This window comes from Mus musculus, chromosome 10 (genome assembly GCF_000001635.26).
Source record: "Mus musculus strain C57BL/6J chromosome 10, GRCm38.p6 C57BL/6J".
Taxonomy (NCBI): Eukaryota; Metazoa; Chordata; class Mammalia; order Rodentia; family Muridae; genus Mus; species Mus musculus.
Genome location: NC_000076.6, coordinates 99601475 through 99745653, shown reverse-complemented (window position 1 = coordinate 99745653; position 144179 = coordinate 99601475). Strand labels below are relative to the sequence as shown.

At 40.6% G+C, this 144179-nt stretch overlaps 2 long non-coding RNA genes and 1 pseudogene across 3 annotated transcripts; 1 reads left to right on the top strand and 2 right to left on the bottom strand.

Moving 5' to 3' along the window:
• Positions 1-53639: 53639 nt before the first annotated feature.
• Positions 53640-84887, bottom strand: Gm35101. Its single transcript, XR_380741.2, has 5 exons — positions 84809-84887; positions 75944-76140; positions 69878-70076; positions 67455-67584; positions 53640-53960 (listed from the first exon to the last, which is right to left on the bottom strand). It is a non-coding gene; the product is annotated as a predicted gene, 35101 (long non-coding RNA).
• A 2632-nt stretch (positions 84888-87519) lies between these two features.
• Gm20110 (predicted gene, 20110) lies at positions 87520-136483 on the bottom strand. Its single transcript, NR_038019.1, has 3 exons — positions 136399-136483; positions 95537-95661; positions 87520-89404 (listed from the first exon to the last, which is right to left on the bottom strand). It is a non-coding gene; the product is annotated as a predicted gene, 20110 (long non-coding RNA).
• Gm18409 (predicted gene, 18409) lies at positions 103734-106923 on the top strand (annotated as a pseudogene). Its single transcript, NR_038018.2, has 3 exons — positions 103734-103891; positions 104038-104139; positions 104678-106923. The product of NR_038018.2 is annotated as a predicted gene, 18409 (transcript).
• Positions 136484-144179: the final 7696 nt, after the last annotated feature.

Genomic DNA, 144179 nt, shown 5'->3' with positions numbered 1-144179 from the left:
GCTACATCTGGGTCCTTTCGATAAAATCTTACTAGTATATGCAATGGTGTCAGCGTTTGGATGCTGATTATGGGGTGGATCCCTCGATATGGCAGTCTCTACATGGTCCATCCTTTCATCTCAGCTCCAAACTTTGTCTTTGTAACTCCTTCCATGGGTGTTTTGTTCCCAATTCTAAGCAGGGGCATAGTGTCCACACTTCAGTCTTCATTCTTCTTGAGTTTCATGTGTTTAGCAAATTGTATCTTATATCTTGGGTATCCTAGGTTTGGGGCTAATATCCACTTATCAGTGAGTACATATTGTGTGAATTTCTTTGTGAATGTGTTACCTCACTCAGGATGATGCCCTCCAGGTCCATCCATTTGGCTAGGAATTTCATAAATTCATTCTTCTTAATAGCTGAGTAGTACTCCATTGTGTAGATGTACCACATTTTCTGTATCCATTCCTCTGTTGAGGGGCATCTGGGTTCTTTCCAGCTTCTGGCTATTATAAATAAGGCTGCTATAAACATAGTGGAGCATGTGTCCTTCTTACCAGTTGGGGCATCTTCTGGATATATGCCCAGGAGAGGTATTGCTGGATCCTCCGGTAGTACTATGTCCAATTTTCTGAGGAATCGCCAGACTGATTTCCAGAGTGGTTGTACAAGCCTGCAATCCCACCAACAATGGAGGAGTGTTCCTCTTTCTCCACATCCTTGCCAGCATATGCTGTCACCTGAATTTTTGATCTTAGCCATTCTGACTGGTGTGAGGTAAAATCTCAGGGTTGTTTTGATTTGCATTTCCCTGATGATTAAGGATGTTGAACATTTTTTCAGGTGCTTCTCTGCCATTCGGTATTCCTCAGGTGAGAATTCTTTGTTCAGTTCTGAGCCCCATTTTTAATGGGGTTATTTGATTTTCTGAAGTCCACCTTCTTGAGTTCTTTATATATGTTGGATATCAGTCCCCTATCTGATTTAGGATAGGTAAAGATCCTTTCCCAATCTGTTGGTGGTCTTTTTGTCTTATTGACGGTGTCTTTTGCCTTGCAGAAACTTTGGAGTTTCATTAGGTCCCATTTGTCAATTCTCGATCTTACAGCACAAGCCATTGCTGTTCTGTTCAGGAATTTTTCCCCTGTGCCCATATCTTCAAGGCTTTTCCCCACTTTCTCCTCTATAAGTTTCAGTGTCTCTGGTTTTATGTGAAGTTCCTTGATCCACTTAGATTTGACCTTAGTACAAGGAGATAAGTATGGATCGATTCGCATTCTTCTACACGATAACAACCAGTTGTGCCAGCACCAATTGTTGAAAATGCTGTCTTTCTTCCACTGGATGGTTTTAGCTCCCTTGTCGAAGATCAAGTGACCATAGGTGTTTGGGTTCATTTCTGGGTCTTCAATTCTATTCCATTGGTCTACTTGTCTGTCTCTATACCAGTACCATGCAGTTTTTATCACAATTGCTCTGTAGTAAAGCTTTAGGTCTGGCATGGTGATTCCACCAGAAGTTCTTTTATCCTTGAGAAGACTTTTGCTATCCTAGGTTTTTTGTTATTCCAGACGAATTTGCAAATTGCTCCTTCCAATTCGTTGAAGAATTGAGTTGGAATTTTGATGGGGATTGCATTGAATCTGTAGATTGCTTTTGGCAAGATAGCCATTTTTACAATGTTGATCCTGCCAATCCATGAGCATGGGAGATCTTTCCATCTTCTGAGATCTTCTTTAATTTCTTTCTTCAGAGATTTGAAGTTTTTATCATACAGATCTTTCACTTCCTTAGTTAGAGTCACGCCAAGATATTTTATATCATTTGTGACTATTGAGAAGGGTGTTGTTTCCCTAATTTCTTTCTCAGCCGGTTTATTCTTTGTATAGAGAAAGGCCATTGACTTGTTTGAAAGAACTTCAGACCAATTTCTCTTATGAATATCGATGCAAAAATCCTCAATAAAATTCTCGCTAACCGAATCCAAGAACACATTAAAGCAATCATCCATCCTGACCAAGTAGGTTTTATTCCAGGGATGCAGGGATGGTTTAATATACGAAAATCCATCAATGTAATCCATTATATAAACAAACTCAAAGACAAAAACCACATGATCATCTCATTACATGGGGGAAAAAGCATTTGACAAGATCCAATACCCATTCATGATAAAAGTTTTGGAAAGATCAGGAATTCAAGGCCCATACCTAAACATGATAAAAGCAATCTACAGCAAACCAGTAGCCAACATCAAAGTAAATGGAGAGAAGCTGGAAGCAATCCCACTAAAATCAGGGACTAGACAAGGCTGCCCACTTTCTCCCTACCTTTTCAACATAGTACTTGAAGTATTAGCCAGAGCAATTCGACAACAAAAGGAGATCAAGGGGATACAAATTGGAAAAGAGGAAGTCAAAATATCACTTTTTGCAGATGATATGATAGTATATATAAGTGACCCTAAAAATTCTACCAGAGAACTCCTAAACCTGATAAACAGCTTCGGTGAAGTAGCTGGATATAAAATAAACTGATTGCATTCTTGACTCTATGAAAATTCTGTACACGTCAACCCTGATGCACCTTAGTAGAGTAAGACCAACTGCTAGCAACCACAGGGTGACTTTTATCCAGTCTTCACCATCTTGAAGCAATATCTTTTGAAGCATAACCTCAAGCTCGTCTTGTGAGTGGATAGGCCTTTTCAAAACACAATATCCAAGGAAACGTCAGAGTCTTCGGGGTGCTCGCCAAAGCAATTATTTCATAAATTAGAAACTAGAGGAAGTATTATAATGAAGGTAATAGCACACAAATCACATAGGAAAGAACTTGCCCATCAATTGAAGTACTATGCCCTCCTCCTCTTAAGAAAGGCTGATGTCTCTAATTTATAGCACTTGCCGGGATGCACTGGGAAGGAACAGCATCCGAATGTCACCATTGGCATGACAACATGGAGCTAAGCTCTAATGCCAATACACTCAAACAACAGCTAGAAAAATAAGCCAAACTTCCGCTAATCATTTTCTTCTCTAATCAAGACCAAAATCTGATTTCATCACTAAATGAATTCACCATATTCTTGGCCTCTGAATCGTGTTCCCAATTAATATTGAATTGTCTCAATTGTCTCGGCACAGCCCTTTTGGCTCACAATGTATGCTACAATTGAATCTATCATTTCTTGAGGAGTTATGGTAGTCTTACACAATCAAGTCAAGTTGAACATTTTTCACTAAGCAAACTGTGTGCTCTTCAGTCCCACTAACGTTTACTCAAGAGTACATAATGTCACACTTTCTTAAACATTTGACCCATCTCAAACATATTCAAATCAACCATCATTTTTTTCCTGAGGAACAATATTCATTAGAGTTTCATAATCATTGGGAACCAATAGTCAATATTCACAATAAAATCTTTTAACTCTATAAAAAGAATTGAGAGAGGAGAAAAGGCTCTTATTAAACACATTTATATTTAATTCCATTTTGCAACACTTCAATGCATATTCCTGGTTCAGCAAAATGTCCAGCATTCTTGACTGTTAAAATGCTTGGCCAGGCAACTTTTATGCTTTTCAATGGGGTGTGATCATTACTGTTTTGACATTTATGGGGTTGGAATGTGTCCATGGAATGCTTAGGTATAAAGATCTGCAATTGTTTGTATTGCCTAAACTTCAAATCATTTTAAAATAAAGCATAATTATAGTTCCTATATAATCTATAATGTGTCAGGAAGTTATCAAGCTTGACCCCTTGTTTTCCTAACATATAAACACAAAGTCACCATTTTAAACTCACAGTTGAAACTAATGACACATTAGCCATCCAGCCCTTGCTCAATACAGACCACTAGCCAGGGCTACTGCTAGGTTTCTAGGTCACCACAGCAAATGGAGCATAGCCTTCAAGGAGACTTAGTGAAGGAAAAAAGCAAGTGAGCTGATACATTCCATATATTAAAGAAAATTTGTTATGATATATTATGTCAGATTTTATGTAAGCTAAAGGGATACATAGAAGAGTATCCAACTCAGTTCTAACAGGTCAGGAGGAAAACAACACACAAGTGCACTCCTGGAAGAGTAAGTGTTGCCAGGAAGAATAGCCTGGACAAGTATGAATGACATCTGGAAGGAAGTCTTCCTTGGGAGTATAGAGTAGCGCACGTGTTGTAGACCCACTGGGGGCTAGAAACAGAAAGGCTAAGTGACGAAGAAGTTGAGTAATTTGTCTCTTTTCATTCTGTGCCAAGACATTTGGGCAGTAATGTTGAGCCAACAGAACTATGAAAGGTTTTAACCTCAAAGGAAAGGGAGGATGGGTAGAGAAGAAGGTAGCACCATCAAGCATGACTTACAGAAACATTCTCCAGCTACAGACAGATTTCTTGGTGGACCATGATGTGAATAACCTCTGGTCCACACCACGGTTGCCACAAACTCTGCCGTACCTTCTCTGCTAGAACAGACTAAGATGTTCTGAAACCATGAACTAGAATAAACCTGTCCTACTTTAAGATGTTTCTATCGCGTGGTTTGTTCACAGTACTATGACAGGAGTCATCACAGAAGAAGTCAGGAACATATCTCAGAGCTGATGGGTACTTACTATGCAAAACATTAATTCCAGTGTTATTCCTGGGTGTCCAAAACATGCATGCTGTGCCTGCAAGTCACAGATATCTCCAAAGGTACACATCTCTGAGGAGGCTCATTCTCTTTCTCACCCCCGTGAGTCTGCCCTGAAGATGTCAATGCAAAGGCGTGCAAAGGGACAGTTTGGTCGTGGACTGTGATCCCTTCTTTATCAGAGCATCATTAGAACCGGTCACCACTTGCTCAGCCTCTTACATTGCTATATTTTTAGGACTAAAGACATCTTAGTTTTCTACTCTAGGACTTCTATGAGCCACAGAAAAGGCATGTGTAAAGATAATTACATAAAAAAATGATGTAAACGTCGAGGAAACATTGCTAGAGGTGACAGTCTTTGAAAATTAGATTATCCATGTTTACATTTTTAATTACCACTCAAATTTCAAAAATTTATACATACCTTTTTAACAAAATAAACATATCTATTTGAGTCCTATTGGAAAGATATGTTCATGTACGTTCATTATATTATTAATGCTTCAAAATAACTGTGAAGGAAGGATTTGGTATTTCTATTTTAAAAATAGATTAAAAAGTGTGATAAAAAGAGCTTTCGAGACAGCCGGCCACCTTCCTGGTGAGAGCACGGGGTCTGCCTGGCCTGAGAGGTTTGTGGCACAGGCGCCAGCGGGAGCCTTCTTGGCTCCGGGACTCCGCGGAGGGCAGACTGCACGGGTGACCGTGTGGAATACAGAGTGCCAGCTGTTTCTGGGACGGGCGAGAGAGTCGCAGAGCTTCTGGGCGGCGCCATCTTCAGCTCCAGACAGCCGGCCACCTTCCTGGTGAGAGCACGGGGGTCTGCCTGGCCTGAGAGGTTTGTGGCACAGGCGCCGGCGGGAGCCTTCTTGGCTCCGGGACTCCGCGGAGGGCAGGCTGCACGGGTGACCGTGTGGAATACAGAGTGCCAGCTGTTTCTGGGACGGGCGAGAGAGTCGCAGAGCTTCTGGGCGGCGCCATCTTTAGCTCCAGACAGCCGGCCACCTTCCTGGTGAGAGCACGGGGTCTGCCTGGCCTGAGAGGTTTGTGGCACAGGCGCCGGCAGGAGCCTTCTTGGCTCCGGGACTCTGCGGAGGGCAGGCTGCACGGGTGACCGTGTGGAATACAGAGTGCCAGCTGTTTCTGGGACGGGCGAGAGAGTCGCAGAGCTTCTGGGCGGCGCCATCTTCAGCTCCAGACAGCCGGCCACCTTCCTGGTGAGAGCACGGGGGTCTGCCTGGCCTGAGAGGTTTGTGGCACAGGCGCCGGCGGGAGCCTTCTTGGCTCCGGGACTCCGCGGAGGGCAGGCTGCACGGGTGACCGTGTGGAATACAGAGTGCCAGCTGTTTCTGGGACGGGCGAGAGAGTCGCAGAGCTTCTGGGCGGCGCCATCTTCAGCTCCAGACAGCCGGCCACCTTCCTGGTGAGAGCACGGGGGTCTGCCTGGCCTGAGAGGTTTGTGGCACAGGCGCCGGCGGGAGCCTTCTTGGCTCCGGGACTCCGCGGAGGGCAGGCTGCACGGGTGACCGTGTGGAATACAGAGTGCCAGCCGTTTCTGGGACGGGCGAGAGAGTAGCAGAGATTCTGGGGCGGCACCATCCTCAGCTCCAGACAACCAGCCACCTTCCCGGCAAGAGCCACAGAGCTTCTGAGGCTGCGACATCTTCGACTCCAGACAACTGGCCACCTTCCTGGCCAAAGCAACACAGCTTCTGGGAAAGATCCTGTTTTGGGCCTTCACCTTCAGCCAGGAGGAGGTCCAAACACCAGATAACTGTACACCTTCCCTGAGAGAGGAGAGCTTGCCTACAGAGACTGCTCTGACCACTGAAACTCAGAGAAGAGAGCTTGTCTCCCACGCCTGCTGATAGAGGGTAACAAAATCAACAGAGGAACAATCTTTTAACAAAGACAACTATAACAACTAACTCCAGAGATTGCCAGATGGCGAAAGGTAAACGTAAGAATCCTACTAACAGAAGCCAGGACCACTCACCATCATCAGAACCCAGAACGCCCACTTCGCCCAATCCAGGACACCCTAACACACCTGAAAAGGTAGACCTGGATTTAAAAGCATATCTCATGATGATGGTAGAGGACATAAAGAAGGAATTCAACAACTCACTTAAAGAAATACAGGAGAACACTGCTAAAGAGTTACAAGTCCTTAAAGAAAAACAGGAAAACACGGCTAAAGAGTTACAAGTCCTTAAAGAAAAACAGGAAAACACAACCAAACAGGTAGAAGTCCTTATAGAAAAACAGGAAAACACATCCAAACAGGTGATGGAAATGAACAAAACCATACTAGACCTAAAAAGGGAAGTAGACACAATAAAGAAAACCCAAAGTGAGGCGACGCTGGAGATAGAAACCCTAGGAAAGAAATCTGGAACCATAGATGCCAGCATCAGCAACAGAATACAAGAGATGGAAGAGAGAATCTCAGGTGCAGAAGACTCCATAGAGAACATCGGCACAACAATCAAAGAAAATGGAAAATGCAAAAAGATCCTAACTCAAAACATCCAGGAAATCCAGGACACAATGAGAAGACCAAACCTACGGATAATAGGAGTGGATGAGAATGAAGATTTTCAACTCAAAGGACCAGCAAACATCTTCAACAAAATTATTGAAGAAAACTTCCCAAATCTAAAGAAAGAGATGCCCATGAACATACAAGAAGCCTACAGAACTCCAAATAGACTGGACCAGAAAAGAAATTCCTCCCGACACATAATAATCAGAACACCAAATGCACTAAATAAAGATAGAATACTAAAAGCAGTAAGGGAAAAAGGTCAAGTAACATATAAAGGCAAGCCTATCAGAATTACACCAGATTTTTCACCAGAGACTATGAAAGCCAGAAGAGCCTGGTCAGATGTTATACAGACACTAAGAGAACATAAATGCCAGCCCAGGCTACTATACCCAGCCAAACTCTCAATTACCATAGATGGAGAAACCAAAGTATTCCACGACAAAACTAAATTCACCCATTATCTCTCCACGAATCCAGCCCTTCAAAGGATAATAACAGAAAAAAAACAATACAAGGACGGGAACCACGCCCTAGAAAAAACAAGAAGATAATCCATCAACAAACCTAAAAGAAGACAACCACAAGAACAGAATGCCAACTTTAACAACAAAAATAACAGGAAGCAACAATTACCTTTCCTTAATATCTCTTAATATCAATGGACTCAATTCCCCAATAAAAAGACATAGACTAACAGACTGGCTACACAAACAGGACCCAACATTCTGCTGCTTACAGGAAACCCATCTCAGGGAAAAAGACAGACACTACCTCAGAGTGAAAGGCTGGAAAACAATTTTCCAAGCAAATGGTCTGAAGAAACAGGCTGGAGTAGCCATTCTAATATCGGATAAAATCGACTTCCAACCCAAAGTTATCAAAAAAGACAAGGAGGGACACTTCATACTCATCAAAGGTAAAATCCTCCAAGAGGAACTCTCAATTCTGAATATCTACGCTCCAAATGCAAGGGCAGCCACATTCATTAAAGACACTTTAGTAAAGCTCAAAGCACACATTGCACCTCACACAATAATAGTGGGAGACCTCAACACACCACTTTCATCAATGGACAGATCGTGGAAACAGAAACTAAACAGGGACACAGTGAAACTAACAGAAGTTATGAAACAAATGGACCTGACAGATATCTACAGAATATTTAATCCTAAAACAAAAGGATATACCTTCTTCTCAGCACCTCACGGGACCTGCTCCAAAATTGACCATATAATTGGTCACAAAATAAGCCTCAACAGATACAAAAATATTGAAATTGTCCCATGTATCCTATCAGACCACCATGGCCTAAGACTGATCTTCAATAACAACATTAAGAATGGAAAGCCAACATTCACGTGGAAACTGAACAACACTCTTCTCAATGATACCTTGGTCAAGGAAGGAATAAAGAAAGAAATTAAAGACTTTTTAGAGTTTAATGAAAATGAAGCCACAACGTACCCAAACCTTTGGGACACAATGAAAGCATTTCTAAGAGGGAAACTCATAGCTCTGAGTACCTCCAAGAAGAAACGGGAGAGAGCACATACTAGCAGCTTGACAACACATCTAAAAGCTCTAGAAAAAAAGGAAGCAAATTCACCCAAGAGGAGTAGACGGCAGGAAATAATCAAACTCAGGGGTGAAATTAACCAAGTGGAAACAAGAAGAACTATTCAAAGAATTAACCAAACGAGGAGTTGGTTCTTTGAGAAAATCAACAAGATAGATAAACCCTTAGCTAGACTCACTAGAGGGCAAAGGGACAAAATCCTAATCAACAAAATCAGAAATGAAAAGGGAGACATAACAACAGATCCTGAAGAAATCCAAAACACCATCAGATCCTTCTACAAAAGCTTATACTCAACAAAACTGGAAAACCTGGACGAAATGGACAAATTTCTGGACAGATACCAGGTACCAAAGTTGAATCAGGATCAAGTTGACCTTCTAAACAGTCCCATATCCCCTAAAGAAATAGAAGCAGTTATTAATAGTCTCCCAACCAAAAAAAGCCCAGGACCAGATGGGTTTAGTGCAGAGTTCTATCAGACCTTCAAAGAAGATCTAATTCCAGTTCTGCACAAACTATTTCACAAGATAGAAGTAGAAGGTACTCTACCCAACTCATTTTATGAAGCCACTATTACTCTGATACCTAAACCACAGAAAGAACCAACAAAGATAGAGAACTTCAGACCAATTTCTCTTATGAATATCGATGCAAAAATCCTTAATAAAATTCTCGCTAACCGAATCCAAGAACACATTAAAGAAATCATCCATCCTGACCAAGTAGGTTTTATTCCAGGGATGCAGGGATGGTTTAATATACGAAAATCCATCAATGTAATCCATTATATAAACAAACTCAAAGACAAAAACCACATGATCATCTCGTTAGATGCAGAAAAAGCATTTGACAAGATCCAACACCCATTCATGATAAAAGTTTTGGAAAGATCAGGAATTCAAGGCCCATACCTAAACATAATAAAAGCAATCTACAGCAAACCAGTAGCCAACATCAAAGTAAATGGAGAGAAGCTGGAAGCAATCCCACTAAAATCAGGGACTAGACAAGGCTGCCCACTTTCTCCCTACCTTTTCAACATAGTACTTGAAGTATTAGCCAGAGCAATTCGACAACAAAAGGAGATCAAGGGGATACAAATTGGAAAAGAGGAAGTCAAAATATCACTTTTTGCAGATGATATGATAGTATATATAAGTGACCCTAAAAATTCCACCAGAGAACTCCTAAACCTGATAAACAGCTTTGGTGAAGTAGCTGGATATAAAATTAACTCAAACAAGTCAATGGCCTTTCTCTACACAAAGAATAAACAGGCTGAGAAAGAAATTAGGGAAACAACACCGTTCTCAATAGTCACAAATAATATAAAATATCTCGGCGTGACTCTAACTAAGGAAGTAAAAGATCTGTATGATAAAAATTTCAAGTCTCTGAAGAAAGAAATTAAAGAAGATCTCAGAAGATGGAAAGATCTCCCATGCTCATGGATTGGCAGGATCAACATTGTAAAAATGGCTATCTTGCCAAAAGCAATCTACAGATTCAATGCAATCCCCATCAAAATTCCAACTCAATTCTTCAACGAATTAGAAGGAGCAATTTGCAAATTCATCTGGAATAACAAAAAACCTAGGATAGCAAAAACTCTTCTCAAGGATAAAAGAACCTCTGGTGGAATCACCATGCCTGACCTAAAGCTTTACTACAGGGCAATTGTGATAAAAACTGCATGGTACTGGTATAGAGACAGACAAGTAGACCAATGGAATAGAATTGAAGACCCAGAAATGAACCCACACACCTATGGTCACTTGATCTTCGACAAGGGAGCTAAAACCATCCAGTGGAAGAAAGACAGCATTTTCAACAATTGGTGCTGGCACAACTGGTTGTTATCATGTAGAAGAATGCGAATCGATCCATACTTATCTCCTTGTACTAAGGTCAAATCTAAGTGGATCAAGGAACTTCACATAAAACCAGAGACACTGAAACTTATAGAGGAGAAAGTGGGGAAAAGCCTTGAAGATATGGGTACAGGGGAAAGATTCCTGAACAGAACGGCAATGGCTTGCTCTGTAAGATCGAGAATTGACAAATGGGACCTAATGAAACTCCAAAGTTTCTGCAAGGCAAAAGACACCGTCAATAGGACAAAAAGACCACCAACAGATTGGGAAAGGATCTTTACCTATCCTAAATCAGATAGGGGACTAATATCCAACATATATAAAGAACTCAAGAAGGTGGACTTCAGAAAATCAAATAACCCCATTAAAAAATGGGGCTCAGAACTGAACAAAGAATTCTCACCTGAGGAATACCGAATGGCAGAGAAGCACCTGAAAAAATGCTCAACATCCTTAATCATCAGGGAAATGCAAATCAAAACAACCCTGAGATTCCACCTCACACCAGTCAGAATGGCTAAGATCAAAAATTCAGGTGACAGCAGATGCTGGCGTGGATGTGGAGAAAGAGGAACACTCCTCCATTGTTGGTGGGATTGCAGGCTTGTACAACCACTCTGGAGATCAGTCTGGCGGTTCCTCAGAAAACTGGATATAGTACTACCGGAGGATCCAGCAATACCTCTCCTGGGCATATATCCAGAAGATGCCCCAACTGGTAAGAAGGACACATGCCTCAGTATGTTCATAGCAGCCTTATTTATAATAGCCAGAAGCTGGAAGGAACCCAGATGCCCCTCAACAGAGGAATGGATACAGAAGATGTGGTACATCTACACAATGGAGTACTACTCAGCTATTAAAAAGAATGAATTTATGAAATTCCTGGCCAAATGGATGGACCTGGAGGGCATCATCCTGAGTGAGGTAACACATTCACAAAGGAACTCACACAATATGTACTCACTGATAAGTGGATATTAGCCCAAAACCTAAGATACCCAAGATATAAGATACAATTTCCTAAACACATGAAACTCAAGAAAAATGAAGACTGAAGTGTGAACACTATGCCCCTCCTTAGAAGTGGGAGCAAAACACCCTTGGAAGGAGTTACAGAGACAAAGTTTGGAGTTGAGATAAAAGGATGGACCATGTAGACACTACCATATCCGGGGATCCATCCCATAATCAGCTTCCAAATGCTGACACCATTGCATACACTAGCAAGATTATGCTGAAAGGACCCTGATATAGCTGTCTCTTGTCAGAGTATGCCTGGGCCTAGCAAACATAGAAGTGGATGCTCACAGTCGGCTATTGGATGGATCACATGGCCCCCAATGAAGGAGCTAGAGAAAGTACCAAAGAAGCTAAAGGGATCTGCAACCCTATAGGTGGAACAACATTATGAACTAACCAGTACCCCGGAGCTCTTGACTCTAGCTGCATATGCATCAAAAGATGGCCTAGTCGGCCATCACTGGAAAGAGAGGCCCATTGGACACGCAAACTTTATATGCCCCAGTACAGGGGAACGCCAGGGCCATAAAAGGGGAGTGGGTGGGTAGGGGAGAGGGGGTGGGTGGCTATGGGGGACTTTTGGTATAGCATTGCAAATGTAAATGAGCGAAATACCTAATAAAAAATGGAAAAAAAAAAAAAAAAAAAAAGAGCTTTCACCAAACTTAAATGGCCTCTCCAAGCTGATTTGGGATAAAGTAAATTGATGGCAGATACGGGCTGGAATTAATTCACTCCTTTCCCTGCATCAAATATTAATGTGTCAGGCACAGGAAAGGCTTTAGCAATGAAAACATAAATAAAATATGAACAGCTGCCCTTACCCACCTTTGTCTCTTACAAGGTTTGTAGGGCTTCATTTTGGCTTCACCCAAACTGGGCAAGGCAGTTCTAACAAGGACAGCATCAGTGACCTCTATATCCCTCATGTACATAGGCATTCATGCTTGTTTACTCTGGATTAATGGTCCTGAACCTTGCTCTAGCAGTTGACATAGGACTAAGATGCTCATATGATGGTCTAACCCCAGTTAGAAAAATCTGGGGGTTTCCATTTTACTATACTGAATTGCTTTGCATGACATCAAAGGTTGCAATCAAATTTTGCCCAGTAGATCCTGGGTTGTTTGCCCACTAATCAAGACTATAGATAGAAAACAGATCATAAACTTTATTGTTACTCTAGAATCTTCCCTACTGGAGAAAACACACCCAGTCAAAGGCTGTGTCAAGTGTGTATGGTAGTGCACATAATTTGGATGAAAGAGCATAGGAAAGATACTGTGTCTCTGAGGTAAAAACATATTATGTCCCTGCCACTGTGCTGAGGTAAGATAGTGGTGTGGGGCTAAGAAATATGTAACATCTTTCGAAAACTTACTCAAACGACTTTACAACAATTGAGATAGAGCTATCAGTTTTAACATAGGTTAATTTTTAGGCAAAGTGATTTTTTTAAAAAAAAATCTATCAATCAAATATTGCTAGAATATACTGTCAGTCAAAGCATTAAATTGATTTATAAAAATGAAGTTACTCAGCAACAATTTAAACTGTATTTTGGTTTCAGCAACTTACCATGGAGGTAGGCTGGTGGACTTTTTTCCTAAGAATCTGGATGTAGCAAAGCAATAAAATAAAAATACACTTTTCATCTGACAATCATTTAGCCTTCAAGCCCTGAGCAATATGTAGGAAAAAAAAAACCTCTCAGAGGGATTAAAGCACACCCTGTGTCAGGCTAAGAAGAACTAAAGTTAGCGAAGCACATTTTCACATCTTTCTTTGTAGTGAGAACTGAAGATGACACAAAATCTATTCCGTGATAATAATATCTCTCAGTTTTTCCATTATTCCCTAAAGACCCAAATATCTGTCACTCTCAGACTACCAGCAGCTCTGAGCCAAAGTAGAACTAAGAAATTCTGAGGCCCAGTTTTCACTTTACATAACATCACACCTGTAAATAAGTCCTACCCTGGGTTTCTTTAAAATAAATATATAAAACCATGTGCCAAGTTTAAATTCAAGAGTGTCCCTAGGGCAGTGGTCGTCAACCTGTGGGTCACAACCTCGTAGGGTTGTATACCATTTCCCAACATAATAGACATTTATATTACAATTCATAACAGCAGGGAAATTACAGTTATGAAGTAACAATGAAAACTGTTAATGTTGGGGATCACAACAACATGCAGAACTGTATTGAAGGTCACAGCACTAGGAAGGTTGAGAACCACTGCTCAAGGATGTCTGCACTTCATGCGTAGATATGGTAAAACATGCAGCCTATAAAAATCTAGACAGCCTTCGTCCAAGTGTGGGTGTTTGTCAGCAGAGCTCACTTCACTCTCAGAGCATGGGTTGCTTTGGTTATTTTAACTCAGTTAACATCTTAGAAATTACGATAAGTTGTAGGTTTTATCCCAATCTACATAATCCATGAAGAACAACACTTCTGTTGTTAGGTTGATTAGATAATGAGAATAATATGGTAAAAGGGAGATCCGCTTTAAGTCAAGAATAAATGAAAGGAAGATGAAATTCCATATTAATCTATTCTTCTACATTCTTCATTTATAATTTTTCGGGAAAATAAAATAAAATGTATTAAAAGTTAGTCTGAAAGAAATCCAGAAAGGGGAATTATTACATTTGTGAGTGTGTTTGTCACCCAAGAATATAAAAAGAAGTTTTACATAGCATCAGTACAGAAAGCTGAAACTCCAGGGAGATTCCTGTGGCCACTGTGGAAAAGTGTACACAGAACAAATATGACAAAGATAACACTAAGAGATTTGATAAAAGCACATACTGAGTATTTTAAATCCCAATAAAACTGAAAATATTTAAATGCTCACCAATGAAGACTGTTCCCAGTTGAATATGTTATAGTCAAGCCAGGCTACATTTCACAGGCATATGATCTTAAATATCTGGGAGGCTGAGGCCAGAGAATCAAAAGCAAGTTTTAGGCTTATCTGGGCTACAGAATGAATTTCAAACCAGCCTTGTAGATTTAGTAATATCTTATTGAAAAATTAAAAAGAAGGAGGAGGGAGAGGAAAAGGAAGAAGAGGAGGAGGAGAGGGGGAAGGGGGAGGAGAAGGATAAGGGGGAGAAGGAGGGGAAGGAGAAGAGAAGGAGGAGAGGAGGAGGAGGAGGAGGAGGAGGAGGAGGAGGAGGAGGAGAAGGAGAAGGAGAAGGAGAAGGAGAAGGAGAAGGAGAAGGAGAAGGAGAAGGAGGAGAAGGAGAAGGAGAAGGAGAAAAAGAGAAATGGTACTGGGGACATAACTCAGTCATATAAGGCTTGGTCAATATGTGCAAAATTCTGGTTTAAAACACAGTACTACTGTGGTGGTTTAAATGAGAATGGTCCTCATAGGCTCATATATTTAAATGTTTGATCCACAGTTGGTGGGATGGTTAGGAGGTATGTCCCTGGCAATGGGGTTTGTAGGTTTAAAGGCCATAAAGGCCCAGTCTTTCTTTCATCATCCTGGGTGTAGATCAAATATAACCTTTCAGCTACTCCACTAGGGCCATGCTTGCTTGTCTGCTGTACATTCACCCTCTGAAACTGTAAACAAGCCCCCAATTAAATAGTCCCTTTTATAATTCCAATTAAATACTTTCTTTTATAAGTTACCTTGGGCATAGTATCACTTCATAGCAATAGAATAGTAACTAAGACAACTACAAAATTAAAGGAAGGAAAGAAAGAAGTGTGGGAGGAAGGGAGGAAGAATAGGAGATAAAGAAGAGAATGGGGAGAGAGGGAGAGAGGGAGGGAGGGAAGAAAGGAGATATATGTTTAAAAGAATGTGTCCAAGACCTTGGTGATGACCAAGTTATGAGAAAAAAAAATGTTTAGTGTGGATAATAGTTTCAGGGTTTTCAATCCATTATCTATGGACTCCATTGGTTGTGGACCTGAGATCAGATAAATTATCATGGTGGGAATGTATAGCTGCCAGGAAGCATTAAAGGAGACACAAATAGGTCAGTGTCCATACATTTTTCCAGGGCACACGTCCAATAACCTAATTTATTTTCTAGGTCTCATCTCTTAAAAGTTCTGCCACCTTTCAGTTGCATAAAGATCATGTGTCCAATTAACACAAATCTTTAATGGATACTTTGGATCCAAACTCTAGCAAAAAGAATCTAGCTCAAAAATTGAATTGTAAGATAAAGAATTCTAGTGGAGTATGAGAGTAACCTAGAGATGGCAGGTAGGGAGAAAGCTGGATCATTAAATAAAACAATAAAAGGGGCATCAATACTTAACATCAGGAGGAAGTCTTTAAAACCCGAGGCCAAGTTAAGACACGATTAACTGACTGTTCAGTGAGTGTTGGTTGCCCAACCTTTAAAGGCTTTATTTTATGTCAAAATAAATATATTAAATTTATGACACCTGGAAAGAGTGTCTCTAGGGTGTTCACACTTTGTGCTTTGAAACATATATGGACAGAATAGAAGAATCTCATGAAGGAGGTGTTAAGATATGGGCCCTGAACTGGTTGATTTGCATGTAAGAAAGGCATTCTTGGAGTAGTGTCTACCATCTCTATGAATTAGCTAACCCCCAAAAGGACACTCCCTCCAGCACCATCAAGTAAAAGGAAGTCTAATTCAGATGGCTTTGTATCTTTGTTAGGGCTATGGCTGTTGTGACAAAGCTCCATAATCAAAAGCAAGTTGCGGGGAAGGGTTTATTTGGTTTATATTTTGATTTTGGTGTTCATCATTGAAGGAAGTCAGAACAGAAATTCAAGCAGGGCAGGAACTTGGATGCAGGAGCTGATGATACAGAGGCCATGGTGGAGTGGAGGGGTGCTGCTTACTAGCTTGCTCCTCACAGCTTGCTCAGCTTGATTTATTATAGAACCTAGAGAACATCAGATGGATACTGGGTCCAACACAAAGTCACCTGATGCCACTTGCAAAGGGCTTGACTATCAATGCCATACTACCCTGAAGTTGACGAATCTCCTCTGAATTTGTGTGTGTGCGTATGTATGTATATATATATGAACTTTCAGCTTGGAGAATAATCAACTTCCCCCAAATTCTCAACCTGTTAAGCAATTCTTGGTCCACTGAATGATGGATGTTACAGAGATGGATTCTCTGACTTACGTTCTTGGATGTAGACTATCATCTCTTGGGGCCCAAAATGGGCTAGGCCTTCCCCCATCAACATTAATTAAGAAAACTCCTTACAGACTAGTCTTATGGGGGCATTTTCTCAAATGAGGTTCCCTCCTTTCAGATAATGCTAGCTTGTGTCAAGTTGACATAAAACCAGCCAGGACAGCTTCACTTGTTAAAATGATTTCTTTCCTACCAAACTCAACCAGAAAGTCAGATCAAATTCATTTCTTATGCTTTGTCTTAAGCATTGAACCGCATGTTTACAGGACTGTACTCTCTGAGAGATGGGAAGCAAATAACATGAGTCTTGTAAACAAATCAGCTTGATGGCTCAGAGAGCTTCCACTGTACCAGACAGAGAAATAAACAGAGCCCAACATTCTCACAGTGATAACAATGTGAGGAAACTACCTTAGCTAGAATTTGTATAGTAGCATACCTAAGCAAAGAGGGTTGCTTTTTGTTTTAAAGATGGTTTTTAAAAAAGAAGAGGAGAAGGAAGTGAGGGGAAATGGTCAGTCAAAATATTAAAAGAGAGAACTCACCGAATTACTGACTTCACGGCTGATCTGTGTGTGTGTGAGGAGTGACGCTGCATGAGCCTAAGAGGGAGCACTTCTAGAATACGGTCAGCTGGGCCATTCCTAGACTTTACTAAGATGAGGGAAGAGTCTACAAAGTTCCCAACGGAAGGAGCATGGTCTTAAAATACATAAACCACAGGGTGGACTCATCAAAAGGGATCTGCCTTGGAAATAAGGCTATGTTAGTCTTAAATAAACTGCTAATTTGGGCCCAACCCAAGAAAACGTTAAAAGTAAGGCTCAAATGGAGTGCAACGATCTTTAATAACTGTGCTAGAGTAATGCCAACATAACATAAAGGAATGAATGCAAAGGAGCTAGAACCTTACAAAACAGTGTTTGTAGTATCTACAACAATTGAAACTTAACAGATGTGAATGTGTGTGTTCCTGCATGTGCATATCTGTGTATATGTGTGTGTGTGTGTGTGTGTGTGTGTGTGTGTGTGTGTGTGTGTGTGTGTGTGTGTGTGTATAAATATATGTGTGTGTGTGTGTGTGGTTATACATATATTCTGCATTTATATATATGCAGAAAAACAAGCCTGAAATCATCAGAAAACGAATTTTAAAATACCATCAATGACAGAGATTCTATAACCAGCGAATAAGAGCAGCCCTTTTACATTTAACCTAAAAATTCAATAAATTGAGCTCGGAGGGAGAGCACACATATGAGGAACAAATAAGTCAAATGAATATCTAAATATGAAAAAATTGGTTCTTTTTAGAAACTCTAGATCTATGATATACTGAAGAAGAAAAAAATCTAGTAAATGCAAAGATGCTGAAATGGGAACCATGGAAAATAGAGCAGAAAAAGTGAATAAACGTGAATCCCAGAGCCACAGCAACCTACAATACAATTGCAGGATAACACACAGGTGCATTTAGAGTTCTGGAAAGAAAAAAAAATATATATATATATATATGGGCACATATTTTCCAAATATGTCAAAAATTATAAAGAAAGGAGGATAAAACAGCTAGAATGGAGAATCAAAATTATGTTTACAGGAAAAGACAAGAAATAAGTGGGACTTCTTGTCTGAAATTATGTAAACTATAAAACAGACATAACTTAGCCCATTATGTACAAATGTGTGTTTCCTTATCTACGTGTAGTTCTTATGTAGGCTATTTTTTTCTGTTTGCTTGTTTTCTCCTATTCTGTTTTGTCTGTTTGTTCTTATTTTATTATTTTTTTATAGATGCCTATTTGTTTTCTACTGAGAAAAAGAAAGAAAGAGTATGGATTTGGGTGGGTAGGGAGGTATGGAAGATCTGAGAAGAGTTGTGAGAGAGGAAAACATCAGAATATATTATTAAAAAATCTGTTTTCAATTTTTAATTTTTTTCTGTTTTCAATTTTAAAATTTTACTTTAATTTAAAAATTGAAGGAAATAAAATATTAAAACAAAAAAACTTTTTTTTAAAGAGTGGAAGTGAGAAATACATCGAAATAACGTCATTTTTGTGATTCTTGAAATTGAATTAGTTATTTTCAGTAATATACCAGTTTATTGAGACCACACAGAAAGCATGTGGTACCTGCACCATAGAACATGAGTCAGAAGTGGGCATTTTTAGTTTCACAGGCCTTATATTACACATAAGTAGGTGATTTAGAAAAGAAAGATTCATCAACATACAATGAAACTGAGAAAAAGAGTCTAATATCGTAAAGAGATGTTTTATAAAAATACATTTTAAAAGTTATGCCATTCAAATACTAATAAGAAACAAAATGACATTGTTATGTGAATATAATTCAAGGTATACCAAGGAATTCTAAAAGAGGTAATATTAGGTCTCCGACAATCCAGAAATGTCTCAGACAGATATATCCAGAAGTGACAGTCTTACCTTAGTTCAAGCTGGACTATAGAAGGATTTTTGGTGGTCAAATAAAAGCTAGCATTCCCCAGGAACTTGAAAAACAGTTACTATATCCCCAAAGGGAGTCCATTTCCCATGCCTCTGGTAGAAGAGACTTAGGGTTCTCAATTGACATATACTTGTGTCAAATCAATGCATATCCATGTCCATACACACCACCCTCCAGGCTCCTCCAGGTCCTATTCCCAGGTTCTCCTCACACATTTCAAAGCCCCATGCTAACCTCTGGCCTCTTCTTACCTCACATCTCTCTCTCTCATTATAACCCCTGCACCCAGCTCCTCTTGGATTCTCTATCTCACCATCTCTCTTCTCTCCTGCTTCTTTCAGACATAGGTCTGGCCACGTCAAATGTGTTTCTTTTTTTCTTTGCTCAGACTTTTCTAGATGCCACTGGATATTTTCTCTCTCCTACTCACAATAACCATGCCCTCTAATAATGCCATGTTAGCAGTTTCCTTACTGTGCCCTTGCATACCCATAAGAGGCTATTTTATAAACATTGAACTCTCTTAATCCAGAGGTTACAAGAGCTCTAACATTATACATATTTAGTAGCAGAGCTTCAGAAGAAATGAAACAAAACTAATCAAACTAAAAGGAGAAGTGGACACACTATATTAGCAATTGGCACCGGGTATTTCAACACCTTTCCAATGGCAGTTCACAGAACAAGGAAACAAGAGGCATTAAAGGGTCAAAGTTCTCCATGATGCTTTCTACAAAACTGACCCAGCTGAGATAGGAGACTACTCCACCCAGCACTAACAATAATACGTCACTTTTCGATGTATGTATATCATTAACCAAAATATGTTATAGTATGGCTTTTAAATTTTTCAATATTTCTAAAAACAATGAAATAATTTCATCTCTTCTATACCATAAGATAAAATGAGGAGTCAACCTCGCCCCCCAAAAAAAACCCTATAAATAGCTTTACTCTGTGAATATTACAGAAAATATTTAGCGCGGAACTTGAGACTGCGGTACATAGGGAAGCAGGCTACCCGGGCCTGATCTGGGGCACAAGTCCCTTCCGCTCGACTCGAGACTCGAGCCCCGGGCTACCTTGCCAGCAGAGTCTTGCCCAACACACGCAAGGGTCCACACGGGACTCCCCACGGGACCCTAAGACCTCTGGTGAGTGGATCACAGTGCCTGCCCCAATCCAATCTCGCGGAACTTGAGACTGTGGTACATAGGGAAGCAGGCTACCCGGGCCTGATCTGGGGCACAAGTCCCTTCTGCTCGACTCGAGACTCGAGCCCTGGGCTACCTTGACAGCAGAGTCTTGCCCAACACCCGCAAGGGCCCACACGGGACTCCCCACGGGACCCTAAGACCTCTGGTGAGTGGAACACAGCGCCTACCCCAATCCAATCGCGTGGAACTTGAGACTGCGGTACATAGGGAAGCAGGCTACCCGGGCCTGATCTGGGGCACAAACCCCTTCCACTCCACTCAAGCCCCGGCTACCTTGCCAGCTGAGTCGCCTGACACCCGCAAGGGCCCACACAGGATTCCACACGTGATCCTAAGACCTCTAGTGAGTGGAACACAACTTCTGCCAGGAGTCTGGTTCGAACACCAGATATCTGGGTACCTGCCTTGCAAGAAGAGAGCTTGCCTGCAGAGAATACTCTGCCCACTGAAACTAAGGAGAGTGCTACCCTCCAGGTCTGCTCATAGAGGCTAACAGAGTCACCTGAAGAACAAGCTCTTAACAGTGACAACTAAAACAGCTAGCTTCAGAGATTACCAGATGGCGAAAGGCAAACGTAAGAATCCTACTAACAGAAATCAAGACCACTCACCATCATCAGAACGCAGCACTCCCACCCCACCTAGTCCTGGGCACCCCAACACAACCGAAAATCTAGACCCAGATTTAAAAACATTTCTCATGATGATGATAGAGGACATCAAGAAGGACTTTCATAAGTCACTTAAAGATTTACAGGAGAGCACTGCTAAAGAGTTACAGGCTCTTAAAGAAAAGCAGGAAAACACAGCCAAACAGGTGATGGAAATGAACAAAACCATACTAGAACTAAAAGGGGAAGTAGACACAATAAAGAAAACCCAAAGCGAGGCAACGCTGGAGATAGAAACCCTAGGAAAGAGATCTGGAACCATAGATGCGAGCATCAGCAACAGAATACAAGAAATGGAAGAGAGAATCTCAGGTGCAGAAGATTCCATAGAGAACATCGACACAACAGTCAAAGAAAATACAAAATGCAAAAGGATCCTAACTCAAAACATCCAGGTAATCCAGGACACAATGAGAAGACCAAACCTAAGGATAATAGGAATTGATGAGAATGAAGATTTTCAACTTAAAGGGCCAGCTAATATCTTCAACAAAATAATAGAAGAAAACTTCCCAAACATAAAAAAAGAGATGCCCATGATCATACAAGAAGCATACAGAACTCCAAATAGACTGGACCAGAAAAGAAATTCCTCCCGACACATAATAATCAGAACAACAAATGCACTAAATAAAGATAGAATATTAAAAGCAGTAAGGGAGAAAGGTCAAGTAACATATAAAGGAAGGCCGATCAGAATTACACCAGACTTTTCACCAGAGACTATGAAAGCCAGAAGAGCCTGGACAGATGTTATACAGACACTAAGAGAACACAAATGCCAGCCCAGGCTACTATACCCGGCCAAACTCTCAATTACCATAGATGGAGAAACCAAAGTATTCCACGACAAAACCAAGTTCACACAATATCTTTCCACGAATCCAGCCCTTCAAAGGATAATAAAAGAAAAGAAGCAATACAAGGACGGAAATCACGCCCTAGAACAACCAAGAAAGTAATCATTCAACAAACCAAAAAGAAGACAGCCACAAGAACAGAATGCCAACTCTAACAACAAAAATAAAAGGGAGCAACAATTACTTTTCCTTAATACCTCTTAATATCAATGGACTCAATTCCCCAATAAAAAGACATAGACTAACAGACTGGCTACACAAACAGGACCCAACATTCTGCTGCTTACAGGAAACCCATCTCAGGGAAAAAGACAGACACTACCTCAGAATGAAAGGCTGGAAAACAATTTTCCAAGCAAATGGACTGAAGAAACAAGCTGGAGTAGCCATTTTAATATCGGATAAAATCGACTTCCAACCCAAAGTTATCAAAAAAGACAAGGAGGGACACTTCATACTCATCAAAGGTAAAATCCTCCAAGAGGAACTCTCAATTTTGAATATCTACGCACCAAATGCAAGGGCAGCCACATTCATTAGAGATACTTTAGTAAAGCTCAAAGCATACATTGCACCTCACACAATAATAGTGGGAGACTTCAACACACCACTTTCTTCAAAGGACAGATCGTGGAAACAGAAACTAAACAGGGACACAGTGAAACTAACAGAAGTTATGAAACAAATGGACCTGACAGATATCTACAGAACATTTTATCCTAAAACAAAAGGATATACCTTCTTCTCAGCACCTCACGGGACCTTCTCCAAAATTGACCATATAATTGGTCACAAAACAGGCCTCAATAGATACAAAAATATTGAAATTGTCCCATGTATCCTATCAGACCACCATGGCCTAAGACTGATCTTCAATAACAACATAAATAATGGAAAGCCAACATTCACGTGGAAACTGAATAACACTCTTCTCAATGATACCTTGGTCAAGGAAGGAATAAAGAAAGAAATTAAAGACTTTTTAGAGTTTAATGAAAATGAAGCCACAACGTACCCAAACCTATGGGACACAATGAAAGCATTTCTAAGAGGGAAACTCATAGCTCTGAGTGCCTCCAAGAAGAAACGGGAGACAGCACATACTAGCAGCTTGACAACACATCTAAAAGCCCTAGAAAAAAAGGAAGCAAATTCACCCAAGAGGAGTAGACGGCAGGAAATAATCAAACTCAGGGGTGAAGTCAACCAAGTGGAAACAAGAAGAACTATTCAAAGAATTAACCAAACGAGGAGTTGGTTCTTTGAGAAAATCAACAAGATAGATAAACCCTTAGCTAGACTCACTAAAGGGCACAGGGACAAAATCCTAATTAACAAAATCAGAAATAAAAAGGGAGACATAACAACAGATCCTGAAGAAATCCAAAACACCATCAGATCCTTCTACAAAAGGCTATACTCAACAAAACTGGAAAACCTGGACGAAATGGACAAATTTCTGGACAGATACCAGGTACCAAAGTTGAATCAGGATCAAGTTGACCATCTAAACAGTCCCATATCACCTAAAGAAATAGAAGCAGTTATTAATAGTCTCCCAACCAAAAAAAGCCCAGGACCAGATGGGTTTAGTGCAGAGTTCTACCAGACCTTCAAAGAAGATCTAATTCCAATTCTGCACAAACTATTTCACAAAATAGAAGTAGAAGGTACTCTACCCAACTCATTTTATGAAGCCACTATTACTCTGATACCTAAACCACAGAAAGACCCAACAAAGATAGAGAACTTCAGACCAATTTCTCTTATGAATATCGATGCAAAAATCCTCAATAAAATTCTCGCTAACCGAATTCAAGAACACATTAAAGCAATCATCCATCCTGACCAAGTAGGTTTTATTCCAGGGATGCAGGGATGGTTTAATATACGAAAATCCATCAATGTAATCCATTATATAAACAAACTCAAAGACAAAAACCACATGATCATCTCGTTAGATGCAGAAAAAGCATTTGACAAGATCCAACACCCATTCATGATAAAAGTTTTGGAAAGATCAGGAATTCAAGGCCCATACCTAAACATAATAAAAGCAATCTACAGCAAACCAGTAGCCAACATCAAAGTAAATGGAGAGAAGCTGGAAGCAATCCCACTAAAATCAGGGACTAGACAAGGCTGCCCACTTTCTCCCTACCTTTTAAACATAGTACTTGAAGTATTAGCCAGAGCAATTCGACAACAAAAGGAGATCAAGGGGATACAAATTGGAAAAGAGGAAGTCAAAATATCACTTTTTGCAGATGATATGATAGTATATATAAGTGACCCTAAAAATTCTACCAGAGAACTCCTAAACCTGATAAACAGCTTCGGTGAAGTAGCTGGATATAAAATAAACTCAAACAAGTCAATGGCCTTTCTCTATACAAAGAATAAACAGGCTGAGAAAGAAATTAGGGAAACAACACCCTTCTCAATAGTCACAAATAATATAAAATATCTTGGCGTGACTCTAACTAAGGAAGTGAAAGATCTGTATGATAAAAACTTCAAATCTCTGAAGAAAGAAATTAAGGAAGATCTCAGAAGATGGAAAGATCTCCCATGCTCATGGATTGGCAGGATCAACATTGTAAAAATGGCTATCTTGCCAAAAGCAATCTACAGATTCAATGCAATCCCCATCAAAATTCCAACTCAATTCTTCAACGAATTGGAAGGAGCAATTTGCAAATTTGTCTGGAATAACAAAAAACCTAGGATAGCAAAAAGTCTTCTCAAGGATAAAAGAACTTCTGGCGGAATCACCATGCCAGACCTAAAGCTTTACTACAGAGCAATTGTGATAAAAACTGCATGGTACTGGTATAGAGACAGACAAGTAGACCAATGGAATAGAATTGAAGACCCAGAAATGAACCCACACACCTATGGTCACTTGATCTTCGACAAGGGAGCTAAAACCATCCAGTGGAAGAAAGACAGCATTTTCAACAATTGGTGCTGGCACAACTGGTTGTTATCGTGTAGAAGAATGCGAATCGATCCATACTTATCTCCTTGTACTAAGGTCAAATCTAAGTGGATCAAGGAACTTCACATAAAACCAGAGACACTGAAACTTATAGAGGAGAAAGTGGGGAAAAGCCTTGAAGATATGGGCACAGGGGAAAAATTCCTGAACAGAATAGCAATGGCTTGTGCTGTAAGATCGAGAATTGACAAATGGGACCTAATAAAACTCCAAAGTTTCTGCAAGGCAAAAGACACCGTCAATAAGACAAAAAGACCACCAACAGATTGGGAAAGGATCTTTACCTATCCTAAATCAGATAGGGGACTAATATCCAACATATATAAAGAACTCAAGAAGGTGGACTTCAGAAAATCAAATAACCCCATTAAAAAATGGGGCTCAGAACTGAACAAAGAATTCTCACCTGAGGAATACCGAATGGCAGAGAAGCACTTGAAAAAATGTTCAACATCCTTAATCATCAGGGAAATGCAAATCAAAACAACCCTGAGATTCCACCTCACACCAGTCAGAATGGCTAAGATCAAAAATTCAGGTGACAGCAGATGCTGGCGAGGATGTGGAGAAAGAGGAACACTCCTCCATTGTTGGTGGGAGTGCAGGCTTGTACAACCACTCTGGAAATCAGTCTGGCGGTTCCTCAGAAAACTGGACATAGTACTACCGGAGGATCCAGCAATACCTCTCCTGGGCATATATCCAGAAGATGCCCCAACAGGTAAGAAGGACACATGCTCCACTATGTTCATAGCAGCCTTATTTATAATAGCCAGAAGCTGGAAAGAACCTAGATGCCCCTCAACAGAGGAATGGATACAGAAAATGTGGTACATCTACACAATGGAGTACTACTCAGCTATTAAAAAGAATGAATTTATGAAATTCCTAGCCAAATGGATGGACTTGGAGGGCACCATCCTGAGTGAGGTAACACATTCACAAAGAAATTCACACAATATGTATTCACTGATAAGTGGATATTAGCCCCAAACCTAGGATACCCAAGATATAAGATATAATTTGCTAAACACATGAAACTCAAGAAGAATGAAGACTGAAGTGTGGACACTATGCCCCTCCTTAGATTTGGGAACAAAACACCCATGGAAGGAGTTACAGAGACGGAGTTTTGAGCTGAGATTAAAGGATGGACCATGTAGAGACTGCCATATCCAGGGATCCACCCCATAATCAGCATCCAAACGCTGACACCATTGCATACACTAGCAAGATTTTATTGAAAGGACGCAGATGTAGCTGTCTCTTGTGAGACTAGGCCGGGGCCCAGCAAACACAGAAGTGGATGCTCACAGTCAGCTAATGGATGGATCATAGGGCTCCCAATGGAGGAGCTAGAGAAAGTAGCCAAGGAGCTAAAGGGATCTGCAACCCTATAGGTGGAACAACATTATGAGCTAACCAGTACCCCGGAGCTCTTGACTCTAGCTGCATATATATCAAAAGATGGCCTAGTCGGCCATCACTGGAAAGAGAGGCCCATTGGACTTGCAAACTTTATATGCCCCAGTACAGGGGAACACCAGGGCCAAAAAGGGGGAGTGGGTGGGCAGGGGAGTGGGGGTGGGTGGATATGGGGGACTTTTGGTATAGCATTGGAAATGTAAATGAGTTAAATACCTAATAAAAAATGGAAAAAAAAAAGAAAATATTTATACAGATATACATATTTGTGTCAAAAAGGAAAGCACGGGGTAAATCAAAACTCATTTAAAAAAAAGAAAATAAACAATGAATATGGTGTATGCCTATAATTGTAGCACTTGACAGAGGCAGAAGGATCAGAAATCTGAGACCAGCCAGGTAGGGAGGGAAGGAGGGAAGGAGGGAAGGAGGGAATGAGGGAAGGAGGGAAGGAGGGAAGGAGGGAAGGAGGGAAGGAGGGAAGGAGGGAAGGAGGGAAGAAGGGAGGGAAGGAGGGAGGGAGGGGAGGAGGGAAGGAGGAAAGGAGGGAAGGAGGGAAGGAGGAAAGGAGGGAGGGAAGGAGGGAAGGAGGGAAGGAGGGAAGGAGGGAAGGAGGGAAGGAGTGAAGAAGGGAGGGAAGGAGGGAGGGAGGGAAGGAGGGAGGGAGGGAGAGAGGGAGGGAGGATGGGAGAAAACACATCCCACCATTTGATGTTTCAATAAAGCTCAAGATACAATTTGCATCACTGAAATTTTATATATGTTCATTCATTCAGAATCTAGAGAAAGAAAAGCAAATTCAACCCAAAGCAAACATAAGGGAAGATAGAGAGTGATGGAACTAGGTGTTGTTTCTGACATAATCACACCATGTGGCAGGTCTCACCTGGGAGATTTATTAAAAGGGAGGGGCGAGGGAGATACAGAGGCTGCCTCTGGGGGAGAAAGAAAATAAAGGATCAATAGAGCAAAAGCATGGCTCTTTATAGGGACGGCAGCACATGCCTGGGGGCGGGTAGGTGGGACATGACGCAGGGCAACAATGGGAATGTATGGCCCTCTGGGCAGCTAATGATGATGTGTCTTGTTGTCACTGGGTTGTCTGATGGCATCATTGTTGCCAGGTGGGACTGGCTGTGGAAGTTACCTGATTACCAACATTCTCCTCTTTTTCTTACTACAAAGAGGAGAGAGCACAGGTGTGGGGGATTGGGATGGGGAGGGTAAGACAGAAATAGGTCATTGGATCTCTTAAACTGCTTCCTGCTGTCTAAGGATGATATCAATTTTGGGATGTAGTTGGTCCTCACAGTCAGGACATATTTGATGGTCCTTGGCATCAGGCTCCTTTGTGGCCAGTGGTTGGTGATCCTATAAGAGGACCTGATTAATCTGTTGGTTGGAAAGTTTTTAGATTTGTCATTGGAGGGATGTGAAGAAGGGGTTGATAAAGTACATTGCAAATAATAAAATCAGAAAAGGAAGGAGAAGATCAGGAAGGACAGTGTCCATTTCCATATGGGGGTTTTAAAGACCCAAGGTTATTTCTTGAGTTATTTCTTACATTTTTGGAGTTGAGTTATTTCTTACATTTTTGAGTTATTTCTTACATTGAGTTATTTCTTACATTTTTGGAGGTCTATTTGGAGTTGTTGAATTTTGTTCTTTACTATCCCTGAATAGTTGACATAGAAGCAGCATTCCTCTTGAAGAAACTCTCAAAGGCCACCCCCTTATCTGTAAGAAGGTCTAGTCCCCATCCATTTTAGAAGTACTGCTGCTGCCAGAGAATCCATCTGTCCTTGGAGAGTGATCATAGTTTGGTCCACCTGTTGAAGATCTTGGATAAATCGGGAAGAGAACTGATGATACAAGGTTAGGGAGGTGGCAAGTTCTGCTGTTCCAGTGACAACACCCATGGTTATTTCTGCAACATCCAAGAGTGGCAAGATTTGGATTGCCCTTTCGTTATGCCAGGTACTTAACAAGTCCATAACTGGGTTTGTTAAGGGCTCCTCTCTGTGTATCACCCCTAATTTAGCAAAAAGAAACATCGGTGTACAAACTCATGACCAGAGGGCAGGTAGACAATGACATACCTGAGTACTATAAAGAATCAATGTGTCTGAACCATAGGGCACTGTGGTAAAGATGAGGTTTTGAAGGTTATGGTTTTGTTACAGTCTAGGGAACTTAATGTTCCTATGGAATGTGTCACAAACAGCTTAAAGCAAATTGCCATGCCAAAGAGGATAATATAGAAAAGGTAGCGGGTTATGGTAGCACCAGAGTCAGGGAAGTTGTTGAAAGGCAAAGCAAGGCTATTTGACAGAGTCCCTGGAGAAGGTGTAAGTGGGAATTGTGAGTCAGTTTCAGGGGACACACATAGGCAAGCAATCTCTAAAGTGGCTAGGTTGGGTGATATTAAGGAGCTGATAGGCCAAGGTCAGAGTCTGGAGCAGAAGATCAAAAAACAGGCTAGTACTATTTAGGAGAGGGAATGTCAAAGCAGTAATGGCCTTGAAGGAGCGTTCAATTACTTTTCCTATTTCTCTTATCTCTGGGGCCTGGATACATGGATACTCCTGTGCAGCTGCCAAAGTGGAGTCTCATTCTTCTGGAATTGAGGACAGTGTAGTTGAGACAGTTCAGAGTGTAGCTCCTCTGAAGCTTAAGAGATAAGGGTCCTGTTGAAGTCAATGTGTAAGAAAAAGAGTTATTTTGTGGTGAAGGGGTAAGGTGCTTGAGGTGAGACAGCTGAACCCAATAAGAGAGTCCCTCAAGCATAGCAGCTGTGAAGGTCATGATAATTACCTTGAAGGGACCCTGTCATTTAGGGGAAAGGGGTAGGGGTAATGGTCCAGAGGGCAGAGACTGACCGGATCTCCAAAGTTGATAGAAATAATGTGTGGCCAGGATAGACAGTGGTCAGTAACGTTCCATAGGAGGGAAAGAACAGAGATGACAGAAGGAAGTGACTAGGTGATCAGGTAGAAGAGAGAATTTGGGTGAAAGACCAGGAGTCAGAACTGATTATCTCTACATGAGCTCAAAGTGTGAGATAAAAAGAAGTTGTTTGGAGGAGAGCCTTAAAGGACCCAACTGTAAGAGTTTTACCCAATCAAGGTGAGTTCCTGTGACAGTTTGACAAGGGTAATATTCAAGGAATGGTTAGTCCACTCTACCTTTCCTGAGGTCTATGGGCTGATATGGAATATGATAATGCTAAAGGATGGTAAGGGCCTTAGATAGAGTTTGAGAAACTTGGGAGGTGAATTCAGGGCCATTGTCTGACTGGAGGGAGGCTAGGATTCCAAATTGAGGGATTATCTCATCGTGGAAAAGATCAGAGCCTCTCTGAGTCCTTTTGGTGGTGGTGGGGAATGCCTCAACCCACCCTGAGTCGGTGTCCACCCAAGGCATGTTTAACGATGTGCATGTGAGTAAAGTCAAGTTGCCAGTTTGAGGGAGGGAATCTCTAGCCTGGTGAGTAGGAAAAGGGAGACTATGATATCTGAACTTGTAGTCTGACATCTGATAGATTTTGCAAGAGGCAGTGAGGCAGTGGTAGATTTTAAGAAACAAAAGTTTAGTCCCTGCTCCACATGTTGTCTCCATATTCCCTCCTGTCAGTATTTTTTTCAGCCTTCTAAGAAGCACTGAAGCATCACATTTTGGTCTTCCTTCTTCTTAGGCTTCATATGGTCTGTGAATTGAATCTTGGGTATTCTAAACTTTTGGGCTAATATCCACTTATCAGTGAGCACATATCATGTGTGTTCTTTTGTGAATGCATTACCTCACTCACGAGGATATCTTCATGTTCCATCCATTTGCCTGCGGATTTCATGAAGTCATTGTTTTTAATAGCTGAGTAGTATTCCATTGTGTAAATGTACCATGTTTTCTGTATCCATTCCTCTGTTGAGGGACGTCTGGGTTGTTTCCAGCTTCTGGCTATTATACAAAAGTTCTCAGGAGTAGTCTGTAGTTAGGTTTTAGCAAAATAAGATAAGGCTTGGCTGTTAAAATGAAAGAGATGGTGTAGATAGGGCAGATCGTCTGGGGAAGTGAGTTGTACTGTGAGAACGTCCTGTGGTGAGTAAATAAGTCTAGGCCACCAAAGGCCACAGCTCTAGCTGTCTCATTACCCCAATTGTTTTTCTTCCAGATGATAGAGTCATCTGTCTGGTGGGACTGGCAGTGGACAATTCCATAACTGTGGGGAGATGGCAGGCTTTTAGCATGGCCATAGCTTGATCTGCATTAGATATTGATCCTCCTTTTGTTGTAAGCCTGTGCTCTTTCCAGACAGTAGCATGGGACAAGAGGATTTGGAAGGCATATTTAGAGTCTGTATAGATATTTAGGGATTGTCTCTGTGACAAATGAAAGGTGCGGGTAAGAACTTAGTTTCACCTGTTGGTTAGTGGTGTGGGCAGGGAGGGCTATGCCTCATCCACTTCTGTATCTAACACTATAGCATAGCCAGCTCTTCAGTCCCCTTTATGTATAAAGAAGCTTCCATCTGTGTACCAAATATAGACAGCCCATGGTCATGTGTCCTCATCTATGTGTGAGGGATGGGACAATACTTCCTCTAAAGTTTCAGTGCAGGAATGAGATAGGGAGTAGTCAGTGTTTGGTTGAGGAAGAATGTTGTGGGAAATACTAAAAAGATGAATGGGCACGTTCTCATGCTTGTGCCTCTGCCCTGATGGGCTGGCTGGCCAAGCACTGGCAGATATGGCCTACCTGTTTTATCTCATGGAAACTCTGGCCTGGAGCTCCTGAAACATCTCCAACCAGCTCACTAGGTTCCCACTGGCGGGTCCCTACCATGCCAACCTGTGCTTCAAATCCCCCATGGCCTTTGTGGTGCACATCTGGCAAACCCATGCTTTGCCACTGTACCTTTCTCTCTTGAACCCAGATGAGCCACCACATGAAAGAAAATGCAACACAAACTTAGTTCAGAAACAATGGTAACTCAATCTCTAGGCACAACAACTAAAACCTAATCTTGTAAGCCTTATTAAAATCTGATTCCTTCGGTGGCGAATCCTTGTGGATCTGTCATGATACCAGGAAACTCTAGCAGCTACATCTTACCCCTCTGCTGTCCCAATCCAAAAGGAAGTAACTCTCTCCTGCTTCCTTTCTTCCTCCGTCCAACCCAGAAGTCCTGCCTACTAGCCCAGTAACTGGCTCCATTATTCATTAGGAGATTAGTTCACAAGGACAGCACCAGGCCCATCCACAACAGAAGAATATTTGAAATATTAAAGTTAGGCATGATGGGAAATTAAATGTAGAGTCTTCTATTTCTGCTACCTGAAGGAAAAGAACCCTGGATGGTGATTGTGTCTGTAAGCCTTTGTAAGTTAAGAGCTGGGACAGGTTATAAGAGGAGATAGTGATAGGTGACTCAAAAGTCAGGGTTTTGTTTTGTTTTGTTGGGCTTTTTGTTTGTTTTTTGTTTTGTTTTTTGATTCTCAAATAAAGAGCTCAGCACCTGCTAAAGCATGTATGTAAGTTGCCCATCACTGGATAGTAGGATCTAATTTTTTTTGACAAGTATGCTATGCACATTTGCACAGGAGAGTCCTGGTTGGTGACCTAGTAGTCTGAGGGAATATTCCTCTTTTTCTGTTACAAAGAGAGAGAAGGGACAGTTTAGGTCCAGGAACTAAAAGGTTGGGTCTTAGTTAGAAGGTGGCTCATTTCCAGACAGATCATGTCAGGCTATTGGAAGGAAGTGAGAAAGAGGAGAAAGAGGAAAAGGGAAGTGAGGGGTCGGAGTCTCAGTCTTTTATTTGGGCCATGATGTAGATGCTGGGTAATGAACAATGGGCAGAGGTAGGGATATGAAGGAAGTGTGTGGCTGTTGCCATAGCAACAGATGCAAGAGGGTCCTTATTGCCTAGGGATGATGTCATCACTGCAATCGGAGGCTAACTTTAAAGAACCTTCTAATGCCAACACTAGCCCCAAAGAAGGGCCTCTTGGAGCCTTTGAACAGGCTTAGTAACAGGTTTGAGAAGAAATTGCTGGGTGTTTCATATAAGGGGTGGGAAAGGAGATAAAAGGAAGGAACCCAGGAACCTAAAAAGCCAACTGTTCCTAGGAGTGATAGCATCTTCTCCTTAACAGAGGGAGCTGTTAAGAGACTGAATTAGGTGCTTGCTATCTAAGGTAGTGCTTTTGTGGGTTGGAGTAATTGTTAGTCTAATAATTACTGAGGGGTGGAAAATTAAACCTTAGAAGGTGAGACTCTGTGGCCTCAGCTGGACAGGAAATTGGGAAGAGCAGAGGTGTTAGATTGGCTAATTTTTAGAGAAGGACTACAGAAGAGAATGTCATCAACATAATGAATAATCTTAGATTCATGGAAGGACAAAGATAGTAAGACAGAATCAAGGACCTGGCTAAATAGCTGTGGGCTGTTCCGGAAATATTGAAGTAGGAGAGTCCAGGTGAGCTGGGTAGAGAAGTAGGTGTCAGGGTCAGTCCAGGTAAAAAGCAAAAATGTTTTGTGACTGGGAAACTATGGGGATAGAGAAGAATGCATCCTTGAGACCTAGAACTAAAAATGAGAGATCCCTGAGGTGATAGTGGAAAGAAGCAGGTAAGGGTTAGCCACACAGGATGGAGAGGAACCACTGCAGAATTAAGAAACTGGAGATCTTGAACCAGGTGATAGGTCCTATGGTTGTTTTTATTTTTTAACAGCAGTATAGGGGTGTTAAAAGACTTCTGACTGTCGAGTTAGAGGTCCTGTGTCCAAGCTTGGCCCTAATGTCAGGGTAGCACTGAGAAAAGAAACGGATCATCAAAAGATGTTTACCTTCTGGGTTTTCAGGCTCTAGATTAATATATTGTAAGAGGGCCTTTGTAAGGTGCTCTAAAAATTTGAGATAGTTTTTCTGTTTGTTCTGAATGACTTTGGAGGTACATCTCCTAGGCTATTCTAGACACTATCAAGTTGTTAATGAAAATTTCCATCAGAGAATTAATAAAAAATAAAGTGAAAGAGTCTCTAAAAAACTTAGAGGAATCATACAGAATACACATAAATGGACATATCCAAACAAATCATGTAGAATTTTTTTAAAATCCAAAGTAGGAAATGAAAAATTGGGGGCAGTCTTTTTGCAGAACAATTGATATAATGAGGGAGAGCTGAGGAGTAGTTTAGTGAGATAGTGCCTCCCAAGCAGGAGTGAGAACTTGGGTTTGATCTCCAGTACCAGTAGCCAACAACAATAATTGTTATAACTACATTCACAACTACAAGTTATAATAGGTGGGAAAGAAATTAAAACAACAAAAATAGAGAAAACCATTGTGAAGGATGTGGCTCTTGTCACTCTGTGGCCGACTTCCTCTTTGTTGACTATAGAGAAATCACAGAGGCAAGACTGATACCCTGATTTAGACAGTTCTTGTGGTTTGTGAAACAGGAAAAGACCAAGAGTCCCTTCTGTCAGCTGCTAGGGTTAGAAGAGGGGCCAATACTGAAGGTTATTTCATTGTTTTACAATTGGATGGATTGTTATTAGTGTTCAGAATTCAAGGCAAGAGACAGTCCCACAAAGAACAAGTTCAAATCCCACCAGTCCCTGCTAAATAAAGAATCAAAGGAGTGGAAATTTTTGCAGAAGAAAAGTTAAGAATTACCAAATTGGATGTATTGAAGGAATGATAGAAGGAGCACTAAAGAGTTTAAAAGAAAGAGCAGTAAAATTTTTTATAAATATTTTATAAAGCACATTCAGGGAAGAGCTATATGTCCAAATTTAAAAAAAAAATAATTGCTTAATGATAAGCTCCTTAAAGAGTTTCAAGAAATAGGAACCTCAGGACAAAGAGAGAAGTGGGGACACATGTCTCACGTGGGTAGCTGATGAAAGGCTGGAGGCTTTCAGAGCTTGGGGGTGGGAAATGGATGCTAGGGATGTGTAGCAGCAGGTAGGGATGAGCAGGAATGGAGTGGCAGGGCCAGGAAAAACAATAGCAACCACCTTCCTGTGGAATAGTGTAAGAGAGAGCGCTCAGAGATGCTAGGTGGAAGAGTGGGAGAAGGGTATAGAGGGCAGGCAGATGTAGTATTTACAGAAAGATTTCAAACACTAAAAACCATCCGCGCCCAGTCCCCCTGTTCACACAGAGACATAGCCATGTTCTCCCACCACTGCATACTGCATGTCCGGCAACATCCTTTCCTCTTGCTCTTTGTTTTAATGGTTTTCCTTTCAGTCATGACTTCTTGGGAAACAAATCTCCAAGGTGGATCACAGCAAGGTAGATCATGCCATGCTGAAGTATGTTTGGGTTACCAAGATTCTCTCAATCATGATCATAATGTAATAAACCACACCCCCTCCACTGTGCTGTATTATTCCCTGGAACTGTAACTATAGCTTTAGGTATGCTATTTCTAATCCCTATCTAGGTAGACACTGCCATAACACAGGCACAGTAAACTCGGCTTTATTGATAAGCCACCTGAGTTCCAAAGGGCCTTTGTGAAGACTGCATTACACACCTCAGAATGATGAAGAATGGAGCCTGATCCCTGTGGCTCTGAAGGACTTTTTCTCTTCCAGCATACTGACCTGTCATTCTCGCCTTTTTCGATTGCCTTGCATATTATAATTACTTTTTCACACCTCTTACTACACAGTTCGTGCAACCCTTCCAGGTTGGGAATGAGAATTCAGCCTTGTTTCTCCAATGCCAAATATAATGCATGATCAATATTTGTCAAATGTTTTTTTATATGTAAAATGGAAAAAACAATCAAGGGGCGGTGAGACGCCTCAGCAGGTAAGGGTGCTTCCCATCCAATGTGAACAATCTGAGGTCAATACCAGAACTCAAGTGATAAGAGATTACTGACATGCAAAAATTCACACATTTAGTCTATCAATGTAAAAATAATAGTAATAATAATAAGGTTTCATTATATATGAATGAACAAATGAACAAGAGGTTTCCATGGTGAGCATGTAAACAGCACAGAGACTATTCACTATGTAATTATAGCATACATAATCACATTAAGCTCTAAAACTCTCGCTTGCTCGCTAACCTATCCTTTTAAACTGCTTTACAAATAGAACACACAAATGTGACATATATACACACATACATATATTCCTAAGGAAAAATATATACGTGTGCGTGTATATAGATATATGTATATATGTATATATATGTATAACTCCAAGACCATGTGTACCATGTTCATTAGTTGCCAGTCTGAGCAGTCCGATTTGTTTTTATTCAGACGTTGGCAGAATGTTTCCCCTGACACATCTGTGCCTATATTTGAAGGTTCCTGTAAATGTGTCATTGTTTTCAAACACAATTAATTTGTAAATTGACTTGAAATTTCTAACTTTACCGAAGCCACAATTGTTTACAGAGCGTTAAGTGGCAGGGAACCACCGAAGGAATGAATCAGCATGTCACAGAGCCAAAACCGGCCTGATTTACTCAAGTAAGCTAGCAGTTTATGAAAGGGAGTCTTTTCCTCCTCTTTCCTGAGGGAACATGGAGAAGTAGAGGATCTTGGAGAGACTGGAGGTAGTGGAGGGGGGGTGGAGGAAGCAGAGACTAGAGTCGGGATGTATTGTATAAGAGAAGAGTAAATTTTCTAAAAATTAAGAAAATAATGAAGCCTTTTTCAAATGAAGAGAGTAGTGTGTAACAAGTTGCATGATTAATAGTCTTCTCTTTCCTTGAAGGAAGTATGTTGTGTATGTACATGTGTATGTTGTGTATATGTGCTTGTGCGTTGTGTGATGTGTTCAAACGGTATCTGTCTGACGTGTGTATGTGTGAATTATGTGCTCTGCGGAATGGGTGTATGTGTATGTTTGTGTTGGCTGTATGTATGTGGTCTGTGGCAAATGTGGTGTGTGTGTGTGTGTGTGTGTGTGTGTGTTGTGAGGTTTGTGTGTATATGTATGTGGAATATATTTGGTAGGTGTTTGGTATGTGGGTTTTGTATATGTATATGGAAATATGTATGCAATATATGATTTTTTATGTATGTGTATGTGATGTGGGGGTGGTGACGTGACAGTTTGTGTATGTGTGGTGTGTGTCCATTTGGTTTGGGAGTATTTGTATGTATGTGTCACGTGTCTGCGAGTGTAAGGGTGTATGGTGTGTTTGGTGTATGTATATGGGTATTTTATTGGGGGGGCAGGCATGTATGCATAGGTGTGTGTCATCCTATGCTGTCCTCCATGTTGCATTTAGATCTATCCCCAAACTAGATGTGGTTTCTTAGAGAGGAAGGCTGCGATTTTCTATATATAGCTTCCCAGTTTCCACTGGCTGAGTATCTGGTAAACAACCATCATCAGATTTTCTGATGTTGCTCCTTTATTGATACATTGTTAACTGTTTGTCACCATTTGTTACTGGAGAAAGTCAATGATTAAAGATGATCCAAGTGGCTTGAAATTGTTCTCCATGGAATTGCTCATTCTCTGGAAGGAAGGCCTATCTCAGTGTGGACCAAACAGTTTCTGGCAAATTTGTGAAAATATTTTGCAGTAGTCTAATATGGAATGAGTCAGAGAGTAATGATGTTATTTGATTACATTTTCCCATCTGCAGGAACTTTTCATACACCATTTTTTTTCTTTCATTTAGAAGTTGATCATCACTATTCTTGAATAGAAAGCAAAAATTTGGGCAGTAGATTTATTTTCAATTTTTTTAAGAGATAGGATAGCTTAAGCTAAATACTTATCCTTTAACAAACATCTGAAAGATGAAGAGCTACGAATGAATATCAGACATTCCCTTGGTCCGTTCTGGGTCTTTCAATTCCCTCCCTTTCTGTATTTTTATACAAAGAAACTCTTCCTCAGTTCTTCCTTCACTGTCTCCACCCAACCACCTTCAACTCAGTTTCTGTCTCACCACTGTGCTAACTCCTCTCTCACTGAGCCTCAAGAACAACTGCCCGTGAATATCTCCTCCCTTCCTCAACTCTTCAAAGACTTCTTTGCAACACCTGACCACTCCACCCTTCTTGAACTCTCTAGGCATCTATGTCTGTGACATCTCTCTGGTCACAAGCCATAAGAACACAACTCAATGCAGTTATTCAAACATGAGAAGAATTTGTTAGCTCTTATCTAGGAAGTTCAAGGAATGATTATCGCTGAAGGTACCACATGCTTTAGAGGTTGAAGCAATCCTATAAGAAATATATTGGTCAGTTAAAAAGGTGCGTTTCTCATACTAAGAAAGGTATTGGGAGATCTATATTCATATCAACCATCCTTGCTAAGTGGTTTTAATAGGAAAACCGTGCGTCTTTTTTCTGTGTTTTAGCAAAGCCTATAGGAATACAACTGGAATGCATTAACCCCAAAGATGAGAAGAGAAAGACTACTACCTCAAATCATCATGGCCAAATTAATTAAAGAAAGTAATTAATTATAGCAAGCATTTTTTTTACTCCTGTTCATGGCCTGCCTTTCTTTAAGGTGAGGTTCAAGATGTCAGCCTTGGATGTGAGGAAGACATGGTTTTTATAGTTCAAAAGTGAGGGGTTTCCAAATGGAGGATTTGGTGGGCATAAAAGGGAAGGACTACAGGAGCAGAACATAAATATTAGTCATTAGGACCTCCTGATACAAAGACATGGCTGCAATGTGGTCTTGAGGAAGTCATAACAACATTTTGAAACAAAGGTAGGGTTGCAAGATGGTTATTACATTTTTGAACCAAAGACATGGTTACTGTTTCCAGAAACAGGGAATATCAAATCATTTGTAGTTAAGGTTGGAGCATAGCCCAGTCCTTGAGAAACAGATTTAATCAAAAACAGAAATTAACCTAGTCTATCCTTATTATTAGATGGCTTTTAAGCCTAAGATGTAGGTTGGCTGGTTTATCAAATGCCTACTTATAAACGGGTAGGGTACCAGTCAGGTCTGTGTGGCTGGATGCAGTGTGATAAAATGCACAAATAAACATGTAGGAAAATATGTTGAGCCTCTAAGAAAAGAGCACAGATGAACATACATCATAGTGTCTCTGTCACCACTGCTTCCATCTTATATCCCTACGTGGCCTTCTTTGTTGACTTCAGTTCAAATTACATATTTGAATAACTCTGGGATTAGTCTGTACTCTCTGTTTCTCGAGTCACCATCTCTTCCCTGTTTATTGACACAAACTATTCTGGACTAGCAATTTTCCAAGTTTAAATTTAGCAGAGAAGCTAAGGACTCCTCAGGCTTACTGCTCCAGATGCAAACTCTCTGGTGAGTGACAATTATAGCCTTCTCATTATTTGCAACTCTCCACATGACTGTTTTCCCTGACCAAACGTAGTTTCCCTTTGGTATCTAGTTAAATGCATAAGATAGGAGACACCCTTGTCTTCTTCTGCCCTGGTTAGCTTTAACTGTCAGCTTGACACAGCCTAGACTCATCTGAGAGGAGAGTTTCAGTTGAGGAATTGCCTAGATCACATTGGCCTCTGGCTATGACTATGGGGGATTGTGTAGGTTGTTAACTGATGCAGGAGAACTCAGCCTACTGTAGGCAGTACCATCCCTAGGCAGGTGGTCCTGAAACGTATACAAAACTTAAATGGGATAGGGGATAGTTAAAGAAGCATCCTGCTCCATGGTTGCTGTCACACTTCCTTGGCTGGGAAGTGAATTCCTTGGCCAAAAGTAAATGATATATGGAATAGCAAGCAGATATGCCTTTAGGTTCCTGTCTTGCCTTCCCTCCATGGTAGACTTGATCTGGATTTGTAAGCTGAAATACACTGGCTGGTTTGTGTGGTTTCCCCAATAAATCAAACGATTATAACACCAAAGTACCTCTCAAATCTGATTCTTCTGCCCATCCTTCTATAGTACCATCACTGGATCTAAACCAGTCCAGCTTCTTTCTTAGATGGCAACAGTAGTCCACTCTGTTTTCTCCTTGCTTCTAGTTCTCCTCTAGTCCAGTTTTTGCACAATCGAAGGGACTTTCTAGCATCCTTTTGCCTTGTCTCCATAACTTCCCTGTCCCTCGACACAAGGCACCCATCCTTATTTCCTTTCTGCTCCTGTAATAGGCAAGGTCATGTCATCTCAGAATGCTCTTCCCAGGTTCTTTGATTTATTTATTTATTTATTTTTAGCTCTTGGTTTTAAGCAGTTTCCTTTAGAATGGCCTTTCTTCATTACACCTCTTAGGCATCTTGGGTTACTATCCCAAAATTACCATAAGCCAGAAAGCTTTAAAACAACAAGGAATATTTGCTCAGAATCCTCAAGACTAAGATGTTCAAAATCAAGGCACCAGCAGATTTGGGGTCTGGTGAACACTCAGTTCTTGTTTTAATGACAGCGCCTCCTCAATATGTCCTCCCAGGGCAAATGGACCCTGGGCTTTCTCCAAGGTCTCTTTTTAAAACTACTAATGGCATTAAAGGAGGCAAAGTAGCATGACGTCATCATCTTACCAAGTCCTCAGATATAAATGTTATCAGAACTTGAGCCAATCTAAATGCATTTCCTTTTTAGCTCTCTTGATTTTCATTCTCTGCAGAATTCGCGCTCTGTGAGCACATGGACCTTAACTGTTTTGTGTAGAACTAAATTGCCAGAACTAAGACTACTACACAGGCATTAGAAATCCACATGGAACAATAGAGATGACCGTTTGCTTCTACAAAGCTTTCCTTCTTCCACAAAGCTTACTATTACTTTCCAGGCTTTTCCTTCAGACTGGCTTATTTCCTTCTCGAACCATCATCTCTTCCTGCAGGATGCAATCTCTAAGAAGATGTGGGCGTCTCACTCTGTCTGCAATGCCTGATTCAGGTCCTTGTGCTGACCTGACACCTGATATATGCATGTTCAAAAGACAGTTGAACCAGTGATCATCAGTAATTGCTTCCTGACCTTAAGCAGAGACCATGACTAAAAGTGCTCTCTTCTTGATTCTTTGACTTGAAAAGAAAAAATAAAATGAAATAAAATAACACTAATTACATTGTAAAGTGAGTATCCGCATCTTGATCAACATCTGCCTGTATGTAAAGGATATTTGAAGTATTAATCATTATGAAAGATTTTGATTAGGTACAATTTCATCAAAGGGTGTACAAAGATTTTGGGAGTGATACCTATGCCTTTTTAACGTCTATACTTTCACAGAACTTCTACCTATTCCATTCTCATCAGCCTTCCTTTATTCCTGTCTTAGACATCTGAGTTCCCTGCTCCACTTCCCTCCCATTCCTATCCTGTCACACTTTATCATCAGTATCCCACGTATACCATCCTCCCTACCTGCTCTTCTGCCACCCAGAGTTTCACAAATTCTTATGACAACACACATTACATTCACTAGTGAGCAAACACGTGTACTTTCAAGTGTATGTATGCCTTTTGCATTTACATTTGTGTATCTTTGCCCTCCTGAGACACAGATATTTTCAGAATCTGGGCCCCTGATTTAATTCTTTGCTTTTCATAACTTTCATGTCACTAACCCACAGTTAGTATCAATAAATGCAGTTGGAGGTAGAGCTAATAAGGTACTCAAATGACATGAAAAATTAGCCTATGGTATTTCTAAATGGCTGTTTATGTGAGGCAAAACCTGTATTTTTAATGTCATTTCCACCCTCCCAAAATTGTCTGAATTGATTGCCTCACCTTGCCTTCATGACATATATATTAATAATTTATTAATTATTTTTACTGTGGTAAAATCACATTAAGCCAATGCAGTTTGAGTGACAGCAGACAACTGGTGCTGAAGAAAAGCAAACACCTCAGTTCTCATAAGTGTGAGGTACCCCAACTTTCCATAGCACTCAGCATTCATTTTCAATCTTGATTTGATTCAAGACATAACCACTAGTACTTTGTTGCCAATACAATAACTGGAAAAGAGCCCCTAAAAAGAAAAGGTTATGTTCAGTTTAAATACTAAACAGAGGAAATTAAGGACATAATTTTTGTATACTAAAATTACAATAAAATAAAAAAGTGTGGATATGAAGGAAGTGTGCTAAAATGGGCGTTTTCTTATTCTATTGATCAAAATAAAAATTGACTTAAAATACGTTTTTGAAAGAAAGATGATTCTATTAAGAATGAAAGCATTTAAAATCCTCATAAACTTTCTTCCTAGGCTGTGTATTATAATAATAATGTAAGAAATACATTTATTTGTAATATTTGGTATAGATAATATAGCACTGTTCATGACGGTGCTAAAAGCTCTAAAACATAAATATACAAAAATGATGAGTGACTCAGGAATTTGAAATAGTTGAAAGACTGTTACAAAGGCAATAAAGTCCTCACAAGTTAATTTGAGTAGCAGGAGTGTATTTATCTTACTCTGCTTAATAAACTATAAAGTCATATTCTCATAATTTCACTCTTACAAAAGTATTCATAAAAATGAAACAAAAATACATTTAAACACAAATGGTGTTTTCTTTTTTTGACATGATTGGGGATTTTTTTAATTACATAACAAAATGCAAAATAACTAATCTTTTTCAATGCAGAATGACCTATAGTTTGCTTTAACAGCACAACCACACAACATGTCTGCTACAACCAACAAGGTTTATAAGTCAAGAGAAAAAAATGGTTTCCCTTTTATCTAAGAAATTTAATTGCTCATTGAAGCTATATTAATTTCCACATCGAATATACAGATCAAATTATGGAGCTAACCTATAAATCTGATTAGTCACATAGAAGACCTAGGGGCACAGAAAAGAAGGTTGGGAAGAAATTGTCATACTAACATGTGAGACGCGATCCATCTCCTCCATGATGCTCACAGCTAAGTTATTCAAAGAGTATAACAGTCATTTTGTGCCTTTTGCTCTTCATGTTTCGTTGTACCTGCTCTGATGCTGGGGGGACTTTGCATCATTTTCTATCTAGTTTACTTTGAAATTTTCCAGTGCTCCTCATGGTTAGCATTTATTAGAGAGTAGACTCTTGATAATCTACTGAACTGGATTTATCGAGCTCAATTCAATACTTCTCTAGTACATGAAGATGCTTCAGTCATTCTTAGAAGGGGGAAGAAAATACTCACAGGAGATAGAGGGAGGGAGGAACTTGGAAAGAAGAGAGGAGGGGGAGGGGGAAAGGGGGAAGGAACAGGTATTGGAGGAGATGGGGATGACATTATGGAGGGTCAGGAATTTGAACAGAGGTGTGCAGCAATGGGGGGTGGAGAGCTGGGGTAGCCACCAGCAAGTCCCAGATGCCAGAAAAACAAAAGTCTCCCAGAACCCAATGGGGATGAGATTAGCTGAAATGCCCAACAAAGGGGAGGGAGAACCTGTAGAGATCATACCCAGAGGTTTGGCAAGGTCTCCAGTTGAGGGATAGGGCTTGTACTGGTTAGTTTTGTGTCAACTTGACACAGCTGGAGTTATCACAGAGAAAGGACCTTCAGTTGAGAAAATGCCTCCATGAGATCCAACTGTAAGGCATTTTCTCAATTAGTGATCAAGGGGGAAAGGCCCCTTGTGGGTGGGACCATCTCTGGGTCTATAAGAGAGCAGGCTGAGCAAGCCAGGGGAGGCAAGCCAGTAAAGAATATCCCTCCATGGCCTCTGCATCAGCTTCTGCTTTCTGACCTGCTTGAGTTCCAGTCCTGACTTCCTTTGGTGATGAACAGCAGTATGGAAGTGTAAGCCAAATAAACCCTTTCCACCCCAACTTGCTTCTTGGTCATGATGTTTGTGCAGGAATAGAAACCCTGACTAAGACAGGGCTTCCCACTCATCTCCAATTTTTTAACCCAGAATTGCTCCTATCTAAAGGAAATAAGGGGAGAAAGTGTGGAGAAGAGATTGAAGGGAAGGCCATCCAGAGACTGTCCCACCTGGTGATCCATCCCACACACAGACACCAAACCCAGACACTATTGTGGATGCCAAGAAGTGCTTCCTGACAGGAGCCTGATATAGCAGTCTCCTGAGAGGCTCTTCCAGAGCCTAACAAATACAGAGGTTCATTGCCAAACATTGGTCTGAGCACAGGGACCCCTATAGAGAAGTTAAAGGAAGGACTGAAGGAGACGAAAAGGTTTGCAACCCCATAGGAAGAACAACAATATCAACCAACCAGACTCCCCCCCCCCCAGAGCTCCTAGGAACTAAACCACCAACCAAAGATTACCCATGGTTCCAGCAGTATATATGGCAGAGGATGGCTTTGTCTGGCATCAGTGGGAGGAGAGGTTCTTTTTCCCATGAAGGCTTGATGCTCCAGTGTAGGGGAATGCCAGGTCAATGAGGTAGAAGTGGGTGGGTTGGTAAGGGAGCACCGTCACAGAAGAAGTGGGGCAGAGGATGGGATAGGGGTTTTCCAGAAGAGAAACTGGGAAAGGAGATAACATTTGAAATGTAAATAAATAAAATATCCATGTATGTATGTGTGTGTGTGTGTATATATATATATTTGGAAGCAAGGGGTGATGATAAAACGATGTCCAAGGAAGGCAGGTGTGCCACTGATGAGTGTGATAATTCCAGTTAGGCTAGACTTGAGAAACGTGAGTCATACCAGTGATGTCACAGGCAGGAGGGCAGCATGGAGTCTGTCTAGCTAGAAGAAGAACTAACTATCCAAGGCATTTACCATACCTCTGGAGGCTCTTAAACCAGAGACCACTGCAGACTCTAACTTGTGTTGCTATGGAAGTCCCAGAATAGACCAAGTAGTAAGGTGGTGGTGAGGGCCTAGTGAGTGAGTTCAGAGCAGAGTCAAATGGGACTGAACATTTCAAAGTTGGTGCAACCCAGGAAAGTACCTCCTATCTGTCTGAGACAGCTGCAAAGGATCCTTGGGGAATTTGGAAATTGAAAGCAACTGGTTACAAATAGAAATGTACAGACAAAATGGGGGCTGGAGAGATGGCTCAACAATTAACAAGTACTGGCTGCTCTTCCAGAAGATCTGAGTTTGGTTCTCAGCACCCACACAATAGCTTACAACCATCAGTAAGTCGAGTCCTAAGGGATGCGACATCCTCTTCTGGTTATAGGAGACTCACAGAGGAAAAGCCACTGGAGTTTAAGAAGTGAAAGACCCTAGTAAATGCCATAGATTGCTTGAATTAATGACACTTGAACAGAATCGTTCCAATTTTTAATTTTTTTTTCTGGAGTTTCCATATGTCCTACGTCATAATGCATAAATGAGGGAAGGATTTGCCTTTGAAATCTGAGTTCATTTCCACCAAGTCTATTACCTCAAATAGTTCAGATATGATTAAAAAAACACACAAAAACAAGATTGGACAATAAAACTCCTTGTTTGCTGGGTTTTTAGGTCCAATGAGCTGGGATCCTGTAGACGACATCCGGGAACCTACATTTTAACGTAATTATGGGGTTCCTGTGCATACCATGCTTGTGAACCAGAAGTCCCAGAGTGTAGCACAAACCTAAGAATATTTGCTTATCTCTCCGGAGCCAAAGTTAATCTACATGCATTGCTTCCCTCTGCAGCTGGGAGCTGTTCTGAGCTTCACAAAGCACAAGGCTTTCCTGAAATGCACCCTCTTTTCAGTACTTTCCTGCAGTCCTGGAGACATTACTCAATATGGCATTTGGTTAATGGGTTCCCAGCAGACTGAGACAAGTCAGCTGGCCCTTTAATATCGTTTGTCCTCTTTAAGAAACAGTTTTAGGTTTTGTTTTGTATGCTTTTATTTCTTGACCACCCCCTCCCCATGCTTTTTCTCCAGCATTATGTTGATATAAACTTATCTTTGCTATTCTTTTTTTTTCCTCCACTTAAAATATTCATGAAAGACACTAAAGCAAGCCTGATGCACAAAATAAGTATTACTTCAAACCAATGAGGTGTCTCCCACTTCTGTGAGACAGCCCTATGGGGAGGGGAGGGGAGGGGAGGGGAGGGGAGGGGAAGAGTGTTCAGTAACCTCATTTTCACACACATACACATACTGAACCTTTGTTTAAGACCTATTACCCTTCACACTAAGCTTGGGAACAATTAAAACTAAAAATTGTATTTCTTTCTAGCAGTTAGGCTAATCCATTATAAGGTGTATAGTTCCTATTTAGAAAAAAATGATTTAAATTCATATTTTAAAAGGGGTCATTAAAAGGTGTGAAACTATTCTTACTGGGAGAAAGATTTAGGGAGATGGTTAGAGGACTGAATGCGTGCGCTGGCACACACACACACCCTATATGGATCTGCTTTCTTCTTTACTCAAATGTAGATATTCTCTTGAAGATTAAAACACTTTTTGAAATTGTATAGGGGGAACTAAAGGGCTATATTAAAATCACACATCAAGCTATGATTCCAAATAGTGCTAGGGGTTATTTTCTCACATGAGTGCCCTCTAGCTAGATCAGAGACAAGGTTATATATTCCCAAACGGAACCAGTTTGCTGCAGTATCCAGTGTGTGGCACTTAATGAGGCCAAGGTCAGGGTTCAGCTCTAAAATAAGCTGGTTACTGAGACAACAGTGACGGGCTCAGCAACCTGACAGTACAAAAGCATTACAGTCACCTGGGAGTAGGGAACGTTCATTTTGGCTTTGGTATTATTTTTGTTTGTACAACATTAATTTCTGTACCTTATTCCAAACCACCTACATCCATCAACATTTCTGAAAGCAGAGCAAAGAATTTTTGCTTTTGAAGAAATTCACAGATATTTAATAAAACCAGTCAGGATTTTGGGGTTAGCAACCTCAAAGGGGCGAGCTCAAGCAAGAATTTAACCCAGCTCACTGCTTGTTGATTTTTTTACAACACAAGACTGTGAATTCTACACTGTGTGTGCTGAGAACCATTCAAGTCTCCAGGGAGTTCATCCCTATGCACATGGGTATTCTCTGGAGAAGCCATGAGTTCAAGACTAGTTCAAATCTCAATGGCAAACAGAAGAAGCCTGCATCTTTCTTATAGCCTGCAGTGAACTTAAATGCTGACCGTCTTTTGCCCTGGGTGACATATACTGACTGCCCAGTCTGAAATATGCTGCTGCAAGCAGAACGAACATAATTCTCTCCAGCCTTCAAAGTCTCCATCTGTCTCCTCTGTGTCAAGAGGAACCAATAGCAGAACCAATAGCCCAACACGGTATCTCAGTAAACACGTCTTTAAATGCAAATATTAGATTCATTTCCACTATCACCCTGTGTGTAAAATTCGATGTCAATGAGACCAACATTTGCAAATTTTGACAACAGTAAATCACATGTCTCCTCTGTCCTGCCACATTATAAGAGATGTATCCTCCATCCCATCTGTGATGTTTTTAATTTTATTTTCTTAGAATATGGACTTTATCTCAATGCCCATCTGTTGTAAATATGCTCTCTAGATGAAATGGACCCAGGAGAGAAAGCTGTTGTATGAAATATTCAAGACTTTATTATAAGATGGACTTTGTGCCGAATGACTTTGCCCATGTGTGAGCTAGTGTAACTGTTCAAGGATACTGAAAGTAAACTCGTCCTGGGCTGGGGATACAGCTTAGGGATAAATACTGTGTACAGCATTTGTGAAGCCCTAAGTTCAACCCCAGCATTGGCAAAGGAAATTTTAAAAAGCTGAGCTAAGCAATTCGCAATGTATGAAATGCATACATCTATTTCCAACGTAGGACAAGTTCATTAAGACAGAAGTCCATACTGGGTTAACTATCATCTGTACTTTTAAAACAATGTCCTTTGCTAGAGAATATTAACATTAAAGGGGTTTCTGCTCTGTTATTAAAGCAAAATGATGGCATAAAATAACCTCTTTCCTTAATTCAGCAGGGTCCTTGACTACAAAGAGGCTACAAAGAGGGAAGACGGGTTACTGTCATTCTGAGACAGTCAGTCAAATGGTTTTACAAAGGAGAGGAAACTGTGGGTAGATGAAAGTTCTGTCTATAAAGTAGATGTTACTACAGTTCATCGTGGTTATGTTGTGTGTGCCCAAAGGATAGAGAATTCAGGTGTGAGGCGAAGTGGCAAGAGTTGCAAATTAAATAAGCTCTGTGTTTGGAGTTTTTCCTTTAGTGTGCTGCTGAGACTTGCCCGTGGCTTCAGGGAACTTCATGATTAAGTTGGAACGAAGATCTCATGCCTCCTGTTTAATGTAGCAGAGGCAAGGTTATTAAATATTTCTTGGCAATTAATTGCTTGAGCTACGCCCTTTTTTCACAGCTTCGGTTTCGGCTGTGCAGGAAAGGAGAAAACATTTAATTGCCCCTAATTTGTTGCTGTAGTTCAACCATAAGCCTGAGCATTGTACTGAGGCCAGTGGAGAATTTTTAAGGGGCTTCACAGCGACATTCCCCGAGGAAGAATTAGTTTTCATTTTATGCAACAATCAGACAGCCTCTTTGATCCATGACTTTCTTTGAAATTAAGGAAATTACGAGAAGCTGCCAATATGTAGCAAACTCAGTGCTGTTTGGAAAAAAAAAAAAAAAAACCCGTCCTCCTGCTCTATTGTCTTTGCACAGTCTGATGGAGCCTCACTGGCCTGTTGGCCAGGATCCTGAGAGAAATTCCTGTTTTGAGAGAGGCTTTGAAAGAGGGATTGAAGGTAATCTTTCCTCCCCATCTGTCCAGTCTCTGTGTTACCTGCAGTCACCTGAGATCTGATAGCCCTTTCTAATCTGCCTGCCTTCCTGTGTTCTAGACCTCCAATTTAACCACTGTGTTAAAAAATTCTTGCATCTTGGCTTCAAGACAACCTTCTTGGTTTTCAGATTCTTTCTGATTTTCTTTTTAGTACTTACCATTAAAAATAAATTATGTGATTAGTGTCAATCAGTTCTTATCTCTCTTCTATCACTAGAAAATCCATAAGACAAAAGAGTCCACATTTATCCACCTTGTACATCCTTAAATCCCATCATCTACTCTAGAGCCTAACGTGAAATGATACATGCCCCAGAAGTATTGGATGGGTGAGTAAACAGATAAAAGTACTGAATGGGTGTATGTGTAAAGTGATAGATGGACAGACTGACTGGATGGACAGATTGGTAGGTGGGTGGATGAGTGGGATGGTGGGTGTATACATGACGTTTCCTAAGCTCTGTTATAGATCCATTTATATCCCTGATCAAGTTGTATGTAACCCAACATTCATAGCATATTTTAGGAATTTTCTAGAGGTTTTATGCATGGTTGTAAGTCTTATTTAAAAAAAAAAAAACATGAGTTAAGAAATTAGAATCTTTAAGAAAATTTAAGATGACAGTAATAGCTAAGTCACAGTTAGCCAAAAAGGGGAGGAAGAAGACAACTCGAATGGCTGTGTCCTGATGCACTGATCTGGAGGCAATGGGAAATAAATCAAAAATACAATTCAACTTGGCAGTGGTAGTGCAAACCTTTAATGCCTGCACTTGGGAGGCAGAGGCAGGCAGATCTCTGAGTTTGGGGCCAAGCGTTGTCTACAGAGAAAGTTCTAGGACAGCTAGGGATACACAAAGAAACCCTATCTCAAAAAAAAAAAACAAAAAACAAAAAACAAAAACAAAAACAAAACAAAAACAAAAATAGGGGTCTCCAAATTCAACCGTATCTTCTGCTCAGCTGCTTATCCAAATTCAATAGGGGAAGAGCGAACCAGAAATAGGAGCTGTATAATAATAATGAGTACCTTAAATCAATATAAGCAGAAACATAAATACAGATGTTGGGGGATGATAGAAGATCCTTAGACTTGGGGTCAGATTTCATTTGTTCCGCAAAAGATCTCTGTCAAGAATATAATCTCTACTTTTTGCTTTGTTTTTACAACTTTATTTAAATTAACCTTTCACCAATTTCATATATGACTTTAATTTTTTCTTTTGTACTATCATTCATTATGGAATGTATATGTGCTGTATGCATAGAACATTTGTGTAATTATGAGAGGACCATTTTTTCAGACATCAGTTGTTGGTTGCAAGTGCTTTTACTCACTAGGCCCTCTCACTAAACCCTATTGGTTAATGTTACAACAGGCTAAACCTCAGATAAGCGTGTTGATTTGTTCCAATCATAATGGGATCAATAGGTGATACATACCAAACACAATCTGCTTCTAATATCCCAGCAAGGGTAAACGTGCATCATTTCATCTTCAGCGTAGGTTGATCAGTGACAAATCCCTCAATCTCAATGGTGTGTAGCCCTGCAGGACCTGTGAGGTAGGTGGAGGGTAGCCATGGGTACTAGAAGAACAGGAGCAGAGGGCAGTAGACCTTGTCTGTCACCCTCTCTATGTCTGGCCTCATCTTATGAGTTCCTAGGCAGCTTCCTAAAGTTTTTCCTAATCCAGAGGTGAAATATACAATAAGAAAAATTCCTAAGAACCTTACACAGCACCTTCAATAGGTATTGCTATTTAAAAAGGTGTTATGGTTTGTATATGATGGGTCCAGAGAGTGGCACTATTAGGAGGTGTGGCCTTGTTGGAGTAGGTGTGTCACTGTGGGTGTGGGTTATAAGACTCTCATCCTAGCTTCCTGGAGGCCAGTATTCTGCTAACAGCCTTCAGAGAAAGATGTAGAACTCTCAGCTTCTCCTGAACCATGCCTGCCTAGATACTGCCATGCTCCTGCCTTAATAATAATGGACTGAACCTCTGAACCTGTAAGCCAGCCCCAATTAAATGTTCTTTTTTAGAGTTGCTTTGGTCATGGTGTCTGTTCACAGCACTAAAACTCTAACTAAGACAAAAGATAAGTTAATATTTTCTGGTTTAAAGTAAAATATTTTCTTTGAATTCTCTTGGTTTTGAATCATTGCAAAGAACTATATACTTAGCATTTTAAAAATGTGGAATGTCCTTACATAGTTTAAATAACACATTTCCAGTTTACCTACCTCCACCATTTCTGTTGTTAGAAAATGGCAGACTTCTTTCTAAACTACTTTCATGTTCTTCAAAACTTTCACAGATTTACAGCACATCAAGTTTTAATATCTTTTTCTGAAATTCTACCTACCTGAAATGTCTCTGTCTCCAACAGAATCTCGTATCTCTCACTTCATATTACATAACAGTCCACAGTGTAGAGTCTAAGGGTAGAAGGAGGAACTGTTTATGCCCTACTGTCTCTGATAGGCATCGAAGTTGTCTCCATTTGTTTACTACTCCTTACCTAACTGCAGCAAACACCCTTGTCCACATATCACCTCCTTTGTGCACCATTATCTTCATTTTAAAAAAAATTTCATATGCACCCACATTTTGCCTGCATGTATGTCTGTGTGAGGGTGTTGGAGCCTCTGGAACTAGAGTGACAGACAGTTTGTGTGCTGCCAAGTGGGTGTTGGGAATTGAACCCAGGTCTTCTGGAAGAGCAGCAAGTACTCTTAACCACTGAGCCATCTCCCCAGCACCCCCAGTGCTTTCACGCTTATATAATGAATCATGGGAAATATAATTTCAGCATCAGAAAGCATGTGTTCACCTTAGTGCACATTGCCAAACTGCTTTCCAAATACACACAATTGGTCATTTTTCTTATCCATTTGTACATGTTCTTTTTGTGTTCAAGATGAGGCAGAGACAGGCCTCATCTTCAGTGAGATCCCTGAAGCTCACTGGCCAGCCGGTCTAGACCAGTTGGTAAACTCTAGATCAGTGAAAGATATACCCCCCCAAAAAAATAAAAAATAAAATGGACAGTAACACAGGAAGATAGCCAATGTTACTTACTGGCCTCCACACAAATGAGCAAGAGCATATAGTACACAAATGTGAGGAGAACACTAGAGAGAATAAAGCACCCACATTTTATGAAATGTCTTTTCAAACGTGAATGACTCATCTTAATAAATACACACACACAAAATTAGACTGTGAACCAAATGAAAAATCAAATATATTTAGACTCAATTCTTTCCATGAGCTATTACAACCTCAAGACTGCTCCAACCCCATCTGACTTTAAAGATTCTTTTAAGTGTGTGTGTGTGTGTGTGTGTGTGTGTGTGTGTGTGTGTGTGTGTGTGTGTGTTGGGGGGGGTGCATGTAAGTACAAGACTCACAGAGGCCAGGAGAGGGTGACAAATAGGTAGTGGGAACTGAAATTAGATCTGAGTCCTGGCTTTAGCCTCTCTGCTGATTTTAATGAGCTCTATATACTCTGCTAGATCTACCATCTCACCCTTATACAAAAACTATCTGTTGCTCTACTCATTGTAATTCATGAAGACTCCATCTTAGCCTGCTTTCCTGAACTACTCATACCCTAGTCTCCACTTGTCTTTATGTCCAACATTACTACCAAAAGAGTCATTTCCCATAGCCTACGGGAGTTAGCAACTTTACAGAATGTCTTGCATGTGCTATACCACTTATGCCATGACTAGATGAAAGTCTCTTTAAGGGATTATGTGTTGTCAGGTTTGAGTATGAGAGTGAACTGCTATGACAGATGGGATTTAAACAGGAAAGAGCCTAGAAGGAAGATTAAAGGGGTCTGAACATTATTCTACTTGTGGAGTGTATAGTAGAAAGCAGAAATGAATCAGGATATCTGAATTTGCCTCCACTATTTATAGAGTGTGGTTCTGGCTAAATAATATAATGCCATTATTTATAAAGTGAGTGAGGTCAGAGGTGAAGATAATGTAGAGGAAGTGGTATCTTGGAAAGGTGCTGGTGAAAGTGTGTGGAGAACAAAGAACTGGCAGATCATTAGAATGATCACTGTACTGGTCAAACTATGAAATGGGCTATATTAAGAATAAAACAGAAATCGGGTGTGTCAAACCCAGCTAGGTCTACGTAGCAAGACCTACTGAAAGATAAACATAAAGATATAGAAATCAATGATAGATAGATATCTAGATACATAGATACCTAGATACATAGATATGATAGAGAAACTGATGAAGATAGAGAAATATGAATAGAGATAAAGAGGTAGACATAGACAGAGAGATAGTAAGAAAGAGATGAAAGAAAGAGATGATAGAGATAAAAATAGAGACAGAAGTAGAATATGAGAGAGAGAGAGGAGATGAACGAAAGAGATGATAGAGATAAAAATAGAGACAGAAGTAGAATATGAGAGAGAGAGAGAGAGTTAAAGAAGGGAAACATTTGTATGAATAAAGACATTTCATGATATGATGGTCACTTTCAGAGGAGAAGAAAGGTACCAAAAGAATCCTGGCTTGTTGTTTCAGAGACCAGGAATACCTTGAACATCATTAATACCCATGTACCATTATATGGGAACGTAAGCAAGAAATTTTCAGCTTTGTACATTACTCCAGCCCACCTCCAAAGAACACCTCTAGCAAAGTGAGTTTGAGTGGCAGATACTGATCACAGCCTTAGACATTTGTAACTCTGGCATTAAGGGCAGGGGAGGATGGCAAGCTCATTGGGACTTACTTGCCAAAAACAAACAAACAAACAAACAAAACAAAACCCTGAATGTTCTGAATGTTCCATGCTCACTGAGTGACTCAGTCTCAAGAGAAAAAGGCAGGGGAGGCGCAGAGGGGTGCATCTAACATCCTCTTCTGGCCTCCACATGTATATGCACAGGAATATACACCACCCCCAATACATAGATCCACACACGCTGATATTGACAAGTGCACACACAGACAGAATTATGTTATAAAGTCTAAAATACTATTTTAAATCGTTATTTAAAAAATACTAAATTAAAGTCTAATATCAAAATTAACTTCACATTTGTTTCTTTTTAACAAAGTCTTTCTTAATATGTAAAATTAGAGATAAGGTTTATATTTATGGCCTATATTTTATACATATTAAATGACACTAATGTGTAAAGTTTGTTCGGTTGAAAAGGGCTAATTACAATGCTACATGCCAAAACTGTCTAAAGTTCTATCATCCATATAAATGATCTTTGCCTTTCACAGTTTTATACAGTCAATAACTACGTTCAAGAGTTTTGGAATACAATGGGGAGACTAGATATCCTTATCATACAGAAGTCATCTTGACTTAGAATAAGTCTATTTTAACTATGCTGAGCCTCTGGTGTCGCAGTTAGGAAGGATGTCTAAAGAGACAGTGGAGATGTGGGCTGAAGGTCAAGCATAAAGATTAAGCTTAACATACGTCTGTAGTTAAACTTGAGCAAAAGACAAAGTGCCTAAGCTTCAGGGCCCTTATCTCCCAGGCCTCAGTAAATACTACCAACCCCTTAGCACTGTTCATATGCCAGAAACACCCTGGACAGCAATGGCACTTTGCAGAACCTTCTGCTCCAGGGATGAACGACAACAGAGAAGTGTACAATAATAAGCCAACATGAGTGATCACATCTGTAACTGCAGAGAAGAGGAACACACAGACCTGGGGGGTCAGAGGTCAAACTTACCTCCTTCATTCTGATAGCTTTGTCCTGAAGCCTCCACATGACATACAGCTATCGCACTTTGCAGAGGAGTCTCCTCAATACCGCAAACATGAGAGATGATGACTTCTGTTAACATCAATGAACAGTGGTTCGCAATCTTCTTATGCTGTGACCCTTTAATACAGTCCCTCATGTTGTGGTGACCCCAGCCATAAAAATACTTCATTGCTACTTCATAACTGTAATTTTGCTACTGTTATGATTCGGGATGTAAGCAATGTAAGTATCTGATATATGCAGCATATCTGATAGGTGACTTCTAGGAAAGGTTCATTAGATAACCCCAAGGGGGTCAGGACCCACAGGTTGAGAACAGCTCGTCTATGAACTTTGAACACTAGTTTCTTTATTGCCTTCCTTCTTCTTCCTTTCCTTCTATTTTCTTGTCTCTCTTCTCCCCTCCCCACCGAACCATCACCACCACCCATTTTTTTCTGTCTGTTTTGGGCTGTAAATTCTTTGAGGAGAGTATTTGTGTTTTCTGTCTCCAGATAAGAACAATACTTCAAGTATACTTCCCCTTTCCTCAATAAGAATCAAGTATTGAAGCCCTACGTACAAGCAAGGGCTAAAAGAGATGACCAAGAGCCTGGAAAGTAAGGGTGTTTATTGGATCCATTCCATTTCAGAAGAAAATTCTAAGTTCAAGGACCCAAAAGAATTTCTCAAGAGGATCATGACAGAGAACACCATCAAAGGCCCGAGAGATAATAACAAGAATGAGATTTAAAAGTGACTGTTGGAATGGACAGCTGTATGACATTTATTATTTGAATTTGGGTCAAAAATACCACAAACTGACTTTCGCAACAACTCCTGCAGCTTTCTCCTCAAAGAACTTTTGTTTTCCTATCTGTGAATATTACGGGAAGCAGGAGAGACAGATGAAAAGATGAGATTATTTTACGAAATGACAACAAAATTAATTGCAAAGTTGCCAGATGCCACCTATGACTGTGTAGTGCTTATGAAGTCAAGGCAACAAGGGAAGATGGGCAATTGTATTAGTGTGAGCTTTGGGACAGCAATGGGCACTGCATAATAATAATAATAATAATAATAATAATAATAATAATAATAAACAGCATCAACTTCTCTTTTCCATTATTTCCAGCAGGAGGTGGGAGCATAGACACAAGGGTATGAGAGCCTGTGTGAATCAGAAATCCTCTTCTCTTCCTTGTGGACTCTGTTCTTATCTAAAGCTCTGTTGAGGGTTGGTCTAGTGCTACTATGTATTCAAATGCAAAATACTGGCTCCCAAAGTCTGGTTGTGCCTGACCGGCAGATCTTCACCATATACCAAGTGATGCTATGTAAACTTTGCTCTGCCATTGAAAGTTAATTGGTTAATAAAAGCCTGTGATTGGGCAGTAGAGAGAGAGAAAGGTGGGACTTGAGGATCAAGTGAGGAAGGTCTCAGGAATGACCGGGGAGAAAAGGAAAAAGGCGATGGAGAGAGGAGGAGACCACCACGAGAGGAGAGGGGCCCTAAGCACATGGCCAGGAGATGTGGACCCTGAGGACAGGCTGATGAAACAGAAATAACCTGGGAAAGACTCGAACAGCAAGGAACAAGGTGCATATGGCTGGGATGTAGGTTAGGATAGCTCAAAACCTGCCCAAACTAGGCTTCCAGCTTGTAGATAAAATACCAAGATTTTGTGTCTTTTGTATGGACGAGCTAGAATAAATAAATCATTTATAAGGATCATCACCAATCAAAGCAAGTGTGATGAGAAAGGAAAGAGGCCTTATTCAACACATGCATAGCTTATTCTGACTTCACTACTTTCTTTTCTTTTCTTTTTTCTATTCAATCTGTATTTTTTTAGAGAATTTTTTGGTATTTTTTAATAATTTTTTAAATTTTAAACTCCAGATTTTATTCCCCTTCTGATCTACCCTCTGACTGTTCCACATCCAATACCTTCTCCCAGCCCCGTTGTCTCCATGAGGATACTCCCAATCCCCATCCCACCAGACCTCTAAATTCCCTGGGACACAAGTCTCTTGAGGGTTAGGTGTATCTTTCCTGACTAAACCCAGACCTGGTAGTCCTCTGCTCTATATGTGTTGGAGGCTTCATATCAGCTGATATATGCTGCCTGTTTGGTGGTCCAGTATATGAGAGATCTCAAGGGTCTAGGTTAATTGAGACTGCTGGTCCTCCTACAGGGTCTCCCTCCTCCTCATCGTCTTCCAGCTTTCCCCTAATTCAACCACAGAGGTCAGCAGCTTCTGTCCATTGGTTGGTTGTAAATATCTGCTTCTGACTCTTTCAGCTGCTGCTTGTTGGGTCTTTCAAAGGACAGTCATGATAGGTTCCTTTTTGTGAGCGCACCATAGCTTCAGTGATAGCGTGAGGCCTTGGGACCTCCCCTTGAGCTGGATCCCACTTTGGACCTGTCGCTGGACCTTCTTTTCCTCGGGCTTCTCTCCATTCTAACCAAAACAAATCATTTTCGGGAAGCTGCCTGGCTCCTTGTGTATTCACAAGGATATATGTGCCCCGAAAGCTTCATAGAGCTGGAGCCAAGTTCGGTTCTTTCCATCATCACTCTTTGTACGGGATTTTATGAAAATCAGGTGTGTAATACAAAGAGTCTAAGAAAATCTGTTGGAGCTCTACTCAACTTCTGAAGTTCTGGCAGTTAAAACTGTTAAATGCACTTAGCTGCAGGCAATATCGGATTCGTCCATCTACTGCTGTAGCCTGAGCAAACTAATGGCACAGCCTCCAAGTCCAGCTCTTTTCTGATTTTTATAAAGTTTGGCTAGATACAAGTCATGCACACTTCTTACATTGTATCTGCAGCTGGCTGCTTCAAACTAGAACGACTTGAGGTATGTCTTCATTGATATGTCAGCATTGACACAGAGTCGATGCCACCTCTAAAACTTGAATAATTTATCATCTGATTCAGAATGTTGTTGACCTTAGAGTACCATTAGAGTATTCTGGATAAAGTCCTGGTGGGATCCAGACAGCACATCCTCTTATTCTGCATCTCAGTCTGTGGGGATGGAATGGCCATTTCACCTGGGTAGCCTAAGACCATCGGAAAACACAGAGACTTACATTACAATTCATACCAGTAGCAAAGTTACAATTATGGAGAAGTAACACAGATAGTTTTATGGTTGGAGCGTCACCACAACATGAGGAACTATATTGAAGGGTTACAGTATTAGGAAGGATGAGAACCACTGCTCTTGGTTAGTGCTGAACCTACCTTGAAATTGAAAGTCAGGAAATTCATAGTTTCCTTTAACTAGCTTTATCATTCAGATCTCCATACCCAAAGAAAACTTCCAATGAAATAGTAAGACATTTAACTCACCTTGTCTTTTAGGCAATAATGTCTGGAAATAGAGCAAATAGCTCACCTGACAAAAGCAAATATTTACTTGACTAGTTCCCATTCACAGACAAGATCAGACTATGAGCTCAGCAATTTAAGGTACACCCCCTAGAAATACACATGGCATATTTAAATGATATATATTTATGGTCAGCTATCTTAAGACCTTAGGATTCTCAATGCATCTTTCTCATTCTAGCATGTAGCACAATATATAGTGTGCTATGTGAACACACATTGGAATATTTGCCTGAACAGACAAGATTGAAGTTATGCAAAGATATAGACCTTTGCTTGAGTTATTGAACAGATTACAAATGAATTTTTCCTTTCCAAAAGAAGTGGGGGGAATCACTTCACAGGATTTTTTTTCCTTAATGCTCCTGCAAAGATCAAGTGTTTGCTATGGGCATACTCTGCACAACTCCCATTGTTTTTGTTATATAATGGTGTTTCTTCCAAGATTCATGCTAAGTCCTAGCAGCCAACATCCAGACAATGTACAAGTTGAGCAGAATCAAAGAAGTGAAGGGCAGTTAGGATTTCCACCATATAGTCCTCACCCTAGGAATCCTTAACTTGGTTGGATGAAGGGTGTAGCAATTAAAGATGGACCCATCTAGATGAAAGCAGTAATTAATGTATCATCAAGGCACTCTTTGGGAACATGAAAACACCATGAACCATGTGCCTAGTCAAAATCAATCTTCCAGTTATGTGTCTCCGCTTAAATGCAATGATAATTTTGGAGGGAGGGTTACCATTTGAAATACTACTGAGATGAATCACAGGGAATTTGTGGATGTCATTCTGCATTGCCCATTGCAAAAATCTTTTCCCCTGGAGAAGTGAGCCAGCTTAAGAGAAACCCCTAATAAGAAGAAACTAAGCAATAGCGTCCTCTGCCACTGGAAGTGAAGAGAATATGGACCTGGAGTGAGGGAGAGGGGGGAAGGATAATTTGGTTGCACATAAATACTGTGAAGGGAAAAAGGACAGGCATCTATTTTTAAGCCTGTGTCCTGGGAAACTATATTCCCTGTGCTTAAAGCCAAGAGCCTTCTTACACAATAAATAATTCAGAAACCCCACAACGAGTGCCTGGCTAGGACACCTACTTCCTGCAAGCTGCCTTTTCAGCTAATCTTGGAAAAGGCCATGGATCGACCTGCAGCTCAGACGGAATCTCTGCTTTCCACCTAAGGATTAGGAGCAAGGCCCTCAGCCAGAGGACATTAGGCGGAAACCAATACAATCCTGACATTGTTGGGGCTATTTATAGCTTATTGTTTCAAGAATTTGGAAATGACTGGAGTCCTTGTGGCAAACTTGAGATCTCATGTATGAATTTGGCAGGCTCTTTTCCTGGAGCAGAATTCAAAAACAAACTCAAGATACCGTGCACTATTGAAGGGAAATAAGACAACCCCAAACTCCCTTCTTTTTGCCCTTCTGGGTCTCTCAAGTTCCTTCCCTGACATTCACCTCAAATGACTTTAGTGAAAAAGTCAGTAGGTTTGAAGTTCTCACAAATCCCAACTTTTTCAGGGCAAAAATGCAAGGAAGCAAGATGCTCAAATGCTTGCTGTTCAGTTGATCACTGAATTTAGTGTGATCTGTGCAATGCTAAGAGATTCACATGTATTGATGCAAGTCAATGGCTAACATGCAAATTACAACTTTGGTGGAAACCCCAAGATGCCATTGAATGCTAATTTATGACTCCATGGAAAGGCACTATGTACCAAGGCAATCAAGGCTACATTGTTAAAGGATGGAATGTCTGGTGTTTGTTTGTTTGTTTCTTGTCTCCTCAGACCCCAATTTGTGGTCCTTCTGAGCTCTTGTAGAATATATATAGTCAGTTAAAAACTCCCATAAAGGCAGTAAGAAAGGTGGAGAAATGTATTCCTCAAGGGAAGAAGAAGGAGGAGGAGGAGGAGAAAAGAAGAAGGGATAAAGAAGAAAGAAGAAGGGGCAAGGGGAGGGGAAGGAGAAGAAGAGAAAGAAAAGAAAAAGGCATTTTTGTGTGAATGGCAATTTTTTCTTTCTTTCTTTCTTTTTAATTTCTGCAAAATTTTAAAACTCCTCAAGGTTACTGACATATGCAGGTGAATAGCAACATGTTATTTCATTATTTGCTGGGCTAGAGAAAGAAATGAGATAAAATTCTTTGGGGCCTTGAAAATTGTATGTCCCATTGAAAAGCCTCTATAAATCTGTCAAGTAAACAGCAGGTGTCCCTACCCTTTGCTCTCACTCCTCTGCATGCGACCTCAGAAAGAGCAAGCAGGAAACGTCCTTGTCTACTGATATTTCCTCGGGCTGCCAAATGCTTATTTGCCCCAAGGGGCATTTCTGGGGTCTGCAAGGGAAAATATTTCAACTATTATGGCTGTCAAACCAGATGGCTTGGACACAGGTATTAGGTCTAATGACAAAATGGGAACCGGTCGCTTTGATCAAGTCAGTTTTTATTACTGGGAACACTGACAGGTGAACCAGGCTGCTGACTGGAACTGCACTGAAAGTTGGGATGGAGAAAAGTAAAGTTTTAAAATCATCTCTTTACAAATAAGGGCATCTAGCTACTAGTTTTTCTAGATAAGCTGTGGTCTTTGATCTAGAGCAAATGCCTCATGGTTATGGAGGTCATGGTTCAGCAAAAAGTAGAATGCCTGGACGTTGGTTGTGATATTCACCTACCTTCTTTAAAACCAGTGTGTTTGGAAAAAGATAGAAGGTGTTATGACACAGAGAAATTAGCTGTTAAATATAAAGAGATACGTTCTTTGAATGGGCTTTTCAAAACCTAGAATAGATATGATGATTCAGTGTTACAGCCTCCTTGTCTTCCAGGTTCTGTTGCCCAATGTATCTATTAGTTCTGTTATACCTCCCATGATTCTTAAAATCCTGCTTTGTTCTCCTATTAATGCAGGTTACATCTCCATAGCGCCTTTTATCTCCTAGCATATTGCAAACATCAATTAGCTGAGCTACCCATCACCCCTATGTGGGTAGAAATACCCTATTATCCTAATTTGAAAGCTGGGAGAAAGAGGTTAAGTGAGGTAAGGTGACTTGCTAGTCGGTGGCAGAGGCTGAAATGGTCTTGAAGCTTGATATTTGGTCATATACATTAACTAGCAGGTGGTGCTAACAACTAACATGAGAACTTCTAGGGTTGGTCTTTGTAACACTTGGGGATATAAGTAGTAAGGTCTATTGCATAAAGTCCTCCAGTTTTCACATTATTCCACTTGTGCTTCTAAAAATAAAGTTCCTTTGAGAAACCTAAAGAGTGCCTTTCAACTTAGCAACTAAAACAAATATCTTAGAAACTAAACGTATTTTGTTATTCTAGGTAAAGCTATTGTCCAAAGCCTGGATCAGGAAGAAATGGCTGCTCCCCCCACCCCAAAAGGCCATATAAAATGAAATTAACCTTTGATAGTAACAAAAGTAACCATTCACTGAGCACCTGAGCTCATACAGTCTTGGAAAGGATGCTCAGCCCACATCTAAAAGCTGCGAAAATTAAAATGCATGGAGATTAAAATGAATTATCCAATAGCTGGTAAACAGGGACCCCCACATTCAAATGCAGACATTCTCTCTCCAGAGCCCACACCTTCAAGCACATCACCATAACTATTCCATTGTCTGCCTGATATGCCATGTTCCTCTTCTCCCCCATGAGAAGTTGCTCATCATCTGTGTCCAGCATCATTAGCACCAGTACGAGTGCTATGTTGTGTGCTGTACCAAAATCTCTGAAGAAAAAAGGAGTGAGATGCACCTGCTCTGCTTAATAGCTCTACGTCTTTTTCTAAAGAGGTGAAAATAATTTTGAGGCTTATCACCCACCTACCCCCAAAATCAATTTCCCAGGTACTTTTATTGTTAATGTCCATCTGGATAATCTTTGACATTCTAAATTACTTATATTCCCTGGTACTATCATTGTCCAATAAGAAAGTTTTGCACTCGGTTAAGAAATTCTATGTATCCTAGGAGTACCTGAGCATCAGTCGGCACAGCCTCACTGGAGAGTAACCCAGGCAAAAATATCCAATCTGTCCCAGTATGGCTGAAACCAGAAATGTGTGATATTCCATCTCTTCACGTTCTATCCTCTACTCAACTGGCCAAAGTATTTGCCACCATTCGTTGGGTGTTTATGTTGAGTGGACACTATGTTCTGTGCATACTTGGTTCTATCTGTTTGAACCCTCCTCCAAGCTCTTTATCATGGGACCATCTTCCCCCACTTAATATGTGAAAACACAGAAGATGTATTCTTCACCTCTTCAAAGACGACACATCTCAAAAGTAGCATTAGAAGCAATTGACTCGGGAATATTCCTCCTGAGCCAAGCACAAGCTACCCTACCATCACACTGATAAGGTAGTCCTTACACCCTCTTGAATAATTACCAGTATTATACGCATTCTATAACTACTGTCTAAAGCAAATGCTTTGTTAAAAAAAATAACAGCTTCATTCAGAGGGAGCCTCAGGTTTTCTTTTGCAGCAAAAGGTCATCTCACTGGGTTATGTTTGCAGTTGAGGGATGAAGGTGGCTTTGCTGAAATCCCTGCAGAGTCTGGAAGAAGAGACGGGGAATTAGGTCACTGGCTGGCATCTCAAGAACAATCGCAGGCAGGAAAAAGCTGATCTTATATATTTCAGAATTGATTCCAAGCTCTTTGGAGGTGAAACCTACTTTCTGAGAGACAAGAAGAATAAACGGGAGGGGAGCTGATTAAATTCTATACAACCACAGTTTGTGAATTTGTCTGTTCAGTCGATTAGCTACTAAAAGAGATGGCCTTTAAGGCACCCAGGGAGGTTTGAGCTCACCCTCTGTTATCCTTCCTCCTGAATAGCACGGTACAGTCCTGGGGAGCAGATGAAAGCTGCCTGGCAAGACAAAGGCCTAGGTATGGCTTCTTTTCTCTATCAGGAGAGAAAAAAAAAGCCAGAAGTGTGGAAATCCTTTATAGTTAAACTATTAAAATTGGTCATTCCTTTCTGCTTTTTTTTCCCTAAAAATTTCTTTAACTTCATTCTTTAAGAGTAATCAAGCAATAAAATTTCTCCCTGGGTGAGCCTCAGACATGAAAGAGACTTATCATCCCCTCCTCTTGGAAAGCCAGCACTCAGAATAACCACTTAAAAGAGAACTGGCTACCGTTCATTTTCCAAAGGAGATCTCAGCACTGGGCTACATTTTCAGTTGAGGTGCCTGACCCCCAAACTCTGAGGAATTATTCAGGATCGGTGAAAGAAGGTAGAGAGTGAAATAAAGCAAGAGATGTCTGAGGTAGAGAGAGAGGCTCTACGCCCTGCCCAAGTCCTGTGACCTTCTACAATCCTGCAGCTCAGGAGAAGCTTCCTGGGGCAGCAAGAAATCAAAGAATAAGAAAAATAAAAGTGGGAGCAAAGGTGGAAAGAGAACTAGAGAGAAAAACTAGAAATGAAATTATTGCAGAAGAGTAAAAAAAGATTCAAAGGGAAAGAGGGAAGAAAAATAAGAGATCTTGGAAAAGAGTTCAATGTGCCAACAACTTATCCAGGCATTTAGCACCCAAACTAGTATTGGAAATGTATTAAATGTGGGGGAACAAAGATACATGGGACCTACTCCAACCCTTAACAATTCGCGCTTTACAGAGATACATTACATAAATGCACAGCGCTTAGCTATAACTAATGTAAAATTGTTACTCTCGGTCATATCTCTTTCTTTTCATCCCTTAAATGCAGCGAGCTGGATCTCCCAGAAAGCCCTCTGTATTTGCTATTTATCCCACGTGATGCACCATTTCTGATTACCATGGCACGTCTGGCTGCCTCTGAGGATTGATGTCTCATCTGCAACCAGCTGAGATGAAGCGGTATATTGATTCATTCCATGCATCACCTCCAAACATCATTCTGACTAACTGGCATTAAATTATTATTTTTTCTTTATAAGGTTCAAATCTCCCATCTTCCTTTCAGATACTTTGAGGGACGGGAAAGCATGGATGCTACTGAGGACCTGTGAATGTTTGTCAGTTACTAGACTGACAGATCCTTATGTTTTATAAAAGAGGTAGGCGCGCATGCCACAGCAAGAAAGGCATCTCAGAAGAGGCCATGTTTGTTGTTAATATTGAACATCTATGGCTGAATAGGTTTTCACTTCAACAGACAGGCAGGCAGGCAGACAAAACATGCTCCCTCCTCCTGGTTCTGCATTTTACTCAGTACAGCCCCAGTGCAGACAAAGAAAGGAGAACTGAGCAGCCACGGTAGAGTGCCTAAAGCCCTGCTTTCAAATCTAGAGTTTTTTAGGGTAAATTGTGGTTCCTACGTGCATAACTGGGTCACTTTAGGCAAGTTACCCATACTCCCACATTCCAGTGCCCTCATCTGTCAAACAACATTCTTGGGACAGCTACTGCAGTCAGCATACACAAATTCTTCCGAAGCATTTAGATACTCAAATTATACTTCAGGATTGGCATGTGGAGAGGAGGGGAAAAAAAGGAATGTTAGCATTGTGACAACCTATTTTCATTTTAAATGCTGTGTAGCCTAAGTAGTTGGATCTGTGCAGGCCCTTTGTGAGGACGGTGCTAGGAAAATTGTTGTTTTCAGATAAAGAAACAGAGAAAGATGTTATGAACTTGGCACAAAGCCCTACAGCAGTTAGGAGTTGGGCTGGAGTCTAACTCCGGGATGTCCGACATATCCATCTTGACTCCATCCATCCATCCATCACACTATGCCTTCTTGTTGAACATCTAATCCTCAGAGAGCTTCTTGGAGAAAAGAAATAAAGAACTAAATAAATGACTTAACTATGGATCCTAGGGGTATTGATCACTCAATAATGGTGTATGTTCATTTTTTTCTTAATTTCAGAATAATCAGGCTATAATTAGGATAGATCAATATTTAGAAAACCCAGATTCTGCGGATTTCCTGCCAGCGTCAGGAGAACCTGGAGAAGACAGTTAGCAAGCTTATCAGCAATAATTGGCTGCTTGAATTACTGCTGACCAGGAAGGTGAAAGGTGAAATTGCCACACTCGCTTGACCTTGATCTCTGGTGGGAGTACCAAGGGCCTCCTGCGCATCAATCACTGCCCAGCTGCACCTCTCAACTAATTAATTTTAAAATGATCTAAGTCAATTAATTATGAAGCAATGGTTTGTCACCTCCAGCTGCCCATGGATCTAAATTACCAACTGCAGCTAATTAGTTAGCTTACTCTATTTCTTCAAAACACATTGTGTATTTACTCGTGAATAACAACTCATGACTCAGTCTCTAAAGAACTGTGGACCTAGTTTTTCTGTGGGCATTCAATATTTAAACATCAGAAAGCCCTTTTGACGAGGCAACTTGGCCAAGACTTCCATAATGGAATATGATGAATGCTTTTTAAATCTGTGTAAAGCCAACTAAAATCCCAGTGATGTGGTACAATCAAAAAACCCCTGATCTTGTGGAAGCTAACATCAAAGCTGAAATATGGAGGTGTGGACTCCATTTATCCCATGCAAAGAGTTAAGAACATACATATGTGTTCTCATTTATAAGGAGCTGTCATTTTGCTGTGTCTCGTCTGTCCCACCCATTTGTCTTAAGAGGAAAGGTTAGCCCTACACATATGTAGCAAAGGTGCAACTTGGTCTTCATGGGAGTCCCCTAACAACTGAAGCAAGACCTGTCCCTGACTCTGTTGCCTGCCTTTGAATCTCTTTCCCCTGACTGGGCTGCCTTGTCTGGCCTCAGTGGAAGAGGATGTACCTAGTCCTGTTGTTTGATGCACTAGTTGGTACCCATGGCACCAACCCTAAAGAGAAGGGAGGGGGGAAGGGGCATGTGAGGGTGGAACTGGGAGGAGAGGGGGGGGGGTGTTGCGATTGGGACATAAAGTGACTAAATAAATAAATGAATAAAAAGAAAGGAAAAGGAAAGGTGTCCCTCATATTCAAGGCCAAAAGCTTTAATCTCCCCCTCCTCCTACTTGCCCTGAAACTTTGCTGCATAAACAACTCCCTGTTTTCTTGTGTCTTATCAAGATAGCTGGCTATCTTGGCCCTTTCTCAGTCTCCAAACACTTGGGTATCCTCCTGCTGACAGCCACTGCTCCCTAAACCTGACAAGGCCCAAGGCTGCTGCTATTCAACAGCTGAGCTAGCCAGCCCTGCCATCTCTTCATGCGGAGGAGAGGCTCAAGCTTTGTGTCCACTCCTTAATCACCACAAAACCTTGCTTAGAAGATAAACTGCTTACACTCTACATGGATTTAGTGGTAGAGTGTAATCGACTCGGTTACTTTGCACAGTAAATACTAACTGTTGTCCTTGTCGGAGAGCAGGGGTGCGTCATGGTATTTGAGGACAAAGTCTCCCAAATCGAATGAGATACAAAGCTCAAATTCTTTTCTGCTCTGCTTCTTTCTAGTTGTGTAGATTTGAGCAGTGTACTTGATTTTTTTTTTAAAGAAGTTTGGCTTCTTAAGTAGACACCATAATCAAACCATACTTTGATAAAAGAAATTAAAGAGGGTGAAAGAGGTTAAGTTGCTTCAAATTCTATGTTCAGGGCATAGCAACTATTTAGATGATCTCCTTTGTTATAATTTTAGAATGCTTCTAATATGATGCTTTTTTTTCTTTGTTTCTTGTGGTACTGGTGATAGTCAAAGACACTCTTTTATTGCAGAGTAACGCTACAAATAGACATTTTTAATTTGTTCCCTTCCAATAGACACAACTCCTCGATGAGAAAACTCCATTTGCTTGCTGGTTTATTTGTTTGTTCATTTGCTTGCTTGTTTGTTTATGTAGTGTGGAGCATCAGACATGAGGCCTGCTACATGCTCAGTATTTGCTCAGTCTTCTACCACTGAGTTAAACCTGCAGTTTAGATATTTTATTCTTGGGAAGAGTTCAGTAGATACTCAAGAAGTAACTATTACACAAGATGGAATAGTTCCCTTCATAGTAATAGGCAGATACACTCTGCACCTACAACTCACAATCTCATTCACCTTCTAGGTACAGTTTGATGCAAATGCCATTCTGAAAGGATGACAGCTGGCATAGGAAACGATATCTCTTCATGAATCCATCATCCATCTTCCATTGAGACTGGAATAAATCTGCTGCTGTTTGGGAAGGGGTGTTTGTTTTGCACTTGAAATGTCATGTCTTCCAGCTGTTATAGAAGACAAAATGCAGCTTGCTTAACCAAGCCCTTAACTGAGACGACTAGGTGACAATGTTAATATTTTTCATAAGATAATAATATCTCCCTTGAGAGATAATTAGAAATCGCATGCTTTTTGTTGTTGTTGTTGTTGTTGTTTTATTTGGTTGGTTGGTTGGTTGGTTGGTTTTGGGTTTTTGGGGGGTGGTTGTTTTTTGGTTTTTGGTTTGTTTTTTTTTGTTTTTTTTTTTTTTTTTACTTTTAAATCACACCTCCGTGACATATTTATAATCTTTCAGGACTGATTGTTTTTTCCAAAGACAACCTTTCCCCAAAAATTTTTATAAGAGCTACAGGCACACACACACACCAGAATAATATTCCACTTTCAAGCAATTTTCAAATTTCAGAGCTCTGGAAAGGTAGAGTCACCTATAAGATAGGTTTAACTAACCTATGCCTAAAATAACTAAAGCTAAATAATCCTACAAATGTAAATATTTCCCCCATACCCTCCGATGGTGTAAGTACAAAGCAAAGCAGAAAGTGAAATAGACACCTGGGGAAGTAAAAAGAATGAAAGCTTTCAGGAAAATATGTATTCGGTTGGAAACAGCGGAGGTAGATAACAGGAGCTTTAAAATAAATGAAGAAGGCTAAGTAGCCAGCATGTATTCAAATGGAGTGTAAAAACGTTATTTTGATACAGATGGCAGCAGAAATAAGCTCCGAGAAAGGAAAAAAGCCGGTCCCATCAAAAGCTCTGCGGGTGTATTCTTGCTTTCTCCTGCTGCCTTGCTGCACATGCGCACAACAAAGAGAAACTGAAGCCAGTTATGAAATCATGGCAACCAGAAAAACTGCCATGGAAGGTACTTGTCCTCTTGGCACCTTCGCAGGATCTGAGAGGTCTCTCATTAGAGACAGGTCTGCTGCAGAATAATGAGCCAGCTCGTAGGGCTGAGAAAGGTTATTACCTCTTCCAATTGACATCTGCAGCTGTGAATCCTTAGGGTCTATGCTGGCCACGGACCCTCCTCTTGCTTCGGAAAGCTGGCACTGTTTAAACTATTTTTGTAGAATTCGCCCTCCATTAGCTCTGCCATGCTGGATATCGAGAGGGAAAAAAAAAACACTTTAATTTGAGGCTTCGTTAGGCGGTTGTTTTGACTCGTTTGCTCTATTGGATGCTGGGCATTTGTTGATCGACTAGGCCTATATAGAAAAGTGCCATGTCCCAACTAGAATGGGCGTGATTGTTTCCTCTGAGGTCAAGCCACGAAGCCATAGATGCTCAGCTAGAAAATATACTAATATATTTTCCCTGTTCTTACAAAGCCATTCATCCTTAGCAATAATACTGTTAAGCCTTTAATGGTGAGCTCAGGCAGAGTATCACACAGAGAAAACATCTCTATTGGCTCAAGAATATGTGCAAGAAAGCTAGAAGCTGACCCTTTCTAAAATATGGGTTTTCTTTTATAATTGTCACATGTACATTCTGTCTCTTTTCTTTTTATTGCCCTGATTTAAGCACAGACACTAAGAATGGTATATCTTTCTCCTACACTATGGGGCCTCACAATATTGTATCCTGTCTGTCTGCTCAACGGCAAGTAAAGGTGAGAGCAATGTTTTGTGAGAGAGAACGGTTTGTGGGAAGAGAGAAATCAGACATCGCTTCACTACCAAAGGACAGTTATGTTTTGTAGTGAATCCCACCACTCAGTGAGAGCCAACCTCCTGCCTCCAACTCCTTCTTCCAGTTCCTCAGCCAAAAGCTCCCCTCCCCACCCCCAAAATATCATACTATAGTTCTCCATTTCTCTGAGTCATGGAAACGGGAATGCTTTTAACTGGTCAATCTTTAATAGAATTTTTTTAAATTTCTCCTAATTTTAGATATATAAACACAATATCATTGTGTCATATTCAGAGCCCCAAATGTCATCTTTCTACCTTAGACTAATTCATGAAAAAGCAAAATTAGGAAGTTTCCAGGTAAGGTTGAATAGTACTCAAGGGAGAAACGTGTTCTACAAATCAGTAATGATCATGCCCACTAAAGAGAGCAAAAAGAGGGCCCAACCGGGGTGCCAGAATTCTCCACACTGGGGGGAAAATTGGCACCAACCACAAGCTGGAAAAAGATCTCTTCTATGTATAGTTCCTGTCCCCAAGGGTCACTCGTGGCCACACTTTGTCTCTGAAGACTGAGAACTGAATATTATTGGTTCTTGTGAATTATTTTGTCTTCCTTTATTGAAATTCAATGGAGTAAAAATAGCCACTGTCCATTCTCCCTTGCCTGCCAGCTCTACCTGGGCTGAGGTAGTGAGAAAGGACAGGAAAGGCTACTACAGATGTTGAAGAGAAGAAAGCCCTTTTGGAATGTGTTTGCATGACTCATAAAGAACAGCTATTCTTAGGTTTCCCGTCAGTGGAGATAAAACACTTTGTCCACTAATACAAGCTTCTACTTAAAATGGGAAGCCCAGGACCATTCAAAGCTAGATCCCAATAATAGGCTCTCATTACAGTACCTGTCCCAAATGCCTGGAGTTACATTGTATCATTCTACAATATAGGCTTACATTCTAGGCAAGCCTAGAACCCATTGCAAAATCTTACTAGCTTGGTGGTTTAATTTTTTAAGGTAGAACCACCTGGTTTTTAAAAAAATAAAACTGCCCAATGCAGTAATAGCTATTTTAATTCATATATAAGAATTGTCCATTTGTTTATCACACATGCTGTGGTTTAAAATGCTATGCCACCTAGAAAACCAAACACTGTTTATGGTTGCCTTTATAGAATTAGACATATAATAAAACTAAAACCTAATACCAATTATCTTTTGGATAAATTCACTCCCCCTCAACACCAACAAGGCAATAATATACTGAAACAGTTTACTCAAGGATTGCTCTGTACTTTGATGAATTAAACAACGCGAGTACTAGACAATTTTTTAAAGAAAAACACTGAAAGAAATTTTTTTAAAAGAATGAAAACAAATCCTCTGGACAGGGAGATAATACAGTGGGTTAGAGTATTTCCTATGAAAAGCCATGTCTGTATATGCTCGAGAGAACCCCAGTTCCTTGGGAAGGCAGAGACAAGAGGATCCTAAGAGCTTGCTGGTCAAGTAGCCTAGTCAAAAAAGACAAGTTTCAGGTTGAGTAAGAGACCCTTGTTCAAGGAGGCTGAGAACAATAAACCAAGATGCCTAATGCTTTGTTCTGGCCTTCACGTGTATGTATGTGTGTGTAAATAAACAACGTATGCCTGCTTATACAGAGATATACACAGTATCACACACACACACACACACACACACACACACACACACACACCAAGGCCCCACAACACCCATGTATCATTTCTTAACCTTCCTCACCTGTTATGTCACCTGGCATATCTCGGAGGTTTTCCGTGATCACTTCTTTTCGTGATCCTCAGGTCTGCTTTGGCGATAACATCCTACCACTCTGCCGTTCTGTATCTGTCCATCAAGGACTTCTAACGAGCTAGGGATGTAATATAGCAGATGCTAGAATGATTGGAAGCATTCGGGAGACTTTCGTTTAATACCAGCACTGGAAAATAAAACATAAATAAATAAAACTACAATTTGCAAACTTTCACGATGGTTTATCTCTTGAGATTCAGGATCTACGTGTTTATATTGAAGATTTGGAGTCACTGTAGTGAAATGTCCACGTGAAGTTTTATTTTTGTCTTTCAGTAAAAGGTTATGCGTTTGTTGTATGCTGATACATTGTATTACGCATATTTCTAGGAACTTACAGTGTCCTAAGGGATAAGCAGTGTGTTCTCACTGTTGCTGTGCTTCCTTGTTGTCTCTGCTTCAAAGGCTAAGTGCTTTAACATTTTATCTGGCAATTTTATGGATCTTTATGTTAAAACTAATACTTTTCCTTTCCATGTAGTCATTATGTTCTGTCTCCTTTGCTTTCCTTGCTGTTCTCCAAACCTGACCACTGCCTAGCAGCTACGCTGCCAGTCCTATTTGCATTATTAGAGGAAGCAATTACAATACTCTATAAAATTTTTTCTGATTACTATGCCTAGGTAGGTTCTCGTTTTGCTGATATTTGAGCTGTTTTTTAATCAGTAATCAATGATGAATTAATTTTTTTACATTATTTATCTCATCTTACATGTATGAGTGCTTTGCCTCTGTGTATACCTGTGTGTCACGAGCTTACCTGGTGCCTCCAGGAGTCAGAAGAATATCAGATGCCTTTGAGCTAGAGTGACAGACTGTTAGTTGTAAGCCACCACTTAAGCTGGGAATTGAACTTGGGTTCTTCACAAAAGCAACTCAGTTGCTGAGCCATTACTCAGGTTCCAACCAATGTTGAGCTTTATCCAAAGCTTTAATACACCCATGGAGATCATTTGTACCTCTCTCACTTAACTCTGTTATGTTCAAAACCACTGGAGTATTGTTCTAAGACGTGTGTTGCTCGAGTGAGCCTAAACTGTAAATGATACACAGTTTCTATTCTCTACAACATTTCTTTTATAATCAATGCATTTATTTCTTCAAACTTTTGTAACATTTGCCCATGGAATTGTCTGGCTCTCCTCTTTCAACTTCCTGAATCTTATGTTTTTATATTAATCGGTGTCTTTAAGGTAACAAAGTAACAATCACGGATTCATATTCTTTCTGAGTAGTTGGAACTGCCCTCCTAGTGATACAGATTCCTCTACATTGTCCACTGTTTCCCATTAAATTCTTCATATGATTTTCTTGCAATATTGGCCATATCCCTGGTTAGAAACTCCTTTTTTATTTTGAACATATTTTAACAGTTTGCCAATTATTTCTCATCTTTATTGATTCTTTTTAAAATGATTTAGTCAAGTTAACATCTTTCATATGCTTGCTCTCTAAGCAACCTCTACTAAGGTTATTTCTACTATTTTTAATTTTTTCTTTCCTTTTAGAGGGTAACATATTTTTCTTCAGGTGGTGAAGATGGGCAGGGATAGAGAACTACATTTTGTTATTTGTGGTTATCTATGTAACCTTTCTTTATAAAAATTTTTGTAATTCTATGCTGATAATTTCATCCTAAACAGTGTAAATTGGTTTGGATAATGGAATGTGAGCCAAAGGGACAAGGCGCCAGATCGCTTCCCTTCAATCAGGGCTGACTCATTAAGAGACATGAATTGGAAGTACAGGTGTGGGATTTTTAGCCTGAGTCATAAGATGGAAAGATATCAGAGCAGAGATCACCTCCCTCAAAGCCTCTGGCACAATGGTTCTCTCATCCTTCCTAATGCTTTAATACAGTTCCTCAGGTTGTGGGGACCCCTTACCATAAATTATTTTCATTTTTACTTCATAACTGTAATTTTGCTACAGTTATGAGTCAAAATGTAAATATCTTGTTTTCTGGTGATCTTTCAGGTTGAGAGTCTCCGCTCTAACAGAACAGTGGGTGCTCCAAAGCTCTGTTACATAAGCAAGAAAGACTGACTAAACTTTTGAGCTCATTTGTTATTATAGCAAAGATATTGGTATCTCAGAGGGAGATACAGTTGAACATAACAAACAATTGAAAACATGACTGCTGACACTGAGGACGATACAAGTTGTATATTATTTCCAGAGGCTGGGAAAATGGTGGCCTGTGGCCCAGTGTGGCGCGATGTTTAGTAAACTAACACCTGCATTGCCTTGAAAGGGAGATATTTTATCTACTTACTAAGGGAGGGCTTCAGAAGCAGTCGCCAAACAGAATGTTACCATCTACTTGTTTATTGCTATCCTCTGACCCCTGAATTGTCAGAGGAGCTCAGAAAAGTGCTAGACTGTGGTGTGATCAGGGAAAAGAGACATTAGAGTAACCAGGAGTTTTAAGGATTACAGAGATGAAAGGAGAACCGTTTGTATTTATTAAAAGTAAAAAAAAAAAAAAAAAAAAAAAAAGCTAAATGCTTCAACAAAGATGTCCAGGTTAAGGTATGCCTATAGTCACTATAACAATACTCATGGCAGCCAAGAAATGGGACCTATATAAGTATCTATTGCCTGATGAATGGATAAAAATATATATATAGAACTGTCACCAACCACATGTCCCTTCTGCATTGAATCCAACATGTCCAGCCAGCCAGATCTTCCACATCTTTCTCCAGGGTCTAGCCTCATAGGCTTCTTGGTTCTCCCCATCCACACCCTCTTCCTGAATCATTAGGTCTGGCTTGGGTCTCATATCCAGTGTTCTGCTTTGTCCAGCCACCCATATCTGTGGAGCAACCAATTTCTAGGCTTCTTCCAGGACTTCATCTCCATCCCGCTGCCCACAGGCCTCTCACATGTCTCCTCCAAGCTTTCCACCAAGCTAGATCTCCCTCAACACTCAAGACTTAGACCAAGTGGCATATGCTCTACACCAGCCCAATCCCATCTGTCTACGTAATTTCATTCTATGTGAGCTATTTCCCATCTCTTGGCCCACCCACCAAAGCATCCTCTCTTCTGCCAGTACCTGTTCTGCCCATATCAAATTTAGAGGTAAGAAAAAACATTTCACATGTCCAGATCTCATTGCAAAAAATATAAACAATATGAAAGATCAAGCCAGCATCTCCTTTCCAAAACCTACTGGAATTGTAGAAATGTTTAACAATAAGAACTAAATCAACCTCATGAAATATAACATAAAAGACAGTTATAAAGTTCATGAAAGAATTCAAGAAGTCTAAAGAAGACACACAGACATATCCAGATTAATGAAATTAAGGAGAAAGAATTACTTAAGGAGAATAAATTTCTCAGTGATGAAACTGCCCAAAAGAAGATGATAAAAATGATGAAGGCAATTCAGGACTTGAGAATGGGATTTAATAAGGAGATAAAATCATTATAGAAGACTCAAGCTGAAATGATGGTGAGATTTAAAGACCTAATAACCCAACAAGAACACCTAAAGGAAAGTCTTATAAGTAGAATAAATTAAACAGAAGGTCAAATGTCAGGTCTTAAGAATAAAAATAGAAGATCTCAGCCAAGTAAGAAGGAATACAAAAAAATTTAAAGCCACAGTAAAGGAACATATAGAAAATGTGAAACATCATAATAAAACCAAACCTTTGAAATATAAAACATAGGAAGGGATGATACTTCATCATAATCAAAGAAACATTTAACCAAGAAGACATTACCATCCTAAACATATTTGTACCAAATTCTGGTGCACCCAATTATTTATATATATATATATATATATATATATATATATATATATATATATATACACAGATTAGTAATGATCTACTACACTTGGTGATTTCAACATTCCACTTTCTCCAACAGACAGATCACGTGGAAAAAAATGAACAGAACCATCAGAATTAATTAATATTATACATCAAATGGACTTAACAATTATCTATAGAATATTTTACCCCAAATCAAAGAATGTATAATCTATCCAGCAGTACACAGACACTTTTATGAATGAGAGCAGGCCTAGGGACACAAAGCACAGCTTTCGAATTGAAAAAGATGAAAATCACTCCTTTGTACCCTATCTAACCACACTGCAGTAAAACTTAAAATTGACAGCAAGCAAATCTCTAGGAAATACACAAGCCTATGGAGATTAAACAACTCACTGCCAAAAGATGACGAGATCAAGGAAGAAATTAAGAAAAAAAAAACCAAAACTTTTCCTAGAGTTAAATGAAAACACAACAAACACAGCCTGTGGGCTGCATGGAAAGCAGGCCTGTGAGGAGAAGCTCTAAGTGCCTACATTAAACAGTCAGAAAGAGCACAGATAAATGACTGAGTGATACCACGGAGAAATTTAGAAAAACAAGAACAAGTACATACAGAGGTCAAAAGGGAGTTGAATCCCCAAGAACTGGCGCTACATGGTTGTGAGAACCATGTGGGTGCTGGCCATTAGACTCAGATCTGTTAGAAAAGCAACAAGTTCCCTTAGCCACTGAGCCAACTCTCTAGCCCCATGATATCTAACTTTCTCATAGTTTTGCGAAAAAATATGTGTGTATCATACCAGTGAAATTCATTGACACTACCTTTAGCACCCAATCAGCATCAATTTTAATGAGTTTCACAAGTACAGTAGAAAGGAAGACTGTACCTTTCCGTTTTTTATAGGCACTACTCAGTGTCTATTAGACATAGGACATTGGTTATGATATTTGTATCTCTTTATCTTTTATTTTCCTTCATGGCACCTTATAAAGGAACTACAATGATGCGTGTGTAGTGGATGCCTTGTCTGTGGCCCCACTGTGTACTAGCACATCCACAGAACTGACTATTTAAGCTAGAAAATGTTGCCCGTGTTTACTCTTTAAGTGGGTTTGCTTTTTGTTTCGGATTTTTTTTTTTTGGTTGTTTTCTTTCTTTTTCTTGGGTCCTCTTTGCCTTTCCTGGATACCTGGTTGTGATTGGAAAAGTCTCTTCCTTTGCATGAAGTGCTGAAAACACTTGAGCCTTGAGTATTATAATATATCTCAGGACTTGTGCCATAGGCCTCTAATTCTAGCCACTTCAGAGGCTGAGGCAGGAGGACTGCAAGTTCAAAGCCTGTGTAGGCAACAGAGTGAATTCAAAGTCACCTTGAGGCAAGATCTAGTCTTAAACAAACAAAAGACTGACAGTGGTAGAAAATCTCCAGGTTGCATGAGGTTATGAGGCTTTAGGTTCAAAGCTCATTACTGAAAAAAAAATTTTTCAGTTTTTTGACATTTTTTCTCTAATAATGCTTTTCCTTTAAATATTTTCTTATATTAAAATCACTCTTTGTGTTTCTTCTGCTTTCTGTTTTTAATTTCTTTTCAGTTGTTTTAGTTTAAATTCTTCTGCTCCTAAGCACTATCTGTCTTTTCTGTGTATGGGGAAGGCACTCCCTTCTTTAAAGTGTGTGCTAAATCTTCAAACAGATGTATAAAGACCCTCTTTACATGGATCAAGCATTTCTTAAAATAACTAACACATTCTATGGGTCTCTATGTCCAATTTTATATTATGTAATTACCTTGCATTTATTAATGTTGTTTCTTTTACTCTCTGGATAAACTAAATCCTTTGACATTTCATTTTTCTTGTTTTGTTTTGTTTTGTTTTTTGAAGTTGCAGGATCTTATTTATATGTTGGAAAATAAATGTTGACTTTTCAAAGTCTAAAGATACTACTTTTATTCTTGGACTGAATATTATAAGGACCTTGCTTCTTATTTTAATTAAAGTTTATGTTTCATTCATCAATATTGCTCAGTAATTTTAGTAGGGTAACAAAGATAATGGCCACACTCTTTAGAGGCTACCCAATCTAATTTTAACATCTTACTCATGCCTCAGTGTTATACAGGTTAGGTAGCTCTGTCTGATAATCAAACACACACCATAGTGTCTGAGTTACCCAGGACTCATCTGTAAACTTACCTGCTTGTGACTTGACCTCTAAGCACATAGATGGAAGAGAGAAAATGTGGCTTCAAGTCTGTCCCACTTGTCTGGGTCCTCCTGAAGAGCTCCACTTCTGCTCGTTTCCCTTGGTGAGAACTCAGCCTTGGGTCCTGATGCACTGCCTTGCTCAGATGCAGGGAGGAGTGGAACTGTGCTTCCACTGAGGGCCAGCACTGTTCAGTCATGGGAAATATTGCACATATTTACTCTTTTACTGCTTTCTATTCTTTTTCTTTATCTGTTTTCTTTATATTTGTAAAATTCTCTCCAGCGCGCGCTCTCTCTCTCTCCTCTCTCCCCTCTCCCCTCTCCCCTCTCCCCTCTCCCTCTCCCTCTCCCTCTCCCTCTCCCTCCCCCTCCCCCTCTCCCTCTCCCTCTCCCTCTCCCTCTCCCTCTCCCTCTCCCTCTCCCTCTCCCTCTCCCTCTCCCTCTCCCTCTCCCTCTCTCTCTCTCTCTGCCTAAAGAACAGCCTGTGGAATGCTGAGGGTCTAATGACAGCACTTGACTTTTATTTGCCAAAATGCCTTTTTGTCTAGGGATATAAGTTGACCAGATACTTTCTGGGTGTGTTGGGGGATGGTTGGCTTTTGCTTTTACAAAGGATGGCACTTTGACTTTCTGCTGCCTTCACTATGGTTCCTGAGAAGCCCCTACCAAACTAGCATCACTATTGAGAGATTCTGTCTTCTCTCCAGAGATTTTCAAAATCCTTTTATTTTTAGTGTTCTTCTGTGATATGTTGATGGCTTTTTTTTTCCTTTTCAAATTTTCCTTTGTTACCTCTTTGATTCCATACTGTTTTTCTTTGATTCTTTCTTACCTGGATCTCTTAAAATATTTAATTTTGCTCCACTTCTATTTAAAAATTTCTTTTGTGCTTAAACATTTTTAAAATGTTTGAAATTCAGCTGAGCTGTCAGACCGGGAGGGAAAATGTCAGGTAGAGGAACCAATTAGGCAGCCAACAATGAAAGATAAGCCTGTGTGGGGACGACATAAGCAAGATTGAACTTTGGAGAAGTTCCTACCCTCCCTGCTCTGTTTTTTCCACAAAATGGTACTTGGCTGTTGTGGGCACTGGGGTTGCTTTTATTTTGATGCTAATTCTGCTTTCCTGTGGGGGGGGGGGCTGGGGGGGGATTGCAAAGGAGGAATGAGTCATGTACTCAGGTGACTTTGTGAACCATCCCCTAATGAATAAATGAGCCAATCACTGGGCGAGTAGGTGGGACTTCAAGGTTGGAGGGAGGAAGAGAGGAAGCAGGAGAAAGTTAGGTACTTTTTGGATGGGGATAGCATGAGGACAAGTAGCTACGCATGTGTCCCGGTTTCAATGGCAGATCCTTCAGGATTCGCCACTGGAGGATTTAGATTTAATAAGGCTTACAAGATTAGGATTTTAGGTCACCACCTGGGTTCCGGGACTCCGCAGGACCTAGGAAATTAGTCTGAACAGGTTAGAGGGTGCGCCAGAGAACCGGACAGCTTCTGGGCCAGGTGGAAGCACAGAGCCGCTGAGGCAGCACCCTTGGCGGGCCGCAGACAGCCGGCCACCGTCCGGACCAGAGGACAGGTGTCCGCCTGGCTTGGGAGGCGGCCTCAGCCTCAGCAGCAGCGGTCGCCATCTTGGTTCCAGGACTCCCTGGAACTTAGGAATTTTGTCTGCACAGGTGAGAGTCTGCACCACAGAAGCTGACAGCTTCTGGGAACTGCCAAAGCAACACAGCTTCCGAGAGAGGCCCTGTTTTGGGCCTTCTTCTTCAACCAGGAGGAGGTCCAAAAACAAGATATCTGCGCACCTTCCCTGTAAGAGAGCTTGCCAGCAGAGAGTGCTCTGAGCACTGAAACTCAGAGGAGAGAATCTGTCTCCCAGGTCTGCTGAGAGACGGTAACAGAATCACCAGAAGAACAATCTCTAAACAGAGTCAACTATAACTACTAACTCCAGAGATTACCAGATGGCGAAAGGTAAACGTAGGAATCCTACTAACAGGAACCAAGACCACTCACCATCATCAGAACCCAGCACTCCCACTTCGCCCAGTCCAGGGCACCCCAACACACCCGAAAACCTAGACCTAGACCTAGATTTAAAAGCATATCTCATGATGATGGTAGAGGACATCAAGAAGGACTTTAATAAATCACTTAAAGAAATACAGGAGAACACTGCTAAAGAGTTACAAGTCCTTAAAGAAAAACAGGAAAACACAATCAAACAGGTAGAAGTCCTTACAGAAAAAGAGGAAAAAACATACAAACAGGTGATGGAAATGAACAAAACCATACTAGACCTAAAAAGGGAAGTAGACACAATAAAGAAAACTCAAAGTGAGGCAACACTGGAGATAGAAACCCTAGGAAAGAAATCTGGAACCATAGATTTGAGCATCAGCAACAGAATACAAGAGATGGAAGAGAGAATCTCAGGTGCAGAAGATTCCATAGAGAACATCGGCACAACAATCAAAGAAAATGGAAAATGGAAAATCTCAGGTGCAGAAGATTCCATAGAGAACATCGGCACAACAATCAAAGAAAATGGAAAATCCTAACTCAAAATATCCAGGAAATCCAGGACACAATGAGAAGACCAAACCTACGGATAATAGGAGTGGATGAGAATGAAGATTTTCAACTCAAAGGACCAGCAAACATCTTCAACAAAATTATTGAAGAAAACTTCCCAAATATAAAGAAAGAGATACCTATGAACATACAAGAAGCCTACAGAACTCCAAATAGACTGGACCAGAAAAGAAATTCCTCCCGACACATAATAATGAGAACAACAAATGCACTAAATAAAGATAGAATACTAAAAGCGGTAAGAGAAAAAGGTCAAGTAACATACAAAGGCAAGCCTATCAGAATTACACCAGATTTTTCACCAGAGACTATGAAAGCCAGAAGAGCCTGGACAGATGTTATACAGACACTAAGAGAACACAAATTCCAGCCCAGGCTACTATACCCAGCCAAACTCTCAATTACCATAGATGGAGAAACCAAAGTATTCCACGACAAAACCAAATTCACACATTATCTCTCCACGAATCCAGCCCTTCAAAGGTTAATAACAGAAAAAAACCAATACAAGAACGGGAACAATGCCCTAGAAAAAACAAGAAGGTAATCCCTCAACAAACCTAAAAGAAGACAGCCACAAGAACAGAATGCCAACTTTAACAACAAAAATAACAGGAAGCAACAATTACTTTTCCTTAATATCTCTTAACATCAATGGTCTCAACTCCCCAATAAAAAGACATAGACTAACAAACTGGCTACACAAACAAGACCCAACATTTTGCTGTTTACAGGAGACACATCTCAGAGAAAAAGATAGACACTACCTCAGAATAAAAGGCTGGAAAACAAATTTCCAAGCAAATGGTATGAAGAAACAAGCTGGAGTAGCCATCCTAATATCTGATAAGATTGACTTCCAACCCAAAGTCATCAAAAAAGACAAGAAGGGGCACTTCGTTCTCATCAAAGGTAAAATCCTCCAAGAGGAACTCTCAATTCTGAATATCTATGCTCCAAATACAAGGGCAGCCACATTCATTAAAGAAAGTTTAGTAAAGCTCAAAGCATACATTGCACCTCACACAATAATAGTGGGAGACTTCAACACACCACTTTCACCAATGGACAGATCATGGAAACAGAAACTAAACAGGGACACACTGAAACTAACAGAAGTGATGAAACAAATGGATCTGACAGATATCTACAGAACATTTTATCCTAAAACAAAAGGATATACCTTCTTCTCAGCACCTCATGGTACCTTCTCCAAAATTGACCACATAATAGGTCACAAAACAGGCCTCAACAGATTCAAAAATATTGAAATTGTCCCATGTATCCTATCAGATCACCATGAACTAAGGCTGATCTTCAATAACAAAAAAAATAACAGAAAGCCAACACTCACGTGGAAACTGAACAACACTCTTCTCAATGATACCTTGGTCAAGGAAGGAATAAAGAAAGAAATTAAAGACTTTTTAGAGTTTAATGAAAATGAAGCCACAACGTACCCAAACCTTTGGGACACAATGAAAGCATTTCTAAGAGGGAAACTCATAGCTCTGAGTGCCTCCATGAAGAAATGGGAGAGAGCACATATTAGCAGCTTGACAACACATCTAAAAGCTCTAGAAAAAAAGGAAGCAAATTCACCCAAGAGGAGTAGACGGCAGGAAATAATCAAACTCAGGGGTGAAATCAACCAAGTGGAAACAAGAAGAACTATTCAAAGAATTAACCAAATGAGGAGTTGGTTCTTTGAGAAAATCAACAAGATAGATAAAACCTTAGCTAGACTCACTAGAGGGCACAGAGACAAAATCCTAATTAACAAAATCAGAACTGAAAAGGGAGACATAACAACAGATCCTGAAGAAATCCAAAACACCATCAGATCCTTCTACAAAAGGCTATACTCAACAAAACTGGAAAACCTGGACGAAATGGACAAATTTCTGAACAGATACCAGGTACCAAAGTTGAATCAGGATCAAGTTGACCTTCTAAATAGTCCCATATCCCCTAAAGAAATAGAAGCAGTTATAAATAGTCTCCCAGCCAAAAAAAGCCCAGGACCAGACGGGTTTAGTGCAGAGTTCTATCAGACCTTCAAAGAAGATCTAATTCCAGTTCTGCACAAACTTTTTCACAAGATAGAAGTAGAAAGTACTCTACCCAACTCATTTTATGAAGCCACTATTACTCTGATACCTAAACCACAGAAAGATCCAACAAAGATAGAGAACTTCAGACCAATTTCTCTTATGAATATCGATGCAAAAATCCTCAATAAAATTCTCGCTAACCGAATCCAAGAACACATTAAAGCAATCATCCATCCTGACCAAGTAGGTTTTATTCCAGGGATGCAGGGATGGTTTACTATACGAAAATCCATCAATGTAATCCACTATATAAACAAACTCAAAACAAAAACCACATGATCATCTCGTTAGATGCAGAAAAAGCATTTGACAAGATCCAACACCCATTCATGATAAAAGTTCTGGAAAGATCAGGAATTCAAGGTCCATACCTAAACATGATAAAAGCAATCTACAGCAAACCAGGAGCCAACATCAAAGTAAATGGAGAGAAGCTGGAAGCAATCCCACTAAAATCAGGGACTAGACAAGGCTGCCCACTTTCTCCCTACCTTTTCAACATAGTACTTGAAGTATTAGCCAGAGCAATTCGACAACAAAAGGAGATCAAGGGGATACAAATTGGAAAGGAGGAAGTCAAAATATCACTTTTTGCAGATGATATGATAGTATATATAAGTGACCCTAAAAATTCCACCAGAGAACTCCTAAACCTGATAAACAGCTTCGGTGAAGTAGCTGGATATAAAATTAACTCAAACAAGTCAATGGCCTTTCTCTACACAAAGAATAAACAGGCTGAGAAAGAAATTAGGGAAACAACACCCTTCTCAATAGTCACAAATAATATAAAATATCTCGGAGTGACTCTAAATAAGGAAGTGAAAGATCTGTATGATAAAAACTTCAAGTCTCTGAAGAAAGAAATTAAAGAAGATCTCAGAAGATGGAAAGATCTCCCATGCTCATGGATTGGCAGGATCAACATTGTAAAAATGGCTATCTTGCCAAAAGCAATCTACAGATTCAATGCAATCCCCATCAAAATTCCAACTCAATTCTTCAACGAATTAGAAGGAGCAATTTGCAAATTCATCTGGAATAACAAAAAACCTAGGATAGCAAAAACTCTTCTCAAGGATAAAAGAACCTCTGGTGGAATCACCATGCCTGACCTAAAGCTTTACTACAGAGCAATTGTGGTAAAAACTGCATGGTACTGGTATAGAGACAGACAAGTAGACCAATGGAATAGAATTGAAGACCCAGAAATGAACCCACACACCTATGGTCACTTGATCTTCGACAAGGGAGCTAAAACCATCCAGTGGAAGAAAGACAGCATTTTCAACAATTGGTGCTGGCACAACTGGTTGTTATCATGTAGAAGAATGCGAATCGATCCATACTTATCTCCTTGTACTAAGGTCAAATCTAAATGGATCAAAGAACTTCACATAAAACCAGAGACACTGAAACTTATAGAGGAGAAAGTGGGGAAAAGCCTTGAAGATATGGGCACAGGGGAAAAATTCCTGAACAGAACAGTAATGGCTTGTGCTGTAAGATCGAGAATTGACAAATGGGACCTAATGAAACTCCAAAGTTTCTGCAAGGCAAAAGACACCGTCAATAAGACAAAAAGACCACCAACAGATTGGGAAAGGATCTTTACCTATCCTAAATCAGATAGGGGACTAATATCCAACATATATAAAGAACTCAAGAAGGTGGACTTCAGAAAATCAAATAACCCCATTAAAAATGGGGCTCAGAACTGAACAAAGAATTCTCACCTGAGGAATACCGAATGGCAGAGAAGCACCTGAAAAAATGTTCAACATCCTTAATCATCAGGGAAATGCAAATCAAAACAACCCTGAGATTCCACCTCACACCAGTCAGAATGGCTAAGATCAAAAATTCAGGTGACAGCAGATGCTGACGAGGATGTGGAGAAAGAGGAACACTCCTCCATTGTTGGTGGGAGTGCAGGCTTGTACAACCACTCTGGAAATCAGTCTGGCGGTTCCTCAGAAAATTGGACATAGTACTACCGGAGGATCCAGCAATACCTCTCCTGGGCATATATCCAGAAGATGCCCCAACTGGTAAGAAGGACACATGCTCCACTATGTTCATAGCAGCCTTATTTATAATAGCCAGAAGCTGGAAAGAACCCAGATGCCCCTCAACAGAGGAATGGATACAGAAAATGTGGTACATCTACACAATGGAGTACTACTCAGCTATTAAAAAGAATGAATTTATGAAATTCCTAGCCAAATGGATGGACCTGGAGGGCATCATCCTGAGTGAGGTAACACATTCACAAAGGAACTCACACAATATGTACTCACTGATAAGTGGATATTAGCCCAAAACCTAGGATACCCAAGATATAAGATACAATTTCCTAAACACATGAAACTCAAGAAAAATGAAGACTGAAGTGTGGACACTATACCCCTCCTTAGAAGTGAGAACAAAACACCCTTGGAAGGAGTTACAGAGACAAAGTTTGGAGCTGAGATGAAAGGATGGACCATGTAGAGACTGCCTTATCCAGGGATCCACCCCATAATCAGCATCCAAACGCTGACACCATTGCATACACTAGCAAGATTTTATCGAAAGGACCCAGATGTAGCTGTCTCTTGTGAGACTATGCCGGGGCCTAGCAAACACAGAAGTGGATGCCCACAGTCAGCTAATGGATGGATCACAGGGCTCCCAATGGAGGAGCTAGAGAACGTACCCAAGGAGCTAAAGGGATCTGCAACCCTATAGGTGGATCAACATTATGAACTAACCAGTACCCCGGAGCTCTTGACTCTAGCTGCATATGTATCAAAGGATGGCCTAGTCGGCCATCACTGGAAAGAGAGGCCCATTGGACACACAAACTTTATATGCCCCAGAACAGGGGAACGCCAGGGCCAAAAAGGGGGAGTGGGCGGGTAGGGGAGTGGGGGTGGGTGGGTATGGGGGACTTTTGGTATAGCATTGGAAATGTAAATGAGCTAAATACTTAATAAAAAATGGAAAGAAAAAAAAAAGATTAGGATTTTAGTTGTTGTGCCCAGCGATTGAGTTACTGTTGTTTCTGAACTAACTTTGTGTTGTGTTTTCCTTCACAGCGTGGTTCATCTAGGTTCAAGAGAGAAAGTTACTGCAGCAAAGCATGTGGCTTTGCCTGAGGTGTACCACAAAGACCATGGGGGAGTTGAAGCACAGGGTTGCATAGTAGCCACGCACCAGTGGGAACTTAGCAAGCTGGGTAGAGACATTTGGGGAGCTGCAGGCCAGAGAGTCTCCATGAGATTAAAAAAAAAAAAAATAGGTCGGCCATTGCCCACCAGTGCATAGTCAGACAGCCCTCCGGGTCAGAGAATAGCAGGGACATAGCCCTGGAACGTGTCGTTCTTTTAAAATATTTCCTGCAACACATGGCTTCACATGAATCCGTACATCCCTGTTAAGGGAGCCTGGACTAAATGGCTTAAATGTTTATTTCAAGTTGCCTGCACCATGGAATTAGAAATGACGGTTGAGGTGCTATAAAGCATGGGGTCCTGTGACAGGGTAAAGAAGGCATGTTCAAACTTTCCCTCATCCCCACATAGGATATGGAAGGAGACATCTACTAATTCCTCAAACAGAGAGGTCTAAGAAAGGAGGAGCTGAGCCAGTTTGTGAATATGTGAATAAACATAATGGGCAAAGGGACCTGAGATTTGGATTTCAATCCCCTTCAGATCACAGTGTGCTGGATTTGTACCAGATCTGGTGTGAACAGGGCAGTGCTCCCCTAAAGGGCCATATAGATGGGTGTGAGTTAGATGTACTTAAAAGCCTGCATGCACTGATCCATGTGATTTCTCAAGTCCATTTTTAACCAGGAGCCAGACTTTCTAACAGTTGCATGTCTAAAACATGATATGTAGGTCTGATGTGCTCACTCCCTTTACCTCAGCCTTAGTCACAGTGTAGTCTCTCCTTGATCCGTTTTTGGACTAGTAAATCTTGGAGCTTCATTTGAGACTTGGATAGATTTGTTCCAATCGCCAAGAATTTGTTTTTGCCTCAACCTAGAACCTGCACCGCTTGAAAATAAAATTCTGAGATGAGTTTGGCAAACACAGCTTAGTCGCCGTGACTTCAAAACAAGCTCTGCAAAGAGTGAGGTGAGGCTTACAGTTCTGAGTGCCTGGGAGAACTGTTTCTCTCCACTCCAATACTTGAGGAAGTTGATTTCCTTTTCTTCCATATGGATTTCTTTCTAGATCATCTGGACAACATGGTATTTCAGGCTTCCAGTGCAATAAAGTTAAGGAAAGAAACACTGTTAGTTACACTGCCCCACTCCCATCCCAACCTCATTCAAGATCTACTTGTTCTTCTGCTCTGCATCAAACCTGTAAATTTAGATTCACTTGGGTTTTCAAATGTCTTCAAGGAAAAATCTCAGCTTTGCCTATGTTTCTTTGTATTCCCATGTATTCCCAGTTGTTCTAAGTTCTGGCTCAACATTATGTTTTTAAATCATATTGAGTGCATCTGACTGCATCCATTGGGTAATGTAGGGATAAACCCACAGCCCATCATAGTCGCGAGTGGAAGCATGAGTAGAGGACCTACTGTATCTCTGCCTGTACTGTGATGGTATCTGCCATTGGGTAGCCATTGCTACTGCATCTCTGCCTGCACTGTGATGGTATCCGCCATTGGGCTCAGAAGCTGCTAGTTCAGATGTGCACTCTGAACCAGTCTTCCCACACAGAGCATCAAAGTGTCTTCATTTCTTTCTCTTTAAGTCCTTGGTCTCTTTCACTTAGAGACACACAAGAAGGCTTCTTTAGACCATCCACTAAATATGGGGAACCATCACATTTACACATGTTTTTCCTGTTAGCTATGATCCTGGTATTTGTACTTATCTGCTCTTATCCAAATGGAAGAAAGAAAATTCTTATCAAAATGAAAATCTGGGAACAAACTGTCCAAGATTTTGATAATACTATTACCAAGTATGAATTGCTTATTCAATGTCTAAACCTTTCCCCATATCCCAATATTTTCTACTCTGAAGTCTGGATGAACTTCCGTGGGGAGAAAAAGGTCCCTACCCTGGCTCTGAGACTTTCTTTTTCCCTCCCTCAACCCCTCCCTCTGAAGGGAGAAACAGAAAAGGAAGAGAAAGGATGTCATTCTAAATCTCTTAATCAAGTAGGAATTTGTCAATTCTAGGTTGGGTTCTCTCTTTACTTAGATATGATGAACAATCAGGAATACTCTGAAACCAAAACATTCCTTTGCTGCAACTTTTAAGCTTACTCAGATGCTCATGTGCATCACGTGCATCCAAACTATGACTCCTTTCCTTTGTTTATCTAGTCTACTTAGTCTCTGAGCTTTTGATGGCAAAGATTATAATTGTTCACACCTACCGACATCCTTAGGATAACACATGCCTGATGGTACATGCTAGAATCACACCACCATTAAATAAGTAGGCAAATAAATTCACTGAAAAAACAACTTTGCGGTCTCAGAAGTCTGAGGGAAAGCATTTAGCGAAGTACAAATCTGGATGCTGAGGATGGCGAGGGGCTTGGAAAGAGAAGGAGTCAAAGATGTTGACGGTATACTATACTATACATTGTCTAACCTAAAATCTCCTGAAGATGAATCTTTAAGGATGTAGCTTGTTGTATAATTGAAAACTCCTGCTCAGATGTGCTTACAGAGAGGAAAATGAAAAACAAAAAAAAAACCTAGGAGACTTTCCTATTCAGTAGCTGGTGATAATGAGACCCAAACCAAACAAGCCTGGAAAAAGCAATATTTCACTCTGTGTTCCCAAAGCAAGGGATAAACATGCTTTGCTTAACTACATATCCCCATGTGCACCAAAGAAAGAGTCATCTGGATTGAGCATCTAGAAAACTCTGCCAAAAAAAAAATTTAGTCATAAGAAATTTTCATTAAAACATTTACTCATTTAAATTAGCACTGCATTTGAGAAGGAAAGGTGAGAATGTTCATTTGCTTCGCCAGAACTCATGTCTAAAACAGAACAAACCAGGGATCTAGAGATTCTTCTAGGCTGTTCACCATCTGCCTCATCTTCTCCCTTCTGCATCCTCTGCTGGCAGACTTCCAGCCAGAGACTGGAAGCACAAATACACTTTGCATCTTTCTCTTCTTTTATCACGTTTTTGAATACCTATTAGGTTCCAGGCAAGATGGCTGACTATAAGAAGATGTAAAATAATCTCAACCTCTATGTTCATCGTCCTACACATTCATATAGATTGTATTTCAGCATTGAAAGACACAATTATTTGCATTAGGAAACAACTGCAAAGTGCCTTGACGCCCTAAATGGAAGAAAGATAGTGACTACTTCCATGTTGGAGATGACAGTTTTTCAGAACAAATATGACCACACTGTTCTCCCTGGTTGAAATAGCTATTCATCAGGAATGCAACCAAGATTACCAATGAGACCATTTGCATCCCAAAAGCAGAGGACATCTGGAGTCTGCCAGTGCTTTCACATCTGCCAATGGTATAAGGTCTCCTTCCATGGTTACATAAGACTTCTTTACTCATATCACGATAGCATTGTGCAGGACTTTTAGACACATTAGTCATGGCAGTCTCCTCCAAAACTATTAGCACTTCCTTATAACTGTTTCCATTTCTGATATCAGGAAATTAGAAATGAGTGACTTAACTTTAGTAATCTCATCAGACTCTAAACGGCAACTTTCTGGTGGAATTTCTGATTTTTTCTCTTCATCGTGGGAAAGGCAGACTTGTATCAGTGGTAAATAAATTCTAGACATAGCTCATGTGTGCTTGAGTACATTGATAGCACTTCATTTGGGTAGGTTTTTTTTTCCAATGTTGCAATAGGGCATAAAGATTTTTATCTGTTCATGTTTCTTTCTAGAATATTTCAGCTGGAGGGAGGGCTAGAGAGATGGCACAGTCAACAAAGGGCTTGCTGCAAAAACATGAGTTTCTGATCCACAGCACACATGGAAAAAGCTCTGTGTGGTGCTAAGTGCTCCTTTTCCCAGGATCGGGAAACAGAAGCAAGAGGATCCCTGGGGCTCACTAGCCAGCCCATCTAGATAACAGTGAGCTCTAGGTTCAGGGAGAGACCCTGCCTCAAAACATAACCATTTCTAAAAGGTTACTAACTTTTTTTTACATAAAGATGAGCTTAAATACTGGATAAAACAAATTGTAATAAAAATGTTCTTGAAATAATAAAAGGGAAAATGTGTTCATTCCGGTCCTGACATCATTTAAACTCATAATTATTGTTGAAATATTAATTATAGATTTATGTTCTTTTGATGTGAAAAGTCTAAAATTCAATATGGATTTGGTGCTTACAACATCTCCCAATTTAATATTATTCCAAATTTTCACTTCTTGTATGCATCTAAGCATTACAGACTACCGTAACTCTGGTTAGAAAGTAGATGAACTGTTAAGACATTTGTACAGGTAGGAAAGTGAAGAATACAGTGAACAAGACAACGGGTTCAAAGGTACAGAGAGATTTACAGATGAAACGCCTAGATAATTTCAAGAAAGTAAGCAAAGTAGAGGCTCTGTTTAAAAATCAAATTGAGGTTTACAAGTATAAACAGATCATTTTGAAAGAAACTGGGCAAAACTCACTTATAATGGATTACTTATGGTTTTAATTTAGATCAGTGTGTTTTAAATTATCTTGTTTACAGGGTGGAGAATTCATAATATAATAAATGAGAATAGCAAATGTAATGACTTCTGGCCTTGCCAATGGGAATTTTTATACTGCTAGGTTTCAGGTTAGGGCCTTGTTTCGTGCCAAAACAATCCACATGCACAAGGCTTAATTAAGCCCAATGAAAATGATATCTACCTGGGTTCAACTCTGGCCATTTAGATAAGGAGTTCTGAGACTACCAATGTGCTTACTCACACCCAAACTGCATCTACTGTGCAATCAACAGTTACCTCACTTTTGCGTTATTATTCTCCAAGTTCACTGGGTTCATCAGTTAGTGAGCTTTGTGAGTCAACATGTAACTGTTTGAAGTATCCCAGAATTTCATCAGATTTTTGTTGTTGTATGTTTAATCCTTTTTGTGGAAGAACTCAGAGCCAAGGATATATCACAAAGTCTCTTGGTGGTGACAGTTAAGAATTACATCAGCCCTTAATTTTTACTTATTAGTAAAGCCAGAGTAGATAGATGGGAAGAAGACATAACCTTCTGATCTCTGTGTTGTAAATTTTGGAGAACAGTCAGACTGGTAGCCGTAGACATTGGAAACACTGGGTGTTTGACAGAGGTGCAGGATCTAGTGACATTGATTTAAGTGAACCTTGTGATACAGCAATTTTCGTGAACATTGTTAGAGTTTGGTTCAGCCTACCCTTGGGTATTCTTATTCATATCTTAAATATTACCTAATTTAGCACTTTCATTGCTCAAAACATGTCATCATTGGTTAAACTCCACATTACACTATATTTCATGCATGGGACATAATTTTTAATCTATAATCTTATTTAAAAAAAAAAAACTGTGTCCAAAGTACATCAAAGCATACCTAAGCATACAATAAAACAGTCATTTGCCAGCCATCTTCCTGAGGTTAGCTAGGCTTATAGATTTAATAACAGCTGCTACAGACCAAAGATTCACATCCATTCCATTCTCATTTTGTAAGATACTGTTGTGACAGGATCTTGGTACTACATGGTCAAATTCAGCTGTGTCCTAAAAAAAAAAAAAAAAAAAAAAAAAAAAAAAAAAAACAGAGATTCAGATCATTGCCATCAACACTCAAAGGGTCCCCAGCAGGCCTTAGTTGAATGTCGAAATCCAGTGATGATTTACTAAGATAATAAGATCAGTTAATTCTCATTGATGCGAGAGTTCCTTAGGCTCCTATGGTACAGCAGCAGCATCTAAACCATTGCCGTTTAGCAATATGAACAAAGCAAAATGCTATGAAATGCGTGATGCCTTTCCAGGTTCTGGGCACTTATGCAATTTGCAGAGTAAGCCCCGCCTTACCCCAGCCCCCTGCACTCACTAATTATTCATCAAAATTATTCCCAATCTGACTTCTCATTTCCATAACCTACATTCCTCTTCACCTTTCTACCTCTCTGCTCCAGTTTTCAATTTTTTTCCTTCCTTACTCTCTAATGCAAAAGTACATTATGTCCCTAGATAGCTCGTTTTATATATTCAGGTTAATATTATTAGACTAAAACATTTCTCTGTCCCACCATTGATCCCTGAAGCGATTCTGAAGTGGCAAGTGATTTAAAGCAGAGCTTCTATCAAATTCAAAGGCACAGACCCCTCTGATATAATACGTGTGTGGATTTCACTTTGGAGCCCATTCACACTGTTGATCTTAGAGGATAGGAATACTCCTATTACACTATATTACGGTATCAAAGAGTACACAACTAGAAAATAAATCTCTTGTATCACATGTATATTGAAGTAAGTACTTAAGGACAATGATATCTCTAGGTAGGCACTCCTATTCTCAGGTGGAAGTCGGGAGCTAGTAGTCATCAACTGTGCGTTCATGAGTAACTTATTCAACTTCCCAAAAGCCTCTATAAGGTAGGAATAAAAGGAAGCTATGCTAGCCTCCTGGGAAAGGAAATGAGATCATATCATAGTCCCTTTAAATGAGACTCATGGAATTAGTCATGTTATCATTGTTAATTACCACTGTAATCGCTAACAATAATGGGCTGGACAGATGGTTTAATGGCTAAGAACATCTTCTGCCATTGCAGAAGACCTGGGTTTGATCTCCAGCATCCACACCAAGCAGCCCATAACCAATTGTAATTCTACCCTCAGGTAACCCCATGCCTTTGGCCTCCACAGGTACCAGCACTCATATGTACATACCACACATACACACACACACACACACACACACACACACACACACACACACACACTATTTAAAGATAATAAAGTAAATCTTTAAAACATAAAAATAAATTAAAACTAAACCTAACAATAAACATTATCTTCAACTGAGTTTCTAACGGTCTCATGGATGTCCTAAGTATACACTGGAAAGAATGACCAGAAGTGAGTACTATGGCCAGAAACAGGAAGGCGGTCTTCTACTCATTATCTCAAATCAAGTAGGAAATACAAGTTATATACTAAACTCTTTGCCTTCCTTTGCTAATTGGACTCTGGTTTAATTGATGAGTCTCCTAAGCCCGTTTTAAATATTCCACTTTATCCTCCTGGTATTTATTCAACAGAAAGACTGAGTCACTTGCTTCATCTTTAGAGACCTTCAGTTTCCCTCCTTTGAATTTTGCTAATTGCACCCCTGCACATTGCACCCCTTCACTGTCATTAGAAAGTTCCCAGTTATCATCTTACCTGTCAGTTTTTAGATGTTAGAACCTATCAGATTCACACGTGATTGTTTAATGAAGCTATTTTTAAAGTGATGCCATGTTCTGTCAAGGAACTCAGTCTCTCAGTCTCTCTCACCTTTATAAGCTATTCTTGGGGTTCAATCTAATCCTTCCTGAGGAGGGGGCAGGTGAAGAGATGACAGTGCACGTTTGTGGCTCCCTCATTTCCCTCCGTGAACATCTCTCTTTTTTTATGTTCTTTTTTTTATTGGGTATTTATTTCATTTACATTTCCAATGCTATCCCAAAAGTCCCCCACACGCTCTTCCACCCACTCCCCCACCCACCCACTCCCACTTCTTGGCCCTGTCGTTCCCCTGTACTGAGGCATATAAAGTTTGCACGACCAATGGGCCTCTCTTTCCACTGATGGCCGACTAGGCCATCTTCTGATTCATATGCAGCCAGAGACACGAGCTGGGGGGGGGGGGGGGTACTGGTTAGTTCATATTGTTGTTCTATAGGATTGCAGATCCCTTTAGCTCCTTGGGTACTTTCTCTAGCTCCTCCATTGGGGGCCCTGTGATCCATCCAATAGCTGACTGTGAGCATCCACTTCTGTGTTTGCTAGGCCCCGGCATAGTCTCACAAGAGACAGCTCTATCTGGGTCCTTTTAGCAAAATCTTGCTTAAAGAGAAACTTCTCCTTGCTTACTACTTATGAGGTTGCACAAAATAAGAAAAGCTGGGCAAAGGTTGCACGTCACCCCTTTTTGTCAGTCTTTCTTGCCTATTTTTGAAACCATGCACATGACCCTCTAGATCAGGGGAGTTATGTAAAAACCTATACTCCAAGCTAAATCAGAAGATAATATAGGGATTCTCATTTACCTTTAAAAACATAATTAATTTGTGTCAATGAAAAGAGCAAATGAGCACCCAAACTTCCATTCTCAAGTAGACAACACAGAATGCAGGAGACAGGTAGTATCAAGATGAATACGGACCATTTCACAGTATCCTTCAACAAGGAAGTGATTCAGTGCTATTCAGGTCATGGTAAAATGATCCTAAATACAACTTGAAGATCACGCTGGCAGGAGATGAAACAATTTCAATGTACTAGCAAATACATGTTTGAGCGGTGCTTTGTATGCACTGCTATGTAAACTTTGTTACTCATCATTTTTAGACTTGCTACGTATTTACTGACTTTTGCTAATTATGTTTTAGGTAACTTGGTATGTACCATATATTGAAATAAAAAATCAACCTTAGTCAAAAGTCGAACCATTTGATCAACAATGGGGATATAGGTTAAAGTGAGTCTTTGCCAGCGTCTAGAACAGTTCTCAACAGTGTGTCTATGAAAGTACTAATTAAATGAGTGAACAGATTCAACTGATCCAAGTCCAACCTCTATCTTGAATCACTCCCTGAAATGGATCAATATATTCTACTTTGTATAAGACTCTTCCAACTGAATCCCCAGTAGAAATTTGGAACCAAATCATGTTTAAACACATGAATCCTTTTCCTATCCTCGTCATTCTGTTTCCTGTTTGATTGGTACGAATATCCATCACCCAAAAAGAAATGTGACCATTCTTTACCTATCCCTTCCTGTCTGAATTCACCAGGAAATCTTGTTTATTCAACTTGAAAAACTATGCTTAACCTGTTCTTTCTCTTTATCCACATCCCCATTCAGTTACTATTTCCTTCCTCTTGCAGGATTATAGTGGTCTTCTAACACTAAGCAACTTTATACATCTCTAACCCATTCTTTGTGCTGTGGCTAAAAGCATAGCAAAACCTAATCTCTGTCACTGTTTGCTTGGAACCCATCAATGACCTTATATAAGATAGTGTCTTAGTCAGGTTTTCTTTTCCTGCACAAAACATCAGGACCAAGAAGAAGGTTGGGGAGGAAAGGGTTTATTCAGCTTACACTTCCATACTGCTGTTCATCACCAAAGGAAGTCAGAACTGGAACTCAAGCAGGTCAGGAAGCAGGAACTGATGCAGAGGCTGTGGAGGGATGTTACTTAAAGGCTAGCTTTCCCTGGCTTGCTCAGCTTATTTTCTTATAGAACCCAAGACTACCAGCCCAGGGATGGCACCACCCACAAGGGGCCCTTGGTCACTAATTGAGAAAATGCCTCACAGCTAGATCTCACAGAGGCATTTCCTCAAGGGAGGCTCCTTTCTCTGTGATAACTCTAGCTTGTGCCAAGCTGACAAACAAAACCAGCCAGTCATGTAAGATAGGGCCATGCTACTGTCACCAAGCTAAAATGTCAGTCAATTCAGACAGTGTTAATCTTTCACCAAAGCCAGAACTCCAAGGCACCTCCTTATCATCAATCCAGATTGGGCCAGTTTCATAGTTCTAAGTCTGGGTAGCATTGCTCAAAGGTACTGTACTCAACACTGTGTGGCACTCCTCACAGTGTACTCCACTCCTGTAAGACTATACTCCACAGAGAGGTTGCACTTAGGAGGAAATACGCTAAGTCACTGATTGTAACCAATAGATTGCAAGTAGAAATGTGTTCTATGAAGACAGCATATTCCAATCTTAGCACCTACATGTTGTTTTACACAGGTAAAACATCTTTGTAGACTCGAGTAAAGATTTTGAGATGGAGGCTGTAGTGTATTATCCAACAGGACCAATGTTATTATAAAGATCTTCATGAGAAAATGTGGAGGTGACAGTAGATGAAGAGAGAGGAGGAGAGAGGGAGAAAAATCAAAAAGAGAAGAGAGAGAAAGAGAGTGAGAGAGATCTTACATCTTTCTTCCTCCACTCTCCTCCCTCATATCTGTACCAGAAGCATCTGGCTTCTAATGTCTCTCCCTTTGTACTCTCATGTTCTCTACTATAGCTGAAGCTCTAATATCTTATTCTATTACAATAAACTCCCTCCTCCCCTCTTGTCCTTTTGCCTTCCTCCTCTCCTCCCCTCCCCTCCCCTCCCCTCTTCTCTCCTCTCCTTTTCTCTCCTTCCCTCCTCCCTCCTCCCCTCCTGCCCTCTTGTCCTCCTCCCCTCCTCCCTTCTTTCTCTCCTTAAATCTCATAGTCTGTCACTATTATTTCTCCTAAACATACCATTAGGCAAGTTAATTTATCCAAGTTATCATTGGAGGTAATGTCTATTATCAACTAAGTTCTTCAGATTGGGCAATTGCATGAGCCAGTTTTGCAAAGCTCTTTTTGTCATCCCTTGCTACCAAGGTGGCATCTACCATTACACTAAGTCACATCGTATTTAATATAAAGCAAAAGCAGTTCTTGACATGTATATGTAACATCAAATAAGTTACTTGCCAATATGATTAACAAACTTAAGCCCAAGAGATTTCTCTGTGTAGAAGTTCTAGTTACCTCTTCTCTCTATTACTTCTATTCTTAAATACTACACTCTGATTTGGACAATTTAGGTTACATTTCCTCATATTGCTCTCATGAACAAAATAGGCTAAGCATTCAGTCTACACTGCCTGATATCAAAGGCATGCTGTTTCTATATACTTACATTGTAACCTGAGGCAATTAACATATTTACATGTCCATGTTCTCATTTTTAAAAAGCAGATAATAATAAGTTTAATTCATAGAGTTTTGTGAATATTAGGTGAAAAAATATCTGTGATGCAACCATACACTGAATGTCACTATTTAATGCTTAATTTCATTGGTTAATATTTCTCTATTCTGAGAGATCTGAAAGTGATTTCTGTCTTCCTTCCCCACTCCCCTGGTATGTCTTTGTAAAATCTTCCTTATCTTTTAATGCTCAGTTCAAAATCTACTTTTACCATATGAAAATGTTGTTCTAGACTCATAAATTATCAACAATCCTCAAATTCACATGTTGATGGTATTCGGAGGTGGGAGCTTTGGGATATAATTGGGATTACATTAAAGGCCCAGGCTCTGCCTTCCAGCCGCATGCTCCCAGAAATAAGACTCAGACTCAAAATATATTTTCAAATCCTTAATAAAGCTTGTAATGCTTGTTTTAAATGTTCTTCATGAGACTTAACCAGAGATCAAAGTCTATGATGGGCATTTCTGAGACAGCCTTTGTCCATGCAATTAATCTGAGTCTCTTCACCTTAGCCTCAGGCAGACTTTTCAGACAAGGGTGAAAAGTAGCCACATTCTTCACCAAAATACCCCCCCAAACAGTCTCTAGATCACATATTGAAATTCTCTACTGAAACCTCTTGGGCCAAGTCCACACAATTCAAATCACTCTCAGTAGCAAAGTCTTCCATATTCCTACTAGGATAGCCCAGTAAGCCCCATTGAAAGCATTCCACTACTCTCCAAATCCACATTCTTCCAGACAAAATCATGGTCCAGCCTATCACAGCAATACCCCACTCCTGGTAACAACTTCTGTCTTAGGATTTTACTGCTGTGAACAGACACCATGACCAAGGCAACTCTTATAAGGACAACATTTCATTAGGGCTGGCTTACAGGTTCAGAGATCCAGTCTATTATCAAGGCAGGAACATGGCAGCATCATGGCAGGCATGGTACATGGCTGTTATAGCAGTGAAGTAGAGTCAGGGTCCAGGAAAAGGGAGCAAAATCTGGAACACCTTTCAGAAAAAAAAATCTCATGAGAGTAAATCCCAGTACACACTTCCTACCTACTAGTGGAGGAAGAGTAGGATGTGGTAGAATGAACTCCAAATCTCAAAACAAGTTTTAATGGTGTATACCCTACAGTACTTCATTTACTGGCTGGGTAATCATTTGGGGGACCCATTTTCCCCTCCTCTGAGAAAGAAAAAGAGAGGAGCAAAGGAGGGAGGGAAGGAAAGAAAGAGGGAAGGAGAAAGGTGGGGGGAAGAAGGAATGATGCCCTTTTTTAAAAACATCACAAAAATTACCCAATACAATTCTTCCATGGACTATCAGTTTACCTAGATGATTAAAAATTTCCAAAACTCAGATTATGTATCTGGGACCTGTGCATTATGATTCCTTTAAATATATAAATATGAGCATAGCCCTCTTTAATAATAATCCCCACTGCCTACTTACAACAAAACTCAGAAGTCTTGCCTAAATTGTGTGGAAGGAAGTATTCTCTGTTCATCTGCAGTTGAGCAGAAAACTGTAGGAAGCTAAGATAAAGGCTTGCAAAGACCAGGCAGGTTATGAACCTCAAGAAATGCCATGAATCTGGCTGGAACCGTGTACTCTTAGCAGGATGACTTTTTTTTTTCAAAAGATGGCCCCCAAGAGAGAAATTAGGCTTGATTTCAACATAAAAACTACAATTTGCTTGAAACCTCTTCATTTTGAAATGTTGGAAATGATTCAAATATTTAAACACTTGTTTGGGCCACATAAAACCTATGTGCTGGCTCAAGTCCTGCCCAAACTAAACATTCTCTTCCATTTTTACCTTAATCCTTCGAGGAATTCATGCCTGCTGAAAGAGGATAAAGATACACTGGAAATGCCTCTGAACGGTAGACATTCATGCAACTTAAAGTTGGAAGAGTGAAGACTTTGGAGTACCCCACATACTCTGAATGTTATATGATTCTGCCTCTTCATACATCACGCTTGGGACAAAGGTCAAAAGTAACACAGCCCTGTCCATTAGGAGCTCTTGGCAAACTCTTGGTTAGCTTTCAGAAGACACTAACTTAGAAACCACTCCAAGACCCTGGGTGTTTTCTTTCCAAATGGGTAGATAACCTTCAACCTTTGCTTTCCTAGCATGACTCACCACTCTTACGTTTGTGTGATTTATTCCACAAAATTGATTCTTCATCCATATGAATTCCTTGTCTGCTTAGAGCAAAAAGGGGGTTGGCGAGAGTGGAGAAATATAAGGTAAGGAATAAAGAATGTAATAAAATAAATAAGTTGGTAAACTATTTTAGAAACTGGTAAGGAAATTAGACCAGTGTGGAAAAGCACACCCTTTGAAGGTTGGCAGGTCTGCCATTAATTGAGTGGTCATGAGGTACCTCTGAGGAGGTGACATTTGGATGGAGACTTAAGCATATGAAGAAATGGCACATAAAGTTCTAGGAGATCTCAAAGCCGAACCTTCTGGTGGAAGCAGTGTGGATTGTTTGAGGAAAATGGAGGATACTAATGATACTAAAATCTGTGAATGAGAAGACCCAAGTAACTGAGGGGGAGAGAGAACGAAGAACAGGAGGCCTGGTGGGGTTGGAGGTAGCTGAATGCAGTATAAAGCCAGTAAGGAGTTATAAAAGGTAGACGGGAATGCTAGAATTGAAAATTCTGAGTGGTTCTTTAGGCCATGCTATGAGGAACAGAATGAGAGCCACAGGAGTAGAATTAGACCCTGTTTCAGATTGTACCAGACCATGGGCAGTGGACAAGGAAACATCATGACCCAGACAAAGTAGCACTAGAATGGCTGGATAGGAGGAGAACATTTCAGCATTCAGTATATGGGGGAGAAGATGCCAATGAAAAGCTGATGTGCGTATCTCTTTTTTAAAGTTGGAGACAGATGTAAGCAAGCAGAGGAACAAACAAAGGAAGGAAGAGGGAGATTTGCATGGCTGAAATTTGTTAAGATGGAAAATTGAAGTGTGTCTGTGAGAGAGAAAGAGACCTGGATAGGGAGAAGAAGGAAGAAGAAAGGAGAGGAAATGGTGGGTAGGAGGTATGGATAGAGGGGGAAGGAGGGAGGGAGAGGAATACTAGTGAAAGGGGAGTAGTACTAGTGAGAAGTTAGTAGTACTAGTGAGAAGTTAGTAGTACTAGTGAGAGGTGAGTAGTTACTTTACTAGACTATAGTTCCATTCTCTCATGTTTATTTGAACACAAAAATAAAAATCTCTCCATGAATATATCACAAAATAAACATGAAAAACCCTTGTGAAAGTATGTTTCTTCCAGAAATTCCAAACACAATGTCCAAGTCCAGCAATACCTGCTATGCTCAGATAGTTACATCCTAAGATCCCAAGTGAACCGATAGAAATATGGATCGCATTAAAACCATATGTACAATGTTTCCCTCTACTTATGTCATGTAATTCCTTTTGCATTGGATGCAAGCATGTGACCACAGTTTTTCTGGTTTGATAAATGAGATTAACCAGCTGGAGTTTTGTTTTTCTACCTTTACACATACACGGATACTATAGCCCATAGCAAGCACATCATAGGCTTTTGATTCCCTGTTGCTGAGGCCTTTCACATTCCTCTTTATACATCTAAGTATACATCATGACTTTAGTGTCTGGTAGCCATTATTCAGTAAAATTAGGGTCACTTAGAAACAAGTGTCAAGATAGTAGGCATACAATCTATCTGATACTCGAGATAGCTACTAACTATACCCATTACAAAGAGGTAATGGGTATAGTTAGGATAAGCCAGATAAAAATCTGTTCTCATCACACTGGCGGTAGGACAGAGTTCACATCATCCTGCTCAAAATGGCAGATAATTTAGAGTTGGTGCATGTTTTGTCTTTAAAATTGTTCATGGAGTCTTTTCACAAGGAGGTTGGCTTCAGGAAACTGAACCACAGAATACAAACTAGATAAGGGCTGCTGCATTCATCGCTTCAGTTAAGAAATGGGCAAATGGTGAGCATGGCTGAAAGAAACAGAACAAGAGCCAACAGGCATCTGAATGCAGTTGCCGGATCAGATACAAAACTGTCCTTTGGTATTTCTTATTGAGTAACTCAGAAGTCGTTTACTTATGCACTGACTCTGCTGTTAAATATCAGTGTTTAATGACATCTGGGTCGCAAGGAATTGATGGGGTTTTCCCATTTACTAAAGGAAAACATGAACTCACAAATGAAGACTTTTAGTTGATACAGAAAAGCAAATCCAAAAAGGTACATTTCTTTAAATATGTCAACAGTCCTTGGCTCGTCCCATTGAACAACTTTTCATATAAAACTAAAGGCATGCTGGCCTCCATTAGCCTTATTCCTAAATTGGGTAAACATTTTCTTAATAGAAATGCCTGTGACCACAAATAATCTCCAAAGATTATTCATGACTACACAGATGTGCATCTACACACAGAAATAGTGGTGGCTTGGTATGGCCTGTCCATTCTGCTCACATAGATGTCGCATCAGGTATTAACTTGGGTATAGAGCTGTACCAGTTCAGAATCTACTTCTGCCTGAAAAGTGCCTCCCATGTAGAAACTTGTGTAAGGAATGTAGAATTTCGCAAAGCCCTGTGCTGTCCCATCTCGAGTACAGGGTCTTCCAAAGCAAGGCCAAGGAACTTATCTTTTTGAGTATCAGCAGTACTTGTCAGTAAGGTCAAATTCCTCTCCTTTCAAAGTTTCCATTGTACTGGTTGTTTTCTCACCACTATGACCAAATGCCTGACAAAAAGGCATCCTGAAGAAGGCAGGGCTTCTTCTGGCCAACAGTTCAGAGAAATGGATTCTGCCATATCAGGAAAGGTGTGGAGGTAGAGGCAGCTTGGTCCGTGGCACTGAACAGGAAGCAGAGAAACAGAAATACCTGTGTGTTCTTGTGGCTTTGTCTGTTTTCACCTTTTCATTCAGGCTGCAACTCCAGTCCATGGGTCTTCCCGGCTCGGGGTACACTCTCATACACACCCCTAAAGTTGTACCTTAAGCGCTTCTAAATCCTGTCAAGTTGGCAATGGAGAATAGACATCATGTGCATAATCTGTTAGTGCTCTTTACGTAGTAGGGACATTTTGATGGCCTTCTCTTTCCTTTAGATAACTCTTCTCCCATGAAGCAGTTATGATAATCATCCCAATTTTTAAAAACATATCTCACTATTAATTGATCTTGTTAAGGAATTAAATAATGGGTCAGAGACATAGTTCAGCAGTTAAGAACATGTTCTCCTCTTGCAGAGTACCTGGGTTCAACTCCCAACACCTACAAGGTGGCTCACAACCATCTGTGACCCCAGATCTATCAGGTATGCACATGGTGTGCAAACATACAATGAGACAAAATATTCACATACATAGAGTAAAATAAGTAAACTTTAAATTTTTTAATGGAATGTTAAACATAATAAATAAGACAACGTAATTTTATGATTTTTGTCAAGTTTCATGATTATCCTCAGAGTCCTTAGGAAATCATACAGTAATTTAAACAGAAAACATTGGAGCTGGAGCCAGGTATACCTTTAATCAAAGCACTTGTGAAACAAAGGCAAGTGAACCTCTGTGAGTTCAAGGCCAATAAGTTCCAAGAACACCAGTGCTCTGTAAAGACATTTGGTCTCAAAAAATTAATAATAATCAAATTTTAAATGATAATTAAAAATAGTTTGGCCTGGAGAAATGGCTTAGTGGTTAAGAACCCTGGCACCTCTTAGGTTTGAGTCCCAGGACGCACAAAGCAGTTGACAGTCATTTATAACTCCAGTTCCAGGGACTCCAACACCCTCTTCTGGCCTCTATGAGTACTGCAAGCATGTAGTACACAGACATACTTGTGAGCAAAACACCTATACACATAAAATAATAATAAAATAATTTTCAGTATATTATTTTCTTCCCTGAAAATCGGGTTTGATATTGAGGGCTTATGAAAATATTTTGGCACTTAACATACAGCCAAGGATATCTAAAAACTGTCATCCAGCATTGGCTACTAATCGTACAGAAGTATTTCAAATATGCAGTGGTAGAGCCTCAGCAAAGGTGTTTCCAAAGAGGTTTACCCTTACCCGAGGAGGGAAGACTGAACAGCTAGGATTACAGCCTAAATACGGTTAAAATGTTTAATGGTGGTAGGGTATAAAATATCTTCCCAGTAGATTGCACAAAGGCAAAGAATGAGCAGCCAGTGTGTTTAACTGCTGAGCCATCTCTCCATCCCAGGTTCAATAACATCTTAATTTAAATATTTACTTCTTTTTCTAAGTTACTACTTTCAGATATAATAAACCAAGGAGTGAAGTTTGCACTCTCTATTAGTATTCTTGCCTTCTAATATCCACATAGAATATTTTCCTGTTCATATTCTAGTCAACTGGTGCTTCGCTTGGTCAAAACTACATTTTCTGACCATTGAAAAATCAAAGACATATCCATTATCTTAATCTAGGGTCTAAGTTTTTGTTACTATTGTTTCAAATTGTCACAGTTATTTCATTTCAACTATGAAGATGGATGACTTCACAGCGATAACTATGAGATAAGTAATCAGTCATTGTCGAGCATATGTATGAATTTTGCATAGCAACAAATCTTATGCACAGAAAAGAGTAAAAATTGTTCCCAGGATTTTTTTCCATTATTTTATTTATTTATTCACTGTACATCCCAATCACAATCCCCCCTCCTCCCGGTCCCCACACACATACAGCCCCTCCACCCATCCCTCTCTTCTCCTCTGAGAAGGAGGAGGATACTAGCCCCTCTGGCACATCAACTCACTGCAGTACTAGACACATCCTCTCCCACTGAGGCCAGACAAGGCAGCCTGGTTAACAGAACAGGATCCACAGGCAGGCAACAGAATCAGGGACTGCCCTGCTCCAGTTGTTGGGGGACCTGAATAAATACCAAGCTTCCTGTCTACTACATATGAGCAGGGAGGCCTAGGTCCAGCCCATGCTTTCTCTTTGGTTGGTGGTTCAGGCTCTGGGAGGCCCCAAGAGCCCAGGTTAGTTGACTCTACTGATCTTCTTATTGAGTCTCTATCCCTTCCATTTTCCTCAATTCCTCCGCCAAGTATTCCGCAAGATTCTCCAAGCTCCGTTTAATATTTGGCTGTGCTTCTAGGATTTAATATACTTCTTACAGCCCGAGTTATAAAGGATGAACTAGATTCATTCCTGTGTTTTAAAATGATTCCTCCATCTTTCTGGCCAGTGGCAAACCTTTGGTCTTCAACAGCAGAGTATAATTGTTGCGGTTTGGGTATAGATTTCTATGCTGCCTTTGCTTCATACAGCTTTGGGTCCTGGGGCTTCTTTTTTAGTCCTTGGTTCTTCATGGACCACATAAGAGTAACCATAACTCATAACGTATAGGCTCTCTGAAGAAATTAAGATTCAATTCAGAAAAAACATGAAATATGATCTTCAAAACAGAGTAAGCCCAAAAAATGTAAGGTATTACTATTAAGGTGGCAATTATCGTATTACAGCAACATAACACACAACGTGTTATACATAGTAACAGAAGTGTATAACATACACTACAGAGGCACAGTACTCACATATATGATATATACCAGGCTATGGTACATATGCATATACTTAAGTTCATGCACGCACATATGCATGCACTCACGCATAGACACACAAACACACACACACACACACACACACACACACACACACACACATGTCTGTTCCTCAGAATCTGCAAGGAAATAATTCTAGTTCATTCCCCTTAGGCCATCAAAATTTGAAGCTCTTTAAATTCTTTATTTAAATAATATGCTATTTGTATACAACCTACCCACATAGTCCAATATACTTTACTTCATCTCTGCATCATTTCTAATGCCTAATACAACACAAATGCTACGTAAAAGTTATTACCACCTAGGGAATAATCACAAAACGTGTTTTTTCATATTTAATAAACACACAGTTGTTTTACAAATACTTTTGCTCTTTAGCTGGTTGAATCTAAGGCTACAAAACTCACAGGTAAATAGGGTAGATAGTATTATGTGTATATCATGATATATGCATTATTTGTAAATAATATATTCCTAAATATAGCATATGTTATTGTCATGTATGTAATTATACTGATGTGACTATTATTATAACCCCCTTCTTTCTGTCCTTACACATACAGAAATATGGCATCAAAAGGGCTACTTGATAACTTAAATTCACCTTCATTGCTGCATTCCCAAAGTTAAAGTGATAATAATTAACTGTCAGATATTTTCCCGCTTTCAACCAGTAGCTCTAGAGAGCACACACCCTCATGCAATAAATTTGATTGGAAACTGCATCATAAAAGATGATGCAAGCCACTTTTTTCTTCCTGATAGTTGAGAGTTTCTAACTGCCTGAAAATGGGCGTCAGGTTCTGCCCTTCATTGAGTGTGTCTTCCATTCCTTTATTTCAGAATGCAGTTTAAGATGTTGATGTCTGCAACCATATAAATAAAAACCTGAGTCCCTAGCCTCACAGGTAGGTATGCCTACAAGGAAGCTTCTAGTTTGTTGCCTTTGTAGTTCTCTCCTGTTCTTGCACCCAGAAGGGTGAGTATATGTGGTTGCAAGCACGGACACCATTTTTGAAACACTTTTTTTTAAAGCAAACAAACAAAATCCACTTATTATTCACTTATGTTCGTTTGATCACTACCTTCTGGGACTTAAACCCCTTCACCTGGAGTTTAATGAACACTTCCTACAAAGGAAAGAATTAATGGCTAACCATACTACAGAGAAGTTAGCTTATTTTAAAAATGTCATCCTCTTTGTAATGCAGATCTATGTATATGGACCTCTCTGGGAAAATACAAAGATAATAAGCAAACGAAGGTCAGCATAGTGAATGGGGCGAGTTTTCTCTTCTGGGTACCAGCCAACTGAAAACACTTCCGTCTGCTTTGCAGCGCCAGAGGAAGCATTCTCATCTTCTGCACAAGAAGGACGACTAGTGGTCAAAGGGCGCGTTCTCCGTTCGAAGTTAGAGCCTGCACCCCACAGAACTGCAGTGCAGTCGGCTTTTCTGGTCCTTAGTTTCCATGTATCACTGAGGATAATGAGGCCAGGAAGAGGAGAAGGAAATTAATTACTCAAGGTTCTCTGGATATTTTGTGTCAGATCCAGGTCTTTTTCTTCGATTTAATTTTCTTTGGTTGCGAAGGTGCCGGGTAAGATAATTAGACCAAATTCCTTTGATAGAATTTAGAATTTGGGTTTTTTTGTGAAAGGACGAGTTTTAACCAGTGTGGGAAACAAAAAGAGTAAGAACTTGAGAATAGCTTGGTTAAAGAATTCTAATGAAGATTTCTCTTAGTTTCTGACAGTCTCGTGACTCTCTGAAAAGATGTATAGTCTGTGTATATTCTGTCTTGCGCATGTGCTCTGAGACATCTTCAATGGAGTCATTGTTGAGCAGGTAAGTAGAAACTTAACCAAGTTCTCAGTCCTTTACTCTACACACACAATCATCTCATGAACCTCATAGCCAAAGACCTACATACCTTGGCCATAACTGAACGCTGTCATTAATGCCTGATTCTGGAAGTAGTTGTGTACCAGCAAGCTCCTGAGTTTTTGTTAAATTTAATACTTTCTCTGAAAACTTGGAAGAGTTAATAGGCGATGTGTATATTTAGAAGGAATTGTTTAAAGTTCAGAGCTGAACCAAAGATCTCTGCGACTCAGCTAAGCATTTTCTTTTCATCTCTGAGTGATTCTTAAGTCTAACTTGAAACGACCCTGTGGGCAGAGGACTCCCACACAAGAGAAAAAAAAATCTTCCTTGAGGTGAGAATGCAAAAACAATACAGAGTGTCAAAGGAGAACTGAGAAACGTCCCCTTGAACCAACTGAACTGAGTCATTAGCCAAGAACGGTTTGTGAATGAAGGAATTCTGGTATTTCTGACCTCCCACTCAACGACATCCCAAACTTCATTCTTTTCTTGTTCACAGCTTCCAAACACTGTCTCCACAGTAACCATACTCTCAAGAAAGAACAACACGTGCAAACGTCTGAGACGATGATGTATTCACCGTTAACTTTAGTCTGGTGGGCTGCTTATTTTTGAGACGGAGTCTTGCTATGCAGCCCAACTTAGCCTCCAGCTCAAGGTATGTCGGCCACCTGAGTGCCGGGATTACATATGTGTGTTACTACAATTTTCTCTATGAATAACTTTGAAGAGTACAAAATTCCACAGGTTTCACCAAGCACAAGGAAAAGTCTCCTGGGAGAGATGACTGTAGAAGGGAACTCTCACAGTAGAAGATACTGGACTTGGTGCAACCTGTTCCATGCATGAAGCTTCTTGTATACTCATTTGAAAATATTCTTCTTCTATGAGAAGTAGCAAGCACTACCAACTCCCTGCCATATAGCAATGGTAAATGGCCTGTCCTACATGAAGTGCTGGTGGTAGCTAACTGTTAGGAGAATGGACTTAAGCACTTCTCAACATGAAGCGTATCCAGTGTGCCTTGAAGTATACTGGATGTTGGCAGCATCAGGAAAACAAGGCCTAGAGTGTGGACCTGTAGTGCTAGTTACTCCAGAGGCTGAGGCAGGAGGATTACAAGTTGAGCTTGTGAATCTGGGCTACCAGAGAGTACAAAAGTGGCCTGGGAAATTAACAGGTTCCATTTCTAAATTTTAAAATGGCTGGTTTATAATACAGTGGTAGAACACCTATACAGTACACACAAGGCCATGGTTTAATCTACAATTGAAAGGAAGAAAGGAGGGGGGAGGGGGGAAGGAAATCATTCCAATATATTCAGCAGTCGAAACTAAAGGGAGAATTTGAGTGCACTGCTTGGCACACTTAGTACCTGCTTTTCCAGCAGAATTGTTGATAACATTCTAGTTTGGATGGTAAACTATATAGTTCCCCTACTTATTAAGCAATTCGTGCATGCTAAGCATTATAGATGCAAGATATTCTCTATCATTGAAGTGTTAACTTCTGTCCCGTGAAAACAGACAAGTAAACCTTTGTGATGTGTATAATGTATACACTTTGCATGTTAGAGATTAACACGTAATGTTTTCAAACTTTACCCATGGCTTCTTAGCTGCAGACTGAGTCCGAATGCTTGTCAGAGTCCCCGGGGGTGGGCCCATGATAAGTAGTCTTACAGGAAAAGTAGGAGCTAGCTAAGTGAAGAATGTTCCAACCCAAATGATGGGTGGTTGCCAAGGAAGACGAACAAAAGAGACCACAGCAGTTTAGGAGAACTGAAAGCATTTGATTTGTGGAGCCCCGCCATGAGCAGGCAGGGGAGTGAGCTGGAACTCTGGAGGATAACTGCTGGATCTTGAAGCCCTCACACTGATTGAAAGTCTGAACTGAATTCCCAGACTTGGAGCACTAGCCATGCATAAAACACAGCATTGCCTTGGCGACAGCAGGAGCATAAATGACAGAGGACAGGGACACAAGGAAATATAAGCAGAAGTTTTAGGGAGGGATGCACATTTAATCTCCCAGTTCAATTTGGCATAAGCCTCTCTTTTCGATCACCTCCACACACCTTTTGAATTAAAGAATAATGTGTTCCCCGGGCCAAGCCCATGTCTTTCCCATTACCACCTGCTCCCGGGTGGGCTCACGGTATCCTTTTTCCCCTCACTCATCTGTTCCTTCCACTTCATGGACCACCAATGGCACGGGCATCAAAATGTCCAGCCAAGTTGTGTGCCAGGAAGCCTGCCACATGGGAGTTGGCACACAGCCTCAGGACTGCAACAGAATGCACAGCTAGGAGGCTGGCTTTCACAAGTGAAGCAGAGACGGCATTATTGTAGCCTATGCAGGATAAATAGCTATGTAGTAAATGGGTCTTGTTTTGCCCGTGCTTTCTAACAAGTAGATCTCACTATTTTGGAGAAAGTCTAGCTTTGGCCTTTCCCATTATGTGATCCCTCTCCCTGTGTACTTTTCAGCATGGAAATGTATGAGGAACATCTGTAGGACCTTAGTATTGATCAGTAGATGTAGACAGCTATAAGACAGGAAGGACTGAACCCATGTGTCTGTAGACAAAGATGAACGCCGTGTTGAAATGCATTTACCTGACACAGAAAGGTCATTGGAATGCTCTACAGATGAGTTTACTGCTGTTACTACACTGACTGGAGCTCTGGGTCAGTATAAGGAAGAAGAATTTGGAAAACTCTTAAGTAAATATCCAGCAGATTCTAGTAAATTCTGTGGTTTCTTCTGGTTTCACTCATTACAGCACAGTTTCCAGCAAAGAATTACTATGAGGAATCCTAGGGGATATTGAACACAGTATGAAGTGGGATTCTCTTGATCAGAATTAAAGGGAGAGAATTCATGTACGTGTTTCGTGTGTGTGTATGTGTGTGTGTGTGTGTGTGTGTGTGTGTGTGTGTGTGTGTGTGCACGTTATAAGAAGGGTGTTTTTTATTAGTTTATGTTATAGAAATGACCAATGGCCTCCCACATACTGAAGATTCAGAGAATCCAGTGACTGCTCAGTCCACAGAGATGAATGGTTTGGCAATTCCAATCCTGTTCTGGAGTCTCAGAAGCTCCCTGCCCAGTTGCTGATACCAAATTGGTGCCAGAAGGTTTGATAGCAACTGAAGTGATAGAGGCACTCAGAACAGCAAAGGAAACAGGCATGGGACACTGCTTCTCTCTAGGGTCTCCTCTGAGAGCAGGTCTTGCCTCCCCCAACGAATGCTCTCTGGAAACACTCTCACAGACACACTCGTCTCATCTGTTCTAAATTGCATTAACTCAACAAGAACAAACGTCGAGATAAAATGAGCATGAGTGTACTCCAGACTGATTAGAGCATGTATCTTCAGCTATTAGTCAAAGAAATGCCATAATGCAGTATGTGGAAGACATCCATTAAAAATTATTACTATCTCTAAGACACTATGAGGATAAGAGCTTATTCTCTTTGAAGCGTGCCCAATGAAGCCAGGATAGAAACTGGCGAGGCAGCTTCATGAAGTGCATGGCAGGAGCATCCCAAGGCCCAGGGAGCTCCATCCTGGACAGAGCTCAGAGCTGTCACTGGGTCATATGCACACTGTGTTGAGGGACTCAGCCTAGCCTTTACTAAAATGTTATTTCTCATTGGAGGGATTCTGAGATGAAAGACGCAGATAATTCTCTTCTCCTTTCCATTTGGAATAGTCCTCCTTCAGTTCAGCTCTCTTTAGGCAGTAGAGGGAAGGCATCAAAAATATCTTTATAGTTAGTGGATATTAGCCAAAAAAAAAAAAATTACAGAATACCCAAGATACAGTCCACAGAACTCAAAAAGGACAAGATGAAGTGCCCAAGTGAGGATGCCTTAGTTCCACTAGAGAGGGAGAAGAAAGCAATCACAAGTGGGGAGGGAGGGAGGACCTGGGAGGGAAAGTGGATGGGGGTTGGGGTGAGGGGAGGGGAGGGAGAGGGGAACTTGATCTGTTATTGCTTGAGGGAAAAGGACTAAAGCCCTGAGGGCCAGCAGAAAAAATGGAAACAGAAGTTGGGAGGGATCCTCCAAAATGCACCAGAGACCTGGGAGGTGAGAGACTCTCAGGATTCAAAAGGAGGGACCTTACATGAAATGTGTGAGAGTATGGAGAGGGAACTTATAGAGCCCACCTCCAGCAGGAAGACAGGGGATCAAATGGGGGAGGGGATTGCCATCCCACCTTCAAAACTCTGACCCATAATTGTTCCTGTCTGAAAGAACTGCAGAGATGGAAATGGAGAGGAGCCTGAGGAAAAGAAGGTCCAGTGACAGGCTCAAACTAGGATCCAGCTTAAGGGGAGATCTCAAGGCCTGACACTATTACTGAGGCTATGGAGTGCTCACAAAAAGGGACCTAGCATGACCGCACTCTGGAAAACCAAGCAAGCATCTGAAAGACTCAGATGCAGAAATTTGCACCCAACCAATGGACAGAAGCTGCTGACCCCTGTGGTTGAATTAGGAGAAAGCTGGAAGAAGCTGAAGAGGAGGGCAACCCTGTAGGAGGACCAGCAGTCGCAATTAACAAGGACCCCCGAGATCTCTTAAACACTGGACCACCAACCAGGCAGCATACACCAGCTGATATGAAGCCCCCAACACATATACAGCAGTGGACTGCGTTCAGTCAGAGAAAGATGCACCTAACCCTCAAGAGACTGGAGGCCCCAGGGAGTTTAGAGGTCTGGTTGTGTGGGGGGATGGGGGGGTGGGGACATCCTCATGGAGACAGAGGGATGGGGAGGAGATATGGGATGTGGAACAGTCAGAAGGTGGATGGGGGCTGGGGGATAAAATCTGGAATGTAAAGAAATAAAGAAAGAAAAGAAAAATAATTAAAAATAAATAAATAAATAATAAATAAAATAAATTTAAAAAATAATAAAGAGCAATGTCCAGAAGACATGGTTTAAGAGGTACAAATTTTTCTGGGTCCTCTCTGGTTGTCGCAGCATCATCCCAATGGCTCCTGCTCCATCAAGGCAGGGCCCACGTAGCATTTGCACAACCCAGCCTCTCTAGAATCAGTTCATACAGGCAGGCAGGCAAAGGCACTTTACATTGAAGGACTTCACTAAGGTAAAATGCCCCAGTCAGAGAGTAGCACAGTACGTCCTAGGCACAAATTTAGGGATACCCACCTCTACCTAAACTAACGGCACCTCTTATTACACGTGTTCTTTGCTCCCAAGGTTCTGTTTCTTGCTTGTTTTCCAGCGTTAAAGATCAAGGGAACCATTAGAGAACATGCACACCAGCTCACTCAATCGAGAAAGGGAAAACTGAACGGGACAATATATCTTATATCCATGGCCGAATGAACTTGCAAATGCTGTACCTTAGAACTTCAGTGAAGCTGAGGTCACTTTTGGCAGTTCTCTGCCACTTTTGGCAGTTCTCTGCCACACCAATGAGCACCAATGAAGCTGCAAGAGAGGGCCACGGCATTGTTAGCCCTTCCTTGTGGTGGCACACCTCCAAGAGAAAGAGAAGCTCAACCTGCCACTTCAGATTCTTAGGTCACACCCTTTCTCCTAACAGAGGGGAGAACCAGAGAAGTGGCACTAATTAATGTCCTTCTGTTGGACCAAAACATCATGACTGGGGGGGAGGGGGGTCTTCAGACTAGCAACAAACAAGAGGCAGCTTCCTAGCCTTTCAATATTGAAAACAAAACTTCAGTGTGAGAGACTCCTTATGTCCATGTGCATAACCTTATACTAACAACACAAAGGTATCTTTTCAATACACCTAGGAGAGGAGTTTTGTGCCCTGTATACTACTTTTAAATTGTTCTTCTTAGTGATTGGACCAAACCACATGGGGACCGTTAGGATACAAGCCCCTATTGATCTCCATTCTTAAAAAAGGGCCTGATACTAAAAAAGACAAACAAAAATATCCATACATATCTACACACACACATCATCTGCTGGGTATAAAATATTATCTCAATACAAGACAGTTTATTTTTGCATATCTGCAAGGACTGGAATTCATCTCATATTTGCTAGCCATCCATATGTCCTCCAGTGGGATTTTCTCATTCTTATTTTTGGTTATACTTCCATCTTTATTTGACTCCTTAGAGAAATTTTTCCCTAATTTCTCAAAACCAAGACTAGCTAGAGATATCACAAATAGCTTTCTTATGCTTATTTTCCCTATATTGTCTTTTTTGGATTTTTTTTTTGAGGTGAGTTGGGACCAAGAGACCTAGCTTACCGATGGCTCACTCTTCTTTTCTACACCAAATTTCCTGTTTAACCCTCCAATCAAAACTTAACTCTCAGCCAGATGATATTGTAGGAAAAAGAAAAGAAGAACCTTATAGCAAACATACTGCCTAGCAACCATCTACAGCAACACTCTGATGGACACTCTTCCCTCTTAGCTACAAGCCCTGGACTCTGCTCCTCTCTCTCTCTCTACACACACACACAGCCTCTCCTAATCTCTAATTCTCTAAGGAATTTATGTCTGCCCCTAATTTATACCAGCCACTCTGAAAAGCTGTCTTGACGTTAAGCCCTTAGAAGACAATTGCACATCTATCTATTCCTGTATCTCCAAACATTGCAAAGCACTGACACATCAAAAGAGAGGGGCGTGTTGTGATGGAGCTAAAAGGACAGTTGTTTGGCACTTAGCACTGAGGAAACTGCACTGTTAAATGAGGGGAAAGTGCCCAGCATCTTACCTGGCCATCTTGCCTGAAACATTATGCATAATTTCTCCACAATATTTAACATCTCCCTCCCCTGGGACAATTTATAGATACAAGATGACTAGATTCATTAGTTGCCTGAGGCTTGAAGGTCCTCACAAGTGCTGCCCAGGGGAAGTTAGCCATGAACATCTATACTTGCATATGTGGCCACGATGACATCTAGAGTTTGCTTTTGTTATTTTTGGTGGGTCTAAATAGTTTTTTTGTTTTATTTTTTTTGTTTTGTTTTGTTTTTTTGCCTCTGATGACCTCTTTAGAGACTACAGCCATCCCTTAGGATTCTTGGGGACCCCATGAATAACAAATTGTGCAGGTTCTCTATGTACAATGACAAGGTCTTTGCACATAGCCTACATATACCCTCCATTACCTCTAGATCTTAAATCGTCTCTAGGTTATTTGCAAACAGTAAACACTAAATTCTCTGTAAATAGTTGTTAAACAGAATTGTCCAGGAAATGGTGGCAAATGGGGAAAAAAAACAGACATGTCTAATATGGTTGCAATTTTTCCTTATGCTTTTGAATCAGAGATTGAACACACTGGCCTAGATATAGAAGGCTGACTATTCAGCTAAACAAATAAGAGAAGTGAGCAGGTTTGTCCCACACTGGTGGGATACTTAAGCTATCTGGCTCATAAACAAGTCAACCTCTCTCTCAATATCTCTCTCTCTCTCTCTCTCTCTCTCTCTCTCTCTCTCTCTCTCTCTCTCTCTCTCTCTCTCTCTCTCATAGACACACACACACACACACACACACACACAGAGACGTACTGTACCTGCCCCACACATGCTTGGGAATTTAAAATAGTGCTTCCTCCAGTAAAAGCATTGCATTCAGACTACAACAAGTAGCATCCCAAATCTATTTACACTGCACCAAATGCTATGTTAGAAACAACATATCTTGGGCGATTTAGAAAAAGTAACTACTTGGAAAACATTTATTCGTAGTCAGGATTAGTCTTCCAACCGCAGCATTCAGGATGCTGTAGCACGGGGATTGTCGTGAATCGAGGTGAGCGAGGGCTATATAGTGAGTTTCAGGCCAGTCCGGGTTACACTGAGTAAGACTTTGTCTCAAAAGAATAAAGTTAAATTTAAAAGACTGTGGCGATAACTGTAAAGGACTTGCCTTACAAGCAGGGGGACCTAAATTCAATCATCTGTAACTACCTAAGAAAGTGTGATGTCTCTCCCTTGGAACCCCAGTGCTATAGAGGCAGAAATAGATCCTTTAGGCATGCTGACCAGACAGCTTAGCCTGGTGACTTCCAGGCCAATGAGAGAACTTGTCTCAAAAAAAAAAAAAAAATTAAGGAAGACAGCACTTGAAAAAGAACACTAAAACTGTCCTCTGTCCTATACGCACAAGCACAAACATTTGCATCTACACACAGGCACACACTCAGACATCCCAAGATACCACATCTACTGGGGAGTGACAATCATATAAACAACGTCTTAATCACCTATATTCTGAAATGTAGCCCTTCCAAACCGTTATATGCTTCAAGTATATTAGGTTGCAATAGAATACTATATTTATTTCTACTCAAATTTCTTAATCTCCTGAAAGATGCATTGTTCATTACTAAAATTATTATACTCTTACTACTCCTGTGTAGATCCAGCAACCTCATATTTGATAAGCAAACAGCATTTAACTCTTTAGCAATAATTTAACTGTAAACCATCCCTAGGGTTTGCTGACAGCTCTCAAGACTGTGGACATTGCTTAAGTAGGTAACTCTCATCATTAACAAAGATTTGTGATAAAACAGAAGAAGAAGGCCTCAGCAGTCAGAAATGTCATCTTACTTATAGTACTGACCACATAACTTTCTGTGGAGCTCCCAAGTTTACATGGAAGGTATGGAGAGAAAAAAATGGGAAGCACTACAAACGAAACTAGTGACAAATCTGCAAAAATAAAAATATGCAGAAGTGAAACAAGTTTATTCTGCATAAGCACTGGTGTTTTATGTGGTCTCTTTTATTTAGCCCAGAACTTTCTAGAAGACATATTTCTTCAACTCCTCCCCGCCGCCTAGCCCCTGAAATCTGGGACCACTGGAGGGTAGAAGCTATTTGTATACTCTAACGAGTAATCGCTAATTTTATTTTTTCAGGTCTTGTAGTTGGCAGTAATTACAAATATGCCACTCCCTCTTATGTGAGGGAACACGACCTTTGTGAGTACAATTGAATCTTTATTTGATGAGTCAAAGGTTTGTGCCTTAGGACATCCTCAGAAACCACAATTTCCTTTGCCTCAGTCCTTAGCTGTAGAAGGTATGGGACCTTCTTAAACTTAATCCTTTCTCCAGGGTTTCTTGAGTTTGCTTCTTTCTTTTAAAAGCAGAGTGGGGGTGGGGGGGAGACACTGCTTAAACTACAGCCAATTTAAACTAAACATTTCATAGGACCCTCACATTGTAAAATGCTTGTAATTGGCTGCTTCTTCCTTTAAAAAAAAAAAAAAAAAGCTTCTCTTAGGGTATTAGAGTCTCGGGCATCACCTTTGTTAAAGGATTAGCCTGTCTATTCTCAGCCACCAGCTTCTCTCCTAATATGGCCAGTTGCTTTGCAAAGGCCTAGACTATCCTCAGCTATGGGGAGAGTCGCGCACATCCATCTTTGCTGCAAAAACTAACAGCTCAATGAGCCTATATTTCTTAGGCTTTTTAACAGAAGAAACGGTCTCGTAAATATTTTGCCGTCTCCCTGGCCCTAAGCCCTTAGGTAACCAATTGAATTCAATGGACATTTATCAAACGCCAACTCACCGCAGCAAACACCTACCATGTATTCTCAGTATATTTCGGGAAAGTGAGAAATCAGATAACAAACCAACTTTATGGCCCCAAAGAGCTGTGTGCCCCAGGCAACAGGAAGGACGCGAGCCCTCGGCTGCCCTCATACAGTTCATTATCCAGAATGTATTTGAATTATCTTACCTAGAAAATAAATTATCTTAAAAGGTCACCTGTGGAATTAAGGAAACGTTAAAGCTCTTTTTCTTTGTTCCACCACAACTTTTTAACGTATTATGATTTGAGAGTCTCCAGGCATCTCTTGTTGGGTCCTTACCTTCCCTAGGCCTCCAGAACTCGTAGAACAAATATTTCCATTCATTTGTGGTAAGAATTCACACATATAATATGTGTCTAAGAAAAAAAATTGATATCCTTCCTTTTCATCTCCTTTTTCATTTTTAAATATTTTAATGTTATGGGTAAGAGTGTTTTATGCACTATTTGTGTTTCTGGTATCCACAGAGGACTGAAGGGGTCCCCAGATTCCCTGGAACTGGAGTTATAGGTGATAGCTCTCAGCCATCACATGGGGACTGGGAATTGAACTTGGATCTTCTGCAAGACTGGCATATGTTCTTAGGCGCTTTCTTGACTCCAATCAAGCATTTCCAGAATTCTTGAAAATTATAAACAGAGTCCATCATTGGATGACCACTTCAACTGATAAAGCCCAAGGCCAAGGGTATGACCCTTCTAGCATAAAACCTAGCAACAGTTAAGAAAGGAAGCCACAGGTAATATCCCCCCTACCTGAGAAGCGAAGACGGTTTTGATCTTTGGCTTTTATTTCCTTAAAGTTTTCAGTCTGATAAGAATTAAATTAATCAGTGTAAGTTATATATTTTGAAAGAATATAACCTAATGTTTTTCATATCAACGACATGCTGCATTTATAAACATTTATGAGGTATAGTGTGAGAACTCCATACAGTAATAATGATCAAATCAAGGTAGTAGCATTCTGGTTTCTCAGACACGTATACCGTCTCTGTGTTACAAGCTGAGTCTTCTAATCCCGTCTAAGTGTTCAGTGAATTATTGTCAGGCCCGTTTACCCTGCGCTGCTATATTAGTAATTCCTCCCTCGGTATTTTTGTCACCTTCTACCTGGCCTTCCTCTATGTCCGATCCTCCTTTGCCTTATAGTCTCTAAAGATCACTGTGTTAGTGAACGTTCTGCTAAGCCAACTTTTACGGCTTCCATGAATGAGTGCGAACAGGGAGTGTCTGACTTCCCGTGGCTGCTTTGTTTCATATCAACACAGTATCCCCTATTTGTTAACACAAATGACCGGTTTCCATCCTTTTAACCATTGAAGCTAGTCTTTCAGGCAGATAGACTACATTTCCTTATCTGTCCATCGGCAGAAGGGTACTTTGGTTGATTTTATGTCTTGACGATCATTAATGATGCTACAGTGCATATGAGGATGAGTTATCTTTTCAGTGTAACAATTCCGATTATTTTGGATATCCAAAATAACATATTGATCCCGGTTGTTGGATGTATGCATGGTAGTTCTATTTTTAGTTTTTTATACTCTCACTGGGTGTGTAGAAGAGTTGCCTTTTCCAGAGTCTTCCTTGGCTTTCTAAAAACAAATAGCCAAATGGCGGAGTGTGGCTTTGAACCCAAGGATATATGAGTCTAAGTTCATCATACTCTGTGCCACTTGGGGGGCCAGTGCTTCCCCTAGACTTCAGTTTCTTCTGCAACTCCACAGTTTCATATTAGGACTCTTTAAACCAGTGTCCTTCCCCTAAGGAAGGTCATTTCTTTATTTCCTTTTCTGCCAGAAAGTTTGTGGTGTTTTTCCTCAAACCTAGAACCTCACACAAGTGCGCTACAGTTGATCTACATACCCCACTCTCTTTCTTTATACTTAAGACAAAAGAGTAAACGCTCATGTCAAGACATTATATAAGAATCCTTTGTGCTGTTTCCATTTAACCTTAGCCAAGACATCAAGAACTAATTCAAGTTTCTTCTTGGGCAGGAACTGCAGAAAACAATGATTTCTGAATCAAAGTATTGTGGTACTTTTAACATCTTTATCCCTTTCTGCTGTTACAGTAAAATAATGTAGACTGAGTAGATTGAAAAATAACATGAGAATTGTTCACATGTCTGCAGGCAGAAATTAAGGGGCTGCAGATTGAGCATATGGTGAGAATATGCTTTCAATGTAAATGTCATTTCTTAGTGTGTCCTCTCACAGTGCCGGGGCAAACAAGCTCATTTGCATTTCTCTTACAAATGCATATGTTCTCCTCACAAAAGTGTTGACCATATAACCTGCCTGTCTCCCAAAGACCCCTCAATACCACAAGAGGTTAAGCTTTCAGTGTATGATTTAAGCCATAGCATCAGGCCCAATGACAGAGACCTTTGGCGTTCACATTCCAAGATAATAAAGTAGAAATTCACCCCTTCTTTCTGCAAAGAGAGGTAGCCCATTAACTCAGCCATAAACTCCAAGTTTCCTCATTTCATGGCCTCTCTTCTCCTATGTGTCAACTGAACCCCACATTCAAGTGACATAAAGGCCCTATCTGGCTGGTTCGTAAGAAAGCAGATATCCTATGGTTTATGTCTCATCATACATGCACATCACTTCCTCACACACATGTTTGCATGCGAACTCACATCCATTATAGCAGGCTAACTCGCTGCTTCAAAGAAAAGAAATACCTCTGAGTTACCACAAGTTAGACTTCATATTTGCTGAATATTGGACTATGAGGGAAAAGTTTGAGGGAGGGGGAGGTAATATGGATCCGTGTGCTTAGGTTTTGTCTGCAGAAACCTTAAGGTCAGAATCCACAAAGATGAATGTGAGACATCAGACACGGGTAGAGTGATGTCTCCCAGGGCTGAGGTTCTATTGAGACCCTCATCTCTGAGCAAAAAGATGTCATTCTAAACAAAAGCCATCTATCTGTGGTTCATTAAAAGAGAAAAATATGGAACATACAAATTTGAAAAAATAAAAAGTCATTTCCACTAAGCTTCTTGGGCAATAAATGCAAATCCATAGGAACCAAGTCAGGACAGGAAGTACTGAGAAGACAAGGTGACTACAGATAACCTGATGGGACGTTAGAGAAAAGCGGAATTAAAGTTAATTGAGATGTCTGAGAGTAGCTGTAATTTAAGACATGCAGTCTTGAAATCTTTCAAGTGGGAGTGGCCACAAAATAATTTGAGTTTTCAACAGGGAAAGCAGGGACTAAGGAGATAACCCCGTCATTAAAGAGATTCCCCTGGAAGCTTGGGGACCCCAGTTCAGCTCTCAGCATCCAATTAATACATAAATCTTTAAAACTTTTGAGTGTGGTGGTGTGGCATGCACCTGTAGTCCTGGGTCTGGGAAATGAAGACACTGGTAACCCTAGGGATTGCTAACTAGTCAGGCTAGCCAGAGTGATGAGAGACTCTAGCTCCAAATAATAATAATAATAATAATAATAATAATAATAATAATAATAATAATAAGTGGATAACAATGAAGTGGACACTCAATGTTGACCTCAGGCCGCCATATGCGCACTTGGGTGCGAGTGAACTTTCATATGCATGTACACACAAGCATGAACACATTAAATAATAAATAAATAAATAAGACTTTATTAGGTCAAGCTAAGGAGATACAATATTTCTAGCACTTTCTGCTTCTACTTCCCCCCACCCCCGCCATTTAGTTTGCTAAAGTAGCATAATAGTTGGAAATGGTTTTCTCTTCACGCAACTATTTTCATGAGCTTGAGTTGTTTTTCTCAATATTGCCTATAACTCGAAAAGGTTAATAAATCAAGCCATGTAGACCTATTTACTTCTTAACATCTCAAGCCATCCCAGAACTTAATTGCTGGAGGCCATGTTTGTTCTGTTATAAGGTCAAATCCTCGGGCTTCCTGATTCCCCTTCATTTTGCTGCAGGGTTACATGATGATGGGTTTGCCAAAAGAAATACAATGACTAATTCTTTCATAGACAACTAAATCTCGAGCTACATCCTAAGCTCTTGAGCTGTTACTGACATTTAAGAGAAAGAGAATCCAGGATACTGAGGAAGAAAAACTAATAACCGAGAGGGGAAAGGGTACCCCAGACAAGCATTAATATCCCACATGATAGCTTGAACTGGCCATTCCTTGTCATGCACCTGGAGACCAAGTAAACTCACCTAATTCCTCAGTGGTTTCCAGCCAGCCCAGCCCCGACTTGCCTTGAGACATGAACTGGCTCCACAGAAACCAGGAAAACAAAGCCTGAGGAAGATTTTGCAAAGCTCAACCGGACAAGCTGTGCCAAGCAAACATTAGATATTTGCAAAGGCATTCCATTCTCCTTGGGCTGGTTTCCTGTGTGCACACTTCGGGAACAATGCCTTCTGCACCTTCCCTAAGGCCCCTACTTTGTCGGATTATAAATGGGCTCCAAGTCTCACAGACTGTAGAGTTCTGTCCCGCTGAACATCAATGCCTATAGACCTATGGTAACACGCATTTCACAGGATGAGAAAGGCACATCCTGTGGCCCAAGATGCTGAGAAATTCTAGAGCCTTGGTGGTCACAATGCACCTTTGTCTTGTACAGGATCAGAAAAGCTGTTCGGGAAAAATCTTGTATGTGTAACCTCCCCAATGCTAGTCCATCCAAAGACCTCTTCACTTTTGACAGGAAGTTAACTTCAGAAATGTTACCACAAGAGATTAGCATGGCTTTCTTGAGACGCTGAAACAAATTGCCACAAACTGGATGTCTTAAGACAATAAACTTTTGGTTTTTGGTAGCTCTAGAGGCCAGGAGTTCAGAAGGTCTGATGAGAGCCAGAGTCTCTTCCAAAACCCTGGAACCCATCCCTTGCCTCTTGAACTTCTGATAGATCTGGGCGTTCCTTGGCTTGAGGCCCCATCACTCAGGTCTCCTGTCCTTTGTGTTTCTCTTTTCATACCAAAAGTCTTCTCCTTAGACCACCCACAGTAGGTTTCTCCTTTCCACCTAAGGAGAGATTTCTCTTCTTCTACGGGGCAATATTTATAGAGTTAGGAATCAGACTGTGGGATGTATGTTTTTATGATCACCATTCAGGTATGCTAACTGAAAGCAAAAGAGTACATTCATCTTGAACCCATCCTGTAACAAACCTAGGCCTTGTTCTGTGCTGATCCTAAAGAGTCAAGGCCTGGTTGGTATCCCCACACCCCCAGTACTTCAGTCTCAGTGGAAGAGAAGGACCTAAAGTGAATTTATTCAACACGAGGCAGTAAGACAATGACAGTTATAATCATAACAGAACGAAGAAGGTGATGAGTTTGCCCTGGAGACACAGGTGGGCTCTTTAGAGATGAGGATGCTCTCTTCAGATTGAAGACTGGGATGGCATGGCGGTGCGTGCAAGAGGTCAGAAGGCTGCTGTAAGTGTGAGGTCAGCTTGGGCTACACAGTGAGACTGTGTCTCAAAACAAGAACAAACAAACCAACAAAAACAGAAAAACACTTAAAAATATTTAAGAATGAACAGAAGTTCCCAAAACAAAAAGAGAAAGAAACAAAGTGTGTTTGAAAATCAGCAGACAGCATTTTGGAATTAGGTCTCTCAGTCCACTTTTATGTAGGTCCCAGGGATCAAATTCAGGTCATCAAACATTCATAGCAAAAACCTTTCCCCACTGAGCCATCCTGCCAGCCCTTGATTCACTATTTGAATGGATATATAAATGAGGACACAGAAGGCATGCTGACCAATTTATCCAGATACTAGAAAATTAGAGTGCTTTCTTGGATGATAATCAGATTTCAAAAAGTTAACAGAAGGTCAGAACTGAATAATTTAATACTCCATCCCTGCATTGTTTTAAAAAAGAAGAAGAAGGCAATACTCAGAAGGTGGATTCATTATTGTTCAGAGCTGTAACTTCAAAGCTGGATAAGATCAAGCCTAATATTTAATATCCTTGAGCAAATGAACAAAGAAACTACTTAACGAATTAACAAGGAAATAACTTGCAAGGTTTACTAGACAAAAAAAAAAAAAAAAAAAAAGGTCATTCAAAGATTTGTGTGAAGAGTCAAGAGTGTATCTGCAAATGCCAGGTAGAGTCTTTATAAAGTAATGATTCCCCCTTACTCTGGTTCTCACGGTGAATGACACCTTATTTACAATAGATCCTTGAACTGTGTGAAAGAAATGAGCCAGATGTCACCCGATGCTCTCTCCATCTTAATGGAGCCCTGTGAAGAATCCTCCCAGGGAGCTTGGAAGGGGAGAGCTCAAAAGCACAAAAGGGATCCGTAGCTGGGTGTGGTGGCCCCTCCCTGACCCCAGCATTCAGCAGGCTGAGGTGGGATGGGAGCCATAAATTTGAGGCTAGCCTGGGTTACAGGGTGACTTCCAAGTTAACCAGAATAAGGTGAGCCTCTGTCTCAAAAGCATAATAGTCAGGGTGTGGGAGAAATGTACTGCCAAGACTAGAAAGAACACTGCCCCCAGTTTCTCTAATCCTAGATGTCAAAATAGACTCAATAAGATCTTAGCTGTTGTGCCAAATAACTGGCACAGAGATTTTCCTGATCATCTTGTCCATAAGTTGGGGGATAGAGTATAATATTTACTTCATAAGTTAGTATCCTATGGAAGATAAAGAATTCAATGTCCATCGTTCCCTATCTGTGTAGTGTATTCTAATTAGCCATTAAGGTGGAGCATGAATGTTCAAGGACATGCAGGCTGTGTTCCTGGGGTACACTTGCGTTAGTCTGCCCTTCAAGAAAAATATTTTAAGTTATGTCTTCTATGTTCTATGTTCTCTTCTATACTTCTATGTTCTCTACAACTTCTTGTTCATGCTGCTTCCTTTTTCTCTGGTATTAGCTTAGCCCTTCTCATTTATCACTAAGAGATCTTTAAGGTACACACACACACACACACACACACAGAGACAGAGACAGAGAGAGACAGAGAGAGATGGAGGGGAGGGAGAGGGAAGGTGCCATAGTTAAGGTTTTACTGCTATAAACAGACACCATGACCAAGGCAACTCTTATAAGGACAACATTTAATTGGTGCTGGCTTACAGGTTCAGAGGTTCAGTCCAGTATCATCAAGGGGGGAACATGACAACATCTAGGCAGGCATGGCACAGGTGGAGCTGAGAAGTCTACATCTTCATCTGAAGGCTGCTAGTAGAAGACTGACTCCCAGGCAGCTAGGTCATGGGTATCAAAGCCCACGCCCACAAGGCCACACCTACTCCAACAAGGCCATACCTACTCCAACAAGGCCACACCTGGGTCAAGCATTTACAAACCACAGACAGGGAGAGAATCATGTGTCTTCAAATAAACAGCACATGCATTTCTTTTCCGGGATGCTGGAGATCCAAAAGACCTTTGTGAATACTATGTAAGAAATACATCAGGAGCCACATCTGCAACCCTATATGTATATTATATGTTATATCATATTTATTATATACTATAATGAAGTTAGCTTTATTTGTGGGAAGTAAGAGTGCTGGCCAAGTTATGCCATTTACAGGTAAGTATTTCTTTCAGCCATTAGAAACTAAAATCTAGAATTCAGACCACGGGGTCTGGAGAGATGGCTCAGTGGTTAAGAGCACCAACTGCTCTTCTGAAGGTCCTGAGTTCAAATCCCAGCAACCACATGGTGGCTTACATCCATCTGACTCCCTCTTCTGGAGTGTCTGAAGACAGCTACAGTGTACTTACATGTAATAAATAAATCTTAAAAAACAAAACAAACAAAAACAAAACAAACAACAACAACAAAAAACACTTTAGAATTCAGACCACATTGGCAAACTATGACAACATGGTTTTCTTTAGACACAGACCTTGTGGGAGCTCGCCCCTGGGAGCAGCTAAAAGTTCCAACATCTTTGCCAGAAGTTTACGTTTCTTTCACATAAACATTGCATTTTAAGCCAGGCGTGGTAGCGCATGCCTTTAATCCCAGCAATCGGGAGCTAGAGTCAGGAGGATTTCTGAGTTCGAGGCCAGCCTGGTCTACAAAGTGAGTTCCAGGACAGCCAGGGCTATACAGAGAAACCCTGTCTCGAAAAAAATGAAAAAACAAACAAACAAACAAAACATTGCATTTTAAAATCAGTAATCTACAAACAACTGTGGATTTTTTTAAAGTCATTTCTATCAACTGGTGGAGCCTGGTATGACTTGGTAGGAACAGAGTGACATAGTTCCTGCCCCTGGGACAAGGCCCCTGTATATGTGTCCACGAGTAACACAGGCTGCTGTGGGGGTAATGCTTGTTTGTGTCATAATGTACATATTTCCTGACCCACTAGCAGTGGAGGACTCTTTCCTTCCAAGGGATGCCCTCCCTGCTAACGTTGTTAGTGACTTCATGATAATTAAAAACAGCAAGAGCCCAGGAGTCAAGGGTGTGGATTTGTCTTAGCAAAATGATAAACACTGGGCCCTTCAGGGCAGCCCTTAAGGCTATGAGAAAGAGCTCTAAATACATGAGTTAAATATATATATGTGCATATATACATATGTATATATACATATATATGTATATATATGTAGTTTCTCAACTATGCAAAAATAAGGATGCAATATGAATTATAGAAGGGGTTTCAGGAATCTAAAGGAACAAAAGCAGTTGAGCTATGAGCTAACTTGGTAGAAAATTACTAAGGAAAGAGATGAAGAGATTTAGGGAGTGCTGATTGCAGGAGATCCCACCCAGTTTTGTTGTTGTTATTATTTATGCTTACAAAGGCAGACAGATTCCTAAATTCAAGATCAGCCTAGGGAAGAACAACGTTGGGCCCAGGTATGGTGGAAATGGTAATTTCAGGCCAAGGTCCTACCCAACTATCTTGTTGCCTGTGTTTAACAGAGGCAGGCAGATCTTTGAATTCTTTTGCAATGTTAAAAAAAAACTGTGCTTGCTGTTTCCTTAGAATAAAAAGAACTGGGGTCTAGGATGCTGATGCATAGGAAATCAAAAGGAAACCTGGAGTAAATGACTGGATTGATATGTAAAATAAAAGACTGGACCTGTGTTCTGCAGGAGTTGAGCTATCCAGAGAACTTTTTAGGATAAAAAGAGAGAACTTCTTGGAGAACTGAGACAGACAGACAGACAGACAGACACACACACACACACACACACACACACACACACACACACTCACACTCACACACACAAGGAAGCAGGGCATGGACAAAGAGATCTCTTAGAATAGCAAGCAAGCAGAATATAGACAGAGAAATCTTCAGAGAGAGAGAGCAGAACACAGAGAGACTCAGACTGGAAAAGCTGTGTCAAGCAGATCACACAGGTCGTCAGCTTAGATCCACAATTTGTCTTCGAGTCGTTCTTTCCACCTCTCCCAGACACCCCTTCTCTCAGAACCCCTCTCCATCTAGTTGAATGTCTTCTAAGGGAGAAAGCTGAATCCAGTACACATCAATGCAGAGCGCTCAGCAAAACATCGCTGTTACGAGCATGAAGCAGCAGGGGTGAGCATGCACAAAGCTCTTTCGGAATTCCTGATAACAGGAATGAAGGAGGCTGACGGCTACTGAGCTCATGACGTTTGCTGTTACTGTGCAATGCACTGTTTTCTAACTTAATCGTATGACACATCTGAACGCAGTCAGATTCCCCACAGCCCGGGGGAATGAGTCCCACTGAGGTAGTGTGACCTGCTGAAGTGATGCATACTTCACATCCTTTAACCTCTGTGTGATACTAATCTCCGCTGCAAGGATTTGTTGTTCGAGGAAGAATGAAACGCCAGACTCAGTATGTAAAATCAAGGAGTGTTGTATTCTACAGAAGACCAGCATGTGGGGGTCCCTCATCCCAACATGGAGAGACCCCTAAGTGAGCTCACAGGCCCAATTAGGGGAATTCAGGGGTAAGAAACCTGTTGTGAAGTATGCACAAGACTGCACGTGCTTTGTGATTCTATTTATATAAAATATCTAGAATAGATAGAGACACATGATAGAAATATCTATCATAGAACACATAGCCAGACCACAGACTGGCCATCCTCCTGACTGTGGAGGAGAAGGTGACAAGGTTGACTTTGATGTCCACGGATATGGGTCGTGACTGCCCAGAATAGTCCACTTTGAAATGGTTCTCTTTACGTTATAGAGTTTCATCTCCAGGGAAGAGGGAGGAGCAGGTTGGTCTGGTGCTGCTGTGTATACAAATGCTAAATTCTGATCCCAAGACCTGGTTGCCCCCATAAGAGTGGATTTTCACGTATAACAGCCTTTGTTGTGTAAACTTTGCTCCCCATTTCAAGCTATTGGCTAAATAAGAGTGGCTACAGCCAATAACTGGGGAGAATAGAGCTAGGCAGGGCTTTGGTTACTCTTTGGGGGTCTCAGATAGGGACCTAAACAGAGGGAGAGAAAAAGAAAGAAGACAGAGAGAGGAGGAGGTCACCACGAGAGGAGATGGACTATGAACAGTGGCCAGGCTAAGTCCATCCTGAGAACATGTTGATGGATCAAAAAGGCAGCCCAGGGGAGACTCAAACAGCAAGTAACATGGGGAGTGCAGCTGGGAATTAGCTGGTCTAGTATGTATTAATTGTGCTAAGCTGATTAAATAAATCAGCAGGACTATGTTTCAATTATTGGGGGCTGGACTGGTCATATTAAGAACTAATAGAGTCAGGCTAGAGAGATGGCTCAGAGGTTAAGAGCACTGACCGCTCTTCCAGAGATCCTGAGTTCAATTCCCAGGAACCACATGGTGGCTCACAACTATCTGTAATGAGATCTGATGCCCTCTTCTGGTGTGTCTGAAGACAGACAGCAACAGTGTACTCACATATATAAAATAAATAAATCTTTTTTAAAGAGAGAGAGAGAGAGAACTAGTAGAGTCAATTATTAATCGTTTACAACAGGCACCAGTCAACCAAAGAGGATGTGTTAAAAACCCATTTGGAAACCACTTACTTTGCAAGCTAACTAAGATACACATAATATTTAAAAGCAATTTGAACCGAGGTACATGGGTAGACAATGCTTCCCCCAGAAGACAGGAAGAATTATTAAATAAAAACCACAGTGTCAAGCATTGGGTACCTCCCTTTGAGTTATTGGTCAAGGGGGTTCCAGAGGCCCACAAAACAACACAGCCTGTCCTCATCGCCCTTGGCTGCCCGCCCGAAGGAAATGGCAAGGCCCTATTGCATGAGCTGCAGCACACTTTGGTTGCAAAGACGTAGAGAAATAAAACTGGAACTAACGTGGAAACCTCCTCTCTCGTGGCTAGATTGCATAGTGCCAGAAGATGCTATGTACCCTGGTTGGAAAGAAAAGTGACCAATGGTATATTACTCAGTAGAGGACAGTGCATGCTACAATACCAATGAGCCAAGCTAGACTTGCCCACTGATCCAGGAAGTGGCACAAAGGTTACGGGAACATCTGCATTCTGATTGGATTTGAGGTCTGCTACGCAGGAGTTCTCTCCTGCCTACTACTGCAAACCTGGCCAAAAGCTCATGGTTCAGGAGGCCATAGGCCCTAGGGGAGAACTACCCTTCACTTGCTACAGGGACCCATCGTCAAACTGCCTCCCGGGTGTTTATTTATATATACACACGGGCTAGCGGTGCTCTGAATATCCAAATAGTGCAGTGGTTCATAGCTAATATGGAAACTCATAACTGGCCAAGGTTCTGAGATAAAAGATTATTGAATGTTTTCCCCTAAAAGGGATGACTATGTCATCTTTTGTCCAAGGTTCAGAGAATGTTGCCTATGCGGGAGGGGAATTTAAGAATCATAGGATGACGCGGATGCTGTGACGTGCTCTCTTCTGGACGTGACACCTGGTTACCCACACAAGACTTCTACAAGATATTGCCTCTGAGATCACTCAGCATCCCAGCACGCAGTACGAGGGTTACAAAACAAATTGGAGAGGCCATGAAGGGGTCGGATGTGCTGGGGGGAGGGGGTACCTGGGGTGTGAGAGGGGGAAGCATATGATAAAAATACAGTTTCCATGTATAAAATATATTCTAGTAAAATTTTCCTCTCAAACTAAAATTTAAAGTCAGATCTAAAGGATTCTCATTCGTTCCTACTCTCAGCTCCGGATTGGTCAAAGCTTGCTAGAATGGGGAATTTTCCTCTCAGGCAGGATGGTGATTGTGAGTGGTTGAGATGGTCACACAGTAAATGCCTTAGCGCTCTATCGCCGACAGATGGCGCTCTAGCCTTAGTGGTCAAAGACAGCCCAGGCTATTCCCTCCCTGAAAGTTCCGTTTCTGTTAATAAAAAAAGAATAAACACAGACACGGGTCACTGGACTGTTGTAAGCAGCGAGAACAATTGAAGAATTCTATTTAATTCCCCATGGAAATTACTCTCAATACAATTTTAAAGTGAATAAAAACTCAGTAGCTCTTGGAGCCGAATTCACATGTGACATTATTTTGACTGGGGAGGCAAAAACACGAACACTTTTAAGTAGCAATTTTAAAAAGAAGAAAAATTGGACGCTCTGAACAAAGAAGAAAAGATGTAAACCGGGGAGCAGGGGACATCAATTACAGGCATTAAGCGTTCTAAATGAGACCTCGTCATTTGCAGGCTCTGCGTCTTCTGCCAGCTCTCCAGTCTCCTGGAATCTCTGCGAGTTGGTGTCAGTGGTACTGGACTTGCCTAGGAAAGTGGTTGTGATGAGAATTACGTATTTATCACATACGTTACAAATCATTTAGAATGCAGCCGGTACTTAGTAAAAGAAGATCTCTTACTCAGTGCCTGAGAAAACACAAACATGTCCTTCAGCTTCTCCGCCTTGGATTCGTTCGTAATCACAATCAAATCGAACGCACAGGTCCTTGTAAATTTTCGGAGTCAATGGAAAGTTGTAAATGTTTATGTGTTGTGTCAGCCAAACTTTGAAGAGATGTCATATTGATATGACAGGAAATTTATATGTTTTTAAGTGTGGGGGAGAACAGATTGCATACTACTGCTGTAGCAAAGCCCCAACATTGTTTAAAGTAATCTATTGCTGGCAAGATATAAACCGAAAAGATAATGCTAATTATTTCTGAGCCATGAAGCCTTAGCTAGTTTTAGTCTGCTTAGTACATCTTTAATACTTTTACTAAAATGGGTGTACATTTCTACCCACATAAAAACCTTGTTCAATGCAGTGCTGTAAAGCAGACACGCCATGTGTATCATTACCACTGTACAGCCTCCTCTTTACGGAGGAGCCCCTCCTAGGAGTCAGGCATGGCTTAGAATTCTTAGGGGGGTGGGAAATGGGGGAGAGGGATGAGGGGATGGGATGGGGTAGGGACAGGAGGGGGGACAAGAGGGAAGGGAGCCCAGCCAGTGTCAACAAGATGCTCAAACAAGTATTAAAATGGAGAAAATTGACTCTGTCTCATCAAGTGGGATTATGTCAAATACTTCACAAATACATATCAGTTTCACTAACCATACCAGTGGGAAAGACTTCTGTCATTTGATATATCAATCTGTAATTAACATAGGCTTATGTCACCAAAATTTTAAATACATACATACTTTTGACCCATTTCTTGGACTATAACCGAGAGAAACATGTGCACTGAGGACAACAGTCAAGGATTGTACCGGGCTGTGGTGGCGCATGCCTTTAATCCCAGCACACGAAAGGTGGAGGCAGGAGGGTCTCTGTAAGTTCAAGGTTAGCCTGGTCTACAGAGTGAGTTCTACGACAACCCTGGGCTACACAGAAATCCTATCTCGAAGGAGGAGGGGAGGGGGAGAAGGAGGAGGAGGAGAAAGAGGAGGAGGAGGAGGAGAAAGAGGAGGAGGAGGAGGAGGTGGTGGTGGAGGAGGAAGAGAAAAAAAGAAGAAAAGAAAAAAACAAGAGTGGATAGGCAGGATTGTAAGAACAAAAGATGAAATATCTTAGCTCTGTGAGACATGTATACTGTGGACAGCTTTGTGGGTTTATTATAGCTTGAATGTAATTGGCTCCATAGGCCTACGAGGAGTGGCACTGTTAGGAGGTGTTGCGTTGTTGGAGGAAGTGTGTCACTGTGGAGGCAGGCTTTGCCCGGTATGACACACAATCTCCTTCTACTGCCTTCAGATCAAGGTGTAGAAATCTCAGCTCCTCTAGCACCAGATCTGCCTGCATGCTGCCATGCTCCCAGCCATGATGATAATGGACTGATTCAATTAAATGGTTTCCTTTATAAGAGTTGCCTTGGTCACAGTGTCTTCTTCACAGCCATGAAACCTTAGCCAAGACAGGGTGCTAAGCAAAGTTCTCTAGGTTTCTGACTATGTCACAAAATGACCTCCTACACACATTACGTACCAAGAAAACTTGAACTCAAGGAATTCCATCAAAACTACACCATTTATATTTGTTAAACCCATACTTACTTTTTAATATATGTAGCTCTGTATATTTTTGCATGTGTTCCTGTGTATTTTACATGTAAATGTGTAAAAACAACTTTTAAAATTTAGAAAGATAAAAGGCCAGTGATTTATGATCTTAACTAGCAAATGCCATTCTATTTTAGCTTACATTATCTGAAATGCTTCATCTCCTATATCATTCGCTCACGTTGTCATCTATAAGCTTGAAGTCCATTACACTCTTGTCTGATATCAGAAATGGAGTCTTTATCTGGTCTCCTTGACACTAAATCACAATTCATATAGGTAGAAGTTAATTATTTTACTCACTCAACAAATATTTATGGAATATGGGTAACCTTGCATATTCCTGATGTCCACATGGATAGACCGAAACAAACGAGGATTATGTTTCTGTTCTCCGTTCGTTTTGTTTTTGTTTTCTAGGACTAATTGTTCTGGAACTCCCTAGAGAGCCCAGACTAGTCTCAAATTTTAATGAATCCTCTGCTTCTGCCTCCTGATCGCTGGGACTGCAGGCATGCATTGCCACAGCCAACCTTCGAACATTATTGTATTTATTCAAATATTATTGTATTCAAATATTATTGCTTTTGTACTGAGCACACATAAAGAGACTTTCTCTTTTTTCTTTTTGTCTTTTTGAGACAGGGTTTCTCTGTGTAGCCCTGGCTGTCCTGGAACTCACTCTGTAGACCAGGCTGGCCTCGAATTCAGAAATCTGCCTGCCTCTGCCTCCCAAGTGCTGGGATTAAAGGTGTGCGCCACCACTGCCCGGCTGAGACTTTTTCTTTATTGCATTAGGACAACTATTTACATAGCATTTGTACATATTAAGTATTATAAATTACTTGAGAGTGATTTTAAGCATGATGGAGGATTACACAGGTTAATATGCAAATACTATGCCATTTTATATAAAAAGAACAACATAATGGTAGATTGGCCCTGGAACCAATACCCTGGGACACAGAGGGATTATTCTAATGCCATTGGGCCTGTGTGACAAACTGGATACAACATTAAAATACGAAGACCTCAAAAAGTTCCCAGAGAGGCATACGGAGCCCCATAGAGAGGAGGAAAGCATACATTTTAACTTATTATTTACCTTTAAGGTTTAAACACATTTCTCAGAATCAATGGTTTGTTAGTGTTCTTGAACAACAGATGACAGTGATCCTTAACAATGAATCAACACTAATACTGTATGAACTGCATCGGTAAGATTTAGAGACGATTTTGTTACACCTCCAAACATTATCCTCCTACCCTCATAAACCCCGGGGTAGATGAAAGAAATCCCTTTACTATAAATCTCAAGGGAGCTGCCGGGGTTAGTTAGTAGTGGATGTCAGTTTAAATCCTGAATTTCTTTCTGAGCAAGTGTGTGCTGCAGCAGCAGGGTAGGCCACTAGGTGGCAGAGTAGAGACACGTCTGGAGACCAGTAATAACAAGGCACCCAGCAGATGGCGTTCCATCATCTGCCATGAATAGGCTGGGTTCATAGACAATGGACTCAGCTAAGTCAGTTTGGGTACCACTCTTCTGCTCGTTCACGTTGCCTACAGTTAGTTATATTTTGCAGCTTCATCATCTGATTTTTTTAAAAAAAAACTCATTTTTCTACTGCAAACATATATTCATATCCATTAAACCAGACCATGCTTTTCCATGTTAGCAGGATTCAGTAGAACTTGGGGGAAAGAGGGGAACAAGCTCTCACTAGGTTTGAGTGGAGATGAAGAAAAGAAGGTAGGTGGATAGAGGTCTGTCGGGGGGAAAAGAGCTTTCTGCATACTTTGCATGTATAAGGAAAACAGGCCAGTGGTATATGTGTGTGCATCTGTGTATGCACGTGTAATTGCTTGCCTGTATTGGCACATGTGTACTGAGGGTAATCTGTTCTGGAGAGCAAACTTGTTCACGATCGTAATCATATAAGGAAGAATTCGCATTGGAAAACGTTTAGGAATTATGCAAAGGGAAATACACGAAAGCCCAAACTTCTAAGATGTTACATATGCGTTGGCAAATAGGGACATAGAAAAAACCACCAGGTACTGAGAAGCATGTAGAATTTTTTACTAGCACAGCAGCCTGAGAGGCTGAGGTGCACAGATGGCTTGCTCCTGCACCTTCCTGCAGAAGTCCTCCTTCCCCCTAGGGTCTTTCCCTGAGAAGAAGGCTTACTTCTGCCATTTGCCTCTACACTGCCCCTTGGAAGCCTTGATCCTCCTACCCCCTTGCATCAAATGTAGGGGTTCATTCCATCTCCTTAGCCACTCCAAGAGGACTCAAGGAGTCGAGAGTGACAGCCTGAGTAAGACAAATAAAAGCTCCTCAGCTTCGGTGGCTCCAGGGCCAGCACTCTCCTAGATAACCAGGTGCAGCTGGTGCCTATCCTTGAAGAAAAGAGATTAGGGTCCCCACGCTTAAATCATAGAAAAGAGGTAATCAGTGGTCACAGACATTTATGGCCAGCCATAAAACTAGTTCCTGATAGCCCCACAAAAGATACTCTTTAGTCCCCCTCCCAGCCTTGCACTTCTGCCCTACTAAATGGTATCATGTCTGAGTTAAGACTCACCTAACCGGCTTCCCCTCCCCTTCACCCTTAGCTTTCAAAGACTTTCTAACTCTTCAAGTGTTAAAGCACCCGAGCTAAATAAAAGGACCCTTTTGCAAATTGCAGTGGACTTCGAAATTCTCGAGTTCTTCTGGTTTTCCCACAGAAAGAGGGCATAACAAGAGGACCTAGTGACATTTAAGCAGATGAGGCATTCTCATAACCTTCTGTCCAGAGAGCTCCTTCCTGAGTGCATGCCCACAGCTCCTCACAAAGTACAGACATGAAAAGAAGGCAGTGTGACTTATAGCTCCCAGCAGCAGGATGATGGTTCACCACTGGGAAGGCAGGTGGGTAAGACTGGAATTTTTACAATATCATGCACATAACATGCAAATAGCCAAACAGCTCTCAAGGCACTTCATTGGAGCATTGTTGATGGAAGCTCTTCATGGAGGCAAAAGAGCAGGCATCTGTATAGCTAGGGTAATGTACAGGACTCTAGAAAGGACTGATGTCTGACTCAGGAGAAAGGGCTGATAGCGAGCTAGGACTCAGGTTTGAAAGCTGCATGCAAGCTCTGGCACTGGCCCTTCTGAAAACCCGAATCCCGAGCATGCATTTGGAAGAATTTGAGAACTTACTATTGAAATGACTATCAACAAGAGTTCAAGGGAACAAGTCAAGCCAAAGTGTTCTCAAATTAAAATAGTAATAGTAAATGCCCCGTCACTTTAGAGTCTTTATAAAAGTAGAATACCTATAAAGTATAAAGTAGATAGTAGATGCCTATAAAGAATCATATCTTTTTAGCTAACAGAACAGAATAGAAACAGGGTGAGACCATGCATATGAAAGACCAAAGCACAAACCAGAGGGAGTGGAAGTCAGTTAATCATGTGAGAAAAGATCATTCTCTATCCCATATCAATATATCAAGGTTAATTTCAGATAAGATGGAGACTGAGGAAATAAAGTTTCTAGAACATTAAAGATTTTATTCAACGAGGCTTTCCTTAAGAAGAATAATGAGTACCAATCGCAATGGAAATACTGAGTCAATTATATTAAAGTTTACAAGATCCTTAAATGCTTTGGGAAGGAAGCAAAGAGAAAATGCTACAAACCAAAGGCACCTGTGGTGCAAGATCGATAAGGAAACAGACGCCAGGATGTGTTTCAAAAACACTTCCAGTTCAATAAGGAAAGACAGCTCCAAAGGGAAATGGGCATCTATAGGCTTAATTTTTCAAAACCTACTTTAATAGGGGTTCTTAAACACTTTTACTTCTCTTCTAGCCCACTACCCACCAAAGATAGTGGAAAGGAAAGGTTAATAGGACAATTGGGGGCATGGGCCTGTTTAGAAATAGTTTTGGGAGGCCAATTCCAATCTTCATTGTCATTGTCAGCAGTTCAGTAACGTGAATCAGCAGTGGTAGCTCAATCCACAAACACCACTCATGAATTAGCAATGGATGTTCTATCCAGAAGAAACCGCAAGGCTCCGGAAATGGGCCTGAGTCCACAGGAGCAGCAAGAAGCCACTGGGATACCACAAGAAGTTCTTTGGTGCATTTCTCTCTACAGAGTCACAACAAACAGTGATGGGTGAAGACGGCAAGCCGAGCCAATGCCAGAACGTCATCAGTCAATGAAGACTAGCATCAGCCATGACCACTGTCAGATCATCAGCAAAGGGTGTCAAGGCGAACCAACGCCACACTCTCATCCACTGTCTGTTGGGTTATACTTATACTCTTTCCAAAAATCACCTGTCCTCTCACGTGTCCGCTCTAGCAAAGCATCGCATGCCCTTTTCCCAGGGAGTTTCCAGAAAGCACTATGTGTCTGTTCTCCCCAAAGCATCCTCTTGTGTGTCTGCTTCAGCCAAACATCCTCTCATAAGACAGGTTCCAGGAAAGCATCACATGACACAACCGAGTCTCCAAAGAAACCAGAAATTTCTAAGCAACAGCCGTAAACAAGTGTGTTTCGTGGATTAGAAAGAAAACCTCTGGATTCACACATTGTCACCTTCTTCTGACCTCCTTGGGCATCAGGCACACAAGTAGTGGACAGATGAACATGTATGAAAAGCATACTCACAAAAAATAACATTTTTTTAATTTTTAAAAATAGATACAATGTGTTCAACTTTATTAAAGAAACAAAATTAAAATAATAAATAAATTAGGTTTCATAACCAGTAAGTGTACAGACAATGAGACATTGGATAACAGTAAATCTAAGTAAATATGTAGATCCACAGATGCTCAGATACCGCTGGTGAGGATATGAAATGGTTTGTCACAATGGAAAACAGCTCCTTGTTTCCATATCAGGTTACAGTTCTTGAGCTGATGGTATAATTCAGTAGTGGAGCACTTACCCAGAATGCCTTGGGCAAAAGCCACAAACACAAATTAAATATTTTACATATCAAACTCAACCAATGCTATAACTGAAAACCTAACAATGTTCTTAGATAGGTATACTAAGAGAAATGATTAAAGATGCTTATCGAACTATCACCCTCACAAATAAACACTAAAAAGAAAATGCCTTCAAACTTCTAGTTACTGAAACACATCAAGAAATTGTAAAATAATCCCACAAGGGAAAATAAAAGCCTCAAAATTAGTTAGCTACAGCTGTTAGAAAGTACATGGGCACATTTTTCTCAGCATCGAGTAGGCTGAAATAATTAAGTTAGGGAAAGGAGGACATACATAATAGTACAGATGCCATAATACACACACACACACACACACACACACGTACACACACACATGTGTGCACACTCACACACAGAGACACGCACACATGCACACACACACACACAGGAAAGGAAAACAAGAAAAGGAAAAAAGAAAGGAAGGCAGGAAGAAGGGAGGAATGAAGGAAGGAGGAGGGAGGGAGGGAGGGAGGGAGGGAGGGAGGGAGGGAGGAAGGAAGGAAGGAAGGAAGGAAGGAAGGAAGGAAGGAAGGAAGGAAGGAAGGGAAGAAAGGAAGGAAGGAAGGAAGGAAGGAAGGAAGAAAGAAAGAAAGAAAGAAAGAAAGAAAGAAAGAAAGAAAGAAAGAAAGAAAGAAAGAAAGAAAGAAAGAAAGAAAGAAAGAAGGAAAAAACAAAACAACAAAAGTAAAGCAGGGCTAGACAGGTGTCTCAAACAGTGATGTGCTAATAAGTCAAGTATAAGGACTTGGTTCAGACCCCCAGTACCCACATTAAACATATATATATATATTACACTTGCAATTCCTGGGGTGGCAGAGATAGGTAGATCCTGGACTTCACCAACCTACAAGTCTAGGCTAATCAGCCAGCTCTGGTTTCAGTGAGAGATGCTATCTCACAGAGAAGAGTGGATAGCTCCTGAAGACAATACTCAAAGTTGCCTTCTGACTTCAACATGCACAGACACACATATAACTGTACACACACATGCACACACACATACATATACCTCCCTAATCAATAACCATACACACTACACACACATGCACACACACACAGGGCAGGATGTTACACACGTTATCACAGACCTTGGGAGACTAAGACAGAGAATTACTGTGAGTTAGAGTCCACCCTAGGATACGTAGAAAGTTCTAGACTATCTTTGAATTACAGAGTAAGACTTGTCTCAAAAGAAAAAAAATACAACAAAAACATAAGGCAAAAGAGCTCATCAAACCCAAGAGATTTATCAGTACTGATGACTGTCTTAGGAAAAACATCTTGTTGCCACCGATTCCGTGAGTCATACTCCTTAATGTCACGTGGCCAGGTTTTCTCACTGTGTACATAGCTCATAGGGATGTTAGTCTGGTTTTCACAATTTAATTGTTTTTTTAGGCTGAACTGTGTAGCCCAGGCTAGCAATTTCTCATAATTCTGTACCCCCTAGATATGAGATTATAGGTTTGTACCATCATGTCTGGATCTTACTAGTTTTTAACATATTTGGTAAATGACAAAAATAAAATAAAAAACTAATTCTAAGTTTACTGAGGCATACCAAGCTGTTTGCTCTTCGTGCATATCCAGTTCTATTTTGGAATTGCTTCTGTACATATTCCAATTTTAAACATCATGTGTTTCAGCTTCATTGTTGGTGGGAAGCACACTGTTAAAGGGGACAGGACTAACACAGAATGGGAGAAAATAAAGCAGGATGGAGTGACCAACTTCCATCTCCCTCTGGATGGAAGAGGGAACCTCTTTTTCTTAGGCTAGAAAACATTTCATTCATAGGTTCCAGACCTTCAGATTGGTGCTCCATTTTTATGCAGGTGATATTTCAAACTGCAGCAACCTGTCTCCCCTACCCTGCAGAGGACATTTTGGTAGACGTGCCATAATGGTAGACTCTATTTATTGTTTACTATTGCCCTTAACTGAAATGCTAAAGGGCCGTTGAGCAAATCTGCCCATTCTTGTATAATGTATAGTTACAATTCTAGTTTATTTAGAACTTCCTTCCTGCCTTCCTTCCTCCTCCTCTTCCTCTTCCTTTTCTATGTTTGGCATCTTATGCCCTTGAAATTTGTGCAAGCATCCTGTGAATTTGGGTTAAAAGCAGTTCAGCTAACTCAGGTATATTTGGTGTTCCAGCATTCTCAGGAAGCCAGTTTGACCTAATTTTTTTTCCTTTTTTCTTTTTCTTTCTTTCTTTCTTTTCTTTTTTTTTTTTAACATCATTCCCCAGCTACAGACCTCTTCAGCAGAGGCTGACAGAGAAGATAATAACATGAAGACGAGAGAATGTAATTTTACAATGTGACTTCAAGTCAGGTTGATTAACTAAGTCAAGGTAACCTTTCCAGGCTTCATTTAACTCATTTTGGAACATGAAGAAAAGAATTTGGTTAATGCGCATTTGGAGATATTATTTACTATCATTCTTTCTGAAAATTCTATTCAAAATAGTTCAAAGAGTAAAAGCTGCAAGCTTTGTATTACTAGAATAATTAGGCATCCCAATGGAGTCACAAACGAGACTCCATCTTTCTTCTCTGCCTATCTTCAAACACTGTGTGTGAACAATTTCATCACAAGATGGAAGAAAGTCTGCTTCTAATTGGCCCAGAGTCTCACTCTTCTGGTTTATGAAAGTCAGGAGATTGGAGTAGAATCTCATTGTACCTCATTGATTTTTTTAGGGTGTGTCACGCTCCTGGACCAATCACTGTGCCAAGAAGCATGGGCTGTTATGATTGGCCAGCTATGATCACATGGTAGCCTTGAGAACCAATCAGTAAACACAATGTTTGGGAGCCCTCGGGGGCCACTAGCATGGGTAAGAACCAATCTCAAAAGCCAGGAAGAGTAGGAAACAGACAAAAATATCTATTTTCCTTCTGTAACAACAATTCCTAGCTTAAGGAGTTGTGAAGGTTGGAAAATATGAGACAGAATTCTTGGCGTACTATCAAATGCATGGACTCTTAGGTTAAAGTAATTTTTAAAAGAATGAATATGAAGAAAGAAAGAAAAACATAAGCTCACATTAGAGTGAGAAATCTTTTCGAACTTTACCTTCGAAATGAAAGAAATAAAATAAGTTTTGTTTTTAAAATAGAGAGATATTTGTTTATTTATTTACTTACTTACCTTGAGAAACGAAACCCATAGCAAAACCTGTTGGGAGCCACCCCCACATTCGCCGTCACAAGATGGCGCTGACATCCTGTGTTCTAAGTGGTAAACAAATAATCTGCGCATGTGCCAAGGGTATTTTACGACTACTTGTACTCTGCCTTTCCCGTGAACGTCAGCTCGGCCATGGGCTGCAGCCAATCAGGGAGTGATGCGTCCTAGGCGAAATATAACTCTCCTAAAAAGGGGACGGGGTTTCCGCCATTCTCTCTCGCTGGCATCTCTCTGGCTCTGCGCGCCCTGCGCTCTCTCGCTGCCTAAAGATGTAAACAATAGAGCGCGCTCTGCGCTTTGGCGCACCGGAGCTCTGGCTCCTAAAGATGTAAGAAGGGGCTTTCGTTTTTGGGGCTGGGGGTTTTGCGCTCCTGACTCCCGAAGATGTAAGCAATAAAGTTTTGCCGCAGAAGATTCTGGTCTGTTGTGTACTTCCTGGCCGGGCGTGAGAACGCTATTAAGAAAAACCTGCAGTGTCTTTAAGAGCCCACAAGAAGCTCAGTGTCTCATTCTCCATCCAGAACAGAAGGCTTGGGTGTGAAGCTGTCATGATTGCTTAGTTTAATGGGTGTGCAGAGGATGCACTTCTTCTCCAGGGGAAAATTTCCCCCGAAGACTACTGAAGCATTACAGACCTAGATGCATATTTACAAAATTGAATCGTTTTCAGTGACCTGCAAAGTTCATCCCATCTTTGCCAGGCCTTGAGCATGACCATCAAAACACTCGAGAGAAATGACTGTATGAAATACATTTCTAAAATATCTTCCAAGGAGAGCTTTTCTGGGAAATCTGGTTTCACGCAAGACATCAAACCCAGCCTTGCCTCTCACCTCCACACTGCCAGGGAGTAATTGGATTATACTAAATCCTCCAGGGCAGTGGCTCCCAAACCGGTTATTTATCACAACCACTTGGGAAAGTTTATAAAATCCTTGTTTCCAGCCTGCCTTAGACATACTGAACCAAGGACTGAAATCATTAATTTTTTTAAAAATGTACATATTTTGGTCAAGTACCTTTCAGTAGTACATCGCATTTCAATTAAAGAATTCTAAAGAGTTCTGGTTTTCCTATAAAGGTTACAAGTTCACATCATAATGACAAATCATTGGGGATTCATCTAAAGTGATTATGAATTTTTTAAAAGAGAACAAGCTATTCAAAAAGATTTTACCCTGTTTAATGTATTCACTGGTTTTAGGAAGTTACAGGGCTTAGAACTAAGATAGATAGATAGATAGATAGATAGATAGATAGATAGATAGATAGATAGATAATGTTCATTAATGTCTTGGGGATGTTACTGCCAAGAGAAATATACTTCCTGTTTTATCCTGTACTGAGAAAACAACAAGGTATTTTTCATCTCTGTGTCTAAGAATTATTATTGATATTACTTACTAATATTATTTTAAGTTAGAGTCACACTGTGTAGCCATGGCTGACCTCAGGATCTGTCCACCTCAGCTCCCTGAATGCTAGGGTCAAAGCCATGTACTATCCCACTCAGCTTTACCCAGGAATATTTTGTTTCTCTACATTGTCTAATTATGATTCCAGGATATTGGTTTATTTTCTGAATATTCACTACTGAGATATTAAGATTGTTTGCAATCCCCTGAAGACAGCAAGTTCACGTTTGGGTACTGTGGACACTGGAAAGTTCAAGCAAACGAGCGAAGGTTGTTATCAGCAGGGGAAAGGTAAGCAGATAACACTTCATTCCAATTAAAGAATTCTGAAGAGACTGGGTTTCCTGTAAAGGTTACAAGTTCACATCAAAATGATAAGTCATTGTGGATCTGTCTAATGTGATTAGGAAACTGTTGAAAGAGAACAAGTTATTCAAAAAGATTTTACCCCATTTTTTTTCCTGTTTGATACAGGGTTAATATTGTTCATGTAGTTACAAATCTTGACATATATGTCTGAATGCACATCACTTATGCATGTATACATACACATAGTCTATAAGTAAATATACCAAATTCTAAAATATAAAATATTAGCAGTCATTGGACTAAAAGTTATTTTAAGCCTCTGGGTACCATGCTTTAACAAATCATTGAATAGTTTTGCTGTAGCGGAACTCATGGAGATAATTAGAAGACTCTCATGGCTCAGTGCTAATGGACACTTCTTCCTGTGGGCAAACAGAAGAGTGAGCATTTCAGTGCTGATTTCTGAAATGTGTATAAGTGAGATGGGCTGAGACTGCTCCTGAGTGGCTCTCAGGAGATATGTGAAATGAAGTTGTAAGACTAGAAAAAGGCATCTATTCTGGAATTTTTTTTAAACCCTTATTACTGACTGAGGTGGGCAATATAGTGCGGTCAATCCAATCATCGTTTCTCAACTATGGAGATCATAGCAAGGAGCTTTAGGGAGCTGTTTCTATTTTAAGCAGAAAAAAAAAAAACTCAATGAATGCAGCACATTTGGCTTCAGAAAATAATATTTAACCTCAAATGACTTGTTTTTAATTTTAGAACTTCAAGTATAAAATATCCCACATTTTAAATTACTAAAGGAGAGGAACGGGACAGGGAGACTAAGGAGGCATAAGGACATCTGATATGGTTTCTGAAGGTGACAAAATGTTAATTGAGTCTCACAAAAAAACCCAAAAAAGATGAGACTGGGGCAAATGGAAGAGTTCCAAAGTACCACAAAGAAGAATGGCGTTCAGCTTGAGGTCAGCAACCGGCACAAGCTTCCCTGGAAACTCGTGAGCAGATGAAATCGGATCCAGACAAAGGACTTGGGTGGCACAGGTATTAGTTTAGCATCAACATAATTTTTACGTGGTAGATATGAAACATGTCTAACTCTTAAAGAAGTATAGAAAATTGCATAATAGCATCTATGTGTCTGACACAGAATTTAAACTGATGTCAGTGTCTAGATATGTCTGTAATTAATTATTGAGTATTTCTTAAAGACAAGGGTGTGTGCATGTGTGTGTGTGCGTGTGTGTGTGTGTGTGTGTGTGTGTGTGTGTGTTATATATATATATATATATATATATATATATATATATATATATATATATGTTATTTTTCTCTGGCTCTCATTTTTTATTGTTATTGTAAACTGTTGCTGTTGACAGTGATGACAAAGGACTTTCGCTAGCCTGGGGTTCTCAGATTAAACGAAACCTGGCTGTTTCTGTGACTTGCAGATTCATGTCCTCATGCATGTGCTAAGTACTTTATCCTTAGTCATCTCCCCAGCCTGGAAAGGTGTGGTTTTGAACTTGAATCTCTGGACCTTTTCTAACATTTTAAGCTGGAACATTGAATTCAAGCAACAATGTGACACCACAGGAGAAGTATGAGATGTTTTCCTGGACTTGGAATTATACTCAGACACCGGAGGGATAGGGGAAAAAAAAAACGTTTAAAATATATTGACATTCTTAAATCTTGAAATATTGCAGAGCTAAGTGAAAAGCTGATACAAAATATTAAGTTAAAACATTAAATATCAAAGAAAAGTTTCACCTACGCACACTCTCTTGCGATGCATTGTGGGACCCTACAAACTCAACTCCTGCCTCCCCACAAGAACACATATATTTCTCTTTGCTCTTGGCCATGTTTCTGGAAAGAAAATATAGAATGCTCTATGCAAGATCACAAGGATTCAGTGGAGGCCCCAAAATACTATGGAGCTTGGAGTTCTAAATGCTGATGTTTGTTATGCTGGTTTTGAAATTAAAGTAACCATCACGGAGAGGGAGAAGTGGGCACAAAATCCAATCCTAGTTAATGCCTTGTTGAGGTTCCCTAGGTGCTGCTATGGAAGACACAGATTCGTTAAGGGTGTAACCCCTGCAAGGCGGACCACCTCCTATTCAGGTAACACAGAATAGACTTGGACTTTTGAGAGAGGGAATACAAAATTGGGTAGGTCGGAGGGTGAGATGGATCTAGAAAGAGCTGTAGGGAAAGAATATAATCAAAATACATTGCATGAACTTCTCAAAGAATTAATAAAACATTTTAATCGACTATTGACAGTTAAAATAGTATATCAGCTTCAAGGCAAAAAAAACAGTTTAACTCGTTTCTAAGATGCTTTCTTCCCGGGATGATTTAAAAAAAAAAAAAATCTTGAGTGATCCAGTGACGAAGAGAAGAAGACAGTAAGCAGCTTCTTTTCTTAAGCTGCTGAGGGATGGGGCGTGGAGTTGACAAGGAGACAGACCTCCTGGCCGCACTGTATGAGAAGCACAGAGGCCAGCATTTCTTGCAGTGTGGTTCATAGTCATTTCTTATACAACCCTGCCACATAACAGTACAAGGTACTTACAAGGTCTCCTGGCCCCTGAGCAGAGGTAACTGAACCTGTGTGGGAATGTCTACAGGGCAAGACTCTGCATCCTGACAAATTTAACATTCACCTAGCTTAGCAGGAACTTGATCATACTCAATATCACCTGTAATTAATCCACACACACAAAAATTTTAAATTTTTAGTTAGGTACTTTAGGTACTTTGAGACAGGGTCTCTTTAAATAGTCTTGGAGAGGACCTTATCAAATCATATAGTGGTTGGTCACTCCCACCTCTGTGCCACCATTGCACCAGCATATCTTGCAGGCAGGTGACAATTGTAGATCAAAGGGCTTGTAGCTCAGTTGGTGCTTACACTTCTTTGGTAATATGCAGAGTACCTTCCAGTACCAAGAAGACTCTCAGTAGGGTTGAAGGCTCTAGATTATCATCTACATCTTAGAGCAACCAGTGTGTCCGAAACTAATCTTGTGAATTCCCTTTGCCTCTTGTGAAATATGGCACATGAAAGGTACTATTACCCATTCAGTAATCTTTGTTCTCTGAGAGTCCCATTTCCCAGAATATTTTGCAATTTGTCTAAATGACACAATTGGTTGGAGATTGGCCAGCCTTGGTCCTGCTTGGAGATAACCCATCATTCCCATTAAATGAGACATTAATAGAAAATAACCTTCTCTGTTTCCTCTTGATTCACAAGATTGCCACCAGGAATTTCTAACACTCCAGATGTTCTTCAGCCCCTTGTGTCCGCAACTCCTTTGTGTGCATCATGTCACTTGCTTCCAAAAGTTGTACTGTTTTTGGAGATCACTGGAAAACTGTTCTCTGGTCTATAAGCCCCACCCTAATTCCAAGACTGAATGTGAAAGCATTCATAGTTACAGATACACAGGCTAATATCCAACCTCTAGTTGGAAGTGGTCCTTTCATTCCTATGAGGCCATAAACTAGGCCAATCTTGCATCTACAAAAAATATGCCACCTAGGCTGAACCAAGCCACATTCCCCTCTGATATTCTTCTCTCCCCCAAGTCTGAGGAGATAAGAACAGACAGAGACTTTGGCTATAAATAATACAAACTACTATCTAGCTAAAAGAAAGTAAAATTCCCTGTAATTGGTACTGGGAAAAGACCCAAGCGAGCACTAAATTAAATTATGTGCTCATTTTAACTTTGGTGCCAGTTCTCACAAAGTGTTAGAAACAATTCCCAGAGAAGACAACTGACAACTTCAACATCTTAATTAGAAACAGTACTACAATAGCAATCCCTCAATGTGATTACTCTTTAAATATGAAATTTGGCTAAGGAGAACTGAAGAAATATATATATATATGTATATATATATATATATATATATATATATATATATATATATCCAGAAAAGAGAAACCATACTTGAGATCAGCTAACCCTTCATGTTCATCTTAGTTCTAGAAACCAAGACCCCTACTTTTTAAAGATTTTTTTAAGCTTCCCTGTATATTTACTTTAAAAGTGTGTGTGTGTGTGTGTGTGTGTGTGTGTGTGTGTGTGTGTGTATGTGTGTGTGTGTATGCATTCATTGTTCATCTTCAAATGCAGACTTCCATCTAAAATCTCACCTGGTCTGTCCAGACCAACTACATTAGCCTGATACTTCTCTGATTAGATGATCAGATCTTGCATCTGCAAAATGGAGTGATGAAGCCCGGTGAATCTTCCTCAAATTGGGCCTCTCTAGTTTACTAACTGGATGGTTCTGACCAAGTTCTTAAACTTGGATGAGCATCAGCTTCCTCATTGGTAAGGTAAGTAAAGCTGATGACTGCCGGCTTTCATTTATATAGCCAATAATTTCATTCATGAGACTAAGACATTTTGCTGCACTGAGGGAAAAAGGCAGGGCAGTGACTTGCATCCTAGCAGATACACGTAGTAGAGTGGGATCAAAAGGTACAGACAACAGGAATGTGGGGCAAAGAAGGGCAACGAAAGCATGGGCACCCTTGGCAGCCATCTTGTAGGATTAGACCCTAATCCAGTCATTCTCAACCTTCCTAATGCTTGCGACCCTTTCATCCAATTAATTCCTCATGTTGGGGTGACCCCAGCCATAAAATTATTTCAATGCTCCTTCATAACTGTAATTTTGCTACTCTTACAAGTTACAGTAATGTTTAGGTACCTGATATGGATGATATCTGATCTGCAACCCTCTAAAGGGTTACAATCCACAGGTTGAGAAGCACTAAATTAGAGTATTCCATGGGAGAAGAGACCAAAAAGAAGTACTGCTGCACACAGGGAAAGTCCTGCCAACTTACATGAATGCTCCTGCCAATGCCCCAGGCAATTGCGTAATCGATGAATCCACCCGAAGCACTTCACTAAAATAGTCTACAACCCTGAGCCGTGAGCTCCTCACTCCCTCCTCCTCTTTTTAGCAATCCCCAGTTCACGTTTTCTCAAACTGCTCTTCTTTCTTACTGTGGTTGCTGCTTTTGCCAGCTCTTGTGAGGATCCCTTCCCTGCAGCAGCTAAGAGCAGTAAATGACTAAACTATAGATTAGCAGGCTGATAGTATCAGACAAGCAAGGGATTTCCGTGGCAGGTCAAATGTGATAGCAATTTAGTGTTGGATCAAGCTTTAATCAGAAATCAACTGCACAGAAATTTAGGGGGGAAAGTCGTCATTTCAGGATCTCTATGACTAGCACACTATGCTCTTCACTGTGACTGGCACAATAATGATACCCCAAGATCTTCCCCTCTGATTCCAAGACCCGTGGATGTGTTCTCTTACATACCAAAAGGGACTTCACCAACTTGGACACAAAAAGGGCACCATGAGTTATCCAGGAATCACATGAATCCTTAAAATTGGAAAGTCCTTCTGGGTGAACAGGGAGACTTTGAGCAACCAGATAGATGCAACGGTGCTAACTTGGAAGATGAGGAGAGGCGCCACAAGTCAAGAAGTGGGTGGCTCCTAAGTGGGACACAGTAAAGTAATAACCTTTTCTCTACGGGTTCCAAAAGAAAGAGCCTGGCTGATTGCCCATGTTGGATCTGAAAAGCAACTAATTTATAGTAACCATGATTGTTCTGGAACTCACTCTGCAGATCACTCTGGCCTCTCACTCTTAGCTCCGCCTGCTCCTGCCTCCCCAATTCTGGGATTAAAGATGTGCTATGATTTCTCCTGTTCACATAGTCTAGGCCTCCAGCTTAGGGAATGGTGCCACCTATAGTGGGCAGTCCTTCCTATTTCTATTAACCTAATCTAGACAGACTCTGACAGGGATGACCAGAGCATAAACTACTATAGATAATCTATTTCACGTGTGTCAGGTTGCTCATCTCCTAGATTATAGAACATGTCAACTTGACAATAATAACCAACACCTGCTTTGTTCTCTTCTACACCATCTGCATAGAGAAAAACACCTTGCAA